A 144179-nucleotide genomic window follows, 5' to 3' on the forward strand; every position below is an offset into this window, starting at 1 on the left:
CGCAATTATCGTACCTGTTATAAAACGTACGTATACATAAAATATACGTAATATTGCATTAATTTTATTATATTACATTCCAGATATTCATTATCCATAGAAAGATACGTAAGTACAGAATTTCAATATATCTTTGCAACATTTAAATCCACGTTTCTTTCTCATCAATTTTTCAAACATATCCAAGTAAATCCATACGAAGTTGAAAATAGATTCTTCCATATAGGTCAGTAAAAATATTCGCTAAAAATATCGCTCTCTCGAATCCTCGATATATTCTTTGTCCTTGACATTCGATTTCTCTCTTGAATCCTCAAGAAATTGTAATTTCTTTAATCAGTATATACGACACGCGTGCCATCAAAAGTTTAAAATCTGTCGTGAGACGCGAATCAAAACAAATAGCGGAAGTACTGTCGATATATAACGCGTTGTAAAGTCATTTTCTGGTTCAGATGGAAAACCGACAATGTACCGTGTCCCGAATCCTGTTTTCCTGAATAGAGAAAATTCGAAATAATATTGTAATCTGTTTTCACGCAATAAACTATAAAAGTTTACCAATTGTTCGCGAACGAAATTTCGCGTATTTTATTTTCTTAACTTCTTTATTTTCTCAACTGTACTTATAATAAGTAAAAATAATATAATATATCTAAAAATCTTCGAAACTCTTAATTTGATTAACTTTTAAACATTTCAGTAAAATCTGTATTGCTAATGCCCATATTTCATTTACGAAAATGAAACATCAATTCTTTGAATCGTTATTTGAGCTTCACTCAATGAAAAAGACTTCTATAATCAATCTATAAATCTGTAAAAGGGCTTCTGTCGTAAGACGATGTTCAAAAGAAGAAAAATAAATTTTTTTTTTAGATTTCTAAATGATTTCTCGTTACAACAATCGAAACTGAAATAATATCGAGAATAATTTTCGCAGTTTTCACAGTGAATGTCATTATTGAAAAAAAATATGAAATATCGCTTTCATATCGCTATCCCATTGTCGTTATCAGTTTTTTCTTCAGTTTATTGCAACGATGAAAATAAAACGCGTCGATACACTGTTTTAATGGGAAAGTTATTGATATATCGCTTGTTAATATACATTGCTGTATACAAATTCAGATAATGGATAAAAAAATCTATGTAAATATTATTATTCCAACAATTTTTTATAACTATAGATACAATTATGGATTAATGTTTTATGATGTTTTATTAATCGATATAAGTTATCGATGTTAAAAAAAATTTCTCATTCAATATGATAAATTTGATAATAAAACAAGTGAGGTTTTAATTATTTAAATAAATTTAAATAATTATTATTTGACAGAATTGTAAAATTGTAAAAGATAAATCTATAATACATACAATTTGTGATTTGTCATAATCAAATATTAATTGATAAATTATTATATAAGATAATTAATTTTATCAATGGTATATTTTATAGAAATGATATCTCGTTAAAAAATTGATAAAACGTTCATGCGATGATACCAATCTTTTCTTAATGAAAGAAGATCCATGAATCTTCTAAACACGTATTATTTATATCCATTTTTTACGAATCGCAATTACTCGATCTTGCAGGATATACGGTACGCCTGTATTTCGATATACCATTCTATCGTATCAACTTTTATAGCGAAGGAGAAACTTTCAAAGAACAAACTTGAACCCGTTTCGAACCTCTCCAATACCTGGTGCCCACACTTCTTTAAAAAAAAAAATGTATCAAAGACTTTCCACCGTAGATTGTAAAAGATGCTTGGAGAAGTTACAAGATATATAGGTTATCCCGCACAATTGAGTAAAGTTAAATTCTTGGAATTATTTTTGCCGGAACAAATACTACAACGCAAATATGTAATAGAAATATTTCCATGTCTTTATAATTTTATTTCATCCTTTTTTTTAAGACATAAGAATTACATGTTCTAATAATATAACAGGCTAATTAATTGAGATGGTTTAAATTTTGTGTACGATGATGTATAAAGGAATGTATAATAAAGCAAGAAGAATGGATAAACGCAAAATTGAGAAAAGTGGATTAGAAATCGATTCATGAAATATTTATCGATAAAATATTTATAACGATAACTAGTTGTGCGTATAAATTCTCGTATAATTTAATCTATACCAAAAACTAAATAAAACAATCTACGAAGAACGCAATATCTATAACACTTGTTTATCTTTAAACAAAATCTAAACACGTCCCTTTATAAATAAACGCGCTAATAGTCAAAAGGAATATTCTTAAATAAGAACAGTAAACAACTGCGATAAAATTACAATATTTTCGTCTCATTTTAACTTCAAACACCAGAGCGTTGAATTGAAAGTGATTTAATTTTTCACAATTTACTAACAACCATCCCAAACGAAAACCAGAACTCGTCTTTAACAATCGCGTGACAATTACAAATAATTTAAAAATATTTAAATTCCTAATTTTTATTACATTTCGAGAAAAAAAAAAATAAAATAGACTTATATATCTCTCCAATTTCCCACAAGAAGATCGTATCAGAAAAAAAAAAAATTCTAAATCATCCAAGGTCGACATCTCTCACTTTCAATTTCCTCCAAGAGGACTCTCCACATCGACCAATCTAATCAAAAGGGGGGGAGAAAGGAACGTGAAGTACCGCAAATACTCGAACGACGAGGAGAGATGGAGCGGGTGTAACGCGAATTTTCTAATCGAAATAATATTCCGAGGCCACAGCAAGTTGGCCACCCCGAGGAACGCCACATCCGAACGACGAAGATTGCTGAACGTCAGAAGCGACCCCAGGATGGGAAAGGAAGAGGAGAGAGAAGGGTGAGACAACCGTGGGCCCTAGATATTAATACGTATACACGACGCCTGTTCACTTTGTCGACCAGTCGCGTGTAAGATCGGCTCTATCGCCGCGGCTACACCCTCCAACACACAACACTTTGTCCCTGTTGCAAGGTGAAATGCTAACTAAAGGGGATGTTTTAATGGCAGCGATAATAATATGACGCGGTGCCTCCGGCTATTCCTAGATGCGGTGAAAGCGCATCGTGTGTGTCTTCTGGAGAAAGAAGAGAGAGAGAGGATCTAAATAATCGAATCGAAAGATCTTTTCTCCTCTTCTTTTCTAATTTCATTTTTATTTTATTCTTCTCTCCTCCTTTCTCTCTCATCTCTCTCTGATTCTCGTTTCATTTTCTCGTTCATGAACGATTTTATTTCCACGCAGCTCACCATCCGCTATTGGCGGATTGCTGCATAAAATCCGGTTCAATGAGTTTTCAAAAGGGGAGGCGCGATTAGGCGCGCTGTGAAAGAGGCGCGCGCTATCGAAAAACCGGCGATTAAAATGAGCCGGATCATCGAGACTGTCGGATTGAAAACACGTCTACGACGTGACTTGTCCGTGATCCGTGGGACTTTTGGATTTTTTTTTACAGTTTTCTCGAAAGGGAATGGCGAGTGGGATACAGCGTGTTAAAATTAATTTGAAAAAAATAATGTTTTTATTTGTTATTCCGAATTTTTATATAAATATTTCGAGAAATGAAATTACTCGAGGATATTCTGTTGTTATTAACAACATTCTTAAACGAATTTTATAATTATCAAGTAACGTTTTATATATCACGTATCTACGTCATCTGAGTTATACAATAGCTGTGTTGATAATGCATAATGCATATGATATTAATTATAGATTACTTATCTTTAACAGGTTAATTAAAAATAGAGTATTTTTAGTTGATATCATCGCAATCGAGTTTGTTTATTCTTTTTGCAATATGTATTATGCTAGATATTTATACCAAATATTTTACACAGAAATAACTTATAATTTATGCAATGTTACAGAAAAGAAAAGAACATTTTTCAGGAGATGAAAAAATTTCACTTCTTTAAACTAATATCATTGTTAAACTGATAAATTTTCTTCTAATAAAAAAAAAATTATTATTGTAAAAAAAGATTATAAAATTCTCATAAAAAAGAAACGTATAATCTGTCATTATATAAGATATATTTCCTGCTCGTCTTAATACTTTCTAAACAAAACACATCGGATTATTTCTTTTCACGTTAATTAAAGTACTAATCATAAAGAAAATTTCATGCCTCTTTCTTCATGCATTTCACCAACGCCTCGCTATTTTCCTATATTTACCCAAGCAGAGACTCGAGAGTAACTAAGGGACTCACACACCTATATATCTACGTACACGAACGTGATACTACTTGGATACTGATAGACTTAAAACGTTCCCTAAAAGCTTCCCGTCCACGATTCCGTCTGAAGCCATCCCCTTCAAGTGGCTTTTATATTCTTAGCAGCACGAAAAAACACCCTCTTCGTGCACAATAGGAAAGCCCATGGTCGACAACTCGTTCAAGATCAACAATGTTCGCGTCGCGTTGTCTAAACAACGAATGGATTTGCAAACATAAAACCAAACGAGGAAATAAAACTCGAATTTTGAAAACAAGATACGTAGATCTTGAATTCAAATTCGAAATCTTATCCAATAAGATTTACATAGAAGATCCATCATATTGAGATGAGTTTCATAGTTTCAAGTTTGTGCAATAAGATGATAGGAAAAACAATATTTTTATTATTTTTTCCTGTTCGATTTGAATATTGAAATTTGAATTTGAATTTGATAAATTTTTGTTCAGTAATTTATTTTTGTAACTTTATTTTCAGGAATGAAGCTTGCTCGTTGGAGAAAATTAATTAAGATTAATTTGAAGAAGATATCATTCTTCCCAAGAATTCTTAATTTGCTCATTATGAACATCATTTTAAAATACCAATTTATAATATAAGATTAAAGAGAAATATAAAATTTAATAAATCAAGAACATGAAATTAATTTGAATTCTATTCTGTCTCGTGAAGTAAGTATATAAATTAATGACATTGCATGTAAATAAAACTAAAATGAAATTAAATCTATAATAAATTCAATAATGCAATATCAAATATATCCAGAAGAACTTTGAAATAAAAATAGAAATGTACAATACTTACATTTCATATTTTTATAACTTTTTAATGAAGTATTTATGAACTTTCTGTTACATAATATTTTATTCTTTCACATTTTTGATATAACTTCTTAATAAAGTACTTATGAAATTCCTATCGTGTAATTATTTTTAATTATTTTTATAGAAATGGCAGTTTATAAAAAAAAAAAAACCTAGAACATCCACTGTTCAATAACTCGTTTCTCGGAAGTGGAAAATTTTTGCAAGAAGTGTTCCCAACGAATAAACGTGGAATTGGTTGTACGGGATCACGGTTTCATCGCGACAGGTTGGGACGTGAAAAATGGGAGAGACAAAAAGAAAACGAAAAGGGAAAAAAGAAGAAAAAATGAGGCGCGAAATAGAAGGAGGTTTCACAAAACGTTCGAACCTGTATTCAGGACTCGCGTATGAAAGTGCTCTCTTTCATGCATTCCAGCTGACCTCCAGTGGCACTATTAACGTTAAAAATGGATTGGGAATACAACGATTTTAAACTCACATCGCGACAGAGTAAAGGAAAATCACTTTGATCTGGAAAGTTGCATTTCCTGTGTCGTTTTTGGTAAGTGCAATTGAAAAGAAAATGAACCAACCTGAGAAATGATCATTTAGTTTGGTTTCTTCTGTGTTTCGAAGAAAAAGTTTTAAAAGTCGAATCGGAGAAGATAGATAGATCTGGTTATACGTAGCTTTAAAACTTGTATTTCTGATGATAAATTTCAGAGAAGAGAAGAGGAAAGGAAATAAAGAATTGAAAAGATTTAAAAGCTAATCGACGAGTTTTATGTTATATATTTTGAAATGATGTTGCATTGGAATAATATTGATGGAAGTAAGAAGTTTGAAAGAGATTCGAAAAGTTAGCGATGACATTTTTATTAAATGATATATTTATATTAAATAATTTATATATTATTAATAATTATATATTTATATTAAATAATTTAGAATGATATTCGTCGAGCATATTGAATGCTCAACGAATATTGAAAATTTGTTTGAAATTATATTTCAATCTAGATAAATGAAAAGGTTGATGAAATTTTAAAAGATGCGCGCATGCAATTTTAATTTATGAGAATTAATTTTGAATTGATTTTAAATTGATTTAAATTTGAGAAGATATAAAAAGAAGAAAAATAAGATAAATCTATTTTATGATAAATTATATAAAATTTAAAATGGAATTATATTTGCACAAATACTACGAATTTTTTTAACGCAATGTATTGAGAAATCTAATTTGTTAATTTAAATTTTATTTGTTGAAGCTTAAAATATATACATCATTGATAAAAAAATATAATGGCTCGTTTAAAAAAATATAAGAGGTGAGCTTGGAATTTCTTTTGCATCCCCATACATAAGCTGTCTCCATATAATACTTTTCTCAGTTCTTTTGAAGGGAACATTCTTTATATCATTCGAGGTAAGAATGGGGTAGTCAGATAAAGCTATTCCTTCACCCTAAAAACAATTTGTGTAAAATATGTGCTTGAAAATGAATTTGATATACCATATCTACGAAAACCAGAAAAATTATTCTAGATCGAATAACACACTTCAATAAACATCCCATATTTCTTCCAAACAATATTTCATAGTTTAAAATCACCTAGGTTAGATTATCATAATTGTAAGGAAGAAATTTATTATGACATTTATATGCTAAGATTTATTTATCATAATTGAAATAATTATATATATTTTGATATTTGCTATATTTATGATCCATATGCTTAAAAAGGAAAAAAATATTTGAAAAAAATCATTAAATATAAAAATATTTATAATGTCATACAGTTTTTAAATATAATAATGATTTTTTGATTGATCAATAGATCCAGATTGAATCTTATTATTATGAATATTAAAAATATTAAATATTCTAAAATTTTAATGAAAATCACTACCACATAAAATTACCAAAAAGGTATGATAAAATTCTAATGTATAATGAATTGAATTTTGAAAAAAAAATTAAATTGAACTATTCTGACTTTCAAATACAGATTTCTTTCTAAATCTGAAACCAGACTACTTGTTTGTCTTCCTTTCATTAAGTCAGCAGTTAATTGAAGAATTCTACCGTATTTCAATAGGGAAATGACGACTTTTCGAATCTACATCTTCATTACTATTCCTTTCCACTTTGGATTTAATTCGCAAACGGGTAAAAACGAATTCAAAGCGGATACAAAAGTGTTCAATTCCAAGTCGATGCAATTAAAATCAACTCTCGTCGAAGCAGTGAACACCAATCAGTGAAACGTTTGGAAAAATCATGAGGATTCTCTTTTTCGTTTTGGCAGTCAATCGTTTCCGTGACAGAGCTTTTAAATCCATGAATGAAAACCTCGTTTTTCTAGGATTTTTTTAATAAACTCGTGAAAAACTTGCTTTATTTGTATATTTTTACCTATCTATTGAAGATAATAATATAAAGAATAAAATCATACGGGAATTTTGAAAAAGATAAATTATATTTTCAAAAATTTCTCGAATACAAATATTTTAAGGATCTTTTCTTAAAATATTATTAAGATCTCACTATTCTTTTTCAGATACCAGACGATCACACAATAAGAAAGATTACATCTCTAAACGATAAGAGTTCGCATCGATTCAATTATTAATAAAGAATAATCGATTTGATTAATTTTTCGAGATCAAACAAAAGAATTAGCGTTCTAGCTTTTGAACAGATAGCGAATCGAAATCAATGGAAGGTCAACGACCGAAGACAAAGTGGAAAAAAGAAAATACCCCTACACCTTCATTCCTCCTGTGATTGTCCTTCTTCCCTCACCCATGGTTGATAAATGAAGCTTTTGCTGAATTGGATTGCGTATCTCGTTTTCGTGCGACACCCCTCTAATTGGATAGCACACATTGGGTGTTTTTGCAATTTAATCGAATCTACCTCTTTGTTGTTTTTTGTCTCGATAAGAATTATGAAAGATGCGTAAGTTAAGTAATCCGTAATTAAAGGATTACTGAATTTCGGCGATCGTGAACGAGAAAGATTACTGTAGACAAAAAGTTTGCAAAATTTTATGATTACATCATTTGTGATTTGCATACAATGAATGATTTTGTAATATTATAAAATTATTCGTAATAAGAACACAGCTTTTTTTACATTAAATTATATTAAATTTGCATTATGATTAATCGTGTATCTAAAATGGTATATACGAGTACGTCGTCTTGAAAAGTTTTCATTGAGCAAGTGACATTGATGAGTTACTGAACGTTTTCTGCCTATCTAGCTAGCTGAGTTTGCTGGATGATTGAAAATTTCTCTATGTAAAAATATTTTTAATAAATTGATCAAAATATAATATTTTAATTAAAGAAACAACGAAAATTAAAATTCAGATAAAGGGAAATAAAATAGCATCAAGGATAACAAATGACGTGAAATATAATCGATATTTACTATTTTTAATAACAGCTCGTTTTGAATCAACAAATTATCAGACTAAATTACAAGAATTTTAGGTCATAGATTTTCAAAATCCTTGTAACCATAGAAGACCTATATACGTTCGACAATCCATCTTTCGACCAGTGTGCCGAATGCAATAGCATCCCGTTCAATAATTCAACTGTCGCCATATATCGAGATCATTCTTCATTCTCGATATAACATCCCTCGTGTAAAATTATGGTAAAAGCAGATCGTATTGAATTGCATACCATCCGTGTAAAATTGCAAAGTTGTCGCGCCATTGAAAGATAAATCAATTGTATGGCGAGATTGTTTCGAGATAACATTCGTTAATTTCTGCATTTTTTTTGGATCTGTTTAACAATGCGAACTAATGAAACTCGTTGCATTAATAAAATGGTTCAGAGGTAAGAAGTTTCACAATTTACAGAGGTAATTGAGGTTGTTTCGCTTTTTATAGGGAGTCTCTTTTCTATGAGGAATTTTAATAATTTGTATTTAATATTTTTTTCATTTAGTAAAATAAATTAATCTTTGAAAAATAATATAAATAGTACAATATATTAAAAATGGGATAAAGAATTAAATAAAAGAAGATAAATATTATGATGAGAAAATATTTTCTCTTTTGGAATATCATAATCATATATATTTATCATAATTATTTATTATGATATTTCATTTATAATATTAATTTTGTTTAAATAAGAAAAATTTAAATAACATTAATAATTAATAATAATTTCAATAATTTCAATAAAATACAAAAAATATTAAAATTTATTAAAAAAACTCAATATTTTTTTAATGAATTAAGTAAAATAAGTAATTAAGTAAAATAATAATAAATAAATATATGAAAGAAAAATAAATTCACATATACTATATTATGAATTAATTAAATCATAATGAATCAATTAAAAAAATTCCATTAAGAGAAAATCAATGCTTCTAGAATTAATTCCAACGTTCCAGATTCCAAATAGAATATGAACTATTTCATTCAATTCATTCCTTCTTTATTCAATCAAAAAGTCGATCTATTGAGTATTTCTTTCTTCCCATGTGCATATATTAAAATTTATTGGTATTTCTTTCAAAAACTTCCAATAGATAATCTGACAAAAATATTTCGAACGAAAATTAATCAAATTTAAAATTAAACTTTACTAATTTATATTTTTGATACATTATTTTTGATTCATTGCTTTGATTCTGATATTGATATTAAAAAAGATTCAATGAATAGATGATCTTTAAATACCAATAATTCACTTCTCAATTACTATTTTTAATTGAAATAGTCAATAAATAAAAATTTTCAGGAAAGCTACTGATCAAAGAATTAAAAAAAGAAAAACTTTTTGAACATTACTTCAATTTTCCAAATATTTTTTGTATAATAAAATTAAATATTCCTTTCATATATCTTTTTTCAGTTGCTGAAGATCCTAAATTTTTTGAGATTGTATGCAGAAGAAAAAAAACACATGAAGTTGGCAGATTAGGAAGAAGCATATTATTGTTCCCAAAATATTGCAACCGCTTGACGAAGGATTCACGAAAGCGCGTATACAGGAGATCTCATTAAAGCGCACAGCTTGACCCCGTATTATTAATTGCACCACACCAAAGGGCCCGACGAGAAAGAATCATAGAAAAAGAAAGACCCGTCGAAAGTGAAAATGGCTCACTTGTGCACGTCCTCTCGTCGAGTATGAACGCGAATTAAGAACTGAATTGTCTTCTACGATTTCGAACACTCTTTTAAGATAACGATATACTGTAAATTTGTGTCGAAAATGCAAATCTCATTGAAAGATTTTATTATTTTATATATTATGATAAATACATTTAGATAGGATAAATAAGGATAAGAATGAAATAATTACATAATGTGCATCTTTTTGATTTAAAAATTATATTATATTTATAAAAGAAATTATATGATTTGTGATATTTTATGATTATGATTATTATATATCGTAGATATTTTAAAATTTTTATAATACACAATTATAAAAATAGAACTTAAATATGTTTTAATTTTTAAATACTATAATGTATATTTTATTTTAAATATTTTATGCTTTTTGTAGTTTATTGTATTTTGTTCATTTTTCATAAATAAACAAAATCAAATTGACCAGTTCTATTTTTTTTAAAAATTCTTAATACCATTATGTATATTATTTTTCAACTTTTCAGAAATCAAAAGATTAGATAGAATTGGATTTTTGTACGACCTAAATATTCGATGTCGTAAGTAAACACATTTACTTAATAAATAAGAAATTTATACAAGACGCGATTCCGCATAACCACGAGATGTCGTCGAGTTTAATTAATTGCCACCTCGGTAGTCGTTATTTTAATACTTGGTTTCTAACGTTAAACAATTTGCATTTCTATATTAAATAAACTGTCAACTGAATTAAACAGGCAAAAGTAATTAAAAGCTTGCAATTAAATTGCAAGGAGGTTAATAAGAATTTGCTCAAATAAAATTCTCTCAAAGACAATGCAAAAGTAAATTGAGTATCGTTATTAAATAAATGTTGCTGAATATTGAGCAACAATTTGAGAAGAAAAACATATAGTTTTGTTGTTTCTTGACGAGTGGATATTAATTGATTAATTAATAGGAAGATTTTCCACAAGATTTTTCCATGAGTTGTTGTTATTAAATGAAGATCAAATATAACTTTAATAATTCTGAATTAAATAAAACTTAAAGTAATAATATATAATCCAATTTCAAACTTTATTGAAACGATAATATATATCCAATATATATATACAATATTTAAATTTTATGGAAATAAATCTCAGAATTATTGTATTGTTAGATTTGTAATTTTTAAATTCATATCGATCTAATTTTGATTTTAAAAAATTAGAGTTAAAGTTTGCCAATCAGAATTATGATTGTTATATTTTAAGATTTTCAATTCATTAAACAACATATAATCGAGAAAAAATATATTTGACGATTATTCTTTTGCTTCTTCTCTTTTATTGGATTGGAAAGCGTTTATTCGCCATTGAATTCATCCACGAAATACACAGGGTAATATTTACAAAACGAGAAATGGGTCAGATATTCATTGAAGCTACGGTACAAAAGACAGTATGTAAAAATCTGTGAAAAATATTGTTGTGCAATAGAGAACAAAATCTGGATTATTTTTTCTTTCCTGTCAATCAACTTTAACTCTCATCGATCGTCGAAATAAACACATAAGCGTTAAAATATAGTATACGATAATTTAACAATTTTTATAAAGATATCAATGATCAATTTGTTAAATAAATAATCGATTATATTACTCGATTATATTTACTTTGTTAAATTCATTAATCGGATTCAAAAAAATACAATTCAAGCAGCGAATAAGAACAACAAAGATAAAATAATCTTGGCAATCAATTATCACGCTCTTCCGCACAACGCTATACTGAAAATTTCTCGAGTTTCAAGAAACACTAAACTATTATAAAAAAACACAGTTGCATAAGTAACTGCATAATTCACCAAACAATAGGCGCGAAACAATGAATAAGAAAAACAAGAAGATAATCTTGGCAATCAATTATTATGTCATCCACCCTTCTCACTCACCGCCATATTAAAGATTCCTCGAGTCCGATTACTAAATACCTCTCCAACCGTTTCTCCCTCTCGTTTCTTCTCTCCTCTTATCACCTCCAAGCTTTCGGCCCCTCGCCCTTCTTTCCCGCCATTCCACCCGCCTCGTTTTCGTCCTCTTTCACTCGCCTCCGCTCTTTCCGTGTCGCGGATATTATTGGAAGCCAGGAGAAGGCTGGCGATCGAACGCTACCGTTGGCATTCCTAAGGGTGGAGGAAGGACACCCGAGGTAATGTCGTTTAAAGGCATAGGAGGACCCCTCCATCCATTAAAATACCGCTCGTTCCCGGTAAATCTCATCGGCTCTTCATTTTCGAGACCGTGTACAAAACGTGGTCGAAGCTCGCCCCGTCATGCTAACTAACTGTCCGGTTATCCGGAGTAAAATGCCCGGGAGGATGCTTGATCGAAGAGAGGATCCTGATCTTCTCTCCACAGGGAACGTTTGTACTTATGAAACGCGATGACGTCGGCGTTCGATCGATTGAAAAACTCGATACACCGTAAATAGACTACTAGTGACGTTTGATTTGAAGGAATGGTATAGACTTGATACTATGGTTAGACAAATATTGGGATATTATCGATAAGTAAATATTATTAAACTTGGAAATTGAGAAAATATAAATGTAAGAGAAATTGGAATTGATGTTGTAGAAGAGAAATTTCGTGTTTCTCTTTAATTCGTAAATATTCGAGTTTAAAAAATTGTGGAAATGTGATATTGTAGGAGAAATTTTATTCGAAATAGGACAGATGGATGTTTTACGTGTGAGATATTTGTTGAAATTTTTAAAGATTAAAATTATTCATTTTTGAAAAAAAATTTAGTGATTTATTATTTTAAAACGTTCAGGATCCCATGATCAGGATTATATATATTTTTTTTTTTTTACGTCGATAATATATGTGTTTTATATTTAAATCCTCTTTCAAAATCCGTCTCAGATTTCAATTCAATCCATTGGAGAAATATCCATTTTTATTTATTCTATCATTTCCCAATTTATGATTTTTTTCATTTATTCTGAAATTATGCGATCCTATTTACAACTTAAAAAAAATTAACTCTTTATGTAGGGTACAATAATATGTTTTAATTTAAAATTCAATAATTTAAAATCTCTATAAGTAAACGTAATGAAGGGATTTTTCTTTCTTTTATTATATTATAATCTTGAGTCTTTGAAGTTAAATCCCCCCGATCCGTATCTTACCAGGATTAGAGTTTCGTAGATCTCGAGCTTTAGAGAGTCCAAGCTTTTTAACCAAGACCTTTCAAGGTCAAAGATATTTAATTTTCAATATAAAAGTTATACATTAAACTTTAAATCTTCAGCTTTAATTCGTTTTGACTATTAAATTATTTACTTCGATTAACAATAATTTACAATAATTTTTCTCAATATTGCATCGAAAATATCTTCATCATTTTAATGTCGAGTAAATTTAACAGATTGATCTTTCTTTTTTATTTGTAAATAATATTTTCCAAAATTTCTTAATATTAATTTACAATAACAATAAATTTTTAAATCATCTTAATAAATTCAAATATATCAATTGATTATTATTATACTTTTTTTATATGTCCTGTCTTTAAGTTCCAATAAAAAATATAATCATAAAATATGCATAAGTAATTCCAATTTTTTTCCTTTCTCTGTCAAATCATCATCACAGTTACATTCAAATATTAATTGAAAACGTAATGTAAAGCAAAACTGGAAATGCTCGTTGCCATTCTAAAATATTTCTCCAGAATAACAGAACTGATCATGGAGCTGTGCAACGTGGGATAGTCCTTAATCGCATCGTTCTACTTCGATTGACAAAATTCTACGATACAAATCCACGTACCCAACAAAAGGAACCGTTATTTCGGTCCGAGTTGACCAATTTCCTGTTCGTCGAACGTGTCGTGTCCCTGGACTAAATAGCTCGAGAAACTGGGTCCTATTAAGTAACGCTGGGTCGATAATATAAGCGAGGAGAAAAGAAATGCTCGAGAATAAAACCAATTGTGAGGAAAAAAAAATTGCGAGGGGAAAAAGCGCAAAGTGGATAGAGGAATCGTTGAATGAAAATTGAGAATGGTTTAAGAATAATAGGAAATGACGGATTATATTTATTTATCTTTGTAGTTTTTTTAGGCTAAATCTAAATAATTCTTTGATGCTTAATGTTCTTTTGGGGTTCATATTTATGAATACTTTATTAATTTATTAATATTTGATAAGATTATTATTAATTCTATTTATATATTATTCGTTGGACAAGGAATAATAAGAAATTATAATTATTGAAAATATATTTTATTTTCCTTTTTTTATGACTGTGGAAATTTTTCAAAAATAGGATCCATATTTTATCAATTTATTGTTGCGTATTAATATGTTATAATATTATTCGAAATCTCGAATTTTAATCAAAATGAATTATTCGCTTCTCCAGATTTATCATGCTTGAAATACATAATATAATCGAAAAAAATAAAATACGATGTATGAGACATTTATTATCATTGTGAAATATTGGTGTGATTATAATTTTGTTATAAATGAAAATATTTTATCAATTATATCAAAAATTTTTATCTCGTACGTTATAATAATTTTATTATTACACAATCTTGTATAACACAATAGATATTCAAATTAGATTCGAGTCATCATTTTTTTTTTCACAAATAAATCAAAATAAAATTTTCATTTCAATATTTTTCGTAATTTTTCAAAATTAATCTATAACGAGCAATGAAAGTATAGTTGGTATTCTGAATACAAACGATTAAATAATTTTTCGAATTTATAATATATCAATACGATGTTATTGCGTTAATCGTTAATTGAACGTGTCATTTCCATAAAATTTTAACGAAAATTGAAATTTTAACTTTTTTAATTAATATCGCTTTTGAATGATCTATATAAAAAAAAAAAAAATAATGTATTGTAAACATGTAAATGTCAGCCATAAAAATATCTACGTGAAATAGAAAACACATGTAGGTCTATTAACACATTTGCAGCCGCTTTTTCACTTTAAATTAAAAAAATTTAAAAGCTTTAAATTCAAGGGAAAAAAGTGATCTCCATTTTTTGAAAAAGTGTGAAATAAATTCCATTCATCGATTTTTCGTTTCATAGTATATTTATACTCGATATAATATTTTCCGTTAAATCGGATTAAATCCAGGTTTAAATTCGGATTATTTAAATCTAAGTTCAACTGCGAAGAACGTAAAGCTTCGTTATTTACTTCCAAATTTGAACAACGTCACGTAGTAGCGATAAGATCGCTACAATGTAACTTAACAAATATTAAAAGAATTTGACTTATAGAATAATCCTCTTTATTCTGAATGAATTTTGTTTATTGAATTGTACAATATAGATACCATTGAAAAAATTTAATCTCCATCCTATAGTCGTTTTTCATTTATTAAATATCATTATCTTTATCTTCTTAACTTGTTTAATTTGTAAGAATAAAACATTAAAAATATTTAAAATGATGTTCTAAGAACCATTCTTCCAATTTATGAATTATAAATATTATATAATAATAAAACTATTTTTAACAATAATCCATGAATATTCATAACATAAGTAAATAAATATTATATTATATTATTATTTGGAATTCTTATTTCTAATTCTTTAAAATTAAAATTTTTCCATTTACACCACTTTTTACTTCCTAATTAGTAATTATTCGAACATCAGAGTGCACCATGAGTGCATCGGACAGTGCAGTACGTATTTTTCATCCGGCATCGAAGAAATTATTCTCGCTCATGGATAAATAAAATAAATGACAGGCAAAAGGGAGGAAGAATATGTGGAACGAAATTCAACTGATAATCAGAGGAAATGTGAAAGGGACAAAATGAGATAGATAGAAATAGAGGTGAGATAAGGAGAGGATAGGTCATATATCTCTCCAAAGTGAGAGACGTGAGAAAATTCAAGGGGCGGTTATCACTTTCGCGCCCCCGATGAATGCCCATAAATATTTCCCGATATTGCGAATAATGAAAGGCCGTGCAACGATCGTTACGCGACTATGGGATTAATGAAAGGATCTAACCTTAGAAGAAAAATGAGCTTCGTGCTTTTCAATCCCTGTTCATACATATTTCGATCGTCCCTTTTCGAAAGAATCTTTCTCTCAGATATGTGAATCAAAATCTGAAAGAAAAATGCGGGCATCGATGAATTTCTCAATTATTAAATAATAAAATAATGGAATTAACTATATAAAAAAATAATAATAATAATGAAATGAGACGTGATATTATGTAACAGATTATTTTATTTTGCATTAATATTTCTGACAAATAAATTAATCAATAATTATATATTGATTAACTTTATCTTTTTTTTTTAAAGATATTTCATAATTTTCATACAAAAATGTAGAATTTTTCGAAAGTGATTAGCTCGATGGAGCTTGGTTTATATTTGCCAACATCATTTAATTTTATTTTATTTATCTATTAATTCTACGATATTATTGTTTTAAACTAATAATAATGAATAGCTGGAAATAATTTAGAAATTAATTATTAACAACTTCGAATCATTTAAGAGAAATATTAATGCAATAATATTTATAATGCAATTAAAAATGCTTTGATAAAATCAGAAAAAATATTTTGTAGATGATAAAATTTAATTTTTAAATAAACACGTATACAAAATAAAATATTGAACGATCAAATATTAATCCTCGAAATATCTTTGAAATCATAAATGCAATTTTCCTAATGGATCGTATCCACCAAAACAAAGAGCAACGATATCTTTTTTTTTTATCTTTTTTAAATATCAATTTAATAATATTATCTTTTATAAAATACACTAGTTGTTTGTTTCTAAAGAATTTCAGAGAGATTAATAGATAATGGAGGCGAGTTTAATAAAATTCGAGTAGTCTTAAAGTTATAATTAAAAAAGATCGTTTCGAAAGATCTTTCTCTTCGTGAGATTAATTTTTCAGAAAAAATATAACGGATCGTCGAACGGGGAAAGAGTGCGTGCTATGATCCTCTTCGTTATTCTTAATACTTATTTTCACAGAGTTATTTTTAACGTTTAATGAATCGATGACAGGGTGATCAATATTTCCAGTGAAAGAAAGTAAGAGTTAAGGACTCGTGAAATGCACGCTTCAATATCTGCTATATTTATCGCGACATCATATTACGTATATCGATACGAGTTAATGAATCGAATAAAAAGAGGCATCGTTAGAATAATCGAACGTTTCGAGCAATGAAATCAGGATTTCGTTTAAAAAGGCTATAATTTTAGCATATTGCTTATATGATATGATTTTATTATAATTCTCTCGTAAAAAAAAGAAAACGAGATAATTCAATAATTCAAAATTCAAAAAAATCTTCGAACGCAATTCTTATTATTTTTTCATTTAAAATCTTTCATAAATTCATTGATTGAAAAATAATCTGTGTGAAATAAAAGATATTTATTCTCTTTTTTTTAACAATGAAGAACTCAAAAGCCGATCAATCAATCATATTCTTTAAAAATGAATGAATTCAAGAATCTTTTTTATTGTTTTAAACTTTCATTCCATGAATCAATTAAGAAATTATTAAATTATCGAAATAGTTATTTTTTAATTGATCTAATCAACTGAAGGTTTAAATAATAACTTGAGATCCCTGAACAATCTAGTAAATAATTTTCAGAAAATGTAACTTATACTGATACTCGACTTTTAAACATTTACACAATTATTATGATACTTTTTCAAGTATCTCTTAAGAAAATCACACAAATATAATTATTTATAACAATCTACGACAAGGAAATTCAACTGAAATTGCTTAAGTTGCTTTCACAAAGGAATTCAATACAGTTTCATAGCACGATTTGTAAGGTCAGATGGAAGCACGCATATCTATCTTGATGATGGTAGGTTATATAACTATGAATAGGAAGCAGTTTGCAGTTCATTATCGCTCTCAATTACGACATATTCTAGTCTATCAATTTCACAAATGGTCCTGGAACAATTCCAACTCGCTTATATAATATTGAGTCTATTAATATAAAAAAATTTACTGATTCATCTATGGTAGATTTGATTTTTGTTATATCCGTTTTCAGAATGTACATTGTACATACAAAATAATTTTAAAAATATTCACGATGCTCGTTCCCTCCTAATTCTCGAATAATTCTAGAGGTACATTGTTCACACTACTTGATCATTAATACCAAAATACAATCGAGTTTCTCTTATAGAATTGCAAATCACTTGCTTCCATCCCAGCACTGGTGAGATTTCGCATAATTCAATATTTAGTGGCGTACAGGTTAACTTACCGCAAGTTGGGATCGCCGATTAACTCGGCTATCCTTCCCTAAACGTGCCCTAATCTACGTTACAGTAACCATTTACCATCGCGTTCATTAGCGTCAAGTTGTTGCCGACTCCTTGGCGAGATTAGCAGTCAATTCGATTAACGTCGGGACACGAAATACAAGGAACAAGATTTTACACGATAAATCGAGTGACAACGAGTGCGTATATACACAGTGAATAACAAAAGTATTCGAGCACTGTGTTACGAAAAAAATCGAAAATCTTAGTTTTAGTTAGATCGAAGATCGAATTGTATAGAGCGCAATAGTTTATGGAGAATGGTAAAAAATATCATTAAAAGAATGAAATTCATTCTTTAAGTTTCAGTATTTTTTTTTTTTTGTGTTTTAAATAATATATATATATATATATATATATATATGTGTGTGTTTTAAATAGTATATATATATATATATATATATATATATATATACATATATAGAAAAAATATTCTATATATATGTATATATATATATATATATATATATACATATATAGAAAAAATATTCTATATATATGTATATATATATATATATATATATATATATATATACATATATAGAAAAAATATTCTATATATATGTATAAAATTGATATATTATAAATACAAATATGTATTTTAACTGGAATATTACAAAATACTTCTACAAGATCCCATAAAATATCATTTCAATTCTGTATTTCATCTGAACATTTAATTTTATACATATTTAATAAAATATTGTCGATAAGTTAGGTAATTTTTAAATTTTTAGAAATCAACGCCATCTCGCGGATGGACGCAAGAAGCTTAGACTTGTTAATAGAATAGCAGAATGTGCGAGGAGGTATTCGTGACGTCATCATTAGAGAAGGAAAGTAATATTGCGCGAAAAGGACAGAGAACACGTGCCACTAACTTTGGTTATGCGGCTCCTAATATCCCCAGCATTTTAAAGACGCAATATCGAAAATTGATTATTTATTACTTTTTCACTAAAAATTTCTGCACTTTTAAGCATGCATCTTGCAACTAAGACTTCAAACAACTTTCTCATAACAATTTTAACCAGAAATTGTTTTTAGTTAATTATTTATTAATGATTATTGAGTTATGCGTGGATTCATGCAATCTACGCATCATATGTTTTTCACTAATTCTTTATCATTACAAGATTTATTTTTAAATATTAAAGTATGCATTTTAAACGCTACATTATCCCCTACTTTCACGTATTATTTTTATTCAGAATTTCTTTGTTAGATACGTGAATAAATCAATTCTTTCTTACAGATCGAATTACGGATCGAAAATTTACGACTGCGAAACATTCCCTAATTTTATTACTATTTTCTTATTGAAAATGTTTGCGCTTTTAAGCTTACATCTTAAAGCTGAGATCTTAAACAATTTTCTTACATAAATTTTAACTGGAAATTGTTTTTAATTAATTATTTATTAATGATCATTACTTCGATCTATAATCAAATAATCAATTTATTCATTACAACAATTTTTATATAATTCTTATATTTATTTTGTTTTATTACATTATTTTATATAATTCTTAAATGATTTACGAAAACAATAATAAAGAATATCAAAATATCAAAATATATAACATAAAATTTTTCAAATTTTCTTTGAAATATTTTTTGCAGAAAAAAAAAATAATCCCATAAATAAAACAAATAAATAACAAAAAAACTCATAAAATTATTATGCTATTCCGTATTTCATCTGAACATTTAATTTTATACATATTTAATAAAATATTGTCGATAAGTTAGGTAATTTTTAAATTTTTAGAAATCAATGCCATCTCGCGGATGGACGCAAGAAGCTTCGACTTGTTAATAGAATAGCAGAATGTGCGAGGAGGTATTCGTGACGTCATCATTAGAGAAGGAAAGTAATATTGCGCGAAAAGGACAGAGAACACGTGCCACTAAATTTTGGTTATGCGGCTCCTAATATCCCCAGCATTTTAAAGACGCAATATCGAAAATTGATTATTTATTACTTTTTTACTAAAAATTTCTGCACTTTTAAGCATGCATCTTGCAACTAAGACTTCAAACAATTTTCTCATACCAATTTTAATCATAAATTGTCTTTGATTAATTATTTATTAATGATTATTGAGTTATGCGTCGGTTCATGCAATATACGCGTCATACGTTTTTCATTAATTTCTTATTATTACAAGATTTATTTTTAAATGTTAAAGTATGCATTTTAAACGTTACATTATCCCCTACTTTCACGTATTATTTTTATTCAGAATTTTTTTGTTAGATACGTGAATAAATCAATTCTTTCTTACAGATCGAATTACGGAACGAAAATTTACGACTGCGAAACTTTCTCTAAATTTATTACTAGTTTTTTATTAAAAATTTTTGCACTTTTAAACATGCATCGTGCAACTAGGACTTCAAACAACTTTCTCATATCAATTTTAATCATAAATTGTCTTTGATTAATTATTTATTAATGATTATTGAGTTATGCGTCGGTTCATGCAATCTACGCGTCATACGTTTTTCACTAATTCCTTATTATTAAAAGATTTATTTTTAAATGTTAAAGTATGCATTTTAAACGCTACATTATCCCCTACCTTCACGTATTATTTTTATTCAGAATTTTTTTGTTAGATACGTGAATAAATCAATTCTTTCTTACAGATCGAATTACGGATCAAAAATTTACGACTGCGAAACTTTCTCTAAATTTATTACTAGTTTTTTATTAAAAATTTCTGCACTTTTAAGCTTGCATCTTGCAACTAAGACTTCAAAAAACATTCTCATATCAATTTTAACCGGAAATTGTTTTTAATTAATTATTTATTAATGATCATTACTTCGACCTATAATCAAATAATCAATTTATTCATTATATTATTCATTTATAACAATTTTTATATAATTCTTATGCTTATTTTACACATTATTTTATATAATTTTTAAATGATTGACGAAAACAATAATAAAGAATAATATCAAAATATATATCTCATAAAATTTTTCAAATTTTCTTTGAAATATTTTTTCCAAAAAAAGAAAATAATTACATAAATAAAACAAATAAATAACACAAAAACCCATAAAATATTATTATACTATTCCGTATTTCATCTGAACATTTAATTTTATACATATTTAATAAAATATTGTCGATAAGTTAGGTAATTTTTAAATTTTTAGAAATCAACACCATCTCGCGGATGGACGCAAGAAGCTTCGACTTGTTAATAGAATAGCAGAATGTGCGAGGAGGTATTCGTGACGTCATTATTAGAGAAGGAAAGTAATATTGCGCGAAAAGGACAGAGAACACGTGCCACTAACTTTGGTTATGCGGCTCCTAATATCCCCAGCATTTTAAAGACGCAATATCGAAAATTGATTATTTATTACTTTTTCACTAAAAATTTCTGCACTTTTAAGCATGCATCTTGCAACTAAGACTTCAAACAACTTTCTCATAACAATTTTAACCAGAAATTGTTTTTAGTTAATTATTTATTAATGATTATTGAGTTATGCGTGGATTCATGCAATCTACGCATCATATGTTTTTCACTAATTCTTTATCATTACAAGATTTATTTTTAAATATTAAAGTATGCATTTTAAACGCTACATTATCCCCTACTTTCACGTATTATTTTTATTCAGAATTTCTTTGTTAGATACGTGAATAAATCAATTCTTTCTTACAGATCGAATTACGGATCGAAAATTTACGACTGCGAAACATTCCCTAATTTTATTACTATTTTCTTATTGAAAATGTTTGCGCTTTTAAGCTTACATCTTAAAGCTGAGATCTTAAACAATTTTCTTACATAAATTTTAACTGGAAATTGTTTTTAATTAATTATTTATTAATGATCATTACTTCGATCTATAATCAAATAATCAATTTATTCATTACAACAATTTTTATATAATTCTTATATTTATTTTGTTTTATTACATTATTTTATATAATTCTTAAATGATTTACGAAAACAATAATAAAGAATATCAAAATATCAAAATATATAACATAAAATTTTTCAAATTTTCTTTGAAATATTTTTTGCAGAAAAAAAAAATAATCCCATAAATAAAACAAATAAATAACAAAAAAACTCATAAAATTATTATGCTATTCCGTATTTCATCTGAACATTTAATTTTATACATATTTAATAAAATATTGTCGATAAGTTAGGTAATTTTTAAATTTTTAGAAATCAATGCCATCTCGCGGATGGACGCAAGAAGCTTCGACTTGTTAATAGAATAGCAGAATGTGCGAGGAGGTATTCGTGACGTCATCATTAGAGAAGGAAAGTAATATTGCGCGAAAAGGACAGAGAACACGTGCCACTAAATTTTGGTTATGCGGCTCCTAATATCCCCAGCATTTTAAAGACGCAATATCGAAAATTGATTATTTATTACTTTTTTACTAAAAATTTCTGCACTTTTAAGCATGCATCTTGCAACTAAGACTTCAAACAATTTTCTCATACCAATTTTAATCATAAATTGTCTTTGATTAATTATTTATTAATGATTATTGAGTTATGCGTCGGTTCATGCAATATACGCGTCATACGTTTTTCATTAATTTCTTATTATTACAAGATTTATTTTTAAATGTTAAAGTATGCATTTTAAACGTTACATTATCCCCTACTTTCACGTATTATTTTTATTCAGAATTTTTTTGTTAGATACGTGAATAAATCAATTCTTTCTTACAGATCGAATTACGGAACGAAAATTTACGACTGCGAAACTTTCTCTAAATTTATTACTAGTTTTTTATTAAAAATTTTTGCACTTTTAAACATGCATCGTGCAACTAGGACTTCAAACAACTTTCTCATATCAATTTTAATCATAAATTGTCTTTGATTAATTATTTATTAATGATTATTGAGTTATGCGTCGGTTCATGCAATCTACGCGTCATACGTTTTTCACTAATTCCTTATTATTAAAAGATTTATTTTTAAATGTTAAAGTATGCATTTTAAACGCTACATTATCCCCTACCTTCACGTATTATTTTTATTCAGAATTTTTTTGTTAGATACGTGAATAAATCAATTCTTTCTTACAGATCGAATTACGGATCAAAAATTTACGACTGCGAAACTTTCTCTAAATTTATTACTAGTTTTTTATTAAAAATTTCTGCACTTTTAAGCTTGCATCTTGCAACTAAGACTTCAAAAAACATTCTCATATCAATTTTAACCGGAAATTGTTTTTAATTAATTATTTATTAATGATCATTACTTCGACCTATAATCAAATAATCAATTTATTCATTATATTATTCATTTATAACAATTTTTATATAATTCTTATGCTTATTTTACACATTATTTTATATAATTTTTAAATGATTGACGAAAACAATAATAAAGAATAATATCAAAATATATATCTCATAAAATTTTTCAAATTTTCTTTGAAATATTTTTTCCAAAAAAAGAAAATAATTACATAAATAAAACAAATAAATAACACAAAAACCCATAAAATATTATTATACTATTCCGTATTTCATCTGAACATTTAATTTTATACATATTTAATAAAATATTGTCGATAAGTTAGGTAATTTTTAAATTTTTAGAAATCAACACCATCTCGCGGATGGACGCAAGAAGCTTCGACTTGTTAATAGAATAGCAGAATGTGCGAGGAGGTATTCGTGACGTCATTATTAGAGAAGGAAAGTAATATTGCGCGAAAAGGACAGAGAACACGTGCCACTAACTTTGGTTATGCGGCTCCTAATATCCCCAGCATTTTAAAGACGCAATATCGAAAATTGATTATTTATTACTTTTTTACTAAAAATTTCTGCACTTTTAAGCATGCATCTTGCAACTAAGACTTCAAACAATTTTCTCATACCAATTTTAATCATAAATTGTCTTTGATTAATTATTTATTAATGATTATTGAGTTATGCGTCGGTTCATGCAATATACGCGTCATACGTTTTTCATTAATTTCTTATTATTACAAGATTTATTTTTAAATGTTAAAGTATGCATTTTAAACGTTACATTATCCCCTACTTTCACGTATTATTTTTATTCAGAATTTTTTTGTTAGATACGTGAATAAACCAATTCTTTCTTACAGATGGAATTACGGATCAAAAATTTACGACTGCGAAACATTGTCTAACTTCATTACTATTTTTTTATTGAAAATTTTTGCACTTTTAAATTTACATCTTGAAACTGAGATCTTAAACAATTTTCTTATATAAAATTTAACTCGAAATTGTTTTTAATTAATTGTTTATTAATGATTATTAGTTCAATCTATAATCGAACAATCGATTTATTCATTATAACAAATTTCTAAATGAAAATTAAATGTGAAAATAAAAGAAAAAGTAACGTTTGAGATACATATTTTGATGTGTAGGAATGAATCTTGTAATAATAAAGAATTAATAAAGAATACATTATGCATCGATTGCATCAGTCCATATATAATACAATAATTATTAATAAATAATTAATTAAAGACAATTTCTGGTTGAAATTGATATGAAAAAATTATTTGAAGTCTTGTTTGCATGATACAAGTTTAAAAGTGCAGAAATTTTTAATAAAAAACTAGTAATAAAGTTAGAGAATGTTTCGCAGTCGTAAATTTTCGATCCGTAATTCGATCTGTAACAAAGAATTGATTTATTCATATATGCAACAAAAAAATTCTGAACAAAAATTATACGTGAAAGTAGATGATAATGTAACGCTTAAAATGCATACTTTAACATTTAAAAATAAATCTTGTAATGATAAGGAATTAGTGAAAAACGTATGACGCGTAGATTGCATGAATCGACGCATAACTCAATAATCATTAATAAATAATTAATCAAAGACAATTTATGATTAAAATTGGTATGAGAAAATTGTTTGAAGTCTTAGTTGCAAGATGCATGCTTAAAAGTGCAGAAATTTTTAATAAAAAACTAGTAACAAATTTAGAGAAAGTTTCGCAGTCGTAAATTTTCGTTCCGTAATTCGATCTGTAAGAAAGAATTGATTTATTCACGTATCTAACAAAAAAATTCTGAATAAAAATAATACGTGAAAGTAGGGGATAATGTAACGTTTAAAATGCATACTTTAACATTTAAAAATAAATCTTGTAATAATAAGAAATTAATGAAAAACGTATGACGCGTATATTGCATGAACCGACGCATAACTCAATAATCATTAATAAATAATTAAGTAAAGACAATTTATGATTAAAATTGGTATGAGAAAATTGTTTGAAGTCTTAGTTGCAAGATGCAAGCTTAAAAGTGCAGAAATTTTTAGTAAAAAAGTAATAAATAATCAATTTTCGATATTGCGTCTTTAAAATGTAAGGGATATTAGGAGCCGCATAACCAAAGTTAGTGGCACGTGTTCTCTGTCCTTTTCGCGCAATATTACTTTCCTTCTCTAATGATGACGTCACGAATACCTCCTCGCACATTCTGCTATTCTATTAACAAGTCGAAGCTTCTTGCGTCCATCCGCGAGATGGCGTTGATTTCTAAAAATTTAAAAATTACCTAACTTATCGACAATATTTTATTAAATATATATAAAATTAAATGTTCAGATGAAATACGGAATAGTATAATAATATTTTATGGGTTTTTGTGTTATTTATTTGTTTTATTTATGGGATTATTTTTTTTTTCTGCAAAAAATATTTCAAAGAAAATTTGAAAAATTTTATGAGTTATATATTTTGATATTATTCTTTATTATTGTTTTCGTAAATCATTTAAAAATTATATAAAATAATGTATAAAATAAGCATAAGAATTATATAAAAATTGTTATAAATGAATAATATAATGAATAAATTGATTATTCGATTATAAATCCAAATAATGATCATTAATAAATAATTAATTAAAAACAATTTCCGGTAAAAATTTATGTAAGAAAATTGTTTAAGATCTCAACTTTAAGATGTAAGCTTAAAAGCGTAAAAATTTTCAATAAGAAAATAGTAATAAAATTAGGGAATGTTTCGCAGTCGTAAATTTTCGATCCGTATTTCGATCTGTAAGAAAGAATTGATTTATTCACGTATCTAACAAAAAAATTCTGAATAAAAATAATACGTGAAAGTAGGGGATAATGTAACGTTTAAAATGCATACTTTAATATTTAAAAATAAATCTTGTAATAATAAAGAATTAATGAAAAACACATTACGCGTAGATTGCATGAACCGACGCATAACTCAATAATCATTAATAAATAATTAACTAAAAACAATTTCTGGTTAAAATTGATATGAGAAAGTTGTTTGAAGTCTTAGTTGCAAGATGCATGCTTAAAAGTGCAGAAATTTTTAATAAAAAACTAGTAATAAATTTAGAGAACGTTTCGCAGTCGTAAATTTTCGTTCCGTAATTCGATCTGTAAGAAAGAATTGATTTATTCACGTATCTAACAAAAAAATTCTGAATAAAAATAATACGTGAAAGTAGGGGATAATGTAACGTTTAAAATGCATACTTTAACATTTAAAAATAAATCTTGTAATAATAAGGAATTAGTGAAAAACGTATGACGCGTAGATTGCATGAACCGACGCATAACTCAATAATCATTAATAAATAATTAATTAAAGACAATTTATGATTAAAATTGATATGAGAAAATTGTTTGAAGTCTTAGTTGCAAAATGCAAGCTTAAAAGTGCAGAAATTTTTAGTAAAAAACTAATAAATAATCAATTTTCGATATTGCGTCTTTAAAATGTTGGAGATATTAGGAGCCGCATAACCAAAGTTAGTGGCACGTGTTCTCTGTCCTTTTCGCGCAATATTACTTTCCTTTTCTAATGATGACGTCACGAATACCTCCTCGCACATTCTGCTATTCTATTAACAAGTCGAAGCTTCTAGAGTCCATCCGCGAGATGGCACTGATTTCTAAAAATTTAAAAATTTTCTAACTTATCGACAATATTTTATTAAATATGTATAAAATTAAATGTTCAGATGAAGTATGGAATAGTATAATAATATTTTATGGGTTTTTGTGTTATTTATGTGTTTTATTTATGTAATTATTTTCTTTTTTTGGAAAAAATATTTCAAAGAAAATTTGAAAAATTTTATGAGTTACATATTTTGATATTATTCTTTATTATTGTTTTCGTAAATCATTTAAAAATTATATAAAATAATGTGTAAAATAAACATAAGAAATATATTATATATAATAATTATATAAAAATTGTTATAAATGAATAATATAATGAATAAATTGATTATTTGATTATAGGTCGAAGTAATAATCATTAATAAAGAATTAATTAAAAACAATTTCCCGTTAAAATTTATGTAAGAAAATTGTTTAAGATCTCAGCTTTAAGATGTAAGCTTAAAAGCATAAAAATTTTCAATAAGAAAATAGTAATAAAATTAGGGAATGTTTCGTAGTCGTAAATTTTCGATCCGTAATTCGATCTGTAAGAAAGAATTGATTTATTCACGTATCTAACAAAGAAATTCTGAATAAAAATAATACGTGAAAGTAGGGGATAATGTAGCGTTTAAAATGCATACTTTAATATTTAAAAATAAATCTTGTAATAATAAGGAATTAGTGAAAAACGTATGACGTGTAGATTGCATGAACCGACGCATAACTCAATAATCATTAATAAATAATTAATCAAAAACAATTTATGATTAAAATTGATATGAGAAAGTTGTTTGAAGTCTTAGTTGCAAGATGCATGTTTAAAAGTGCAGAAATTTTTAATAAAAAACTAGTAATAAATTTAGAGAAAGTTTCGCAGTCGTAAATTTTCGATCCGTAATTCGATCTGTAAGAAAGAATTGATTTATTCACGTATCTAACAAAAAACTTCTGAATAAAAATAATACGTGAAAGTAGGGGATAATGTAGCGTTTAAAATGCATACTTTAACATTTAAAAATAAATCTTGTAATAATAAGAAATTAATGAAAAACGTATGACGCGTATATTGCATGAAACCACGCATAACTCAATAATCATTAATAAATAATTAAGTAAAGACAATTTATGATTAAAATTGATATGAGAAAATTGTTTGAAGTCTTAGTTGCAAGATGCAAGCTTAAAAGTGCAGAAATTTTTAGTAAAAAAGTAATAAATAATCAATTTTCTATATTGCGTCTTTAAAATATTGGGGGATATTAGGAGCCGCATAACCAAAGTTAGTGGCACGTGTTCTCTGTCCTTTTCGCGCAATATTACTTTCCTTCTCTAATGATGACGTCACGAATACCTCCTCGCACATTCTGCTATTCTATTAACAAGTCGAAGCTTCTAGCGTCCATCCGCGAGATGGCACTGATTTCTAAAAATTTAAAAATTACCTAACTTATCAACAAATTTAGTTGTCAACAATTCGTAAGATTGAAAGAAATGATGATTCGAAAGAAATGAACACAGTAATAATTTGATAATGTTTAGTTGTTTGAAAAATATTATAAAAGAATTTGTGTGCAAAAAAAAAATTTTTGTGGAAAAGGAGAAAAAAAAGAAAAATGCATATATAAAAAATATAATATATTATATATATTGCAATATATATAAAAATACAAAGGAATACATAATACATAATATACAATATAAAAATACAAAAGTATGTATATATATTTTTAAATATATAATATAATATATAATATAATAAAAATAATATAAATAATATATAATATTATAATATAATAAAAAAACGCAAGTATTCTATTAAAAAGTATACAATTTCATTTATTACATATATATTTATATACATGTATATTTAGATATATATAAATAGAATTTTAATTAATTCTTATTCAATTAATTTATTTATATCTTTATTTATATTTTTTGCATAGATATAATATATACTATAAATATAATATCTTGATTTTAATCTTAAAAATTATAATAATTTTATAGAAAAATAGCCAAATAATATAATATAATAAAAATAATATAAATAATATATAATATCATAATATAATAAAAAACGCAAGTATTCTATTAAAAAGTATACAATTTCATTTATTACATATATATTTATATACATATATATTTAGATATATATAAATGGAATTTTAATTAATTGTTATTCAAATAATTTGTTTATATCTTTATTCATATTTTTTGCATAGATATAATATACACTATAAATATAGTATCTTGATTTTAATCTTAAAAATTATAATAATTTTATAGAAAAATATCCAAATAATATATAATATAATAAAAATAATGTAAATAATATATAATATCATAATATAATAAAAAACGCAAGTATTCTATTAAAAAGTATACAATTTCATTTATTACATATATATTTATATACATATATATTTAGATATATATAAATGGAATTTTAATTAATTCTTATTCAATTAATTTATTTATATCTTTATTTATATTTTTTGCATAGATATAATATATACTATAAATAATATCTTGATTTTAATCTTAAAAATTATAATAATTTTATAGAAAAATAGCCAAATAATATAATATAATAAAAATAATATAAATAATATATAATATCATAATATAATAAAAAACGCAAGTATTCTATTAAAAAGTATACAATTTCATTTATTACATATATATTTATATACATATATTTAGATATATATAAATGGAATTTTAATTAATTCTTATTCAAATAATTTCTTTATATCTTTATTCATATTTTTTGCATAGATATAATATATACTATAAATATAATATCTTGATTTTAATCTTAAAAATTATAATAATTTTATAGAAAAATAGCCAAATCTTCTATATTATTTTTTAATAACTTTAACAAGACCTTTTTTCAATGATCTATTAAACGAAAGTTTATTTAAAATTTTTTCTTTTAAAAATATTATTTATCAAAGAAAGAAGATGGAATTTCCTGGCTTTGAAATGTGTCTTACGTGGAGAAAATATGAAGACCATCGACTTTAAATTCCTTAATAAAAGATCGAAACGCAAGTTTTTGCAATAATGTGAGAAGCACAACAACGCAGTGAACTTGATCCGATCTGATACCATCGAGTATCAAGAAATTGTGCTTATCTTTCGTGACAGTAACCCAACTTTTTGTTCAAAAAAACTTTCCTTCGCGTGGAAGAAATCGATACATGTTTGAAAATATAGATAGAATTCAATTCATAATCTAATATAAAGATATAAATATAGATAAATAAAATAGAGATATAATAATAAATAAAGAATCTAGATCATATCGGCTGATTCGAAATGTCGAACGAAAATGAAATTTTGATGCTATTATTACTTGAATAAATTACTCGAATTTAGTTTCAAATAATTGTTTCGAAACTTTCGACGATTTACTTTTTTATTTTGTTTCGAATATACATATATACTGTTTATTCCTTTTTAAATTTAGTTTTCATAAATTTATCAAAGATAATAGAATTATAATCTAATCTTGAAAATAGAAAAATAATAATAAAACATGATAAAATTATAGCTAAATTATACTAAAAATACAAATTTAATATAATAATTTATAAAAATATATCGCATCATCAAAATTAATTAAAAATATTATGATATTTAATCTTTTCAATAATAAGTGATTTTGAGAAATTTTAATTCATTTATTTTATTGATAATAACATTTTTATCAACGATATTAATGACATTTATATTAATGATATAAATGTAAATGTAAAATAATATAAAATATTTGTATTAAAAATCATCATGATAAAGTTATATTTATTTGATATTAATTATTTATTACAATTATTTATTAAAAAGTAATATATTGATATTTATAATTTTTATATTTTATTCTTTTTTCTTCTGTATTTCATTTTGTTTCTATTCTTAAAATTTTATACGAATATTGTATATTGTATTTGATATTTTTAATATTTAATGTTTTTAATTAGATACGAAGATAAAAAGAATATAGAATGAAAATTTATTCAAAAATAAAATTTCTATTCTATTCTATAAAATTCTAAATATCATAACAATAAAATCATTCCAGTTATCAATTTAAACAACAAATTGTAAATATACAAAGAATGAAAGAGAAAAAATTTTATTTTCTACCGCAATATTCTATTTTTATATTTTCATAATATTTTAAAAAATATTATTTACTCATTCTTGGTTCTCTTTTTCTTAGTTAATTACATCAATTTTCTATGCCTCTCTATCTCTCTTTTTTTTTTGTTCTAATACAATATTCCATGTAGATATGTAACTTGTATACATAAACAAAAATAGATTCTTGATTAAATTTATTCATACAGAGGTTCGTATAATTTTTATCTTCCCTTTAATTCTTGATACTCTATTATTCCCTTTAATTCTTGATACTCTTCTTGATACTCTATTATTAAAGTTTTTTGATCGATTTATTCTATTGAATTGATTTCAAGTCGAATTTTCAGATTCATGTTCCCACGTAATTATTTAGAAGATAAATAATAACGAAACCAAGAATCATGGAAAAAAGTTGTAAAACACCAGCAGAACGTCGTGGACTTCTGTGCCATTTTGCTCTCTCTCTTGGCATGATTTCACAAACAGTCACATACAGCAATGTTCCACCTGCTAAACCTTGTAGAATTGGTACAACTATCTCTGTCCAATCATTTTTCATCTAGAAATTATACAAATTATGATTTTTTTAGCTTTTTATTTTCTATTATACAATATATTGTAATATATACAATATATTGTATTATATTGTAAATATAACAAAGCATAATTCTTAAGTTCTGACAAATTTTCTTGATAAATCTTTATTTGAATTTTTTTAAAAATTGAAACTTAAATTTCAAATAATTTTTTTTTATTTTTATTTAATTTTTTATTTGAAATATATATTTCAAAAATATTTATATATATATATATATATATATATATATTTCAAACAAATATTTGAGTTAAGTTGAATTAAATATAATAATACAATAAAAATAAATTAAAATTAAATGAAAATCAAAATATATTTTTTTTACTTACTTTGAATGTTAACATTCCAATCCCTATACCTACCGCGGATCCAGCGGAAAATACGAATATCGCTAGTATAAGTCTTAGAAAAGTATTATTAGCACCAGCTAATTCTAATCCTAAACAAAATCCGATAACAAATTTATGAGAAGCGACTGCTCCAACTAATAAGAATACCTGAAATGCAATAAAATTCATAAAAATTATATATCATATTAGCACAATAAATTAATATTAAATATAATAATAAGAATTTTAATTAAGAAAAAGTTTTTTATAAAAATAATATTAAAAACTGGATATTATAATTTAATTTATAATAAATGCAATAAAAAAATATTTCTGCTTTATTTATATTAATTGAAAATATTTATCACTACATACCTCAGACAGAGCCTTCTGCAGACCAATCGCCAGTCCCTCAAGAACGGCATGAACCGTAAGCGCCAATAAAAGTCCCATAAGATTAGTATTGGAATCTATGCATGGCTCTGAATGATTACCATGACATAAAAAAGTCTCCTCATTGTAATTATTTGGCGCACTCGGTGCATATTGTAGCGCTCCGTAACTAGTGCCATTCCAGCTACTAGTTATTCCGTTTCTGGTTAGAGTTGTCTAATAAGATGTTGTCTGATAAGATGATTTGGAATTAAATTCAATCGCTGACAATCCATATAGTCGCGATATATAGCTCACCTGATGCGAATAACTCCGGCATCGATCCCTGCAATTCAGAAATCCATTTTCGTAATTTAAAATTTATAATATTATCTTAATTAATGATTTATGTTAATATTTTAAAATTAAAAAATCAATTCAATTTCTATATAATTATTTATATATACTATATATATCAAAATTATACCTTTTTTTTTCTTATCTTCAATTTCATGAAATCTTTTTTATCTATTATAAATTTATTGTAGATTTATATATTATAATTTTTATTTGTTAATTTATATTTATATAATATCAATTATTATTTTAAATATAAATTATACTTAAATATTATTATAAATTAAACTCTATAATAAAATATTTTCAATCTTTTTAATATTTCTTCCTAATTTTAATTTTTTCTTAATTTTTTATAAGTAATTTTTATTTTTTTATTATATATTAAAAAAAAATATAATAAAAATATAATATATATTAAAAAAAAATTATATATTATAAATACATACACTTCATTTCCATTGTTCCAAATTCCATTAGTCTCATAACGTGATTGATGTAATTGCAAAACATGTTCATTACTACCCCAAAAATAATGAACACATTCATCTATAAGATACAAGAGAAGAAAACCGCAAGAGAAGAGCAATTCTGCATAATTAATCATAGATTCACGAATTTCTGGTAACATATGTAGAATAGAAGTTGCAAATAAAACGCCACCGCCAAAACACAAAGTACAGGAAAGCAAGAGTTTTTGTTGAAGATATCGTACACGTGAAACAAAACACGTCGGTGCAATACCAACAACAAAACTACCGACGCCAATGATAATCATCGACACAAATTTCGCCTGGATCACAGTGATCATTTTCTAGACAAGGTATACTCACTATCGGTTGACACTGGTAGCAACTCGTCGAATGATTAACGCTAATCTAGTGAGCATGATAAAGTTAATCAACTCGATATACAAATACAATCACGAGTTTCTCTTTTGAAAATTGATTATCAGAGAAATTCAATTCGTACATATAAAAATAGCCATAATTGTATTATTATCTGTCCATGCTCGTATTACATTATTATCTGCCAATACATTATTATCTGTCATTAAATACATACATGATTGTTAATCGAAATTTAACAGTTGTCAATGATAAATATTTAAAAATACGTAATAATACATATATACGCAAAAATACGCAACTAATATCGAAAGCGAAGATAGAGATAGCATCGAATATATTTTTATTTGATATCAATAATTTGTATATTCTTGGATATTTTGGAGATTTTTATTGGCTATTTTTTCTAAATTTTTTTATTTCTTATAATTTTTTATATTAAAAAACAAGTTGTATATTAAAAAAAAATTATTTCTTATACTATTATTATTTCGTATATATATAATAAATGTTAAGATATTATTTTTTAATTATTATTTTATATCATAATATTTTAGATTATAAATAATAATATATATATATTATAATATTGAGACTCAAAAATTCCTGACTTTGGACTTTATTTATTTTTCTATATTCTTATAACAATAAATATGTATATAAAAATATTTATATTTGCAACAATATTTTCTTTTATTTTTTTTATATTTTAAAAATTTTTAAATTTTAAATTTTAAAAATTTACACTTTTTTTAAAATTTTTAAGTAAATTTTTCTAAAATTTTAATTTATTTTAAATAAAATTTAAATATACATGTTTTTTTCGTTATATAAATCTTACAATTATTATATAATTTCATATTAAATCAATTAAAGTATTCATGTTATAAAAGTTTCAAAATTTTTAAAATTTTTAAAATTAATTTTTCAAATCCATAAAAAAAATATTTAAACTATATATCATTTATGTATACATACTTATATGTTTACAATTTTTCAAAAATATATATAAAAATTATTCAATTTAAAATAACTTATGAATTATATTATATTAAGATAATTAACGAATGACAATATTAATACTGATCTTATTTATAATTAAATTTTAACTATTTTTTAAAATTTATCATTAATTATGTTACTTAATTATTATTAATAAGAACAAGTGAATATAGTCAGTGTAATGGGAAAACAAGTAGATTTAAAGAAAATTAGATAAAAACTTGATAAATCATAATAAAATATAAATATATTAATTCAAATAAATTTCATTTATAAAACAAAATAATATATGAATTAATATTAAAAAGTGTTTTTTAAAAAAATTATACTGTAAAATTATACTGTATTTATTAATATAAAACTTAAAGGTTATGTTAAAACAATATATTCAAATATTTTATAGTATAAAAAAATTTATATATATATAAAAATTTAAACATTCGTATAATTTATATTTATATTTTAATAAAAACTGTAGTAAATAAGAAGTTTAATATTGAATATGATAAAATGTTATACTTTTATGGTTATATTATATAAAATTATAAAATATTTTTTTTAATTAAAATATGAATTCACGATTTGAACTTGATAATAAATTTAAGCATAAATATCAATATGATAATGAACGAAAATACGATCTAAAACTTACAAATAGTACAAGTTATGATAAAAAAGATATTGTAAATAAAAAAAATGATGATTCTCAAGAAATTTCTGATAAAAATTACAAAGATTTTTATTTCAGTAAATATAAACATGAATTGAATAAAGTATTCTCAGAAAATTTAAATATAATCCAAGATATTGATGATTTTTGGAAATTTGTTAATAAATATGAAACTGTACAAAAGAAATTAAAAATTTCTGATATTTCACCTAATTTTTTATTAAATACCATTGGTGTACCAGAATTATACCATAAATTACATTGTATAAATTTCAAACTGAGTTATAATTTTAATGAATTATTTACACATATATTATCAATTGAAAAATTAACAGAAAAATGCTTATTAAAATTTCAAACTATAATTATTTTATATTTAGACTTTAAACAAAAAGAAAAGTTTATTAAATTAAAAAAACTTAGGAATTCACAGGCAAATTTACCAGTTTATCAATATAAACATGAAATTATTCAAACTATAAAACAAGAACGGGTAGTTATAATTGCTGGTGATACTGGTTGTGGAAAATCTACTCAAGTGCCTCAATATTTATACTCAGCAGGTTTTCAAAAAATTGGTATATACAAGAAAAAAAATTTTATATTTAAGATTAAAAATATTATAATATTAAATAAATTTTTTCTTGATAAATAAATAAATAAATTTTTAGCTTGTACACAACCAAGACGGATAGCTTGTATATCTTTAGCAAAACGTGTTGCTTTTGAGACATTAACAGAAAATTATAATGATGTTGGTTACCAAATTCGTTTTGAAAAACAAAAAAATCAAAATACCAAAATTACCTTTATAACAGAAGGTCTTTTGTTAAGACAGGTAAAAATAAAAATGTAATAAATATCTAATAATATATTTTATATAATTGTAGAAACTAATCATGAATTAAATATAATAGTACTAGAATTTTAATATTAATATAATATTAATATTAATATTCTATATTTCTTTTAGTTATCTGGAGAATTTGATTTGTTATTTTATGATGTAATTGTTTTGGATGAAGTGCATGAACGTCACTTACATGGAGATTTTCTTCTTGGCATTATGAAATGCATTATTAATCAAAGATATGATTTAAAATTAATACTTATGTCTGCAACTATAAATATTGAACTTTTTAGTGATTATTTTGCCAAAGAAAATGTTAAAATAATACAGGTACATTTAATCATTTAAATCATATTATAAAAAGTTATATCTATATTTATCTAATTAATAATATTATATAATTATATAAATTGTAAATATATAATAAATATATTATTCTATATATATATTTAATTCTAAAAAAAGTTATAAAAATAAACAATTTAGGTTCCTGGAAGATTGTATCCTATTCAATTACTATACAAACCTATTATTATAGAAGATATTCGATATAAAAATGATAGATTTAATCCAAGTCCTTATATACAAATAATGCAAATGATTGATCAAAAATATTCAGGTAAAAAATTTTAATTCAAAAACTTATAAAAAATTTCAATTACATTTCCATTATAATAGTAAATTTTCAGCTGATGAAAAAGGAGATTTATTAATATTTTTAAGTGGAATGAGTGAAATTAGTACAGTTGTAGATGCAGCAAAAGAATATAGTCAAAAAAAGAATAATTGGATTATCTTACCACTTCATAGTACTCTAGCTATTAGTGAACAAGATAAAGTATCTTTTTTAAAATACTTTTTAAAAAAATCAAATTTAATAATCTTAATATAACTGATATTTTTCATATATTTTTCTTTTTGAAGGTATTTGATTATGCTCCTGAAGGAATAAGAAAGTGTATTGTATCTACTAACATTGCTGAAACTTCTATTACTATAGATGGAATTAGATTTGTTGCTGACAGTGGAAAAGTAAAGGAAATGAGTTATAATCCATCATGCAAAATGCAACAACTTAAAGAATTTTGGATTAGCAAAGCTAGTGCAGAACAAAGGAAAGGAAGAGCTGGTAGGACTGGACCTGGAGTATGTTATAGGTATTATAATAAATTATAGTATATAGTTTATGATTTTATCATTAAATTTATTGAATTTCAAACAACTTCTTTACAGATTATATTCTGAAACAGAATATTTGAATTTAGAAAAATATTCAACTCCAGAATTACAACGTGTACCTCTAGATTCCTTACTTTTACAAATGATTGCAATGGGACTTCCAGATGCACGAAAATTTCCATTTATAGAACCACCCTCACCTGAAAGCATAGAAAATTCTATAATATCTTTAAAAGAACATGTTAATATATTTATATAAATCAAATAATAATTAATACAACATTAACAAAACAATATAAATTAAATAAATAATAATATCTTTAATTTACAGGGCGCATTAACAGATAATGAAAAAATAACATGTATTGGAAGAACACTCGCACGTTTACCAGTTGATATAACGATAGGAAAAATGTTAATAATGGGTTCTATTTTTCATCAAATAGAACCAGTTTTATCATTAGCTGCTGCCTTGAGCATACAAACACCATTTACAAATAAAGCATATAGAGATTCAGAATGTGAGGTAATAAATTGTAATTTTATATAAATTTTTTTCTTGTATTAAATTTCATATATTGAATAAAAATTTTGAAGACATCTAGAAAAAAATTGGAATCTGATCATGGTGATCCAATAACATTACTAAATGCATTTAGAGAATGGTTAGAAATAAAACAACAGAGTTCTCAAGAATCTAGATCTACAAGAAATAATAGTAAAAAATGGTGTAAAAGAAGAGGTTTAGAAGAACAAAGATTTTACGAAATGACAAAATTAAGAGCTCAATTTAAAGAATTACTTCAAGTAAATTATAATTAAATTTTTAATTTATTATATTTAAAATTTATTTATATAATTACTATATTAGATGTAATTAACAGGATTGCGGATTATTAAAAAATTTTTCGGAATCAAATTCTTCTATGTCTAGTGCAGAACGTGCAATAAGACATGGAGAACTTAAACTTTTAAAATCCTTAAAACGAATTTATAAACAAAATGAACCTAGAAAAAGAAAACAATTAAAGCTAGAATCTTTTGATATACAATTAGAAGATAATGATCATGAAGATGGTGAAATTGATATAAAAGATATCGAATTTCGAATGAAAAATGATTCAAATCAAGTACAAAATTTATTAACAGCAAGTACTGCATGTAATTATAAAGATTTAACTATGTTGAAATTAATATTGTGCAGTGGTTTATATCCACAATTTGCAGTTGCCGATGAATTTAATTATTGTAAGGTAATATTATTGTATGCACATAAAACAAATTTATTATTTCCGTATAATATACTTTTACAGACAATGAATGAACAACTATTTCACACAAAAGCGAAGCCATACATTGCTTTACATCCAATAAGTTTCTTTGGACATCATCCTCAGGTATTACAATTAGAAGAAGTTGATGTTGTATCAATACCAGGTTTTAAAAATAAAACTCCTGTTAGTCCAAAACATACAATATTAACATATTTGTAAGCTCTTAATATTTTAAAATAATACAACAAAATTTATATTTTAATTAATGATATATTAACTTAATAGATCTCTTTTGGAAACTACAAAGCCTTATTTAGTGAATACACTTAGAATGCCAGCTGCACAAACATTACTTTTATTCGCACGTGAAATCGATACAAATAGTACATTTTCAATGTATGTATAACATATATGTATAATACATAACATATATTATAATATATTATATAATAAAATTTTAAAAAATGTTATTAATATATTTTTGTTCTTTATAGAATAGTATGTGATTCGTGGTTAGAATTAAAATTTCCTATACCTGATACTGGTCAAACTTTACTAATGAAAGCTACCAAATTACGACATAAATGGGATTTTTTATTAAATCAACGATTACAAGGTATAATAAAACATATATATAAAAAATATTTATATTAAAATCTAATACATACTTTTTCTCATAATTTTAATTTATGATATAATAACAAATTTAATAATATATATAATAATTTTTTATAGATTCAAATATTAATAATGATATACAAGATCTTAGTGAATTTGAGGATATACTTATTCAAAAACTAATTGAATATATGCATACTACTGTTCCATATACACTAAAACGACTTTTACCAGCTGATCTTAAAATTATATATGTGGGAAATGGCAAAAATAATATATTAGTAGATCCAAATCCTTTTCAATCAGATTTTGTAATAACTCCTAATTCAGTAAAAGGAGGAGTTCGTGTATCAAACATTATTACATATAATTGGTAACATAATAATTAATATTTTATTTTTATATCAAAGTATATATAACACAATATTATATGTTATAAAATATCATTTTTCTTTTTAGTATACAAGAAACTGAATGGAGTGAACAACTTTCCATACAAATTTTAAAAACAGAATGGCATTGTCAAAATTGTAACATGCAAGCAATTTTAACAAGCATAGAAAAATTACAACATCAATATTCTTGCGTTAAAACAAATATAAAAGATGTTAAAAAACATTGTGACAATATCAAACATAAATCTAATGCACAAGCATATGAATGTCCTAATTGTCTACAAACATTATACTTGACACCCATTGAGATTCTTAAACACAAAAAATCTCATGTTAAATAAATTTCTTAATATTAAATTAGTAATTTTATTTCAAATTTTTATATAAAATTTATTTTATTTTATAACTCATAATATAAATTATTTATATTTTTTATTATTTCAAATTTTTAAAATTACAATATAATAATTAATAAAATATAATCATGATAATTATAACATAATTTATTATTTAATAATACAATAATTTATAAAATTATGATTGAAACAATGTTTTTTGTACAATAATATTACATTTTTTTTGTATATTTTATATAATCATATATTATAAAATGCTTATATTTAAAAAAATTGATAAAATTGTATATTAATTATAAAATCTTTACAATATATGCATACATATAAATTATGTCCATGGTAAAAAATTTGAAAACATGAAACATCCTAAGATTGTATATCCTAAGAAATAAGAAAATATAAGTTTTTCTCTTAAAGTATATTTCTTTTTTAATAAAAGAAATATATTCCACTTAGAAAATGTATTTTCTTTATTATTATATATATTATTATCATTATTATCATCAAATGTATTATATATTGATAAAGCACAATACCAATATATTAATGGACTTGCTGAGCTTATTAAACGGGTACTTACTTGAATATGTACAAATAGAATACAAAAAATTGTTAGAAATAAACCATGAATAATAAATACTAACATTTTAATCGGATATTGTTTTTTTTCAGTTTTTATATTATTTTCAATATTTTTAATAAATCCTAATGTATAAAAATACTTTTTGTGTTCAAAAAAAAATTCTTTTATACATTTAATCATGATATATAATATTGGAAATGCTAGAATAAAATTTGGTATTTGTTTTATCTCGTAATAATTCAAAAATCCTATATTCCAGTATTTTTTTTGTACATAAGAATATGCAAGTGGAACTTTAAAGTAACACCATTCATTATTATTACCAGGCAATACTAAATTATTTATTATACTGAAATTAACAATATGTTCAGGAATAAATGTTTGATTAGGAATACAAAACATAACATAATTATATATTTGTAACAAAATAAATGGAATTATTGATATAATAATTGTATTAAATATTAAACAAAAATTCTTTAAAATAATTATTTTAAGAATAAATTGATAAAATATTTTAAATGAAAAATTTGTATCTTTTATCATATAATTATAAAATAATTTTTTTAATTGATAATATATGGGAAAACCAACATTAACTATACCATTTGATCTTGTAAGAATGGACAAACCTATTGGAATTAATACATATGGATCTAATTTAATGGATCTTAACATACTGGAAAATGTTAAATATGCAAATAAAGATTCTGAATAAACAGCTGAAAAGAATATAGTAGCTGGATTTATACAATATAATATTGTTGCTATATAAGCTATATTTGTTGTTTTTAATATTATCTTACTAAGATCATAAAATATTATAGCAGACTTTACAAAACATATAATATTAATTAATACAGCTGCAATAAGAACAGAACTATGAACATTTAATTTAAAAAATATTTTTCTTATGAAAACAGAAGTAATTCGAATTAACATAGGATATAATGGATAAAAAGCCAAAGTGTTTTCATATGTATAACCATATTTTGCAATATGCAAAAAATATTGACCATCCCATCGTGTAAGACCATTAAATAAAAATATAATTATATTGTCATATGATGAAATTTGTTCAGAATTATCAATAGGACTTTTAAATGCATCTGCATTATGATCAGGAAATAAAATATTAAAGATAAATTGTAAATTTAAAACTATTATTCTACTAATAATTGCAAACCAAAAAATTTTTTTTCGTTCATTCATTCTATTATATTATATAATAATATTTTGATTTAATATTATATTGATTGTATTTATTATATTAAAATTTAATAATTAATCATTTCGATTTTAAATTTAGTTTAAGTTTTTCTCCAATAATATAAATTAAGATTTAATATATATATATATATATATAGAAAAAAAAGTCAAATATATTTTATCCATGTAAAATAATCTTTCTTCAATTTATAACCATTCTTTTATAAGAATATGTAGCTGAAACAAATTTAAATAATATTATATTATTTATTATGTTATAATATTATGTATTAACTTTCTATATTAATTGTAAAAAACTATATTATTTTTAATATTATATTTTATATTATTTTGAATTATATTATATGTAATATAAATTATTTATATAATTCATTTTAAAGAAAAAAATCTTGTCATTTATACAGTTATCAAATATAATCAAACTTTTCAATAAAATTTTTTTTAATTATAATATTAATATTATAATATTATATTACCTACCTTAAATATCAAATAATGAAATGAATTCCATTTGCACAAAACTCTACATATTCAACAAAATATTTCAAGAAAATGAAATATTTTAAAATTTTTAAATTTCAATACAGCATCAAACTTGAATATTCTGAAACATACAGATTAATTTTTAAATATATATCATTTTTAAATAATAATCTATAATTTAAAAAGGATTTTAAAATTTAATTAAATAATGTAAAAATTCATTTAATATTCATATTATATTTATCATATAATATTCTTAATTATTAAAAATAATATAAATTAATATATATTATATATATATATTATATAATATAATTAAGTATATTTTCTAAATTTATATATAAGGCTATAAAAATATGAATTTATTCTGCAAATTCAATATTTTGAATATGTAATGTATTTTCAAATTATTTTTAAATCATTATTTTAACTATATTTTATATCATAGAAAATAAATTCAATGATTTATAATAAGTAAATTTTTATTCTCAGAAAATATTAATAAAGTTACATTTTTTTATACCATATATACCATAAAGTTTTTTAGAAATAAATTCTACTATTCTATTCTATAATTTTTATTCTCGGAGTTATGAATTAATTAAATTAGTTAAATTAATAAAATTATATTTTTGTTACACCACAAAGTTTTTTAGCAAAATCTGCAATATGATGGTCTTTTGGTAAACTTTCATATTCAAGATTTTCTGCATATGGTGTAGGTACATCAATAGCTGTGCAACGTACAGCTGGTGCATCAAGTTGGAAAAATACTGGATTTTCCATAACTCTTGCTACAATTTCAGCACCTATTCCACATGTAGGCCATCCTAATTCAATAGTCATAAGTCTATGAGTTTTTGAAATAGATTTAAAAAGTGTATCCCAATCTAATGGTCTAAGAGAACGTAAATTAACCACTTCTGCTTCTATTCCTTCTCCTGCTAGAAGTTCTGCTGCTTTCAATGTATGCACACCAGCTAAACCATGTGTAGCTAAAGTAATATGTTTACCAGGTTTTTCAATTTTAGCTTTACCAATAGGTATGATAAAATCTTTATCCATAGCTTCATCTGATGTAGGAAATTGAATATGATAAATCATTTCACTTTCTAACATTACAACTGGGTCAGGATCTCGAATAGCAGCTTTAAAACAACCTCTATAATCATCACAAGTTGTTGGAGACATAACTTTCAAACCAGGTATATGTGTATACAATGCTACAAAACATTGAGAATGTTGTGCTGCTACACCTTTAGCATTACCATTTGCACCACGAAAAACAATGGGTACAGAAAATTTTCCTCCAGTCATATAGAAATTTTTAGCAGCACCATTTACAATTCTATCAAAAGCTTGCATTGAAAAATTAAATGTCATAAATTCGCATATTGGTCTTAAACCAGCAAGTGCTGCTCCAATAGCTAAACCACAAAATCCAGCTTCTGTTATAGGAGTATCAATTACTCTTTTGTCACCATATTTTTTCCAAAGACCTTTTGTTATTTTGTAAACACCATCATATTGTGCAACTTCCTCTCCTAAAATAAATACTCTTGGATCTCGTGCTAATTCTTCATCAATAGCTGAATTTAATGCTTCTCTTATAGTCATTATTTTCATAGATCTATGGTTTTGTTTTTGAAAAATATATGATATATTTGATAATGCAGTGTTCTTTAAAGAGCATATAAAATGCATTTTAAATTTTAAAAATATAAATATGTATATAATAAAGATGTATATAATAAATATATATATCATAAATTGTATATAAATTTTATTAAATGTAAAATTATTAAACTAGAACAAAAGTCTAGTTTCTCTTTTTTTCATGTATTTGAAATATCATGTGTATGTACAAATTATATTAATCATTAATTTTTTGGTTAATAGAATGAAAAATTTTAAATAATTTTTAAGTGTAATTTATTATTTGGAAATATATTTTTTTCTTTGTTCAATAATGATATAAATTAGAATTATATAAAATTTAATTTTAGTACATTTTTCTTTGAATTAATTTCATTTATTTAAAAAAAGATTATAATTCGAAAAATTTTAATATTTAAATACGTAGGTTAATACACTTATAAGATTTCTTCAAAATTTTTAAATTTAATCAAATTTAAATTATATAATATTGCACAATTTTTTGTTAATAAATATTACTTTAAGTAATGTATATAAAATTAATACAATAAATATATATTACAATATATATATATATATACAAAATTTTCCCATGGCCTACTTGAAAAATTATTACTTTTTTAATATTTTATTAAATTATAACATATTTGAAAAACTTAATAAATATATATTATGTTTAAAATATTTTTATTAATATTTTTATTATTACTATTATATTAATCATAATTAATTAGTTTACCTTTTATAAAGAAATATATCAATCACATTTTATTAATTTATAATTAAGTTAAACTACTTTATATCAAAATATCGGATATATTATATCGATTCATATTAAGATATCGATTTTCATTTGCTAGTAACGATTCGCTTATATTAATGTTTAATATATATAATTTATATTATAAAATTTTACATAATATATACATATTTAAAAATATGTAATATATAACATAATTAAGGAAACAAATTCACACAGATAAACAAAACAAATTACGTAATTTATAATATTTATAAATAATTTAGACATTGCAACTCTGCTAATAAGTGAAAACTGTTAATCAAGAATGATTATATTAAAGTACATGATGTAAAACATATTTGTGCTCGTAAATACTAATTGGTAAGCAATGTTATTTTCATTGTTATAAAATTATAGAAAAAGAAATAAATATTCTTAATTTTAAATTTATTTTTTTTAATATATATATAATAAAATACATATTATGAATATTTAAAAATTTTATTTTAAAAATTATTTGTCGAATTGAATTCATTTTTTTTTTATTTTAATTTAAAAAATTTGATATATTCCAATAATAATGATGTGTCTTATGTAGAAAATTTATGATATTTTATATTATAAATTATATATTATATATTTATTTTTATAAATTTATTAATATTTCAGAATTATAAATTCTATTATCACATAATTTTATTGATTTATTGTTTTGTTAAAAAATTATAATAAGCTGTTCTAGATTTATAATAAAAAAAATTTAATGTTTAGTTATTTTTTTTTTACTTTTTTATTTTTTTTTTTACTTTTATAATACATTAATATATTATTTAATATATTCAATTTTTATTTGAATTATATATTTATAATATAAATTTGAAGAAAATTTTTTTTTTATTTGATTATTTTGGTAACGATTTAATGCTATCATTGATATGTTAATATATAATTTTTACTATATTTATATTATGTTTATAAAATATTAATTTTAGTTCTTTTATAATTTATTATATGTATATTACATATATTTTTATTTATTTTTTGAGTATTGAATGTTACGATGTTAAGAATCGTTAGAATATTTTTAGAAAATTGATTTTCTAAATACAAATAAATAATAAACGATTTAATTTTATACTAAATGAATTATAATATTAGGAAAAATAAAAAATTAGTTTATCAATATTGTATTATAGGTTCTGATTATTGCTAAAATTTTAACGTAACGTATTGTATGAATTGTATATATTTATAATTTATACTGTTACATTAATAATTTAATAATATATAATTCAAGATTTTAAAAATATGCATCTAAAATATAATATATTATTAATAATATATATTAATACATTATTTTAAATTTTCCATTGAGAAATTAAATATTCCAAAATTAAATTTAGAATATTAATTTTAAAAATAAAATTCAATGTTTATATCAACTTTTATATTTCTTTTGTATCTAAAATTATTCTTTCAATTGTGCTACGAGTTTAATATCATATGCAAAATGAAGTATATATTATATATGTTAACAATTGTGCAATAATAATAATTATTATACAATTACATTAATAATTAAAATTCGATTAATTTCTAATAAAAATTTGATACATATTCTTATATAGTTTTAATATGGTATAATTTTGTTTTAATCGCATAATGAATAAGGTTATGTTTACTACAAATATAATTTCTAAATTGCTAAAAATAAATCATGAAACTATAAAATTTTCAAATAAATTTTTACATATACGTAAGTATTTGCAAAATTAAATACAATATAAAACGATAATATAATAATTTTATTTCCAGGATTTCAATTTCTTTTTTCAAAAAAAAATGAAACGATTGAAAGTCCGAGAATGCGTGAATTTAGAAAAAAATTAAGAGAACGTACACCTATAGGTAATTTTATTCTCTTTAAAAATTTTTTATAATAATACAATGAAAAATAAATATATTTAATATGTAATTCAGAAAAATTAGAAGAACTCGAAGAAGGTAAACATCCTTATCAAGAAAAAGAACCATTAAAACCATTTCCAAATAATACGAATCCAAAAACAGGTGAGATAGGAGGACCACGTGGACCAGAACCAACACGATATGGTGATTGGGAAAGAAAAGGTCGAGTGACAGATTTCTAGTGATATTTTAATGCAATATTATATGAATATAATAGTATATTTTATATATAGGATGTGTAATTAAAATATATGTATTTTAGCAATAAAAATTTCATTATATCCGAAAAATATAATTAAATAATAAACATTTTATTTGAATAAAATATTTTTATATATAAAAATATTTTTTATTATTAAGGAATCATTTTCTATATTATTTAATTTTTTATATTAAAATAATAAATTATAATAAAAAAAATAAATATAAAACATTTGACAATTTACAAAAAATATATATAGATCATATATGTAAAAAATATTTTTTCAAAAGCATAACAAAAGAATACTAAAATTAATAAATTAATCATTTCAACAAAATATACAAATATGGATATTTTGAAACTAAAAGTCTCTTTGAGAGGTTTTTACGTTAATATCAGAATGCTTGATTTTATAAATAAAATTTCTATAAAATCATTAATGTATAAATCTAAAGCATTTTCAACAGGTATGTAATATATAAATTTTAATTTGTATATTATTGTATTTTAATTTAAAAAATATTGAATATTTCTTCATTATACGTAGGTTTTTTATTGCGAGTTAAAGAACCAGATGCAAAATTAGAGAAAAAAGAGTCAATAAGAATGAAACAGTTTCATAAAAAATTAAAATTGCAACCTATACCTAGTAAGTATAGCATATATATATAAATATGAAATAATTTTTATGAAATTAAGATTTTAATAAATTATTAAATACAATTGATATAAAAAGATATAATAATAGGAATACCACCAAAAGAACGTTTTGTGGACTTGGTTTTAGTGGAAACTGATCCAAATAATGGAGAATTAATAACAAATAATGAAAAAGATCCAACGAAGTGGGGAGACTGGCAGAACGGTGGACGGGTGAGCGACTTCTGATCTAAAACCTTACATCTTCATTTGAAGATATAAATATAAAAAATATAAAAACATAACAATCTCAATTCATTTAAATTTATAAAATTTATTATTCTATTTTTATAAATCTTATTTGTTAATTATATTTCTAATCTTCAATGTATTTTTAAAAAAATAATCTAGATCAAATTTTGAATAATTAATAGTAAATGAAATAGTTTCTTTTCTCTAACAATTCTAAAATTTTTTATTGTATAAATAAATAATAAATAAATTGAAATTATAAATAAATGGTAAAATATTAATAATAAAAAGAAATTAAAAATTGAAACAAGATTAAAAATACTTATTAATTATTATTATATATAATATTAATATATTATTATTATAGTATATTATATATTATATATTATAATTATAATATAATATAATATAACATATTTCTATTTAAAAATATTTAATTAAAATATGTTGAATAACATATGAATTACCAACTTTTTATATTTCAATGACAATATAAAATAGACACAATATTATTTTTATTTAATTTATAATAATATTTAATATTATTTAATATTATTATGAAATAATAATTATAATAAATATATATTTAATTGATATGATATTTTTCTTTCATTATTCACTTATATTTGTTAATAAGAATAATCAATTAATATAATAAAATCGTTTTTAATTTTTATAAATGCAGTATTTTTTTTATATAAATTAACAATTTTAATTTTTTTAAATGATAAGCAGAGTCTCAAATAAATTAGTTATGTTACCTTCATAGAATATTTTATTGTTGAGCGAGAAAGTTTATTTTTATACCATAAAAAATTATTTTCATCTTTAAATATATATACAATTTAGTAATATTATTCATTGAAGCTATTAAATCAATAAAAAAAATCATAAAAAATCGAAAAAATTATGAATAATAATTATTAAATATATTTTTTTATATTAAAATTCTTTTAAAAAAATAAATGAAAATATATTAAAATGATTTATGATATTATATGATTATGTGACATAAGATTAATATTCATAGATACAATAATAGTATTATTTATATTAAATTGTTTTTTAAAGTGCATTATTTAATATTTACAGTACAGTTTCATTTTACAGTATGAATACAAGAAATTTCAAATCACACTTTCATGATGCGCGATACAAAATACAAAATTTTCGTTATGAAAAGTTAAAATTAAAAATAGCGAAATATTTACAAAGTGATGATTCTTACAGTGTAATATTTTTGTCCTACTCCTAACAGATCCATAGACGTATCGAAAATAATTGCTTATAGTATGTATTTTATTTAATGAAGAAATTAATGTTTTGCTAATCTGAATTTTTGATAAATATATTGTAGATCTTGTATTTGTTATTGAAAATCTTATGATAAGAAAATCTTTTAATTATCTCTTATTACAAATTGAAAATGACTAAAAATATGTATTATAATTAAGTTATATTTGAAGTACTAATTAGAATTGTAAAATAAAAAAAAAATCTAAAAATATAAATATACTCATTCAAAATAATAAATCTTCAGTCTTTCATCTAGCATCGACGGACCTGAAAATTGTAGTTTTAAGGTAGCATCGAATAGTAAAGATTATAAGTCTTAACGAATTATAAACTATAAAGTTTTATTGATGGCTAACACATCTCGCATCATCATATTCCTGAGCGTCCATAAAGCATTTACCACATTTCCATGGTTGCCTACACCATTACCTAACCATTCAGCTGGTAATTTCGTTACATCAGGAATTTGTGTATTATCAGGATTAGCATTCATTTGTTTGTCCCAATTTGATATGTACCGATTTTCTACATTTAATGCTTCAATATACCTATAGTTGCAATATAAATATTTAAATGTATATAAATGCAAATTATATTATAAAAATATTCAATTTATTTACCGTAAATAGGCATCTGAATGTAAAACTCGACTTGGTCGTGGAGGAACAGCAACAAACATAGGTTCTGGTTGTTTGGTAACAGGAATATTGCTTGTTTGTGTCGCAGCTGCCGATGTTTCTATAATAATAATAATAATAATAATAAAGATAAAAAATAAAAAAGTTTAAATATAGAATTAAAGAATATTTATAAATATTACTATAATAAATATTAAATGAATTAAAAAAAAAAAATTATTCATTTCAGTAAAATATTACCTGTTTCCATAGGTGGCAATACCGTTGGACCTTTTGATGCCATATAATTTCTGTAAAAAAAAATGTAAATGAAAGTAAAATATATTGCATAAATTTGAAACTATAACAATAGTAATGTATCATAATTCAGAATTGTATCTGTTATCAATGTTAAAAAATTTTGAGTATTTTTTCTCTTAAATATAAATGAAATATATCTATATGATATTCCAAAAAAAATTCATTATATATATCATAAGTCAATTTATCTCCATTTTTGAGATATGAAAGATATAAATTATATATGAGATACACATTCAAGCTATTTAATTTTTAATGATAATTATTTTTTTGAAATTATATTTTATATCAATTTACACTAATTTATATAAATTGTTTAAAATGGCTATATTATATGCATGTAAATAAGTGTCCATTATTCACACCATTGAATTAGTAAGATCTGTTAATGTTAATAATAGTTTTTTTGATGTATGCTATCAATGTACAGATATTCGTTTTTCGATTTAAATATCTTTGATTTCAATCCAAAAAAATTTTAAAGAAATAAACCTGAAGAAATAAAAGATATTAGAGATTGAGAAGTTCATTTTTTTTTATTTATTTATTAGGAAAAATTTTATTGAAAAATATTGTTATATTTTTTAAAATGTAAATTTCATTTTTTTCAAATAAATAATTATTATTAAGAATTAAATAACTTGAATGTTTAATTATTTTTGATTCATATCATTTCTATATTTCGAGAATGAAAATAAGTTGATCTAAATGAATAGCATAATAACTTTTTGCTCAGTTTCTAAATATATTAGCAAAGTTTATCGATTTAAAATACTTTGTAGACAGATACTTTATATGTTTGTTTTAAATTCGTAAAATTAAAGATTACTTGCGGAGCCAATTTCAAAAACTAGTAACATACCAACAGTAAACGAAGCTAAACCATAGCCGGTTAACATAGTATTATTATAGTTTATTATACAGCACTTTGACATCATACTTGCTTCTTTCCGAAGGAGGTATTATACGTCCATTTGATTTAAGGATATGTACTTCCTTAACATGCCTTGCGAGTCTTTGTACACTTGGAAAAGGAGGTACAGATTTTTTTGTACGGCCACAACCACGCCATTGACATTGAAATTCCACATCTATGAAAAAAATTTTTTTTTTTCAAATTTTTTAAATATTATTATTTTATTTATTTATGATGATATTCATAAATAAATAAAATGATGATATAATATTAATACAAAATACATACCGCTTGCAGCATTAATAAAGGATGATTGAACATGTCCATTTTGTTCTGCAATACAATGATCAATACAATCAGTCATATCTTCAAATTGCCAATCACAATTATCCCAACAACATTCATAAACTACATCTTGCAAAGCATTAGTGCCTACTGAAACATTATTTCCTTTAAGTTGTCCTCCATCTTCATTCATTTTAATTGCTCTTTCTTCCCAAGCTTGTTTCTCTCCTGCTGGCAATTTTCTCCACTGAAATATAAAAAAATATTTATATACTATATTCTTCAAAAATAAAAATATTATTTTATTATCAAAAAATTAAAATATAATATTTTTTGATAATAATTAATTTAAAAAATTTTTTTCATCATTAAATATGAAAATTTAATCAAGAAAATTTAAATTATATAAAATAAATTATAGAGAAGAAAATTGAAGAAAAATATAAATATTAATTTGTTATTTATAAATTATATAATAATAAATAATATATAAATATATAATATTATAAATAAAAAGTATGAAATATGTATTTCAATATTTAAATTAATTTATAAATCGTATGTTATTTACATTTAAAAAATATTATATATAATAAAATATTAATAAAAATAACAATAACCACAACAATAATAATAATAACAATAATAACGATAACAATAATAACAAAAAAAGAAGAATAAGAAGAGGAAGATTAGAACAATAATAATTTTTGTTTTAGAAAAAAATATTGATAAGTAATTTTAAAAATCCATACTTAGGATGTATTTGAAAAAAAGATAGAAGCATGCAGAATATATTTCCTTATACAATATTTTATAAAATGCAATAAGCTTTTTTATAATATTATATTCTGTAAAAATTGAATCTGTAAACTTTCTATCTTCTATAAAAAAATTATTATAGTAAACTAAAAATCAATAATAAAAAATAAATACCTCGTTGCCAACAATTCTGCTAATCTCCCCAAAGGATGATTCAGGATTGTTTTGTGTAATCTGCGTTCGCATTTTACTCGAATATAAAATATAGCCCGTAACTAATTTCTTACCCGCCGTTTTCTAAACAGAAGAAAACACAAATTATAATATCACCGTATATAGGAAAAAATATTGATATTATATCTTCAGAAAAGATCTTATAAAAAATATCTAATTGTTAGATAACAAAGTTTAAACGGTGCAAAAACAAAAAAACGTATATGCTGGCATATTTTTCTAAACAAAAGTAAAATGAAATAAATAAAATATGATATATGAACAAGTTATAAGCAAATAATGTCACGATAAGTCCTACCTTTTTAGTCGATACAGGTGTTTGAGTATTGGAGAGCACCGGTTGAGCTTCTGCAGATCCAACGGACGGTGGACCACCAGCATCCATGCTGTCCTCCCCAACTCCTACTCCTACTCCCACTCCTAATCCTACTCCCATGCCTAGTACATCGGGTTCCAGCTTCGGTAATAATGGTGATGCTTCCTATACCATTTATGTTATGTTACGTTCATTATCCGTTACCGAATGAAATTTTCTTTTTTATATTTTAGATTGATAATAAATTTTTACTAACAATTTTGTATAGTATCATTAAGTGATAAATTTTTCTTGAGCACAAGTATTCATATAAATATGCGATATTCATATAAATATTTATTTCTCATTGAAATATAGTTGTCTCTAATAGATTTAATCCGATTATAAAATTCTATTATTATTGGATATCAACATTAAGTCTAATAGTAATAAAAATAACAATTTTCAATATTTAAACTTCTTATATATGCTTTAAGAAATTGTAGATATTCAGGCATTAGTACTTGCGTTCCATTTAAAGCATAATGCTTCATTTTTATATTATTTGGGTTAGAGTGACATGGAAGCGAGACTTTTTGGTGGTATTTATATATCATATATGTATATACATACATATTATTAGAGATAAACCCAACAGGTGCTCTGAATTTAGATCCATGAAAAACAATGTCTAATTCTATAAGTACTATATAGAAGAATAGAACTTTAACATATTTTATATAAACAAAACACAAAAAAATAGATTTTATATATATATATATATATAAAATACATTTATATATATATATATATATATATTACATACATATATATATATACATATATATATATATTATATACAGGATAATATTATAATATTCATGAAAAATCTTTACAAGGTCAATTCTGGAAACCAAAATAAACACAAAAGTTGATATATAAAAATAAATAAGGTATTATTAAGTAAAATATATTTATATAGCAATTGAAATTTATATTAAAACCAAAATATAAATAAAATAAGATTTTGTCTTTATTATATTATTATCTCATTATTCTTGATTCACTTCATCTAACATGAACTTAATAAATAAATCTCAACTAACGTTATTATATATTAGCTTTTATGTTTATTTTGGCTTTTAGAATTTTCAAAAAATGTCCCATAAATATATATTTATATCCTGTATTTTATGACATAAATATATATATATATATTTATAAACATATATACATACATAACATAAAAAAAGAAGACAGAAAAAAGTGAATATGCCGGCATAAATAAGAAACATGCTTAGATATGAATTAATACAAAACCTTTATCACGTACAAGTCATATATTGGAAGAAAATATGCAATAATAAATTTAATAATATAGCAATAATAAATTTTACAATAATTTTTAATAAAAATAATTTCCATATGAACTTGCATGTGATTAGAAAACATGCATTTTTGTTATATTATTAATTGAACATAAAAAATTTATAAATAGAAATTACCATTTCAAATTGAGTTGAACTAGAAGTAACAGACTTGACTTGATTTTGTGTTTGAGCCACATCGCCCGGAACCTATAACACACACATAGCATGCAAAGCAATATTCAGTTAGTTGCATATCAAATAACAGGCATATCAAATAACATATCGTTACCAAATTTTTGCAGAATGTTATTTAAATGTTTAAATTTTATATGTACCTTAGCTGGATTAATAGGTCTTCGAAAGAAGTAAATTTCATCTTCAGTTACTGCTGAATTATGATTAAATTTTTTTAGACCTTCTTGACCGAGTTTTTTCATGAGACTTTTACTTTCATCATATAATGATTCACAAATATATACATCATCTTCTGGAATTTCTGTTGGTCGACCTATATAAATATGTAAATTTTTATGAAAATATAATAGTTTTCTAAAAAATATATATATTTTTTAATTTTTAATTATTTTTTTATATACTTACTGCAAATATATTCTCCATAGTCAAGAACAGCACATTTTCCAACAATAGCCACAATAGGATGAGTGCCATCAACTGTAGATAGAAATAATTCTTGTTTATAAAATAACTTAGTAGGAGTATGTGGCACTTCTGCAGGCATCAATAGCCATGGGCCCTTAAAATAACATTTTCCACTGAAAATAAAAATGATATAATCACTTCAATCATAAACAATTAATAATAAACGCTTATTACATACTCTTTTGTTGACCATATAGCATCAATTTGCGCAATTTGTTGTCTACCTCCATCTGTTGCAACATAAACAAAGTCTCCAGTTTTTACAGAACCTGCACATGTATTATATTGCTCGTAATAAGTATTTTCTGTATCATCTGAGTTATACAATATTACATTCTACAAGAAAATAATTGATTAAAGGAAAATTTTCATAAAAATTAATTAATTAATTTAACATATAATTATTAAGAATTGCAAATATTTTCTAATGTTTTTTCTAATAATGCCACTCACAGGTCTTTCTTTTTCTGTTAATTTTTCTCCTTCTTCTAACTCGGCAATTTCTTCTTTATGCTTTTCTAATCTTTCCTTATATACTGATATCACTCGCTTTGGTTCTAATGGTTTATCTCTTGAAATTAATTTTAAATGATCTGGATCAAAATTCCAAACTTTGATTTTTTTAAAAGCTCTTGCTTTTGTAGAGTATCGTGATTCACATACATAAACATCTTTTTCTAAGAAACCTTCAGGTTGCATTCTAAAATAATCCTTTACACTTAAGACACAACATCTTCCAGCTACTTTAGCCAAAGGTATAGCTACATGAGCATCACTTTTAAATAACTCCTTATCAAGAAATTTTCTAGATGCTACATGATAAGTTTCACTTGGTCTATAAAATAAATTGCCATATAACATTTGTTGACCTTCTGCATTTGTCCATAAACGTTCTATAAGAACTACACTATATTCCATGCCTCGTTCTGTAGGTTCTATATATGCAAAATCTCCAGCTCTATATATTTCTTGATTAAAACTCATAGATCCACCACTATCACTATTACTTCCTTCTGTATTAGTATTTGTTTCAGAATCCTAAAAAAATACAATAAAAATAAAAAAATATATATTTTTTTATTATAATTTTAATATCAATATTTTTAAAAAAATTAATATTATAAATTTTATATACTTTTGTCTCATTTCCATCACAACTTTCATCTTCATTAGGTAATGATAATTCTTGTTGTAATTTTACACGTTTTAATTCTGCAACTTGAGCAGAAAGATCAAGAAGTGTATAATTAAGAGCTGGTGAATGTAATAAATCTCCTCCTCGAGTTACTTCATCACGAGTACGTAAAAAAAATGCTTGTAATTCTACACTATCTTCAAAAGGTTGTGAATCTGTACGTGATAATCTTCTAGCTCTTTCTAAACATGTAAATACATCTTCTTGAAAACGATCCAATCGTTTATATACTCCACGATCTAATCTTCTTTTAATTAAATCTAATGATAATCCTCGTATTCTAATATGTAATAAAAATAGTTAATAATAAAATAAAAATAAAAATACTAGATAATTTATTATTACTTAATTTATTACTTAAATTAAAAACATACTTTTTCCCATCAATAATATCATGTTCTGGAAGTTCTGCCATTGAATCTGAATAACATCTACCTTCTTCATCTTGATGATTATAAAGAGCAGTAAAAATTGTTGCTAATATTTCTTGAATTGCGGCTGATACATCTGGTACACTTTCTTCATCTTCACTTAATTGTAATTTTGTTTGAAGAACTAATCTTTGTAAAATTAAAGCATCCTATAATATATATAATATATATAATTGAGATTGTAAATTATTTAAAATGTTAAATATTATTTTATTTAAAATATATCACTATCAATAAATCTTATTTTTGTTATTATTAATATATTAATAATATTCCTATTAATATTTATAAAAAAAAATTAAATGAATAATATCCTAAAAGAAATATTGTTTACTTCTGTTTCATTCTTCTTGCATTTTTTTGATAAACGTTGATCTACTTCCTTATCTCTCATTAAACGAATAAAACAAGGCCGTACTTTTAATGCTTTTTGTACAGAAACATTGTTTCTATTATTAATATTTCCTTGTTCAAACATTTTGAGCAATGTGTATATATATATGTGTGTGTATAATATACATATATGTAAAAAAACTTGCAAATCTATAATACTTTTACAGATATTCACTGAACACCTTTTCATGTGCTTAATTTATGTTTATTATTTTGATAAAATTGCATATTTGCACCAGTTTTATTATAATACTTATTCATAGAAAAAAATTCATTTGTTATTTTATAAAATCCTTATATGGAACCACATGAAACGACAAAGCTACGAAAGAAGCTAACTTCAGGTAACCTCAAAAACTATAACTGTAAACAGATCGAGCTTTCCATGTTTTAGCGCGAAATTTTGATTGGAGTTATGACTTCCAAATGATTCATATATTTCATAGTAATAATTTTATAAATTATTTTCAATTAATTATAAATATAATAATAATAAATATATTTGTCGATATAATGCAATGTATATAATATAATTTGTATTCTCTTACTAAAGAGGATTGAGAAAATTATCAATAATTGCTAACAATTAATAGTTTTTTTAACAATTTTTTTTTTATCATAAATATTAAAAATTATAATATTTAATTTCTAAATAAATAAAACATAATTTCTTTTAAAAATTAGTTTAATAAATTAATAAAATTTTATTTTAAATAAATAATTAGAAATCAAATGAAAATAAATACATATATATTAATATACAAACCTTATATATTTGTGAATCAGGTTCATTATACTTGCAAGCATTATCAAACATTAGTATAAAATCTGATACAAGTTCATCCAAATTTTCATATCCATTATTTTTTAAAGTGGACGCTATTTTTTCCATATTCATTGGTTGTTTAATAACTTCATAATAATCAGGATATTCATTTTTATTTGGTAATTTCATAAAAATTAAAGATAATTGTCTTCCTTTTCCATCATGATAATCTTTTATAGTATCATACATAGTTTTTAATTTTTGTAAATGTAGTGGTACAACTTTTTTAGGTCTCCTATATAAATAATTGTAAAAAGATATGTATAATGTATATATTATGATTAATTATATATGTATATACTTAAAATATTACATACCCAACATTTCTAGTAGGAGTAGATGCACTTGATTTCATAGGTTTACCTGTTTCAGGTAAAGGACCTAATTCTTTTACTTTGTCCATTAAAACTCTTTCAAGAGTATTTGCATCTTCATATATTAAAGAACCTTCTTCATTATATTGACGACAATTATTAAACATTAACTAAATGAAAATATAAACATGAAATAAACAAAATATATATTCATAAATATATAGAATATGAAATATATATAAATACCTTAAAATCTTGTATTAATTCATTTTCATTTTGATATTTTTCTGCTTTAATATTAGCTTCAATAGCTAACATGTCAATTGGTTCTGCTATTACTTGATAATAATCTGGATACAACTTTTTAGAAGGTTTCTCCATAAACATTAACATTGGTTGTCGACCATCTTCACACTGTAATGTAATAAACTCTGTATTGCTAAACTTCAGTCTTGATAATTAAAATTGGAATTACTTACAACGTATTCTATAACACATTTAACTAGTGCATACAATCTTTTTTTCAATGGTATATTGTCTTTATATTTTCCACGTGTTAACAGATTTGAAGCACGTTTAATTAGTTTAGGTTGATGAGAGCTATTTTCAAATTCACTATCCGAGTCTGAATCCTATAAATATAATATAAAAAAAAAGAAAAAAAACCATAAAAAGTGTATATTAAATATTTAATGTAAAAAATCTTTTTATTAAAAATTTATATTAGCAACTCATATAAATATTACAAAATAATTATAAAACATAAATAAAAATATTTTCTTTAAAATTTTTGTTAATTTATTATTAATGTTATTTATTAATATTTATATTATTAATATGTTATTATATTATATAATTCAATAAAATTTCAAATAAATAAAATATTAAAATATAATAAAAGATATTTGGAGCTAAATAAAAAATTTAAAAAGATTAAGAGTCTAAAGTAAAACAAAAATAATAGTATGTAAAAATATTCATTATTTTTCGTTCAGATTATTTTTCAAATTATAAACTAGATAGAATTATCTTTATCTTGTGCAAAATCAAATTATTAATTATTTGAATTAATAATGAACATATGTATTATTTGATATGTTTTGATGACATTCTGTATAAAATTATCTTTTAAAATTTCTATCTGGATTTTGTCCAAACATTTTGTATTTTAAATACAATTTTATTTACCTGATCAAATTCTAATAGTTCCTGTACTTTTTCTTGCATAATTTTTTGTAATTTCACAGCACACTGGAACATAAAAACATAAGTAAATAATGCAAATTAATTAATTAATTATAAAATTTTTTAATTAATATTTTACCTTATATAATCTAGATGTATGAATATTATATTTTTTTGCATTTTCAAACATTATATTCATATCACCAGCTACTTCACTTACAGTACCATATTCACCTTTCTATAAAAATTAAATTATTAAAACATATTTTATAAATTATTGTATATAAATTAAACAAAAACAAGTCATAAAATATTAAATAATTTTTATTTTTGTTATTTACCTTTATTTTGGTACGAATTTGTAATAGAGAAATAGGATTTTTAATTGTTTTATAGTAGTCAGGATATAATCTTTTTGATGGTAATTTCCAAAAATATTCGCTCATTCTAACTCCTTTAAAAAAAAAAGAAAAAATGAATCAATATTGTAATATTTTAAAAAAATTTCATAAAATACCTTGATTATTAGGTGCTGTTCTAATAGTCTGAAATAATTGCCATTGTGGATTATCAGCTTCTTCTGTTTCTGCAGGTTCTTCTTCTTCATCATCACTTTCTTCATCTTCATCTGGCAATGTCGCAGTTTGAGCTATTAAAGATTGCGCCATAGTACGACTTCCTCTTTTACTTCGTGTTGATGGTGCAGTTGTTGCAATTTTTGGAACTGTGCTGCTTAATCCAATATCTTGCTTTCTTGCTGCTGCAGTAATAATTTTTTTTAAAAGTTTTGCATCTTTATAAATTTGAGAACCAGGCTCATTAAATTGGCAAGCATTACGGCACATTAGCATTAAATCTTTTTCCATATCTGTAATGCTATTATAGACTCCTTCTTGAATTTTTCTTGCAACTGTTTTTAAATCTACTGGTGTTTCAATTACATCATAATATTCTGGATATAACTGAAAAAAATTGTTTATATAATAAATTTGTTTAAAACAATGATTCATTAATACTTCACCAGTAAGAATTTTTCGAACTTTTTTAGATGGTTTAAGTTGAAACATTGTATGTAATGGTCTATTATTATCAGCTGGATCTGTTGCTGTCATAATTGCTGCAAATAAATCTTCAAATTGTTGCATTGTTTCTTCATCAGGATTTGTAGAACTTTCTGATGTATCTTCTGCATCTTCTTGTTTTGTTGTAGCTTTCCGAGCCTATATAATTAATATTACATTAAACATTGATGGATAAATATATACATATATATATTTACTTACTAATCGTCCCACTTTTAAAATAAGTTTTCCTTTAGGTTCTGGATCTTCGTATTCTTCCATAATACGATTTTTTGTATTTATACATAATTCCCAAAGTTCAGTAGCATCTTTATATTCAGGAGATGTACGCTATTTTAATGAAATAATTTTAATAACTTAAAACTCAAAAATTAAGATATATTCTATATTTTATTAAACAATGTATATATTATATAAATATATATTACCATGTAAAAGGCTTTTGCATTGTTAACCATAAGTTGAATATCAGCTGCTAAATCATCCATATCCCTATATTCATCTGTTCTTAGCTTTTGTTGAACTTTTAATAGATCTATAGGATTTGTTACAACATCATAATAACCTGGTTCTTGTCTACGTTTAGGCACACGTATAAATGCATCACATAATAATGTTCCATCTTCTCTTTTTTGATTACGTAGTACATCATATAATTGTTGGCACAAGTCACTCTAAATATTAAATAAAATAAATTTGTAAGTTTATTAAATTTATATTATTAAAATTTTTTATTAACAATATTTTTTAATAACAACAATAACTTACAGGATCTAATTTTTTTCGTCTTTTTGTTGGTTCAGGTGGTATATCATCAGCATCATCTTCTGTTCCTCGACTTGCAACTGAAGATGTTCTACGGCGCTTGTTCATCTTGAACAATCTTATAAAATAAGCAACATAAACATGTATACAAACAAAAATATACCAATACTTTATATTAATATAAGATTGATGTATCATAAATTCACATCTAAGTCATAATGTCATTATAAAGGAGATATACAGGATATACACAGGAGAAATTAGCTATATGTTGTCTAACTAATACAATGTAATTAAATCACTTGACTGCACAAAATCAAGATGTAAACAAAAATTTTATGAAAAGAATTTCATACACAATATATTAATTTACTAAGTATGTTACTTTACAAAGAAAGGCGTACGTATTAAGTATGAAAATAATCGAGATACACAACTTCAGCTTAAGAAAATTTCGCCGCCATGATATGTCGCCACTGTGCTTCAAAATGCAGAAATATACAGCATTTTAATTTTCGGATGTAATACTGCAAATAAATCCATCTTGGTTGAAATTTAATACAAAAACTACAAGACAATCGCATTTGAATAGCTAATGAAATAACGAAAGAATATGATCGAACTTCATAACAAATTATCAAAGTAAAATTTACCGCCATATCAAAACCTCACAGTATTTTTAATATTGTTCGTTCACGAATATTATCATTTTTTCTTTTGAGGCACTCATGTTATCATTTTCTGAAATCCTCACCTGTCGTTAAAATTTGTATAAAAAGTTTTTCATTAATATACAACATGTAAAATAAAAGCGTTACAAATGTACTACACTTTTCATCTGCAACGCACGATGACACACGACTTGGCTAACGCCATGCCGTAAGCAACCGCGAGTTTATAATCATACGAATTGAACGATCCTATAGCTAGAAATAGAGACTACGTTTCATATATCCTTTCATCATAAATTTACTTAGTCGATAAAGTAGATGTATTTTAAATATTTCATATTCTATAGAAAATAATTTTTTATATTTTTATGTTACTAAATAAATATTTTAATTAAATTTAATGGGATTAAATTTTATATAAATAAGATATTAATTTGTTTTATTATTTTAATTATTTATATAATACATTCATTTTATTTAGTTCATTGTAAATTTTAATATAATTTTATTTATAAAACTGTGAATTAATATTAATTAAGAAAAAGAATTCAATTTAAGATAATTTGTTTAATAACATATATTGTACATATAATGTTCGACGTATAATGTAAAATAGTTCGTATAATTAAAAAATAATATAAATTCTTATTGAATTTAAATTAAAAAAAAATTTCCTGAAATTATTATTTATTAAATAAAGATTTATTAAAATATATAAATACTTACAAATAAATATATAAAATATTTTACGTATTTAATATAATAACCGCTACTATTTAAAAATCGATTATTATATATCGATATTATAAAATTCGATATTTAGATATATATAGATAATGTATAACATGAAACATTTGTGAATACATAGAACTGTGATCTAACCGTGTTAGTAGCCATTTCGCTTTTCTTGGAGTTAGGATTGGCAAAGAAAGTAAGATTTTACGCAAAAGACATCATTACTAATTATTAATATTAATAAGAAGAAAAATTATATTATTAATACACTATTAATAAACTATTAACTAACTAGTAAAAATAAATATATTTCATTTTGTTAATTAAATTCTTTTTATGAAACTTACTCTATTAGATAACTACTGAATACAGTGATTAATATATAACATTAAAAATTCTAAAATTTTTAGTTATTTATATTTGTGTTATATATTTTTTGATATTTTTATATGTATAATAAAATTTATATTTTCTCAAATTAAAAATTTAATCTAATATTTTGTTACAATATTTTTTTATATATATATAAATAAATAAAATCATGATTTTAATAAAAAATTTAATTATTAATTATTATTTTAAAATTATTACATATTTTGTAAGCTAATAAAAATCATGCTATCATTATAAAAGAAAATCATAATTTTTATAAGTATCAATATTTCTTAATGTTCCTTCTTTAATTATTTTAAATTTAATTTTTAAAAAAACTCATATTAATAAGAAAAAATACATCTCAGTATTATAGAATATAAATATAATAGAATTATACATATTAATTTTTTATTTTAATTTAATTTATATATTTCTAGCATACAATGGCAAATAAATTATTGCTATCATATCTACGACAAAATACTTCAATGTGTGTTCGTGGATTATCAGCAATGCCAGAATTTCCTAACAAAATTGGTAATAGAGATGTAGTAGGTAATGGATGGAATGGTGAAGAAGCTTACTTAGATCGAAGTGATTTTCCTTTGCCTGCAATTCGTTTCAAAGCAAATACTCCAGATATAATGGTAAAATAAATAATATTTTTAATTTATTTCTATAATTTTTTAAATGTTATTTATAAAATATCTTTAAATATTTTTTTATACTAATGTAATATTTAGATATATTAATCTTAATATTTTGTTTTTAATTTATATTTTGGATATATTATTATATTTTAAAATTTTTTTAAATATTATGTAGATATGTAAATCATATTATGTAAGATTAAACTAATTATTTTAATATTTTTATATAGGCATTACGAGAAAAAGAAAAAGGTGATTGGAAAAAATTATCAATAGAAGAAAAAAAAATATTATATCGAGCTAGTTTTCGTCAAACATTTAGTGAATTTTTAGCTCCAACAGGAGAATGGAGAGGACATATTGGAATAGCACTTATAGGTGTATCTTTTAGTCTTTTGACATATATATTACTCAAAATTTATGGTAAGTTTATAAATGTGTTTATAATATAATAGTTTATATATTTCAATATAATTTATAAATATATCATAAAATTTTATAAAAAAAAAATTATTCTGTTAGTAATAGAAATATATTAAATTGAAAAATATATTATAATTATTATGACGTAAAAAATAAATTTTCTTAATTAAAAAAAACAATGAATTTATAAAAAAAAATTTGTTGATTTTATTATGAACTTTTAAAATACAGATCATTTAAATTTAATTTTAAAATTAGATCAATTTTTTAATTTTAAAAATAAGATTTTTTTTGATTTATTTAAAAAAAATTTTTCTATTAAAATATCTAATATAAAACAATAATATTAATCATTTTATATGTACTTATCTACTAGTCTTATTATATATTCTTATTATCTATAGTTTTATTATACATTTTTAATCATTTTTAATTCAATTTTTTAAAAAAAATATACAATTAAAAATTTTCTTTTTTTTCTTTAAATTAATATTATAATATTTTATATATATATATATAGAATAATTTCATATAATTATAGTATATTTTTAGTAACATTTAAATATAATATTTGTTTTTCTAATATCATAATATATATAATATATAATTTTGTAGCATTCCCACCATTACCAGAATCATTTAATGAAGAAAACAGACTTGCACAACTGGAACGTATGAAATTACTTCAAGTCAATCCTATTGCTGGAATTAGTTCAAAAAATTAGTTCAAAAAAATGTTTTTAAAGCATAGCAAAAAGTACAGTCTACTATACATTAACAGTTCTTTAATATAAACTTCTATATAAGGTTAGTAAGAAAGACCTTTAATAAATTGAATATCTCTCTTGAGATATAAAATAATTTTATTATGTAATTTTTGTGTCTATTCTGTATAAACCATAAATATAATATTATTGTTCATATATATGTTTTTGCTTGTATCAATTTACTTAAAACCTCAGAATATCTATCCAAATAAATGTCCTAAAACAATGTCATAGTGTCTATAACAGACAATATAGTATTTTGTATAGATATTACCCTTCTACAATTATTGTTTTAAAAAATTATTATTTTATTATAATAATAATATAATTATATACATATCCAGTTATTCTATTTTCATTTTTTTTCATTTTAAAATTATTATTTTTATAAGATTATTTTTTTGTATAAACATAAAGTTGAATATATATATCCAAAAAGGAAAGAAAAGAAAGGAAAAAAGAATTTTATGAAATATTATGTTAATTATTAAATATTATATTAAATATATATATATTTATAACTCTTATTATTTGAATTAATTGAAAATTAGTTTACACAAAAAAATATCTATTGCAATGAACTGTAATCTATTGTAAATAATAAATTTTAATGTAAAAACATATATAATAAAATATATTTTCATTTTTGATCTTACAGACAGAAAGCAGAAGGAAATATACCGCTGTATGTGTATGTATTAATTTTTTTAAATTAAACATTTTTCACATTTTTTAAATATAAAAATAAAAAAATAGTGAAACAATTTAATTATATCATAAATTGCAAATTTGGAAAATAAAATTTAACTTATTTCTTTGTTTTAAAATTTTAATTTTTATTGATATTATTATTATTTCATTATCTTTTATATATTAAAATTATGAAATATATTAATTCTTATATGTTTTAATATGTTTTTTTAATTTATGTTTTATTGTTTTATATTATGAAATTTTTAAAATAAATTATAATTATATTATTTAAAATTAAAAATGTGACAATAATTCGAGAAAACCTGTTATTACTGTTTATTATATTTTTAATGTTTTACAATTTTAAATAATTTTTGAAAATAAACATAAATCACAAATTGTTAATAATAAGTTTTTACGAAAATTTGATTCTAATTAAAAATTTTTTAATTATTTTTGCAGATTACTTAACGATAATAACAATAACAACAGTAATAATAATTACATTGCTTTAAAAATATGAAGTTCAAGTTTTACTGTTCACATTCGTACATCATACATACATGTATATATATGTATGTTGTAACAAGTAATTGACATCCTAATAATAAAATTGAATCACAGTTTATAATATTATCTATGAACAATGTTTTGTTAAATAATATTACACAATACTGCATAAGAATTAAAAAATTTGAAGGAAAGTGAATACTAGCATTATTTATCTCTGCACTTGAATTTAATAGGAGATATTGTTGAATCATTACAACTTGCATTAACACAAAATGCAGTCCGGACAAAAATTCTTAATTAGTAAACATTTCTTATTTTTTTCAGTTTGAGAAAATTTATGTTGAAAAACGGAATGTAATTTTCAATAATAAATTAGATATAAGATAATTTCACAAGTATACATTTCATGAAGTTTTCAATAATATAAAGGCCTTTTGCATATATATATTGTCACATATAAAATTTTTGAAATGTTGCTCAAATTTTGAAGATAAGAATATGTTTAAATGCAATGTCTGATTCGTGCATTGAATTCGTGTAACATTCGACCATGATGTATATGCTTATTATTATTTTTATAATATAAAAATAATGTATTATTGTTCAGGGGAGACTAAAAATTATAAACTAGTGTTACGAAATCAGTAATTCTGTATAAAAAGTAAAGCATTATGCACAATTACGATTTTAAAGAACGCAGTGTAAAAATCTAAAGTTTATCATTTTTTTCTTCAATGAGTTAATATTTTCAAAAATATTTTTTATTTAAAATTTGTTGATCATCAGCACACGAATTTATAATTTTATTAAAATCCGAAAGATATACCAAAACACTTTCACAACTATTGCTTATATTATTACAGAAAATACGTAATTCTCACATACATGGACTAATCCATGATTTCAAATGATAAAATTATTATAACAAACACTACTTTAGATACGTACAAAATAAAAAATGTAGTAGGTAACTCTTAGACTTATTTTTCTATGTTTGATAATATATATTACAGTATTTACAATAGGTAAGTCCCAATATCACCAATTTTTCTGTTACCCCTTTGTATTATAAGAATATAGTTCCGTATAGAAAACTAAGTCTTTATCATTATTAGAGCTTGTTTTACAATTTCATGAAATCTTTAAGAAAACTGCACTGTAAATAATCTTTGTATATATCGTTCGTATTATATAAATGTATTACAATGAGTTTACCGTGATTATGAACACAATTGCTATTCAAAGATTGCAATAAGCTTATAACTTTATAAACAGTAATTAATAAAATATTACATATTTTTAAAAATATTATTTGTAATATGTGCAGTAATGCAAAATAAAAGTAAAATTAATCAATTTATATTACAATTCTGTACGTCTTTGGTATATAAATTTTCGTACAGAATAAAAAATATTTCTGATGAAATCAAGAACTTAACTACACCAGGGTCTCTTTTTTGCTCATATAAGAGAAAAATAACATAGAGTTTGTTAACTCCACATAATTATAGACACAGAGCCCTTCTAATTGGAAACGATAATTAGTTGCGCGATGAAAGTTAATCAATGTCTTTTCACCACACAATTATGATATTGAGCTCTCTACTTAAATATGAAATAAAGTCCAACATTATTTTGCACGTTTCATCACCGTACACAATCTCCAGTACGAGGTGTAATGCAATGTTTTTTTCGTTTAACAGTTTGTGACCTTGAACTTGGACTATGGCTATTATTATTATTTCCATTACTATGAAGAGAATGTTTTGCTTTACTTTGTCCACTTATATTATTATTATTTATTCCACGATGATGATAATTTCCTCTGGAATTATGATGGTGATTACCTGTAATAAATATTATTAAATATTAATTTTAATAATATTATTAAATATTAACTTTTTAAAGTAATTTAAAATTTTTAAGTATAAAGTTGATGTTCTTAAATTTATGATAAATAAATAATTATATTTTAATTATTTAAATATTTTAAAATATTTCCATTTATTTTTTGTTTGTAGATTTAAAATAAATAAACATAATAAAATACGCATACCATGAGTAGTTGCTTTAAATGGTTTTTTCCATTGTGAATGATGATGAGTATGCTGATTATTATATACATGTCTTTCTTTATTTCTATCTTCTCCTTTTCCACTAGTGTTAGGAGAATTTCCACGACTACATTCAGAATCCTAATAAAATTGAAATTATATATTAGAAATAGTTGAAAATATAATTAATTTTCTTCATATTTTGAAAATTTTTTACTGTATCACTAGCTGGAGCAGATAATGTTGAAGCATCAGAACCAGTAGAACTTGACAATGAATCTACTTCACTCAAAGGTAGTGGGAATGTTTCTTTAATCCATTTGCGGTATTCTATTACTTCATCTGTCACTCGAATTATTCTTCCTAGTATACTAATTAAAGTATATATTTAAAAAACGATCAATAGAATTATAAAATATATAAATAATATATAAATATTATAAATAATCTTACCTTACTTTATTTGCATCGTTAACTAATATATTTAAAGGACTAACTGCTTGTGAAAGGACATAGTAAGCCCAATCAAATGCATCTTTTACATATAGAGCACCATAACTACTACGACCAATATCATTTCCTGGTGTAAGTGGATCTTCTATGCATAATAAAGAAGGTCGATGGCCATCTATCATATCCCTTTGAACCTAAAATTAAAAAAATATAATTTAATTCCATTCGAGAATTAATAAATAAATTTTTTACATATTTGATCAATTTTTATTTTAACTATTATATTATATTATATTTATTTTATTAATTAATTATAATTAATTATTTTATTTATTAATTATAATATAATATAATTATAATATAACATAATATATTTTAAGTAAAATTAATAAATTCTAAAATAAATATTCATTTTTAAATTCTCTTTCAAACTTTTTATATAATAATAATATATATGTCTAAAATAATTATATAATATTTGTTACTTTTAAAATATTTTATTATTTACTTTTAAAAAAAATAGCATTTTTTTCATTAGTTAACTAAACTTTTTTAAATTTAAATTTAAATAAAAATAAATTTTTATTTACTGAATTACATATTTATATAAATATATATAATATAATTATATTTATATAAATCTATATTAAATATATAAATATATTTATATTATTATTATATTATATATTATATATTTTAAAATATATAAATATATTTTATATACATATACTTTACCTCTTCCTTTGATATGTAAGTACCACCATCTTTTACACGAATTCCTGTTTTAACATAATTAAATTTCCTACCATATAATTCCAAAAATTCTATTAACAGCACCCCAAGATTAGCATTTGAACAATAAGCATTTTGTCTAGGATGTAACTGAAATAAAAATTTATTAGTATAAGAAAATAAATTATTTATTTTAGAAAAGATTTATTAAAGATTATTTTTATGTAAATTAAAAATTTTATATAACATATATATAAGAATATATATATAAATAATATTATATTGATATTCTATATTTGATAGAAAATTTATGTAATAAATTCTTATTTATGTTTTTTAAAATAAAAATATTAATATTTTACCTGTAAAAAACTGATAGTCATAAGTATTAAACTATATGATGAGATTCCACCAGTAAACACTTCATTCAGGTCTCTTTGTAACAAGAATTGCTTTAATACCATAACTAGCTTTTCTAGTACTGGAAACCTCTTTTTAAAAGAATTTATCAATTCTGCAGATTTAACACCATTATTCATATTAAAACTGATATCTACTTTAATTTCAGTTTCTTTATCAGTCAGCTTGACAATTGGAACACTAGCTTTATCTAAAACCTTAATAGAAGATGGTTCAGCAATATTTTGATCCAATAAAGCACGTTCCAAAGTGCGTAATGGAAGATTTGTCCACATTCCTATTACCACTAAATCTATATCACTAAAAGGGAAAATAAATTTTTTACATATTTGAAGAATTTCTTAATAATAATTAGGGAGAAAAAAGCAAGAAATAGAGGAAAATTATTATTATTATTATAATTGGAGAGATTATTCATCATAATATATAAATTATAGTTATGGGATTATAATAATTAACTTGTTTAAAAGATATCTATATATTTTACATGTAAACATGTCACTAAATACATTCCATTTTAAATATGTACAATGATACGTACCTTGTAGGTAAATATAAACCAGTACGAAAGCTGCCAAATACTTCAACCTTAGAATCTGGCCAGAGATCATATATTACTTGTTCTATCCTTTTGACAACACGTATTCGTAAACTATGTTCTTCATTAGAGGGACACATATAAGCAAAAAAATCTTCAATTTCTTCATGTAATCTAAATATAAAAACAATCTATCAATGATAATTTCTAATTTATATTTATATAACTTTTAAAAAGATATTTCTATATATTATTTTACATATTTATATCTTTAAATTGTTTAACAATAATTTTATATAATTTATTATTTCTACTTATTTTAATTATATATATTATAAACTTTTAAAAATATAAAAAAATATTCTGATTATTTGTAATATATAAAACTAAAAAAATATATAAATAAAATATATATTTTTATTAAACTCATTAATATTATATTTTTATTAAATTTTTACTTGCGAATATATTATAAAAAATAATTTATAAGAAATATGTTCAATATATCATAAAAATTTTTTATTTAAATATAAAAATTAAAAAAAAATTATTTATAATTAATAAAATAAATCATAAACTTATTTCTTCATATTTATTCGTTTTATATTTTTTTTAATTATTTATAAACATAAATTTATATATATATATTTATAGATTTAATAGAAGAAAATAAAATATTTTTTTAAATTCAAAGTTTTTACTTTATTAATGTTTCTAAATTTACAAATATTTCAAATAAATTCTTAAATTTTTATATTTATATATAATGAATTTATATAAAAAAATATATAAAAAATTAAAATTTATAAATATTAGAAAAATTAAATTTAATACTCAAGCTATATAATAATTTATTTATATATTTTATAAATTATATCAATATTATACTTTGAGTTTATTAGTATTATATATAAATATGTGATTTATATAAAACAAAATGTATTTTTTAAATTAAAATATTTTTTTTCAATAATAATCTTTAAAAAATAATTAATTCAAATAAATAAATATATAAATAAAATTTAAATAATAATATTTTATAATTATAAAAATACATTAAATTTAATAATTATAAAATTCAATTAAAAAATTAAAATTTCTAATTAATATTCTGCAATATTTTCAAATTTAAATAATGTCGAATTATTATGAATATAAACATAAATAGTCATATTATATAAACATCCACGTGTGTTTACAAAATCATTATGCATATTAATAAAGATTAAAAATGCATTGATAAAAGTTTGTAAAAATTAAAAAAATTAAATATTTGGAAAATATATTTAATTAAATAAATTATATTTATTATTATAAAAAAAATAAATTCTTATTTGTACCATATCTAATTATAAAGAGCCTTGCTATATCCTATTTGTAAACGAGCGTGTACATAACCTTAATCATACCCATATGGACGAACTATAGAAAGGTTAATAGTAAACTTTTATAAAAAAAAAATAAATTAAAATTTGATAATAAGACTTACCCAATAACACCTTTTGAATAATGTTTATTGGGTACTCGCCATGGACAACCACCGTATTCGCCAACTAAGGCATCATAATTGTAGTTCATGCCGTAGGTACTAGCACGATTATCACCTTTCCTACGCGATGGATTATAATAGCTATTACAAGTATTATGTTGCATGCGATCTCCCGTACGAGAATTGAGAGAATCTAAAGATATGAAGTCTTGTTGAAGCTTCACACCCATTACATTCGAAGACGAATCGTTTTTCAACGTTAAAATATCCAAGCCTTTTTCAGCTTCCCAAATGTGTAACCACAAATCCTTAGCAGGGCCGAACTGCTCCGGTTGATACCAACCGATAGTCGGATCCATTAAATAGTTCTCGATTCTGTATCTTACGATTAATGGTCCTTGCACACTACACTACAATTCCAATCTTAATTCAACTTTAATTGAAAAATTGTCTGATTTATTGTAACCTGCGAACACTATGAAATTCATACATACGACCATTGAACAACAGCATTTTAGAAGGAACTTCGTATACCATTGTGCAAGCATAGAGTAATAAAGATACTCAAATAATTTGTTCCTGCAGATGGCATTATTATTTATCATATAAAAATAAACGTTTCTGAAAATGTGATTAAAAAATTTTTTGTCATGCAATTTTATACATTGTTAAGATAATCTTAATAAGTAAACTATATAAACTAATATGTAAAAAAAAGGAAATAATGTTATTTTACATTATTTAAATTACTTATATATAATATTCATTTATTGTATATATTTAAAAATATTTAAAAATTTGTAATATGGATAGTAATAATTTTAAAAAATGTTGAACATTGAAAGAATTTTTGTTTTTTATTTGTTTTAATTTTTGAAAATACAACATACAAATGTAAATTACTAGATTAAAATTTGCATTTTTATTTTAAATAAAAAAATATTTAACATTTTAAAGTAAAAATAAAAATATAATTTAAAGTATACAAATTGAAATTTTTGAATAAATTAATTTAAGCAAATAAGTAATGTTAATGAACTTTATATATATAAATATAATAAAAGTATAATAATAATAATTATATATTAATAATGAACAAAATTGAATACTTAAAATATGGAATGTTTATAAATTTAATGTACATTTTATAAAAAAAATATAAACAAAAAATATAATAATATAAATATAATATAAATATTTTAAAACTTATTTAAAATCTGCAATATATGTCTAATAGTTTGTGCATGCATGCATATGTACAAATATGTATAATATAAATAATATTATACAATGTATATTAAATATTTTTAATATCTGAAATTTTATATACTTGTTTAATTATAATGAATAAAAGTAAAATGATAAATTATCAATATATAAATAATAAATAAATTTTATACAATAAAATGAAGAAAATTGAATATGTAATTTAAACATACATATATTTTCATGAATATATTTCTCATGTTTTTGTAATTCAATATTATATTATTATAATTTTATTTTAAAAAATAATAACATAATAATAAAAAATGATAAAATCTATTTATTCTAATCTAATCCATCTTTATTAGATATACATATTATACATATATATATATATTATAAGAATAGAAGATTAATAAATCGACTCCACCCATCTTTAATTTTCCGCGAAATTCAAATGAAAATTTGTATTTTAACTTAAATATCTTACTTTTATTATACTTATTCTCGATATCTTTTTTTAGCTTTAAATTACTATTTTTTTAATACTAATTTATAGATTATATTATTTAAGAAATATATATATTTATTATAAAAATATTTTTCCTTTTTTCTTTCTTTTCTATTATGATAAAAAATTTTAATATTTAAGTTTATATATAATATATTTATATTATTTTATATATTGTATTATTTAAAATAATATTTAATATAAAATGTTTTGTTTTTATTCATTATTAATGTTATTTTAAATGTATTATTATTTTGATAAATATTTTTTGATTTAAATTTTTTAATATTTGAATAATTGAAATACATTTATATTTAAATATAAAAAATAGAATGAAAAATTAATAATAATAAAAATAATAAAAATAACAATGTTATTAATTAATTAATTATTAAGGAATTTCTTAATTTAGTAAGTCGATAAAAGTGAATTTATACTATTAAGAAATGGATTAATTTTTATTATTGTTTAGAACAGTTCTTATTTATTTAAAACTAAACTTCTTTAAAATTTTTACAGAAATATTTTAAAAGTAATATTTATCCAAAAATAATATATAATCTAAATTAAATACGTCCTTTTCATTGATAGTGAAATATAGATATGAGTTGCTTACTTCATGCAAGTAACAACGTGATCTTTCAATTAAAATAGAAATTGAAAAATATGACGGATATTGTCATTAACAATAAACAAAAATGTCATGAGAATTTTTAAAATAAATTAGTCTTCCAAATAATTTATAAATGTATTACATTAATTATTTATTATACAATTTTACTAGTATTTCTATATGCTGTGATTAATCATTTATTAAATCTATTGCAGGTGAGTTATAATATTTGATAACAAAATCAACTATATGTTATTATTAATTAACATTACAGATATATTTAAAAAATAAATTATTTATAAATATTCAAATTCACTTAAATTCAATAAATTATTTTTCGTTTTTATTTTATTATTATTATTATTTAATTATTAATAAACAAATTTATTTAATATTATATTTTTTAATATTTCTTAATAGTAAATTTTCCTTTAGTAATATTTTATTCTTGTAGTTTCTACCCCCCTATAACTATATATGTTTATTTTATATAAATTTATTAGCTACATATTTGTCTTTTTTTTATTTTTTAAAAAATTTAAGTATTTGAAATTTATTTTTTCTTTCAGACATGTCAGAACATGTTGAATTGCATCATTTACTTGATGGTGATACTGAAAGTAATACAATAATACAACAAAAAAGATTTTCCATTTTAATGTGTAAATCTTGCCCTTATCTTGGTTTAATCTTAGCAACATTATCATCATTATTTTTTTCATTATGCAGTGTTATTGTGAAGGGCTTAGTCGAAGTAAATCCAATGGAATTGGCAGCATTTCGATTTATGGGTGTATTATTACCAGCAATACCAATTGTAATATATAAAGGCGAACATCCATTTCCAAAGGGTCGTAGATTAATGCTAATATTAAGAAGTTTTGTGGGGACTACTGGTCTCATGTTAAGTTTCTATGCATTTCGGCATATGCCATTAGCTGATGCATCTGTTGTAGTATTTTCTGTTCCTGTATTTGTAGCTATATTTGCAAGAATATTTTTAAAAGAACCTTGTGGATTATTCAATGTTATTACAGTTTGTTTGACGTTGATTGGTGTAATCTTAATAACACGTCCACCTCTTATCTTTGGACATACTATTGAATCACTTTCAGATGGACATATAAAAACACAACATGCAGATTTATGGGGAGCAATAGCAGCTTTTTCAGCAACTCTTTTTGGTGCAAATGCATATATTTTATTGCGAGCTTTAAAAGGCCTTCATTTCTCAGTAATTATGACAAATTTTGGATCATTTGCCTTGATTCAGACAATAGTTATATCCTGGGCTATAGGTGCATTATGCTTACCTCGATGTGGAACTGACAGACTTCTAGTTGTTGCACTTGCTCTTTTTAGTTTTGGTGGTCAAATACTATTAACATTAGCTTTACAAATGGAACAAGCAGGGCCAGTTGCAATAGCAAGATCAGCAGACATAGTTTTTGCTTTTTTTTGGCAAGTTTTATTTTTTAATGAAATACCAAATCCTTATTCAGTTGGAGGAGCCATTGTAGTCACAAGTTCAGTTTTATTAACAGGTCTAAGAAAATGGGCTCTTTCATTACCAGAAACATCTAATGTTAAAAAATCTTTGGGTATTTTGATGTTATAAATTATGAATTATAAATAAGAAAAATGTACTTTTAAAACTACATTATACTATTTTATTAAAACTTGTTTTTGTAATATTAACTTAAGTTTTAGGTAGAAATAATTTTGATCTATAAATATATTTTATAAAATAAAATAAAATTTATATAATATATATAATTATATACAAATTTTCAAATTTTTTAAAATTGAATTATTTCAAATTAAGAAATTGAGAAATTTTTTTTTTTTATTTATTATATTATATTTATTATAGCAAACTTTACTTATTACGAATTTTTTTTCTAGATACAAGATTGTATAATTTTATGAGATTTAAATTTCACGATATAATTTTCATTCATGAGATTTTGCTATATTGCTATCTTGCTATGTTCCAAGAAAGTTTTTAATAAATATTTTATTAATATTGCTTATTATTTTATTTAAAGATATTTATTTTGATACCATTTCATATATATTATATCTTTTTAATTATTATTTATTAGTATAAACTGTAGTCTAAAACTCAGTATTATTAAGTATTAAAAAAAATATTTTGATCTCTAATATAATAAAAATCTTTTTATTTATAAATTTATTATATCTCTAATAAGTTTATTAAGATTTTATATCTTATAAGTTTATTTGTAAGATTTTATTTAATATAATATATAATGATATTTTTATTTTACAGTATTATACAAATACAATAATATGTACACAAAATTTTTTTCTTTTGTTATTTTTAAAATAATCAATTTATATGAATATAAATATAAACATGAATTAAATTTTGATTAACATTGAATGTGAATTCTAGTACAAATATTAAGAAATATAAATTTATTTAAAAAATTTGATTATATTATAAATATTATATTATTTCTATATTATATGAAATAATTAATAAAATAATTGAACTTGTCAATGTTATAAAAATAAATGAATCTATTAAAAATTATTAATAAAATCATAAATATTTAATATTCATTTAATAAATTTTTATAAAATTATAATTATTTATATTATTACATTATATTATCTTATGTGCATATAAAATACAAGAAATTTTAAATATTAATGCTTTGAATAGAATAAAATCAAATAGGAAAAAATACAAAACAATGAATATGAATATATACTATATTATTTCTTATTTTGAATTAAAATATATTAACTAAGAATTAATTAAAATTTGATGAATTTGATATTTAACAACGAATAAATGATAAATATTTAAAAAAATTTATAATAAATATCTATATTTATAATAAATACAAAATATATATATATAAATATATTTATATATATATAAACTCTTGTACTTCTCTTTAAAGTACTGTTATGTATAATAAAAATTATATTATAAAATAAAATACGTAATTTTTTTTACTGTCAAAAAAATTTATTTTTAAAAATATAATTTTTAAATAGTTTATATATTATATAATTTATAAGAAATGCATTCTTCAAAGATTTAAATAAACAGTTTTTTTAAATTAATATGCAAAATTGATTGATTAAAATTTTTTCATATGTAAATTTATTTACTTTTATATTATAAATATGATAATATTTATTTGATATTTATATATCAGTACGTATAAATATTTAATTTATTGTAATATATTAATTATAATCTAAAGATTTTAATAGTGACATATATTTTTTGTAAAATATTTAAATATGTTGTGATATAATAATGTATGTATAATAATTATTTTTATTTAAATATAAATATTTAAAATATAATAATAAAATAAATATAATAATAGAAGCCATAATAATAAAAAACTATGATAGTAATAAATAAGTAATATATCAATAATTAAGATTTCTTATAAAATCATATATAAATATTGACATGTCAAAAAAGAGATAAGCATAATAGCTTCGTGCATATTTACATACATAAATATACGTAATATCTGAATTTTTGTTATATCATTTTTATAAGTGCGTAAATTCCTATATATATAAAACATAATTTTAAATATGTATATCTATACATTTATTATATATTTTATATATATTATTAATTTTAAAAAATAATTTCAAAAATATAAAATATTAAATAATAAAATGTAATATTATTATACATTACTTTACTATATATACATAACTATATATACACATTATATAATATATAAATATAATTACAATTAAAAAATATATTAATTTTTTTGTTTATTTTATAAAATTATATATTAATTGTGAAAAAATATATGTAATTTTGATTCTCTATTTATCACATAATATATCAGATATTTAGAATATCTTAACTTATCTTTAATTATCAATGAAAAAGTATTATAGAACATTATCTTAATTTATGATTGAAAAATGTACATGTAATCTTATCAATAACATATAATATACAGCATATAAAAGTGGTAAAAAACAAAAGATATAAGTAGATATTGTAAAACATTGAAGCAATTTGCTACAACTATGTGTATTTTATTTATTTACCGTAATCCTAATGCTAATTCTGAATCATATCGATTGATTTTGGTTGCAAATCGCGATGAATATTTTAAACGTGCAGCATTACCAGCTCATTATTGGAAAAATCATCCAGTATGTTTAGGAGGTAAGTTAAAAACTACCTTTAAAATAAATTTATAATCTTTTATTAATATAGTAAATTTATAATAAATTCTTTTTTTTAATATTATATTGTTATATGTTAATACATATTATTATATGTTAATAAATAATAAATCTTAAATATAAATTTATTTTAATTTATATTTTATTAGGTATTGATATGGAATCTGGAAAAGAAGGTGGAACTTGGTTGGGAGTATCATTAACCGGAAAAGCTGGTGTTCTTTTAAATTTATCTAGTTTAGAGAAAAGTTCAACAAATATACCAAAACAAGGACGAGGATTTTTAGTATCTAATTTTATTGTATCAAAACATTCTACAACATCATATTTAGATCAATTACATAAGGAAAATAAGGAAAATAAAGAAATTCAATATAATCCTTTTCTTTTGGTTTTACTAAATTTACAGTATGTAAATGAATTAAAAAAAAATGTATAATTAAAATTCATTATATATATATATAATGAATATTATATATATATATATATATATATATATATATATATATATAAATTAAATAGTATATATATATATATATAAATTAAATTAAATAGTATATATATATATATATATATATATATATATATATATATATAGTATAAAATTTTTTAATATTATTTAAATGTTTAGAAATGCTGATGTTAAATATCTTAGTAATTCTCGAACTTCAAAAGGACCCACTTCAGCAGAAGATAATATTCTAGGTTTTAGTAATGGTGTTGGTATCTTATACAAAAAAGTTGAAGCAGGAAAAGAAATTTTCAAAAATATTATTAAAAATGTTAAGGTATCAAAACAAACAATACTTATTGAAGAACTTTTGACATTTATGAAATCAAAAAAAAGGTTTGCATAATTTGTCTAACAGCAACAATTATAATTATTAAATAAAATTACATTTTTATTAATGTATCATTTATTATATTTTTCCAGATATTTACCAGATGCAGAATTGCAAAAATCTTATCCTACTAGATATAAAGAATATAGTTCTATTTTTGTAACAACTGATTGGGGATATTGTACAAGAACTCATTCTATATTGTTGGTTAATGGAAATAATGAAATAACATTTATTGAAGAAACACTTATGCCAGATTTAACATGGAAACGACAAATATTTAATAACACATTAGTGTGAAAATTGATAGATAAAAATAAATTTAAATAGTATTTATACACAAGTATTTATTTAATTATATTATTATATTTAATATAATGTGTATAAATCTTTAGAGTTGTATAAAAAAATATAAATTTTTCATAAAAAATTTAAAATATATTATTTTATAAAATTCATATATTTAGTAAAATTTTTTTTATATCATTTTATAAAGAAAAAAAATTATGGTACATTATCTTCATCAGGAAGATCATCATTAGAATCACTTTCTAATATATCTGATGATATATTAGTTGCATCATCAATTATGTTAGAATTTGGTACAGAACTTTCTTCAGATGATAAATTCTAAAAATATGAAATGTACATTAAATACACATAAAATTTATATTTATATTTTTAAAAAACAATTTTAAAAATTCATTAACAAACCTGAGAAAAAATTTCTTGACCTTCTAAGTTTTTATTAACAAGATTACCCATCCAAAATGCAGTTGGACTATTATTAAGAACTAACATTCCTTTTACACTGTAAATCAATCTTTCTAATATAGATTTTGCTACAGGAATATATTTTGTTAATGTAAGATCTTTCTTTTCTGCACTATCACAACAAATTGTGTGTAAATATCGCGTACCTCCTAAAATACAAATTCTATGTATAATTTATACTATATATTTTTATTTTATTATTATCAATATTTAATAAAAAAATTAAAATTTATACCTTGCATCATTTTCAATATTTTCGTTACATCTTCTGTTTGGTACTTTAAATTATGTTCTAAAATTGGCATTCCAAGATTTAAAAAAAACTTTAGCAAAATAGGCATATTTTTTAAAAATATCAATATATTATTTTTAGTTGTTAATGTTTTACATATTTGAACTAACTTTTGCACGTTTTCTGCAACTTCATACCATATTTCTATTCTTTTAGGATCTCTAATAAAACAAAATTAATTAATTATTAAAGCATTTATTTTATATAAAATAATTTTTATTTGTAAGTAATTGTAAATAAAAGATTATATACCTTTCAGTCATTGGTAATGCTATTTTTATACCATTAATTAATCCATCAAACATTTTTTTAAATAAAAAATGAAAATTACTTCTTGTTATTGAGGGTATTCTATTTAAATTATTTTGAGCTTTCTCCAACTTTGAAATTTCGTTTGGTAACCAATCCAAAATTGTAGTAACTGTTTGTAATGGAAATGGTTCATTATTAATCCAATTGTTTAATAATTCAATTACAGCTGATTTATATTGAATACTAGTATGATTGTCTTCTGGCCATTGAAGACATAAAAACCCAAATGCCATTTTTGCTAAAAAAAGATATTTAATATTTATTTTCATTTTAATATTCATTAAATATATTATTATACTGTAATGTAATATTAGAATAAAAAATATTTAATAAATTATAAGTTGAGTAAATGTTGCTTACCATATTTTTCTTTATTTTGATTAGTATAAGATTCAGAATGTTTCATTAATGATTGGCACATATTAATTAATGAAATTGATAATGATATTTGTGTAGTAACATCACATAAAGATTCGAAATATTTACAAGATTCTGTAACAAGTTCTTTGCAAGATTTTAATGTAATATTGTTTTCATCAATTTGACTTGCTAAAATTCGTAAACCATCTAAATAGAAATATTTAAATTATTAAAATATATTATAAATTATAATATAACTAATATAAATATATAATAGTATACCTCGTAATAATATGTTATAAGTAACACTTTCAAATCCTTTCCAATTAAAAATTTTTGTTAGAAGACATAATAATAATCGAACAGCTTCTTTGCTTTGATGATCATTCTGTTCTCTCAAAATATCCACAATATCTCGTAATTTTGTACAAATTTTTGGTAATAATTCAATTAAATCCTTTATAAATTTTTCATTAGCATCATGCTCAAAGATTCCAAGAAGTTCTTGAACAATAAAACATACTTGTTTTACAGATATATTGTGTTCAACAGATTGTGTATCCATTTCCATTTTTAAATCTAACAAATATACTATCTACAAAACATCATAGAAGCAATCATAAAAATAAATGTAAAAAAATTTAAATATAAAAAATATGTTTATAATATGTTATATATTATTATTATATATAATTTTTCAATAATATTAAAAATATTAATTCAATGTTTAATTTTTTATTATTTTAAAATAAATAAATATTAGATTATAAAATAAATATAATCAAATACCGTTGCATCGAACTTTCTAAAATAAATTGGATTTTTAGAACATATCAGAGAACCTAATTCCCAATCTTTAATGTTAAGGCTAAGACATTTTTCTTTAACTTTTTTTTTTCCTTTTTTCCCTTTTTTGCCAATTTTTTTATCTATTCTTATAAATGGTGGTAATGGAAATTGATAAAAATAACATGGAGGTGGTTGATATTTTATGTCACACAAAGAAAATAATGTATTCAATTCACTTTGTAAAGCTATTAAATTATCTAATCGTTGTAATACTTGTTTTTGTAACAAAGAATCTTTTTGTGTGACAAAACCATTGATTACTTCACGAAACCTAAAATAATTTATATAATTTATATATTTAAAATTAATGTTTTATTTCTATTTATTATTTGATTTTTAATTTACCAATTAATACAACATATTACTAAATCTATTACGAAATTTTCTGTTATTTCAAGATCTTCTGGCATTAATATTGCACATCCTAAGAGAGAATCTATGGCATTCAAATCTTCATTTTCATTAAGTCTAATATAACAAGTTCTAAGAAGTTTAAAAGAAATTGGTACAATTGCTCCATATTTTTTATCTTCAAAAGTTAAAACACATTTTTGTGGTTCATCTTCTGATTTATTTAATCCAAATTTAGGTACTAAATCTCCTCTAGATACAACATATAATATAAAACTTTTGTGAATTATATATATACAGAGAGAATTGTATATATTTTATACCTATAATTTGTTTTATCAATCATATTTTTATTAATAAATTCCTCTTCAATATGATTTGTAAGTTTTTTTATAAATTTTTTATTAATATTTTGTGTTTGTAAAATAACATAAGTCAATTGATCATAAAATAAAGCTTGGGATCTTGAACAATTTTTTACATTATTTAATACTGTTTCTATAAAAATAAAAAGAAATTAATATATTTAATATTTAATTTGTTTTTTATAATGATTAAAAAATATATATTATATAAATTTATAATTCTTACTAAATAAATTATAAGCTCCATCAGATTCTGTCTTTTGCATTAAATGTTTTATTGCCATTACTGCCCCTAAAACACCTTTAGATTTTGTGCTGAAATATAATTATTCAAACATAAAATTGATATTAAATTATATTTAATATGTGTGATATATATATCAAAAATATAATAACGTATCAAAAAACAAAAACAAAAAATATTAGTTAGATATATAATATCTAATAATAAATAATACTAAATAAGATAATAAAAATTAATATATATATTTAAAAAAACAAAGAAAATTAACAATTTTAAATCTATTATCAAAATTTTAATAAATTATTCACTAATTTTTAGATACTAAAAACTTTAAAGAAAATCTGAGTTTTCTTTCTGTAATATTAATACATACAGTGGTTTGAAATTAGATAATTGTTTTTGCAGCAGAATAAATAAGTCATCACGTAAGGAATCAGTTATAGAATTAGAGTTTGTACATAAATGTTGCAATAAATCATTTAATGTACCAACTTCTTTTAAATTCAAATTATCCATTTTTTCAAGTAAAATACGAAGATGGTTGCAATGTGGTGTTAAAAACTGTCTATCTTCTTCTTTTGTAACCATTTTGCAAAGAAATGTTAAAGTATTTTTAATTGTTTGATCATTATCTCCCATAAGGAATATAATTCTTTCTAATATCTCTCGTTGTTTAAACATATTTTCTTTATGACATTTAAATTGTAAACGCAACCAGTCAATGGAAAAATCAACATATACACGTTCATCTGACTTTAACAAATTACTCGATATTTGTAATGCAATTGGTTGTAACTCTTGTACAATCTATAAAAAAATATTTTTTATAAAAAAATATTTAAATTCTTTAATCAAAAATCATATCTTTATATATTTTATGTAATACAAACTTGTTTATAATTATTATATAACAAATTTAATAAACTTGTTCTATAAAATCCAGATCGTATATGTTGTTTAAATATAGTTTCAACAGTTTTTCTTTTTGTTTCTGCCATTAAATATATAAGAAGAAGAAGAATAATATCTAATGGCTTTGGATCTTTAATAATATTCTTTATAACTATTATAGTTGTATTTACTATATTTTTTGAAAGAAGCATATTCATTTTTAATGTATTAATAATATCTAATTGATTTTGATAACATTCTTCAATTTTTTCTCCAATAAGTGGTTGTATATCAGTATCACGTAATATTTTTAATGTTTTTTCAAAAATTTCTAAATTTGTATAATCTTCTAAAACAAATCTATAAAAATTATTAATATTATTATAAAAGAAAAATAGAAATTATATTTTTAAAATATACTCTTTAATTTAATATTAATTACTCAATAATAAAGTAATAAAACATACTTTATAATAGCTGATATTGCATTTACTTTAATATTTGTTTTCAATAAATTTAGTGTTTTTTCCTTATATTCATTTAAATATTCTTTTCCAAGATTTAAATTAGTCATACAATTCAATATTAAATTTATTAATTCAGAATTCTCTTCCAAAATCCTATTTAAAATTTCAGCAATAGTTTGATGTTGCTTATCAATTATAATATCAGGTAAGAACATAATAAGTTCACTTTGAAACCATGAAGGACATGATTCTAAAAGTTGTTCTATGTTACTGATAAAAACATCAGAATTAGTTATAACATCTAAAAAACGAAATTGTTGTAATAATGGAAGAGCCCAAGATACTGATTCATTAGAATCTCTAAAATATAATTAAAAGAATTATAAAAATATATTTATAATAATAATAATAATTTATAATAATAAATTTAAATAAAAATTTTAAAAACTATCATATTATTATAAAACATACAGTATATTATTATGAAATATACATATACATACGCTATAAGAACAGCTTCATTAAGTTTTGAGAAAAGACTGTTATATATTTCTGGATGTAATTCTGAAACTTGTAACAAAATTTTTATAAGAGATGAACTATATAAGATATTTGATATTTCACCATCAATAAATAATTCCATATCAATCAAAGCATTTTTAAAATTTTGTTCATTTTCAAAATATTTTTCCATTAGAGTAATTAATTCAATTTTTTTATATTTTTTTGAATTAAGTAATTCTTTCATTTTTTTTTGAACTATTATGACATCTTTACCTATAATAATATTATATTAATAGTAATAATATTATATTAATTAAATATATTTTAAAATTGATATAAAAAATATTGATTATGAATAAAATTTAAAGCATGTATATCAATACTTACAAAGTATATGTGGGGCATCTGAATTTAATTTGATGCCTGATTCATACAAAAATTCAATAAATTTACAATTTATAGTAGAATTTGTATTAATATTTTTTTCCAACATGATTGAAACATTTGATAAATTTGTATGTTTATTAGTTTCATATTCATTTCGTATAGTGCTACAATCATCTCGTCTTTTCTTTAAAATTGTAGATTCTGCCAAAGGAAAACCTATATCATTGTCACTATCATATTTTGATGTATCATGATTTGACGATTTTCGTTTACGTGATTTTTCATTTAATTTTTTTTTATGTATTTCATGTAAAAATATATCGTTATTTGATGATTTATTTTCACCTATAAATATTTAATTTAATAATTTTTTTAATTTTAAAATGTTTATATGAACTTACTTTGGGTTGAAAAAACTTTTCCGGCTAATAATGTACTATTATTTTTTGGTAACTGTTCAATTAAAGATCTGGTTTCATATATATCACTTGTTGAAGATACTTGACTACTTATTAAATTTTTATGTAAACTTTTAAATTTTAATTTTCTTTTATCCATTATCAATCTATCATAACCATACGTATAATCATATGTCCTTTTGCGCGAGAAAATAACGAAATATGAAATTTAAACATTTATGTATAAATAGTTTCATACTATAAAACTAAAAAGAACTAGTATAGTTTGTATTTTCAGCTTTTCTTAAAAAAAAAAAAAATAAAATATTTGATAATTTATAAATAATATAAATTAATAAAGTTGTTTAAATATAATTTTAAATAATAAAATATTAGACAATTTACATATAAAATTTATTTATACTATTTTTATATATAAAATATTTGTATTTAATTCTAAAATAATATTGGTAATACTGATAATTAAATATCATTCACAATAAAATATGAATAAACATCGACAAATCATGTCGAAATTAAACTATTAATTTAAGATATTAAAGTGACAAAAAGTAGTATATGTTTAATATATAATTATATGTAAATTATAAAAATATGTCATCAGCTCATTTATCAACTGGACGTCTAAATGTAGGAATAATACAGAAACAAGCAAGAAAACAATTACTTTGCTTACTTGAAAAATGTGATGGCACAAAGGTATTAATAATAACCTTTATTATATATATTCCTATAACTAATGAATTTATAAAATATATAATAAAAACTTGTTTATAATTTAATTTAAAATATAATTTAAAATATAAGTTATTAGTATAATTATAGTATTTCTTAGTTAATTATTTTATGTATTTTTTTTTTATATAAATAAATATATAATACTAAAAACATTTTTAATAATATTTTAATAGGCAATTATATGGGATCAATCTCTTGCAGGACCAATTGGTCTTGTTGCAAAATATAGTTTGCTAGAAGAACATGATGTTGTCAAAATGTATCCTTTATGTGGTGGATGTTTAACAATACCATCAAATATTGTTAATATAATATTTATAACAAGACCGCAATTAGGTCTTATGGATTTAATTGCTGAAAATGTTCATGGGTATATACAAATTGAAAAAGATTATATATAGTTTCTAATTTAATAATTAATATTATTATTTAATATTATAAATTAAAATATTAAAATTATTTATTATTATATAAAATTTATATAATAATTAATTTCTAGTGAAGAAGGGAAAAGACCACGCAAAGAATTTCATTTATTCTTTGTACCAAGGAAAAGTCTTCTTTGTCAAAAAAAACTTCAAAATCGAGGTGTATTTGGCAGTTTTACATTAATAGAAGAATTTAAATGTGATTTATTTCCTTTTGATAATGATCTTCTTTCCATGGAATTAAGTGGATCATTTAAGGAGTTTCATTTAGAAAATGACCCCACTTGTTTATATCAAGTAGCACAAGCTATTCATAGTTTACAAAAATTATATGGAAAAATTCCTAAAGTTACTGGCAAAGGACCTGCTGCTAATAAAGTTTGGGAATTATTAGAAAGATTAAATAGAGAAGAAGAGGATAATAAAACAACATCTGTTCAATCATTTACTATAGAACATTTATTATTATTAGATCGTTCTGTAGATTTGCTTTCACCTTTAGTTACACAATTAACATATGAAGGATTAATAGATGAAATTTTTGGAATAAAATATAGTTAAGTTTTTTAAATTTTAATATATTTTATAATAATTTAAATAATAATTTAAGTAATAATAATAATTTTTTAGAAATAATTTTATTTTGATTTTTATATCAGTTTATTAAAATATTATAATTTTAGATACTGTACAACTACCAGCAAGAAAATTTCATGATTCTCAAGATTCTCCAACAACAATGACACTTAATGAAAAAGAACAAATTATACTTAATTCTGGAGAGGAATTATTTGGAGAAATCAGGTAATTCTATTTATATTTTTAAATTTTAATATCATTTTGTTATATAGAATTTTTTAAATTATAGAGATAAAAATTTTAATGGAGTAGGACCTGTTTTAAGTAAAAAAGCTAAAGTCATTTCATTACAATTTGATGAAAGACATGGAGATAAAAGTGTACAAGAAATTAAACAATTTGTAGCACGTTTACCACATATGTTAGCTACTAAGCAATCATTAGCAAAACGTAATGTTCTTTTATATTAATATTATCATTACAATCAAATAAATATCATTAATTTCATAAATACATTTTTATTTCTTTCTTAGATACAACAATAGCAGAAATGATAAAAGAAGTTACAGATTCCAGTAGCTTTTTAGAATCATTACAAGTTGAACAAGAATTATTAAATTGTATAGATACAGATAAACCAAATACTTACATAGAAGATATGATAGTACAACAACAACCACTTTTAAAAGTTTTACGATTACTTTGTATACAATCTTTAACGAATTCTGGACTTAAACCAAAGTTATTAGATTATTATAAAAGAGAAATAATACAAACATATGGATATCAAAATTTACCAACTATATTAAATTTAGAAAAAGCTGGATTACTAAAACAACAACAATCTACACGCAAATATACAGTATTACGAAAAGCATTAAGACTTACTGTTGAAGATGAAAGTGAAATTACACCAAAAGATATTAGTTATGTTCATTCTATATATGCACCATTAAGTGTTCGATTAGCAGAACAACTTGTACAACCCAATGGTTGGCAAGGTTTGAATGATGTAATGGGATTATTACCTGGTCCTACTATTAGTAGTGTACCATATAGTCATATACCATCATCCGCGAGAAGTAAGAAATATATATAAATTTGTGTTTATCAACATATTTTCAATTAAATAATTGTAAATAATTTATTATAATTTATTTTTTAGGAAATTCTATTACTAGTGAAGATTCTAATTCAGAACCACCGAAATTAGTAATGGTTTTTTTTATTGGAGGATGTACATTTGCAGAAATTTCTGCTTTAAGATTTTTATCTCAACAAGAGGATTGTAAGTGATATTAATATTTTATTATGTTATTTTATTATTAAAATTTTATAATTAATTTTTCATTTATTTATATAATATATTTTGATTAAAATTGATTCTATTTTCAGTGAATGTAGAATTTGTTGTCTGCACTACAAAACTAATAAATGGAAATACATTTTTAATGTCATTAATGGAAAATCTAGAAAGTATATGATTTAAGAAAATTAAATGTTATTTTGTGTGATATACTCTATTTTATACATAATATTTACATATATTTTCTTAAAAATATGTGTAAACTCTTTTTCTTTTTTAAATATATTCTTTATTAAATATATTAGAAGAAAACTGTATAATACATATATAGATATAATAAAGCCTTAAATATTTGTATTTTATTTTTGAGTTTGTCATAAGCATTTCAATTACATATATAAACATATATTACATATTATATACATATATATGTATTATATAAAATAGAAATTATATATTATCAGAAAAATCATTTTTTCTAATCATATTTATAATATAACTTAAATATAATTAGTTAAATATTAAGTTAAATATATAACATAAATAATAAACATAATATAAGTTAAATATAGTATATAGTAATTCACTATATAATACTAATAGTATATGTATTGTATAGTAATATATTATAAATATATGTTATATATATTATTAAATTATATTATATATATGTAAATTAATAATTTTCATATTGCAAATTGCATAAAATTAAATTTATTTCAATGCAAAATTATAAAATTTTTTAAAAAGTTATAAACTTATAAAGTTTTTATAAATTAATTTGAAAATCTTATTTATATAAAAGAATTATATTTATGTGATAATTAATTTTATCAAAAATAATTTTATTTTTATATGTATTTATATTATTTTAAATATGTAATAAAATTATATAAAATTTATATAATAATTTTATATAAAAATTATACAATAAACTAATTATAAAATGCATTTTTATTAAATGCATTTTTTTATGTATCTATAATCTAAAAATATTAAATTAATTTTAAATAAAATTTTTTCTATATTATTATATTCTAATGTTATCATATAATTTATTGTTTTTATTTTATATTTTAATTTGCTAACTTAATTATTAATTTAAATTTGTATAATTGTTTTTGATAATATTCAATATTATTTTCAAAGCATTTTATTAAAATTAAATGAAATAGGTAATGAAGTAACTCGTAGTTACCGATAATATTTTTTAGTTTAATATTTGACCAACATAGAGCGCCACTCATCATTGACGGAGAATTCGCCTGCTGTAGAGTACACCCAGGCCAGACGAAAAGGCGTCAAAAAGTTTGCGAATTCTCGTGTGTGGCCGATAGTGGGTGCCGTATTGTTGCGTTGCCGCGGATTGTCGCGTCTCGCGCGTGTGTGCGTACGTGCGTGACACGTACGAGGCGTGTACTTTTCCGGGGTGCGGTGCATTTGCACAACGAAAAATTGTGTTCCTCGGATCTTAATATGCTCGAAGGATCGGCCAAGTTCAGGAAAAAGAGGTGTTCCGTCTGAAGAGAGTGTTCGGAGCTGCGCGCATGCTTCTGTGCCCGCTCCTTCGCCATTTTGGAGGTGAATATCATTTTTTTCCTTGTTGCTGAAGTTTTGGATAAATTTTAGTTGATATACTAGGATCTAACTATAATATTGTACACTCGATCCAAACACGGCAAGCGTTTTCGACTAAAACGACAATGTCCCTTTACTGCATTTACGGGACCAATCTGACGCGATTGCTACGAGTCAGAGACCCAACCCTCCTTACGCCCGCATTTCTCCTGCGAATTTTACTCGACCGCCTTTTTTACTTATCAGTTCTAATTCTATAATTATTTTTTTATTTTCTCGTAAAAATACTTGTTTAAAAGTTTTAAATACTAGTGATACACATTCGCTTCGATTTTTTTTATATAGAAGATTATGTTTCGTTTAATAACATATGATATTTATTCAAGTCAGATGAGTTTCTACCTAATAGTAAAGAATTATCGATAAGTCTATCGATATTATCGATAGTTTCTTGATAGTTTTTGAAAAAAATAAATATATATATGATGAAAATTTAGTAACATAAATTTTATAATATTATATTTGATTTTTGTATTTTATTTTATTTTATATTTTTATGTATATACATATAATGTTTTATTTTATTATTTTTCAATTATGATTTAAAAATGTTAACATATTGATATTCTTAAATTTTAATCTTGATTTTTTTCTAATTAATATTCTAGTAAAAAAATATTTTTTTACTTTTTATTTATATTGTCAATACATATAAATAGTTAAAATTGCATTCTCTAGCATGCATCTAAAATAAAATAATGTAATATATATATTAATATTGTATATATAATAATTTATTTATTTTTTTTTTGTATCTTTTAATAGAGTAAAAATCTATATTTGTTGAGATATTTGATTTTTCTAAATATTGCCTTTTATACCAATTATTAATGTAAATTCTTTTAAATACTTTTTTTTTTTATTAGAAAATCTTTAAAAAAAAAGAATTAAAATTATTTTGTTTTTTGCAGATATTCAGGTGATTACTATTGATTACATTTGCAGGAATTGTTTTTTATTTAATATGTTAAGTTTAAGAAAATTGATATTTGCAAATTTTTATAACTTAATTTTTCTTTTTTTGTTTTTAATAATAATTTTATGTTTGCCTGTTTTGATATATTCCACAATAATTGTAATATTGTGATATATATTTTTTAATATTTGTTTTGTTTCTTCATCAAATATTTCCAAAATATTTTGTATATTTTCTGTATAAAACTTAGCATTTATATATAATATAGGAATTATTTAATTTTTAATATTTTTTATCATTTTACAATTATAATGCAAATTATTTTTTAAATATTTAATTTTATAAAAATTTCTATCAATGAATTTACAATTGTTTTTGTATTTGAAAATGCTACTAGATATCAATTCAAAATTTATATTTAAAATGATAAATAAAAGATTTCATTTCTTTGAAATTGCACAGATATATATTTTATTGTTTGTAATATTATATGTAATTTTTTTATAATAGAAAAATATATCACTTTAAAATATTTATTTCCTAATGAGAATTTTGAAATAAAGTACAAGATTATATTTTAATAAGATTTTTAAAATCTTTATCATTTGCAATACTAAATAACTGAAAATTAGCAACAATCATTAACTTTGAAGTATCAATATATTTTTTTCTTTTAGATTATTATATAATGATTTTTTTTTAAATTTATTGATTTTATATTTTGAATTGTTATTATTGTTTTTTAATAAATATAATATATATATGATATAATATATATGAGATAAATAATTTGAATTATAATAATAATAATTATATTAATAAAAAACATCGATAAAAAAATTATATATATAGTGACCAAAAAAAAGTATTTATATATTTTTCAAACAAAATAATCTTTTTATAATTGAACTAAACAATAAATCCATAAAATTTTTATCCAAATCAGTTAATATTGTTCTAATAATAAAAATATAAACATTTAAATGTACAGAATAAAATCAAAAATCACAGATTTTGATGAATCTTATTATTAATATATTTATTAATATATCTTTATTAATATATTTATTAATATATCTTTATTAATATATTTATTAATATATCTTTATTAATATATTTATTAATATATCTTTATTAATATATTTATTAATATATCTTATATTAATATATTTTATTTAAATATATAAATATAATAATATGAAAATATTTTTTTTAATTTTTATTATAGAGCTCAGATAAAAAAATTAAAAAAAAATAAATTCCACTTTTTTTGTATTTTTGAAATTCTGATTTTTCCAATACAATATCTAATAAATTAATTTCTTCCTACAAAAATTCAAATCAAATTTAAAAAATAAAAATATTGTGATATTTTGATTGACATAAATTTGATTCAATTGTAAAAAAATTATTTTTTTATAATTTTGTAATATAAGATAAAATATAAATATGGAATATATGAATATTTTCTTTGAGTATTATGTTAAATCTAAAATAGATTAGGTTAAAAAAAAAATTAGTTAATTTGAATTAAAATACTAAAAGACACGTTAAATAATAAAATGAAGAATTAACATTAATAATTATAAAATAAATATAATAATATAATAGATAGAAAAATCTATTATATTATTTCTAAATAATATGTAATATATTTTTGTAAAATCATTTTACATGGTTATTTAGATTAAGATAATTTAGATTTTCATTTTGTATTTCTTCTTACAGATAAGGTATTTTATTAATTTTTTATCTTTAAATTTCTCAAAAAATTATTTGGAAATTTTATATATGAAATATATATTATGAATTACTTTTTTATTGTCGTATCTTAATTGATATAAATTAATAAATATTCATTTTCTTTTTATTTTTTTATTATTTTAATAATAAATTAAAGTAAAAAATAAATAAGTTAAAAATATCATATTATATTATATTATATTATATTATATAATGTATATTATATTATTCTATTTTAAAGTAAATATTTAAAAGATAGAACTTTTTCTTATTTCTGTAAAATATCTTTTCATATTTAAATATGCAAAAAAAATGAAAGTATATACAATATTTGTGAAAATGAGTGAAAATGAAATAAATAAGAATTAGGAATAATCCATAATGTTCAATTAATAAAAAAAATAATCACATAATTATAAATAAATATCATATTTACTTATTTTAAAATTCACCAACTTTAGAATAGCTGTCAAATCAAAACTCAATATGCCATAACCTCAAAAGCCACGTGTCTTTAAAATTATAAATTAATGATAGAAGATGATAATATGTTATATTAAAAATAAAGTTTAAATTTAATGATACATTTTGTATAATTTTTAATATACTTAATAAAATATATTAAAATAATTAATTTCTATGTCCTAACATTCATCTACAATCCACTTTCTCTTTCGATAATTTTAAGATTTTTTTTTTTAAGAACTATCGAAAATATCGATAGTTATAAAAAGTTATCGATAATGATTTTGATAATGTTAGCTATCGATAATATCGATGGTGCTATCGATAGTTCTCCACCTCTATTTCCACGGATAGAATGGTGTGTTTCGTATTGAGGACCTCGTGATAAGTGTCAACTCTCATTTTAATCATATAAAAATACATTTCTAGTGAAAAGAAATCTTTATTTATACTTTGTATACTATAAATTTATGTATTTATATTTATTAAATATTGTTTATTGTTGAGTTTATTAAAAATTTCTTGTTGTTAATATGTTATAAAAAATTAAATTAAGAGAAATATGAAATTAAGGTATGTGAATCACAATGTATCAAAATATAATATTATATATTATATGTATTATTATATTTAATTAAATACAATTTATACTATATAGAATTGTATAGAAGATTGTTCTGAATTTGTTTTTGATAAAAAACATATTAATTATACTTTATTTTTTATTTACTTTTTTATTTATTATACTTTATATGAAACACATTTATATATTTTAATATTGAATAAAGTTAAAGATAGTATAAATAAATTAATATATTTAAGTTTAAAATAATGTAAGATAAATTAGTTTATTTATTAATTGTCAAAGAAATTAAGAATGTTTTTTTCCACAGATAGAATGTTAAATTTTGGAATGGACTGACAGAGAATTAAGTAAAATTATAAAATTTAGAATAGAAGATTGAAAGATAAGAAGACGTCAAAACTCTGTCTGAAATAGGCCTTGGCTTTATATAATTATTAATACTTTACTATGCCAGCTGTTCCAAGGCCTGGTAGCCTTAAGGACCCAGAGATTGCTGAATTATTTGAAAAAAATGATCCGGAGAAAATATTTGAAGATTTACGTGAAATTGGGCATGGTAGTTTTGGGGCTGTTTATTATGCACGATGTTTGGTTACCAAAGAAATTGTTGCAATCAAAAAAATGTCATATTTGGGAAAACAAACTGTTGAAAAATGGCAGGATATCTTGAAAGAAATTCGTTTTCTTAGGCAACTTAATCATCCTAATACAATAGAGTATAAGGGTTGTTATCTCAGGGACCACACTGCCTGGGTAATTTTTAGAATTATTTTAATAAATCAATTTTTAAATAATGATTTTAATTACTTATGACATATTGTATACATTTTTTAAATTGTTAATAATGAATTACAAATTAATTATAAATATAAATTAATTATAGTTGGTAATGGAATATTGCCTTGGTTCTGCATCAGACATTATTGAAGTTCATAAGAGACCATTAAAAGAAGATGAAATAGCTGCAATTTGTGAAGGTGTATTACGTGGTTTGCACTATCTTCATTCTCTTGGAAGAATTCATAGAGATGTAAAAGCAGGAAATATTTTACTTACTGAAAATGGTACAGTAAAATTGGCAGATTTTGGATCTGCAAGCATAAAATGTCCAGCAAATAGCTTCGTAGGAACTCCTTATTGGATGGCACCAGAAGTCATATTAGCTATGGATGAAGGACAATATGATGGGAAAGTGGATGTATGGTCTTTAGGGATAACATGTATTGAATTAGGTATTAAATTACTTCATTTTAACTTTTTTTATTAATTTATTTTTGAAATTTTTTATTTATTTTTTATTTAAAAAATAAATTATTTAGAATTATAGTGAAATATATATTAAATCATATTTATTTTAGCTGAGCGCAAACCACCTTATTTTAATATGAATGCTATGAGTGCTTTGTATCATATTGCTCAAAATGATACACCAACTTTAAATTCTCCAGACTGGTCAGATGTTTTTCGTCACTTTGTTGAAGTGTGTTTAACTAAAAGTCCAACTGAAAGACCAGCCTCTGGTAAACTGTTATCAGTGAGTTTTTTTTACTAAAATTTTTTTTTTATTTGCAACAATATATGAATTTTTTACTCATTTATTATTCACATAAATAGATATACTGTAGTTTAGTTAGTTGTTTTCTTATAGGCTTTCAATTTTACAGCATCAATTTGTCACCAGAACACGTTCTCCACAAGTTCTAATAGATTTAATTCAAAGAACAAAAGCTGCAGTTAGAGAACTGGATAATTTAAATTATCGAAAAATGAAAAAGATTTTAATGATCGATGCTTGTGAGACTGAAAGTACAGTTGGTGATGCTGATGGTATGAGAAATTTTCAAAAACTTTAAATTATAATAATTGTTTATATTCTAATTTGATTCAATTTTATTTTATGTTTTTATTCTTATAGATACTCCTGATGAACAAACAGGTGGTGATAGTAGCAAGAGTAATTCAATTACCTCAGAGCATTCAATTCATTCAATGGGCGTTTCTGCAAGCTCTCAAAGTTCCTCCACCAATAGCCTGCCGCTGCCAAATGCTGATGCAAATGATTATTCTACAGGATCTGTACGAAATAGACATAAAATATCAGCAGGTGGTGTCACTGCCAATCTTCTTGAACATGGTGCCAATAATTTTGCGACAATTAGGACAACATCAATTGTAACTAAACAACAAAAAGAACATATGCAAGAAGAAATGCATGAACAAATGAGTGGATATAAACGAATGAGACGTGAACATCAAGGTGCTTTGGTAAGTTATTAATTTATTTAAATTAATTTATTTAAATTTCTTAAATTTATATTCTATTTAGATAATTAAAATTCATATTTTTATGAGATAATATATTTAATTTGTTTAAATAGGTAAAATTAGAAGAACGTTGTAAAATGGAAATGGAATCCCATAAACAATTATTAGATAAAGAATATGAAACCCTTTTACAACAATTTAGTAAAGAATTAGAAAAGCTTCAATTAAGACATTTGCAAGAATTAGAACGTAAGCTTAAACAAAATCAAAATGCTGAAAAGAAACTTCACAAAGAAATTACAAGTAGACAAGAAGCAGATCGAAAAGCATTAGAAGCACAACAAAAGAAAGATTATAAGGTGAAATAATAAATATAATGATAATTATTATTTTATGTTTAAAAAATTACAAAAAATTATTTTTATGTTTTCTTGATAGTTTTTGATAATTTAATAATTTTTTAAGGTTTACAAAGAAAGATGGAAAAAAGAATTATCTCAGGATGAAGTTACCCCGAAGCGGCAACGAGATGCTACACTTCAAAGTCATAAAGATAATTTACGACAAATGGAAGCACAAGAAGAACAACGGCTTGCAAGAGGGCAAAGGGAATATCTTGATCTCGAAATTCGTAAATTCCGTAGAAAAAAGCTACTTGTTTTCCATAGTTTGGAACAAGAACTACTTCGAGAAGTTAGTATAATATTCTTTTTTTCCATTACAAAATTTTATTTTCTTATTTGTTAAATATATTTTTCTTTTGTAGGAATTAAATAAAAGACAACAACAATTAGAGCAAGCACATAATATGTTACTAAGACATCATGAAAAAACACAAGAATTAGAATATAGACAACAAAGAGCAGTTCATGCTTTGAGAGAAGATCAAGTTCATCGACAACATGCTACAGAACTTTCTAATCAACAGGATTATATGCAAAGAGCAGAACGTGATTTACGTAAAAAACATGCATTGGAACTCAAACAACAACCTAAGAGTCTCAAAGTGAGTAATATTTTTTTTAGTAATTTTTTAAAATAATAATGTATATTTTATTAAAACAATAAAAAATAACAGTTAAAAAATATTAAAAAATATAAACAATAAAAAAAATATGAAAATTTAAAAATTTTAAATATATGCATTTTAGCAAAAAGAAATGCAAATTCGAAAACAATTTAGAGAAACATGTAAAATACAAACACGACAATATAAGGCATTAAAAGCTCAAATATTACAAACAACAGCTAAAGAAGAACAAAAAGCTGTTATAAAAAAATTAAAAGAAGAACAAAGAAGAAAATTAGCTTTATTGGGTGATCAATATGAACAAAGTATTGCTGAAATGCTCCAAAAACAAAGTATACGTTTAGATGAATCACAAGAAGTTGAATGTCATAATCTTAAGGTAAGATTTAAAAATTACGAGATTTTCAAAATTTTTTCTTTACATTTAAACAGTTCTTAAACATTTAATATTATTTAATAAGTTTTTAGAAATATTTTTAGTTAATAAAAACAATTTATTATGATTATACATTATAATTTTAAAATTATATATTATAATTACATTATAATTTTAAAATTTGATTTAAATAATACTTAAAATAAATTTAATACTATAACTATTAAGACTAATTTAATATTTTATATAATAATTATTTTTTTATAGGAAAGATTAAATTATGAATTAGAAATGTTAATGGCGTATCAATCTAAAAATAAAATGCAAGCTGAAGCGCAAAGAAATAGAGAACGTCGTGAATTAGAAGATCGAGTATCAGTTAGAAGAGCATTGCTTGAACAAAAAATGGAACTTGAAACTCAGGAATTTCTTCGTGAACGTAGTGAGCGAATACGTTTATTACATGAAAGACAGGAACGTGAATTACAACAATTTGACGAGGAAAGTGCAAGAATAGGATTCAGGTATGTAATTTATATTATAAGCTTATTAAAATAAATTTCATAAATATTAATGAAAGAAGAAAATATTTCCTTTTGTACTTCTATATTTTTAAAGTATTAAAGTTATGTTAAACATTCATTATCATTTTATAAAATATAAAAATAGATTTAAGAATTTAAAAAAAAAATATTGTAGATATATACATTTTTTCAAATTATTGCAGTGCTCTGGCGATAGCTGAGGCATCAAAAGAATCTTATCCAGACGATGAAAGCCTTAGTGGCTCAATGTTAAGTCTGGCTCACAGTAATAGTTCTACATCCTTCCCCCCTAATAGTCTTTAATTTTAATCATATTAATAGAATATGTATGTATGTACGTTTGCCTGTAGTGAATGTATAACGAGCCTACCTTTGTTTAATTCAATGATTTACATATATAGTAAAAGTTGGCTCGTTATATGCATCGACCCAAACCTAAGAGAGAGGTTTGTTAGGGTTGGGAATGTGTATTGGACTGAAATTAATGTAACAGCATATTTTTTAATTATCAAAATATGTCAATGTGATCTATCTGGAAAGAGAGCTTCATATTGAAGAAGAACTTAGATGCTTTTTGCAACGTTGTAATATTTATTAATCATATCCAAATACTTTGTGAACTAAATAGGATTAAAAAAGAAAAAAATCTTTTAAGTATCAGTCTCATCTATTATGAAAAGTAAATTTTAATGTTCTTGGGCTTGAAGTAAGCCAACTATCATAGCATACAGAAAATTTTATATGCGACAGAAAATGTTTAGAGACATTTATTTATCAATATCTTGCAATTATAATAATAAAAAAAAAATAGTATAATCATAATGCTCGAATTATTATACATTTGATTTTGATTAATTGAAGATTTGAAATAAGAATAAAACAAGAATAATATTTTCGGTAAGATTTTAACTTATCAAAGGTCTCTAGTATTAAATAATCTTACTGATAAATACATGTGTTGACCTTTGAAAACTTATTTCAAGCTTTCAATAATACTTAGTCTGATTTAATTGAGTGATTTATTTATTTAATTGCATTTTTAATGCAATTAGGATATTTACAAAGTGACAAACTGAAAAAATTTAGTTACAATATTTTATGTTGTAGTTATAATAACATTCATGATATATAATATTTGTTATTTTAACGAGAGAGATTAATTTCTAAAATTGAAAGACATTTTTTTACTATTTTATACAATTTGTTTTACATTACTAAGAAAAAATGTCAATATCAAAAATTAAATTGATAATAAAATTATTGTTGAATTACCAAAATATGACAGTGTCCACTTCAAATTCCTTTCAATATTGAAATGTATATTTTTGATTTTAATTTAATATTATTAAGTATGAAGTCTTAATGCGATTATTTGTAATTATTTAAATGTTTATATTAATTTTTTTTTATTGAATATATGATATATATTTTTTAAATTATCATATTATCATTCATTTGTCACAAGAAATAGAAAACCATTTTATACAATGGGAAATACCTAAACAATTTAAGCAATAATTTATAATTTGAATTTTTAAGATAAAAAAATAATGTACCATGTAAGAAATATTTGATATTATGTTTAGATATTTTATAATTATAGTATGCTCAATTATATGTTTTAAAATCATAATAATGTTACTGAATGTATTGCCAGTGAATATAATATATATTATATTCACTATATAATTTTGTATTAATATTTTTAAATATTTACAAAATACTGATAATTAACATTAATTATTTTATTAACATATTAAGATTATTAATTAACAAATTTTTATAATTTATTTTCAATAATTAAAAATAATCTTATACAAAAAATGTTTTTATATTATTTTTGCAGCAATAAAAATATGAAAAAGATAAAAGATAAAATAAAAAATAATTATGAAAATAATATTTTATAAAATATCTAAATATATAGAAAACATCAAATATTTTTTAAATATTTAGTTTTGTTTTTAAAAAGTGGAAAATGATTTAAAAGATATCTTTTAGGTACCCATGTATATATTGTCAAATATTAAAATTTTTGCTATTAAATAACATGAAAATAAATATTATTTTTATTATAAAATATTTCTTTTATTATATTTAGAAAAAATTAAAATATATATTTTTTTGATTATATAAAAGTTTCTAATATCTTAATAAATCAAATTTAAAAATATATTAATTATATAATATATAATATATTATATAACATAAAAACCATTCTATAAATATTTCTTAACATATAATTAAATTCAATTCATACATTTCTTCAAAATAAGTCTAATTAATGAAAAAAATATAATTGTTATTAGCATATTAACATGTTATGATTTTATATGTTAAAGATTAACAATAATAATATAAAAATATTGTTCCATTTTTGCTAATAATTCATTTAATTTTGAAATTAATCAGAAATCTATTAAATTATATATATCTTAATTTTCTCTTCACTTATATATATTTACATTTTTTCTCTCTTGTCAAAATGAATCTGCAAATATTATTCTAGTCTATATTATTTTTGGTATGTCACAAATGTTTTATATTAATTTTCCAGGTACCAAAAAAAATTTCTTCATTGTTGATTATAATAGCATTTTGCTTTTATTATCAACATTTCAGTTATATAATATTATATTCTGTTTTTAATTGTCCAAAGTTTCCATCCAGTACACATCCCAATGTTGTACTTTTATATTATAATATCTAATTTTTTCTTTTTTTCATTTAATACATTTCCATATACTTTTCTATTATACATATTTTTTTTTCATCTTCATTATTAAATATTGAATTTAAATTCAGATGGTTGTGACTATTTTTTTTATTCATACTTTATTAATCAAAACAATATTTTTTTTATAATATGAGTAACAAAAATAACATTATTTTAAGATATAATTTTCATTAAATTTAAAATAATTAATCATGCTTTGAGAATACTTTGTTAATATATTATATAATATATATAATTATCTAACTATATTTCAATAAAATAAAAATTTATATTTTATATAAGTTTTATATATATAAACATACATAAATATGTTAAATATATTAAATTTATAAATATAAATATATTTTATAATAAAATATTTTTTTCATATGAAAATAACAAAATAACAAGTAAAAATACTTTATTTCAAAAATAATAAAATTTATTTGAATTATTTTGCTTTTTTAAAATTGTTTATATATTAAATATTTATTAAATTATATTAAATTTAATATGAATGTTAAAAGTCAAATATAAATACATATAACAAGCATATATAATAATACTATAATGTTTTACAATTATTTATAACAAAAGAATAGTACACATTCCACATTTTTGTATAATAATATTATTATTAAATTATTATACAACAATTTTATTAAAAACAACTTAATTAAAAATATCAAAAATTCCACAATAAATAAATAGAATACATTATGAAATGTGTTCAATTGCAATAATTTTTATAATATAATAAAAATGAGAAAAACATTTATATATATAACATATATATATATTTATGTGTTCAAAAGTTTTAAAATAAAAATAGTCACAATCAACTGAATAATTTTTTTGTAATAATACATGTATGTAAATATATACGCGTTATATATTAAAAAAAAATGTAGTATTAACAAGGAAGTTTAACATTACTTATTAATATGATTATAACATATTAATAATTTTTTCCTTTGATTAATCTTAGGAAGTTATAAAAATTTAATAGAGACTTTTAATACTATAATTGATAAACAATGTAGACTGAAAAGGGATATTCGTGCTATATTTTATGTTATAACATGAGTAAATAAAATAAGTTAAAATATTTAAATCCTAGTCCATAGGCAATCCATACATAAAAATCCTTCATAAAATAATTATTATAAATTTTTAAAAAATATTTTGTCTTTATATCTTGTAAATGCATTTTATTTAAGATATATTACTTTGTATCATGCTAATAAATTTTGTAATTATTATACTTGTTTTTATAATAATTTCTCTATTTTATATAATTAAAAAAATTTAATTATAATTTTAATGTAAAAAAGTTAAATTAAGTAAGAATTAAAATTTTTGAATTTATTAAAAATATTTATAAAAATATATAGAAAATTTAAAACAAGAAATATTATATATAAATTCATAAAAAATTCATAAAAATTCATATTATAAATTCATAAAAATTGATTAAATTATTTTGATTGATTTAAATTAGATTAAATAAGTACATAAGCTTGAGATTAAAATTTGTTTTTTTTTTATGTCTGTATTGTTTATGATTTGTAATAATATATATATATATAAGAATAAAAATTTATATAAGAATATTATAGGAAAATTATATTAAACATTAGTAATCTGAAATTATGTTGCATATTAAAATTTATACAATATATACATATATAAAGTTTCAAATTTTTTTTTAATAATTTATAAAAATTTTAACTGTAATATATAATTTGTAATATAAAATAATTCTTTAAAAAAATATTAAATATGTCTGTATCTATTCATATACATATAATAATGAAAAAAATGAAAAATTTTCAATTTTTTAATAAAAATATTCTTTAATGTGAATTAATATATTTTTTCAAAAATATATGGATTGCACAAAAGGACTAATATATATTTTAAAATAAAATTAAATATTAATAAAAATATAAATAAATAATACTTTTCAAAAATTTTATTCATATAGAAAGAATTAATGTTATGAAAATAAAATGTCAAAAAGAATGTATGTAATGTAAGCAATAATCAAAATAATATTATTGTTTTGGTTAAAGATATGTTATTTTACTTAATGTTGTATATGAAATAATATAATCTATCATACATTTAATAATTATTATGTATACAAATTTTAATAACAAAATTTTATAAATTTTTTTTAAGTAAAAAATACAAATTAATAATGAAATTTTAAAAATTTTTATTCAAAAGCACGAATTCTCTTTAAGTCTATGTATATATTAAAAAAGTGAAAAGGAAGATGATTTGATCACAATCATAAGACTACTATTATAAATTACTAAAAATTAATTTAGAATATTATTTTTAGTTGTTAGAATATTATTTTTAATAGCATTTTGTAAATATTCAGTATATAAGATTTTGAAATTGAATCTTAATTATGAAGACTAGAATTTAGCATAATAGAATTTATTGAATTTTCCAAAGCTATTAACTTGGTAATTTGAACTTAAAAAGTGATATATTAAACTAGCTAATTAAATGTAGGTATGGCATATCAGTTATCAATTACTAATCAATACTTATAATCAATATAAATATTTGATCAGTTTCTTTCTCACTTATTTCCATCCATGTGTGATTTTTTAAATTTGATTACAATTTTTATTATATTATATTCATTAATATTGAGTTAAAATCAATAATATTTTTTAAATCAATTTAAAAATAAAAAAAAATTTTATTTTATTTTTATATTATGATATCAATTAATAAAAAATATATATTTTTTTTAAATAACTAAATATATATACTAGTGAATATATTAATATTTAGATATAATTTTTGGCTTTAATTAGATATTAATTTTTGTTTTTAATAATACTATTTTTTAAATGAATTTATAATATAATACAATTTTCTAAATGAATTTATAATATAATACAAAAAAAATATAATTGTTCAAGAATTAACATTGATCAAATCTTAGAAGGTAGAAAAACACTTCAGAGCACACATAGACGGGAATTTATAAGAGATTTTGTAGCAAATTTGCATAGATTTTATTAAGAAATGTATGGAAAATTAATAGTATAATTTGAAAATTATAAATATCACGGAAAAATGATAAATTGATACCGCTTTTCAGTAAATTATGAATTAAACTTCTAGTATTACATTATATGAAATTGTTTTATCATATATTTACTGAAGATGTATGTATGTGTATAATCTATTTACAATATTATTTGATATATTATATAAATACTAATTTTTATTAGAATTTTAATCTTTAAATATCAAATTATTCTGTCATATATTCGTGATAATTTGATGTTATCACTAATATAATTAAAGCTTTTTAAATTGATATTATGTAGTTTGTACTTTATTTAGTACAAAACATTATGCATAGATATAAGATATAATTAATAAATCTAAAAAATTATTGATTATTGATTTTAACAAATTTTGCATGATACTAATTAAATTTTAATAAAAGTTTTAATAAAATTATTCTATGTCAAATGATTATATATAATATATACAAATTTATAATTTTATTATTTAGAAAGAATGAAATAAACATATCTTGAGTCAGTTAATTGAAGAACTAATTATTTTGTATAAGTTTAATTTTAAATATGAAATGATAATGATTTTATACAAAACTATAAATTTTATAGATTATTATGAATGTTAAATTATAATTAAATTAATGTTAATGTAAAAGCTATTTCAAACTAAATTTTTTTAGAAATTATAATTTAATATAATTTAATAAATTAAATTTATTAAATTATTTTTTTAACAATTATTAATTTTTTCAAAAAATATTTATTAATTAATGTTAATATTATTTAATTCTTCTGAATATTATAAATTTTTTGTTTGTTATATTAAATTTGTTTCTCAATTTTAGAATTAAAATAAATCAAAAAAATACATATATTTCAAAATTATAAAATTATAAAATTGTTTAAAAATTTTTAAAAAATTATCTTTTTAACAATTATAAATTAACAATTAATTAATAATAATTAACAATTTTATATTTTATTACAAATAGAAAAATTAAAATTTTTTTTTAATATATTTAAATAGTAAAATAGTAAAATATTTAAATAAATTAGATTTTTTATTATATATATTATAAAGTATGTTTCTTTATTATAATCAAGTTTTCTATTTAATCTTTATTAAAAAATAATAATAATAAAATATCAATAAATACAAAATATTTCAATAAATATTCATAATTTTTTCAATATATTAAATTTCCTATTTCATTTTGATATTTATAAAATATAAAAAATTTAAATCAGTTTTATTATAGTGAAAATAATTCTTTGACAGAGAAATATTTTATTAATTATCTAAAATAATAATATACAATATAATTATACAATAACAATATATAAGTTGACATAGAATAATTGCATATCAAAATCTTTATATTTATAAAATTTTATTCCAATTTATTTATTTATTTTTTTTTTTTTTTTGAAGTAAAATATTGAAGTCAGTATCATCTTGTATATATACTTTGTATACTGTAAATATTCGTAAAAAGATTTCATTGATATTTATTTCTGTGTTCTGAAGATGCTTTCTATTTTCAATACTATTGAATGTGTAAGTCCTCCATTTTATTGCGCCATTTTTATATCATTGTAAGAAAAATTCATTTATAATTCAAATTTTATTTCATTTTTTACTTTTTTTATTTTTGAAACATCTCAGCATTGCAAAAATAATTCTATGTAAAACATAATTTTAAATGCATAAAATAAATTAATTATGTGATATATCATTTTTTACAATCTTTTTTCTATTTATTTCTACATATATATATATATTGATGTAATAATTTAATAAAATAGGTATTGACAAATCAAAAATAATCATGAGATTTAAAAATATATAATATGTAAAAACATATATAACATATATAATGAAAATTATAATTTTCACATTTGATGCATTAATAAAAATAAAAATGCTTTTACAAAATAATATAATAAAAATTTTAATAATGCTGAAATGTTTTAAAATAAATTGATTATTAATTGTGTTAATAAGTGATCAAAAATACAGAATATGCTCACATAAAACATGTTTCTGTAATATAAAATAATCTAATTATCATTAATGATATTTTTTAAACAGTTATTATTTTATTTGATATATATATATATATATTTATAAATTTTAATTAATAAAATTTAAAAACTAAATCATATTTTTATATGGAAATTATATTAAAATTAAATATAAAATGCAAATAATTATTGTTTATATAATTTTATTTTTTAAATTAATGTTCTCTAAATCATGACTGGAAAGAATATGTTTATCATTTAAAATAAAGTTCAAATTGATCAAACTTGATATATTGATTAGATAATAAAAATAAACGATATTTAATAATTATTCGTATTTCGTGATCTTCCTATACCTCTTTTATTATATTTAATAATTTTTTTGATTATAATAAATAATTTCTATGTAAGTTATTAAATATTTATAAGTATTTTAAATAACTAATATAAATTTACGAAATATAATTAAAATTGATTAAAAAATAAGATAAAAATACTCAAAATTAATGATTAATATATTCATTAATATATAAATGTATTTCAATTGACAATAAAGATATATATTAAAGCGTTATATATAGTAACAAAGAAGTTTAAATTTTATTAAAATACATTTTAGTAATTGCAATACAACAAAATGCTACAATTCTTATTGAGCGTTTACTTTATGCAATTATAAATGTAGTATGTAATATAACAAATATTTTTACAATATTATAATGTAAATATAAGGAATAAATTGTATTGTACAAATACATTTAAAATTGTGAATGTAAAATTCTATTTTGTTGGTGAAAAGCTAGTTGGACTCAATATACGGGAATGTGTTTCTCTAATTAATGGTACAGTATATGCAACACATTCGTCCCATCCTGGAAGTCTCCATGCACTCTCACGAGTTTCCATTCGCGCTTGAAGATTTTTATAACCTGGAATTATATTTATTTCTTATTTAAAAAAAAAAAATAAATAATAGATTATATATATATATTTAAAATATAACATGTAACATCATATAAGACAGTTTACTTTTTAATTTACTATTATTATAGATATAGTATTATAGATATTTATGAACATAAAGCTACTAAAAATTATAATAAAAATACAAAATAAAATGGAATTGATAAATTTTTTATTACTATAAAAAATATAATATTAGAAGAATATAATATAGAATTATTATCAAAAATTCATTTATCAATTTTTAAAGTTCATTTTAATTTTTTTTTATTTTAAAAATTTTTTGTATCAATTTATTATACACAATATATTTGTGGAATATCTTTGAAAGACTGACTTTAGATATCAAAAATAAAAGTTGATATATAAAAATATACATAAATAGTTTATATATATATATAAATATTTTTATTTATATAAATAGTTGAGTTTATTTATAAGTTCAAATTAATTGAACTTTGCATCATGAAAAGAGATAAATATAAGTGATACAAAGTGAGACAAAGATTAGAAAATTATTTTTCTATATTTTCTATATTTTATCTTTGCAGATTTTAATTATTTATAAATAAGCATCAAATGATATTTTTATATATCAACTTTTTATGCTTATTAATATATTTTATTAAAAAATTTTACATGTATTAAAATGAAATGAATTTGAGATTAATTATAATCTAATTGTAATTTGATTTTAATTATAATTTTTTAATAAAACTTTTTCTTATTATTTAATTATAAAATATACTATTAAAATGAAATTTTATCACAAGCATAAAATATTTTGAATATATACAAGATATTCATCAGATATTTCATTTTTATCGTTATTATTACTTATAGTAAAAAATATTTTATGTAAGATTAAATGATTTCTAGACACATTTTAATGTTATTAGTTTTTATAATAATGGTGATGAAAACTAAGATTGTAATATCTGATGAATCTATATATTTGATCACATATATTTAATTTATATATATTTATTTTATATTATAATATGATATATAAAATGAATTTAAAAATGAGTGAAAAACATTAACATTAATACTTACACCAAATATGATGAACATTATATAATCTACCAATTTGTGAAAAAAAACCAGCAAAAGGTTCATTATTGTTACGTCTATAATTTATAGCCTTTGCCCAATTGTTGCCCCATTCTATCATAGTACCAGGTTGTAGCCTATAACTGCGTATTTCATATATATTTGAATCATTTCGTTTTGTAAGAGGAGGCCAATAACTAAATGCTAACAAATACTGTAAATAACGTGATCGTAAATAATTGCCATTTTCTTTGAATAATTGTTGATATGCCTAAAAATAAAAAATATTATATTATAAGAAATATTTATTTTATATTATTTTATATAAATTTTTTTGATTGTCATACTTTGTCTTTAGACAATTCAATTTGTGTATGATCAACGCTATCATAACCACCAGAATATTGCCATAGATGTAAAGCTTGATCGATATCACCAGCTACGACAGTCCATGAACCAACTAGTTCCAATTTCAATTCAGACTTCTTGGAGTTTATAATGTTAACAATCTCTTCACTGTAATATCCCAAAATACAAATATGTCCCAATATAATTTTTCTAATATAAAAGAATTCTCTGTGCATGCCAATTCTGCGACATAAATAAAATCTAATATTTTTTTGAAACTTTTAAAAAAATCGAAAAGGATTTTTGTGCGTATATTTTAAATACTTATGGTTTAAAGCTAAGATTTGATATTATAATAAAAAATGTAAACAAAATTTACTTACTAATTAGTTAAATAGTTATCAATAGAATCAGGTCGAATATTGTGCGTATGCAAAGCGTAAATAACTCCTTTATCTGATAGCATCCTTGAATGAGACTCTTTTGTTGGCTCGATTTTTCTTACGGAAAGCTTGTTTATCCATCCTTCGCTGATATCCTGTCGGATCGATGACCTTGCAAAAGATCTACAACACATACGATGTGGCTATTGCCCTAAAAAGCCGCTGTTTAGAGACTAGCTCGTAGTCTATGTACGAAACATATGAAAAAAGAAGGGCTCCTCAAGGTTTTTGAATCTTGATCGCCTACCGGCTGATAATAAATGACGGTAGTTTAGTTTTGCTGATCACCGTGATCTGCGCGGCACTGAATCTTCTCAAAACGGCAGCCATTCTTAGTGGATCCTCGCTTACAGATCTCTGCTGGTTTATATCCAATCAAGATCAAAGCCCAATTTCAATAGTGCTGCAACTAAACACGCGGCGCTTTCAATTACATTCCCGGAAAAATCTACTCTTGATTTATTCTTATTTATCTCCATTCGCGATCTGCTATTTTTACATAAAGTAAGATTTATAACTATAAGAAATATTCTTATCAAATAAATTAAAGAATTTAATATCATAGCGCTTGCGTCTTTCATAAAATATTTTATTCTGAGTATAATAATATCATTAAATGTATTTTTATTCTAATTTATTTTTTGATAAAAAGATAATAATTTAAAATAATAATACTTAATGTTAAAAAATTTATTATTATTTTATGATTTAAATATTACATCATTAGATTTTTCATATAATATTAATTTTTCATATAATTTAATATGATAGAATTTATAAATATAAATGTAATTTTTAAAAATTTTAATATTTATATAATAAATATGTTATTTTTTATTTTTAAATAAGATGTTGAAATATAAATATTTTAATTTTTATTCATATTTATAGAATTAATTTTATAGTATATAATTTTGATATAATATATAAATTTAATTTTTTATAAAAAAAATTATTCATATATTTTTTTATTTATATTATTTAAGTAATTTTTGAATTCAAAATATTATATTTTTAAATTTAATATATTATGATGAATCATATATTTTAATTGTTCGTAATCATTGTTCATAATAAATGAATAATAGTTCTTTCTGGTTGTTATTTACTTACAACTTACCTAACCTTATAACTTATAATCTACATACAGCTTTTGTTTTAAATTGATTTAGGTTAATTGATCTATTTTTTTAATTTCTACATTGAATGTTAAATTAAAAAACTATATACTAATTATTTTACAATTAATTATATTAATTATATAAATATTAATAAAATATTTTAATATATTGTAATAAAAGTATTTTTTAATTTTTTTGTAATTTAATATACTATTCTTAAAAATAAATTTAAAAATGGAAAATTCAGAAGTTATAGAACATTTTTATGGAGTGTATTTATTATATTCTATGAATCCACAATTTAAAGGAAGAATATATGTAGGATTTACAGTTGATCCTTGTCGTAGACTTAAAGAACATAATGCTGGGAAAGAACATAAAGGTGCTCGGAAAACAAGTGATAAAGGACCATGGTAATAATATAATTATTGAATAATCATAAATTATATTTTTGATAAGAATAATTTGTTTTTTTCTAGGAATATGGTACTAATTATTCATGGTTTCCTAAACAAAACATCTGCACTTAGAGTATGTTCATTTAATAAAATTTAATAAATTTAATTAACTTTATCTATAATTTTTATATTTGAAATTTAATTTGTTTTCATTTTTAGTTTGAATGGGCTTGGCAACATCCCCATAAAAGTCGGCGTTTAAAACATATATATGTATCTAATGCAAAGAAAAAATTGCAACAAAAAAGGAAAATTAGATTTCATTTATCTGTTTTATCAGAAATGTTGAAAATTGGTCCTTGGTGTCGTTTACCTTTAACAATACGTTGGTTAGATTATGAGTTCTATGAAGAATATTATAGGTATGTTTCAGCTCCAATGCATATGCCTATATGTTACGGAAAAATAATATCAAAAAAAATAAAGCAGACAAATAATATACAAACATTAGATAAATTATCTATAGTTTGTTTTCTTTGTAATTCACTTTTAGAAAAAGAACAATCAATTAGTTGTATAAGGCCTAATTGTTCATTAGTAGCTCATTTAATTTGTTTAGCACAATTATTTTGTAAAGATAATATTTTACCAATTGAAGTTATTTGTCCTGTTTGCAATATTAATGTTTTATGGGGAGATTTAATTAGAAAAAAAATTGGTTGCTATGAAAATTTAGAAAGAGTTTCTAATCATGAAAATTATACTTAAATTATATAAATGTTTATAATAATATGTGTTATATCAATTATAAAATTATATAAACTATTATAATTTTGAAATTTTTAATTATTTATTATTTTTAATTTTTTATGTTATTTTTTATGTGTTAAAGATAATAAATTAGTATTAAAGATATTATTAATTTAAAATTTTATCTTTTATATGATCAAGAATAATAAATAGTTAAATTAATAAATATTACTAATAACTTTATTTTAAATAATGAAAAAAATTATAATAAAATTACAAATTGAAATCATGAATGTTTAATATATAAAATATTATGAAAAATAATAAAAGTTCACATAAATGATCTAATTATAGTCTTAAAATATTCTTCAATAAGAAAAAATTTTATGATTATTTCAATATTTAATTTACATGTAAAAAGGATGCAAATATGTGTAAATATCGAATATTTAATTCATTTCACTTCATATGTCTAAAAAAAGCAACAATTATATATTTATCAGTCTTTATTTATAACTATCGACAAATCAAAATATATTTATATGTATATATCTGTATAGATCTGTGTATTTTATATAAAGACATTATATATATATATAATATATATATATATATATATATATATATATATATATATATAATATATATATATATATAATGCATATATATATATATATATGCATTTGATAGGAAGAGATAGAAGAAAATTTTTTTATTTCATGGATATTTAATTACAATCGCAATTAAATTGAAAATAAAATCAAGACCAGCTTGATTCTTTTATGCGAATTTGTTTACAGTGAAATTTAAATATTACTAAATTATAATCTCGACATTTCAATTCATTGCATCAATAAGCATCTAGATTTCTAATTTTAAATGTTTCATTTTATTTCGCTTAAGTGCATCTAGAATTTTTATTTCAACTATTCAACGTTACGAAATATTCCAAATGTGAATATTCGCTATATAAATAATATAATATTCTAAGATAATATTCTACATATATTTTATTGAAAATTCAGAATTATTTTTGCAAATCATATATATCTGTACACGATCGAATAAAATACTTGTGCGTGTACTTTTTTAATTTTATTTTCGACAGGAACGCAATTATATCAATTTGTTATTAATTTGTGAGATTCAGGCACATTGACGCTTAAGAATACATAAGGAGGGAGAAAACTGGAAGATATAAAGAAAATAAGCAAAAATAGAATAAATAAAAAAAGGACAAAAGAAGGGGAGGTCGAGCAGAGTTTAGTTTTTAAAATATTTTTATGAAAATATAAATATTAATTCATCATTATGCGTAAATCAGCGTTGAGTTTTGTTTACATATTATATATATATTATTCATAATTTATAAACATTATTATATTTTTATATGTAAATTTAATTTTAATTTAAATTCAGATGATTAATTTAAAAGACAATGCTAACAAATAACAATATAAATTGTAATAGTTGATAAAATATTATAAACAAGTTATATAACAAATTATATATAAATTAAATTATTAAATTATTATAATACAAATTTATTTTACATTAATGTATTTTGTATAATTAACATTATAATGCTATGAATTAAAAAAATTTAAGAAATAATCAAGACTCAACGCTGTTTCTAAATATATTAACATATTCAAATATAATGTATAATTAATAATATTCATATATTGAAAATAATAAACAAACAATATGCCGATCCTCTTAGCCTTCCAGTTTGTCCATTTTTGTTCATATATAATCGTACATGCAAAATTGTACGAAATATGATTCTTTCATTGATCATATTGCTATTTTATTATTAATCATTTTTTTCTTTTTCTCTAATTTAGTTTGGTAGCTTCGTGAGGTAGTACAACTCTTTTAGTAAGACTTGGCATACTGACATAATTTTGAGAATTATTCTCTATGCTGTGATTCTGCGACAATTCTAAACATTCAGAATTTGGTGACATCAAACATTCATGAATGAAGCTACAAACTGTATTTACGTAAGCGTCACGATAGGTTGCATAATGTTTGACGTGTGGAGAATTTGTGAAAAGTACCAGTTGTACTCGTACACCACGTTCTGCTCGTCGACTGGCAAATTTTTCGACGTCCTTGAAATATGATCAACGATAATGTAACATGTACAAATTTAGATGAAAAGAGAATATTTATTGTAAATATTTTAACTGTAATGTTTTGTTGAAAATACGTACTGATGCTGGAATTAAATTATCTGCATTTGAGTAGAGAAATAATTGAGGCCAAGAATAGGATTCTTCTGCAAGACCAATTGGATTTGTTTGTATTGGATAACCACGTCCAAGAGCATGAGCTATTACCTAGACAATTAATCAAACCATTTCTAATTTTGAATTTATATAATTATTTCATTATCATCTGATAATTAAAAAAGCTGATAATTAGAAAAAAATATTTATAATTTTAATTTTTTTAATTAATAAGAAAGTAAATGAAGTACTAAATTTACTTTTCTTTCATTATTCATTTCTTCATTATAATACTAATCATTTGATTATTTATTAGCAATTTTAATATTAAATTTAAAAAAAAAAAAAGAAAAAAAGAAAGAATAAAAAAAATTGCTATAAAAAGAGTTATTATTATAAATACCTCTAAAAACCAAAGTATAGATAAGAAAATTGTAATAAAGAAGGACATTGGTATGTTTGTAATAGGATGTCCTCCTATGATAGCACTGATTGCTTTGAAAAGAGCAGTCAATCTTCTTTCTCCTGGAGCACTATCAAATATCACTCCTTTGACCTATAATTTTAATATATATTACGCAAATTAATAAAGTAAAGAAAGGTTGAAAGGTAAAAAGTAAAAGTATTTTTTACCTTGAGCGGTGTGTTAGCTTGTTGCATAGCAAGGCTTACATGTTGATATAAAAATGCGCCGCCGTTACTGAAGACATGGAAGAATATCGGATGTTGATCCAAACTCTTGTCAGTTATCACTTGAATTAATCGTTTACCAATATAAGGCATTTTGTCTCTTCGCCAAAATAGACATTCTACCGGTGCCGTGTACCGTAGTGTGATGCAACTTGAAAAATGAATATTATCCTTTCATATATGCTAAATAAACAAAATTTCATGATTTTTATAAGAAAGTTCAATTATTTATCTAAACAATAATTTCTTGAAATAATTTAAATAAATAATTTTTATTAGTCCAATTTTGAATTATTATCGAAATTATTATTAAATAGACAGTGTGATATATTTTTTGGCAATTTTTTATCACGTCTTATCAACTTTATATTTATACATTTATGAACTTTCAATGTATAATTAATTATTTACAATCTTATATTCTGAAGTTTCGACCATTTCGAATAATAAAAAATAAAGAAAAAAGAATAATGTGATTCGAAAATAGGAAATAATTTAAAGGGATAATTTAGAAAATATTGGTACCTTTTCTCTTCATAAATTGCGCTGTACTTGGCCAGATATTTGTCTTGACAGCCGGCCCATCCTAGCAATACTATTACTGGCCGTTTGTCTTCTTTGTAGACGAATACGAATTCTTCGCGTTGATCCTGGTTACCAGTAGTTAATGTTGGATCCTTCGGGGATGGTGGAAACGATGGAAACATGATGTAGTAGTCGAGATCTTCTTGATCGCTCATCTTTCCTACTTCTCGTCCTCCTCCTCGTGAGGACGTGAGAGAAAGTGGGAGAGAAAAAACACAGAAGGCAAGGAGAGGGAAACTGTGAGTGAACTGTAAGGGTGAAAGGAAAGGAGGAGGAAGTTAACAACGGTAACGAAAGGGAGGACAAATCACCCCTCTACCACGGACAGATCCTCGTTTTGAGTTGGGCTTGCGTCGTCGTCAGCGTCGAGAGTACCGAGCTGCCAGAAGATCGATACTAAAGACTCGTATCAAAGTTAGGTGTCACGAATGAGGATGTCGACGTTTAATGTTATCCATAAATTCTCTCTGTATAAAGAAAGAATATTTTCTTTTCTTCCTGAAGATTACCATCCACAATATTATTCGTCAGGCAAATTTTTATTCGATAACAAATATCAATTTCATATATATCCTATATATCCTATCTATGATAGTTAATAATAGACTATCGAAATTATTGCCAAAGTTCATAGCATTGCATGTTTTGGCGCGTTGTGATTTTTATGTAATTTAATTAACTTTCGTTTGAAATAACATTATTGCAGATAAAAGTAATTTATATTATCTATTCACAATTCAATAATATAGTTTTATAATTACATGATCGATGATAATAAAAATAATAAATTGCAATATAATACAATTAATATTATATTATTATTTATTATAAATAATATTAGATAGTCTAAAAGTTTTATATGATAATTTAATATTATTATAATGTTATTATAAAATTTACAAAAAATAAAATATTATTTTATATATTTATCTTTTTTAATTTAATTTATTTTTAATATAAAATAACATAATACAAATGAAATATAAAATATATGTAACTAATATTCAATATAAATATTTAATAATGGTTAAAATTAAATAATCATTTTAAAAATATTATAAAAATCATTATTGTCAAATATTTAAAAAATAATTTGAACATTTTTAAATAAGAGTGCAGTATAAATACGAAATCGAAATTAAATCGTATTTGAGTTTGATTGAATAATATCAATTCGTTTTTTTTTAAATATATGATCATTGATTCTTCTTTTTTCTGTTTTTTCTTCTTCTTTTCAATTTTCTTTTCACTTCTTTCATACATATTTTTAATATATAAAGGATTATATTTTATTTATAATTATTTATGTATATAACAAAATAAAATAAAATAAAATAAAAAAATATTAAATAGAAGTAAAATTTTAGAATTAAGAAAAATTTAAATATTGTATTGTATTGTTTACTCGTTGAATGAGAATATCTCGAATTTTGTTTTTTTAATAAGAGTAATAATTCAATTTGAAGAAATTGTATAATTCATAGATTTTATTGTAACTCAAATTTATTAACAAGAGATAAATAAATAAAATTAATTAATAAAATTTAAATTTCTTGATTTTCAAATATTAATTAAATTTATTTCCTAAATTGCAAAATAAAAAAATTCAAATTTTTTAATAAATTTCTATTAAATGCAACATATTGAATATAATTTAAATATAATTTTTCATAAATTATTAGAACTTATAGATATTTATTATAAATATATATAAATATATCTTCAAATACTTCTGCTAGATAAAAAAGAAACAAACTATGATACAGAATTAATCTAACATTCAATATATTTTTTTATTTTATTTTTTGGAAACCAAAGAATAAGTTTAAATTATTAATCAATGAGTGAATAAAGGTTCTATTATAAAATCAGAATTCTTTTTTTGTATTTTCCAATCTCCTTATCATGTATAGAGAATCAAATTGAAATAATTCTTACAAATGAATTTATTAAAAAAGTTAAATTTTATCATTTTCAATGATTTTATTTTTAAATATGTTGTAAAAATCAAATTTTGTCTTTTTTCTTTAAATATAATAGATAAATTTTGTCTTTTTTCTTTAAATATAATAGACATTATATTAAATTTTGTTGTATAAAATATATATAAAAAATAGATATATATAAGATATACATACTTACAATGTAAAAATTAGATTGAATAGATTCTGTAAAAATTTTTAATCAATGAACAAAGACATTAGACATATAAATATAAAATAAAGTTAATAACAGAATTATTTCTTGAATATAAATTTTATAGAGTATAAACAAGAAAAGTAATAATATAAATAAAGATAGAGATTAAAAATTAAAGAATTAGCGCCATCTGTAGAGTGTCGCAAATGAAACATATAAAAAAGGACAGCAAGTAGTAAGAGAAAGATAGAAATAAAATAAGAATTGACCGGTGATGCCATCTCTTGAATATTAAAGATATTTCTTTGAAAACATTTAAGAAATATCGTTAATATTCAATTCTTATTTTATTTCATCTTTGGAAAAAATTTTTTCATTCAATAGATGGTGTTAAGAGTTAATTCTTGTTTTATATATATGATATAATTTATTATATATGTGTATGATATAATTTAGTAAATCATCAGTGTTTTTATTTAATTAATATGTGTATATTTAATCATTTATTAAGTATAATACATAATACAAAAATTAAATTATTTTTTAAAGTTTTTTTGTTGTTCTTCATTGTTTGTGCATTTGACAATTATCAATAGTTTGTACTATAAATATTTAATATATAATTTAAATTTAGTTATTTTTTTATTTTATTATTATTTTAATTTTATATATTTGTTTTCATTTTTATTTATATAAATTATTATTTAATTATTGGTTATTTTATTAATTAATTTTGAATGCAATAGGTTATGCACATAATTTTCATTCAAATGTGATCAAATTTGATTTATTTTAATAAAAGATTTAGAATAATTGATATATTCTTGCGATTCATATGAAAATAAAAATAATTATATCATTTTAATCAATTTTATTTTATACATATTATATATATATATTAAATACATTTATGTTTAACTTCTATTATTTTTATTTTATATTACTTTCAAGCTGGGAAATATTTCTTACAATACAACTTTTCCAAAATTGATAGTTCGTATTGTTTGATATATTTCGATTTATTGGCGAACTGTCAAAAATATCTTTTAATTTAATTCAATAATCGAAATTATGCTGCAGAGATCATTCTTCTATCGAAAACTATGACATATAGATGTTACGTATTCTAACTTTATATATTGAAAAATATATTATTTCTATAATTATTTTTCTTATATTATTATTATTTAATTAATACATTTAATTAATAATTTATTGAACATTATTATAATTGGTACTTTCAAAAATAATTTAATTTAATTTAATTCAATTTTCTTTATTAACCTATTTCACTATTAACATTAATTATTAATATTAGTAAATAATGAATATTATTAATTTTTAAAATAATTTTGTTATTTGTTTTATTTTATTATAATTAATTCTAATTTTATGTATTTTATATATTTATCCTAAAAATATGATTATTTTTTGTAGATTGATTGAAACAATAACCTACAAAGCGGGAAAAAGAAATTTCAATATGGACTATAACAATTAACGTAATAAAAAAATGATAACATTCAATAATGGTAAACAAATATATTTTTATTTTTTTTAATTAAATTGTAATGATAAATATTTATTAAATTATTCATATATCAATATATCAATATTTAAAAATATTACGATGAAAGTAAAAAAAATTAAACAAATTTTTATTTTGAATATATTACATTATATTTTTATAAAAAAAAAATAAATTAAATTTATTCTTTCTAAATTTATTCTTGTCTAAAAATATAAAAAATATAAAATAATTAAAATTTGAGATATGAAGTTAAAAATAACATCATTTCATTATAAAATTAAAGTTCGGTAGTTCATAAGATACAAAATACTAATCTATTTTTTTCATTCAAGATTTTCAGATTTAACCCCTCCCGTATGCATTGTCAGAATATTATTTACGTGCTCAAGTGCTATTTGAAGAGAGACGATGGACATGATAATTTAGTTATAAGTTAATAAAAATTTTTTAGTAACTGATGTTACGTTAGTATATCGACGTATTTTTCATATTGTGTTAGATTCTGGAATTGCGTTTTATTAACAATTATCATTGCAGATTGAAAATAATAATTTAAGATTAATAATTACTAACTTTAATCTTTAATTTTAATGATACTTTACAAATTATATCTAAGTTATTTATATATTTATTCATTATTTTATAGATTAATTTATCTATTAAATTACTTATAGATTTGTACATTTATTTTGTTCATTTATGTTTGCATCAAATAATGTATATATTTCTTACTTTAATTTGATAATTTATATTTATTTGATTAAAAACTTTTTTCTATGCTTTTTTATTTTGTTCATTTATACATACATCAACATATTTATATGAATCCTTTTATTTATTTAATTATTTATACATTTCATTATTCATTTATGATTTATATCTAAACTATTATGTAGATTTATTAATTATTAATAAAATATTCTAATTAATTATAATTATAAAATACACTGATATATAAATATTTAAAAGTAAGACACTATATAAATTACTATATTAATTATTAATAAAATAACACTATATTAATTATTAATAAAATATTCTAATTAATTATAAAATACACTGATATATAAATATTTAAAAGTAAGACACTATATAAATGAATAAATAAATATGTAAGTAATTAAATAAATAAAAATAGGGTAGGAATATAATAATGTTAAATAAATACAACAAAAAAGTTCATAACAAAGTTATTGAAAAAAACAAATAATTAAATATATAAATATATAATATATAAGTATAAATATATAATATATAATATATGAATATATAAATAGATCATAAAAAAACATACAAATAAATAAATAAAAAGATTAAATACATAAATAATTTCATGTAAAAAATCTATAAATAAATTATTGGACAAATATATCGATAATAATCAACAAATCGATAAATCGATAAATAAATTATATAAATAATAAAAAGTGTACAAATAAAAATATAATATAAATAATTAATTAATTAAAATTTAATAATACAAATAAATTATTAATATATATTTTTAATATTGTTTATTAAAATAATAAAAATATATATTGTGCAATATTTTAATATTCCATACGATTTCGATTATCGAAATAATCAAAATGTCGACTTTCGGCACCAGCCAATGAGAGAGCTTCTTGGTGAATTTTGGCGCGCAGCGTCAGTCTTTTGTGGAAAGTGAACAAGGGAGGACGTGCTATCGCTGCCGGCTTGGAAAATTCTACTGCGCAGTAAGTAATTTTGATCGAATTTTGTTATCGAATTTATAAATTATTGCTATTTTCGTTTATTTAATTATCCTCTTATTATTTTAAATGTCGAAATTAATTGATATTTTAAGATTTTTTTCGTATTTTCGATCATTGAATAGGTAGAAAAATTCTACTGCGCAATAAGTAATTTTGATCGAATTTTGTTATCGAATTTATAAATTATTGCTATTTTCGTTTATTTAATTATCCTCTTATTATTTTAAGTGTCGAAATTAATTGATATTTTGAGATTTTTTTTGTATTTTCGATCATTGAATAGGTAGGAAAATTCTACTGCGCAATAAGTAATTTTGATCGAATTTTGCTATAGAATATATAAATTATTGTTATTTTCGTTTATTTAATCATCCTTTTATTATTTTAAGTGTCGAAATTAATTGATATTTTGAGTTTTTTTCGTATTTTCGATCATTGAATAGGTAGAAAAATTCTACTGCGCAATAAGTAATTTTGATCGAATTTTGTTATCGAATTTATAAATTATTGCTATTTTCGTTTATTTAATTATCCTCTTATTATTTTAAGTGTCGAAATTAATTGATATTTTGAGATTTTTTCGTATTTTTGGTCATTGAATAGGTAGGAAAATTTTACTGCGCAATAAGTAATTTTGATTGAATTTTGTTATCGAATATATAAATTATTGCTATTTTCGTTTATTTAATTATCCTCTTATTATTTTAAGTGTCGAAATTAATTGATATTTTGAGTTTTTTTCGTATTTTCGATCATTGAATATCGATAGATTATATATACTATATGTTAACTCGGTGATCATATTTCGGTTTCTAAATGCTTCTCTTTGTAATTTGTGTACTTTTTTCTGCCCTTGTTGTGGTCGAAGGTGATCAGATGTTTTCATAACATAGCTTTTCTAGGAAATTTTCTAAGAAATACGTGTTCACATTTTTTTCCCGCTCGATTTGTTTCGACAGGCTTCGACAAGTTTCGACAGGTTTCGACAAGCGACGCGCGCATCTCCCCCCTCCCCCTACCTACCTGTAAGATAAATTAGACGTCTTTGTCTATTCGTTTATTTTTACAGTGCTAATTAATTCACATTGTGCCTTTTCAAGATGAAATTTGTGTTTGATTATTGCTTTATTTGTGACCGATTAATTTTATAATTTTTTTGTGTATATTTGAAAATATTCGTTTTCTTTTGTACAGATTATTACCCGAGTATCGGACCTGTATGTTGATCGAGAAAAAGGCGGGAAAAATTCCAACATGGACGCCATTATATTTTCTCAAAGGAAAGCTTGATTTTCTGCCTGTGTACTGTATGTATTTATGTATTTACTTTGTATTTATTCGATCGTCATTGTATGATATTTTATCATTACGTAAAGGTATATTTTATACATATATATTTTACATGTATCCTATATGTGTAATGAACATTCACCATAATTATTTATAATCTTGTATTAATGATATATATTCTAAATCCTTTAATTCGTACAAAATTGATAATAATCGATTCGTAGTTTTTAATAAAAGCGGTAATTTTTTCTGAAACAAATGTTCGATAGAAAGAGGAAAAAATATTTTGCTTCTTTTTACGTAGATCCCCCCTCCCCCCATTAATAATATATCATTATTTCCAGTGAATTTTTGTGATCGCGCGCAATGCGATCGATAGATTCAGTGTTTGCTTCGTAACAGTTTTTTTAATATTTAGAGCACACAATAGCTCTACTTAAATTACTAAATAATTATTCGCGAAACTAGAGTCAGTGTTTGTTCGCCGCTTCTATTTGAAATCGACGCGTTAGTAGCTTTTTATTTTTATTTTTTTATTTTATTGAATATTCGTTTTCGGTACAGGGTAGAGTCAGTGCTTCTTGAGGAATCGGGCGGTCATCCATCACGCGAAGAGGTAATTGTTTTTATATATTTTCTAATTGCTTCAACTTTTTCATATAATCAGAATTTTAATGGTATTGTTTCATGTTTGGTTACAGTTTTCCCTTCCTCGTGATGACTACTTGGCGATGACATCTTGGACCACGACAATGCAGATTCTTCGCATCTATTGGTGAGTCGCATGCATTTATGTTCCTCCGGTCATTCAATCATGTCGTAGGACGAAAGGTCCGTATCGACACGGATGACTGGTTGTATACGTAGAATTTTGCACGAGCACAGTGACCACGGGTATTTATTATATTATATACTCGTGAATAGTAACATTTTTCTTGTATTTTATTTATTAGATCAGGATAGATCTTCTTGCACGTCGCGTTTTTGAAAAGATAATTATATTTTATATTAAATAACAGAATAATTATTAATATATGGAATGATATGAATAATTAGTTTGATTGATCTTTGATTGAAAATATTTTCTCTATGATTATTTGTAAAATGAATGAATGTAATATTTATGAATATTATTAGAAATATTATTTATGAATAAAGATTAAGGTTCAAATAAGTGAGAAATAAAATGAAATGAATTGAAAATTGTGGAGAAGTCGGATATCCTCCGACTTCGTTACAATAAAAATATCAATTATTATACAATACAATTGATAGTGCATATTATCGTTATGGTATGGTTATCGATATGTTAATAAACAATTTATACAATAATTTTATTTTCGATTTCATCGTAATATTTAATTATAATGATTTTTGTTATAAACTTAAGTATGATTTTAAATGTAAAAATATTTATTTTTTCCGTAAAAGAACATATGTGAAATATTATGTGCAAGAAGATACTTCGCGACAGGTAGATTTCTGAATCGAAACAAGAAATTTTTTGCACTAGATTTACGTTTTCGAAACCATGTTTTGATAAAGAGATCACCTGAGGTTATTTTCATTGAAATTCTTTTTAGAGTCAATTATTTTCTATTATTTCTTAATTGTCATATAATAATAAATTAATATAATTAAATTTAATATAATAAATTCAATAATATATCAAAAATAAATTTCTTTTTTGTTATTTCAATATTTTTGCTTTTTAAAATTAATAAGAATTCATAAAGTTTACAAAGAGAATTTATTAAAGTTTGAAATAAAATGAGCGAATCTAAAATGAGAAAACATTAGTCCGTTAGATATATTAATAATTTTTTTTAGCTCAGGATTTTCAGGTTTAATCCTTTCCGTGTTCTTTGCCAGGATCTCACTCACGTGCCCAGGTGTTACTTGGGTGAGAGAGAGGCGAAGGGCATGATGATTTTAGTTAATAAGCTAATAAAAATTTTTTAGCGATTGACGATGCGTTAGTGTATCGTGCACGACGTATTTTCCACATTTTGTGTGTGTGGTTAGGCTGTGGAATTGCGTCGTTTAAATGTTATTCTATATAACTATATTGTGAAATATTTAACATAATTATGATTAATCTCGTTACAATTTGTTGACAACAATAACTTGTCAACAATATTAGATTTTTTTACTTTCAAATATAACAAATTTGATGATCGTAAGAGAAGAGAAATTTGAGAATCGTAAGATATATTGTTTTGTTAACAAATATTAATAATTAAAATTGAGATATACACATATTATCATGACATTATACGCAATGATCGCTAGCCATCGTCAATCGATTTCAGGAAAATGGTACGTAAAGTTAGAGTGTGCAAGTAGTATGCCAAGCTCGGGTGTCGGAGGCGTCCCGGGACGTTTTCCCTAGTGTAGGATTTTGCGCCCGAGTATTATGTGTGAGAATCGTTGAATGAATGTGTTGGTATGCCTGTTTTGCTATTTTTTAAATATAGGGCTAGGTAGGATAGGTAGTATACTTTCTGGTGTGTATGTTAATTATAAGTAGGTAGGGCCGGGCAGGTTGTCACAGTCTCTGATCGGGTAGGCGCGCTTTTCGCGTGACAATCTGTTTCAGGAAATAAATAAAATTTGAAGAATCGAGAGTGAAACCGGTTGAAACGAGCGGAGCATGCCACTCGTTTTTGGCTTTGCTCGTGCGATTTTTCGAATTTCCGCGGTCGTGGTTCGCGAAAGATTTCGAAACGAACGTTGAGCTCGAGATTCTGCACGCGTACGATGGACGATCATTAAGATCGTTAATCGTTCATGTGCACTCAGTTTCCGCGATTTAGACTTTTTTTTTTTTTTTTTTTTCTTTGATTTACGATTAGTGAGTCTCGAGCCTAGATTTAAGTTTCAGCGGGCATTGCGCCCGAAGGAGGAAGACCGAAGAGGCCTCGACAAACTGTCACGAAGAGGGGCTGCAACGAATGGCTTCTCATTTTTTGGTTCTTGTTTGGATCCAAAGGATGGGAAGTCATTGTTACTATTTTGTCACTGCGCTCGTTTAGTAATATGTAGTAATTGTTGTTGTGTCGTCTGGCCGTTTGCATGCCGGCCCATCATCCAGATCCAGTCATCATGGGCATCGCGTTTTTTTATTAGTGTTGCGATTGATTAATAACGGGTTGAATTAGAGTCCTTTGTTACATATGTTGCGTTTGCATTAGTGTTGCGTTAAAATAAGAATCGCGTTTGTATTAGTGTTGCGTTAAAATAAGAATCGCGTTTGCATTAGTGTTGCGTTAAGATGAGAATCGCGTTTGCATTAGTGTTGCGTTAAGATGAGAATCGCGTTTGCATTAGTGTTGCGTTAAGATGAGAATCGCGTTTGCATTAGTGTTGCGTTAAGATGAGAATCGCGTTTGCATTAGTGTTGCGTTAAGATGAGAATCGCGTTTGCATTAGTGTTGCGTTAAGATGAGAATCGCGTTTTGCATTAGTGTTGCGTTAAGATGAGATTCGCGTTTGTTCAAGTAGTGTTGCGAATATTGAATGCCCAAATTTCTTTCACTGGAATTGTGGAAGAACTCAACGTTCCTGTTCCTGAATCATCTTAAGTGGCTAAAAAGCTACAAGGGTGATTGTACAATGGCAATCATTAAGGAGACCATTGGATCTTTTTTCGATTATTCTTTATTAGTGTTGCGTTGTTTAAATTTGAGTGCATAGAGTAACGTTGCGTAAATAATTGATTATTTCCGGGAATTTTCCATGTCTTTTTTGTTTATTTTTTTTTTTTAATAAATATAAATTAATTAATATTGCAAGTATAAGAAAGCACTCATCGCGGTTGATTTAAAAATTTTTTATTTGATAAAAGAATATATTATTTTATTAGTGTTGCGATACGAAATGAATATTCCACTCCCGGTTTGTTATTCGATTCATATCGAGTGGAAGATATTTTTATTTTAGTAGTCCTTCTGACTACTACATTTTTTTTCTTTTTCAGCATCCCTTCACATTATATTTCCTACATTCGTTGCAAAAAATATTGCTAATATTTGTAATATTTGTTTTTCTCTTTGATGAAGACTTAGTCATTAAAATTTTGAATTAAAATTGTTTTATGAAATTTTTTTTATGAAATTTTTTGAAGTGAATAATGGTGAATGTTCATTATATTTATCATTTTATATCATTAATTTTTAAGAAATTACAATATTTTTTATACCTTATGCTAATCCTTTATTTGAGTTTGTTTCAGGTATATCATTCTATTTCAAGAAAATTTTGTATCTTCGATTAATAAATATTATATGTTATAATTATTAATTTAGAATTTTATTTGTTTCAGGACCTACTTTGAAATCAATCAATCATCACTCATCATTACATTACATCATTACATTTTATTAATGTTTATTTTTAGGTAGAAGGGGCCCCTAAACAAATCTTTTAGATAGATTTTTTATATGATAGGTAATACCTTCCTTTAGAAATATAGAGAGAAATTATTTAGATTCTGTGTTGATAAGGATGGTGTGATGAAGTGTGATTCTGTAATGAATTAGAAAGATATAACTGTATTTTATTAGATTCTGTGGATAGGTAGGGATGATATGATAGGGTGTGAGTCTGTAATGAATTGGAAAGGTATAATTGTATCTTGTAAAATTAGATTCTATGTAGTAGGGATGGTGATAAGTGTGACTCTGTAATGAATTAGAAATATATAACTGTATTTTATTAGATTCTGTGGATAGGTAGGGATGATGTGATAGGGTGTGACTCTGTAATGAATTGTAAAGAAACTGTATTTTACAAAATTTTGTAGTAATCTTTTATAATCTTATTCAGTTTCAGAGTGTGGAATCAATAATGGATGTTTATATTTTGTATTATCCTTAATTTTAATTCTGTTAAGATTTTTATGTAGATAGGCTTCTCTTTAATCTTTGAATTAGGAAGGTACTACTTTTAGACTTTTGAATAAAGTGATTGAATAAGGATTTAGTTAATATATAAATAAGAAGAGAATAAGAGGTTAGGTTTAGGCTTGGATGTTGAAGATTATAGGTTAAGTTTCCTTAAGAATTATATTAAATTAACATTTATGATTCGGATATTTCTAAATTGATTTATTGAAATTTTTATATTGAAAAATTTAAAGAAAATAGTAAGTAGATTGCTAGTAGAATTGCTACTGTAGAAAATAGAACATATTTCCAAATGCATATTTCCTTTAATAATGCTTGGTAATGCTTGATAATGATGATTGATATTAAAAGTGGTGTTAATAAAATAAATAAAATTCTCTGAAATGCATTTCACTTTTTTTTTTGTTTTCAAACTTCATAATTTATTAATGTTTTATATATTTATGTTCATAATAATATAAAATATTGATGTATATATGAAGTAATGTGTTGTTTTTCATTTTTCAAATTTCATAGAGATGTGTTGCATAGAATTAAGATTTAATTCAATTTTTATTTTCAGATTTAACTTCACGGTTTTTTTTTTTGAGATTCCCAGCAATCTTCAAGAGTTGGTGAGACTTAGAAATTATTATTTACTACATAATTTATTTTTGTATCCTCTGTACAATTATAAATTTTATAGTAAATAATATTTAGAAATAAATGTATAAATAATTTAAAATGTGTATAAATAAACAAAACGAAAACTATAAAAATAGAATAAAATATATAAATAATTAAATAACTAAAATAATAAATATATATATGATTCTTAGTTTTGTTCATTTATGTATGCATATCAAATCATTTATATATATTTACTACTTTAGTTATTTAGTTATTTATATATTTATTCATCCATTTCTGTACATTTACTAGCTTATTTCTGTACATTTTGTTTTGTTTACTTACATATTAATCAAATTATTTATATATTTATTCCTTCAGTTATATAATTTATATATCCTTCAGTTATATATTTTATATATTTAATCATTCTTTTAGTGATTTATTTGTAAACTTTTTGATCACTAATGTACACATTACATAAATAAATTCATTTATTCATTCATTGATATAGTGATTTTTAATTTTAGATCTTTATATTTTGTGCATTTATATATTTCACAAATTTATTTATTTATTTGGTCATTGCTTCATTTATTCAATTATTTAAATACTTGTTTAGAGATTTATTTATAGACTTTTTTGTTTTATTCATTTATATATTTTTGACATTTATGTATGCATCCAATTATTTATTTATCATTTATTTATTCAATTTTTCATATATTTATTCATTTTTTTATTAAGATTAATTTGCCTATTGATTTACTTATAGATTTGTTCATTTGTTTCGTTCATTTATTTCTATATCAATTGATATATATATTTCTTACTTTAATTCAATTACTTTAATTTATATTTATTTGATTAAAGATTTTTCTATGCTTTTTTATTTTTTGTTCATTTATATATATATCAACATATTTTCATGAATCCTTTTAGTTATTTAATTATTTATTCATTTCTTTATTCATTCATGATTAGATTTATTAATTATTAATAAAATATTATAATTAGAATACAGTGATATATAAATAACAAAATAAATGAAACAGAAAACAAATAATTTGATGCATACACAAATGAAACTAACAAATTTAAGAAATCTATAAATGAATCATTAGCAAATGAATGAATAAATATATATATAATAAAAAATAAATAATAATAAATAAATATATAATAAATAATATAAAAAAAAAAAAAATAAAAAAAAAAAAAAAAAAAAAAAAAAAAAAAAAAAAAAATATAAATAAATGAATAAATATATAAGTAATTAAATAAATAAATAATTGATGTATAAATATAAGTGAACAAAATAAAAATATTTAGAAGCAAGACACTACATAAATGAATGAATAAATATGTAAATAAATAAATAAATAAAGATATAGGGATATAATAATGTTAATTAAATAAATAAATAAACAAATTGAAATATATAATATATTAAATGAATAAAATACAAAAATTTACAAGAAAGTTATAGAAAAAAGCAACAATTAAATAAATATATAAATATATAATATATATAAGTATAAATATATAATATATAAATATATATATATTGATAAAAAAAATTATATAAATAAATAAATAAAGATTAAATAAATAAATGATTTTATTTAAAAAAATCTACAAATAAATCATTGGACAAACATATCGATTATAATCGATATAAGTCGATAAATCGATCAATAAATAAATTATATAATGAAAAATGTATATATAAAAAAAAATAATATAAATAAAATAAATTTAAGAATACAAATAAATTAATAATAAATATTTTAAATATTATTAATTAAAATAATTAAAATATATTGTGCAATATTTTAATTTTCCATACGATTTCGATTATCGAAATAATCGAAATATCGACTTTCGGCATCAGCCAATGAGAGAGCTTCTTGGCGACTTTTGGCGCGCAATGTCAGTCTTCTGTGGAAAGTGAATAAGGGAGGACGTGCCATCGCTGCCGGCTTGGAAAATTCTACTGCGCAGTAAGTAATTTTGATCGAATTTTGCTACCGAATTTATAAATTATTGTTATTTTCGTTTGTTTAATAATCCTTTTATTATTTTGAGTGTCGAAATTAATTGATATTTTGAGATTTTTTCGTATTTTCGATCGTGGAATAGATAGGAAAATTCTACTGCGCAATAAGTAATTTTGATCGAATTTCGCTATCGAATTTATAAATTATTGCTATTTTCGTTTATATAATTATCCTCTTATTATTTTAAGTGTCGAAATTAATTGATATTTTGAGATTTTTTCGTATTTTCGATCATTGAATATCGATAGATTATATATATAATATTATAGGTCGGTGATCATATTTCTGTTTCTAAATGCGTCTCTTCGCAGTGTTTATATACTTTTTTCTGTTTTGTTATGGTCGAGGGTAATTAGATGTTTTCATAACATAGCTTTTCTAAGAAATAAGGTGTTTGTATTTTTCCCACGCTCGAAATGTTTCGACAGGCTTCGACAGGCTTCGACAGGCTTCGACAGGCTTCGACAGGCTTCGACAGGCTTCGACAGGCGACGCGCGCATCTCACTCCCCCTTCCTCCCGCGAAAATTCGTTAACCGAAATTGTGCTACGTCATTGTGTATCCATATTCGTATTAGAAACTTTACTTTTTCTCGTGATTCCTTTGTTGCGTAGTACATACATACTTTCTTCTTAATTTATCATTCCTATTATTATTATTAAACAAATACGCCATTATTATTTTGCTTGGCAATCCTTTGAGGTTAAATAATTGCCTTTTGTCTATTCGTTTATTTGACGATTACAGTGCTAATTAATTCACGTTCTGTCTTTTCAAGATAAAATTTGTGTTTGATTATTGGTTTATTTTTATTTGTGGCCGATTAATTTTATAGATTTCATATGTATATTTGAAAATTCTCGTTTTCTTTTGTACAGATTATTACCCGATTATCGGACCTGATCGGGAAAAAGGCGGGAAAAATTCCAACATGGACGCCATTATATTTTCTCAACGGGAAGTTTGATTTTTGGTTCGTCTATTGTATGTATTTATTCTATATTTATTCGATCATTTATTCATTATATGATATACTTTATCATTACGTAAAGGTATATTTTATACATATATATTTTACATATATCCTATATGTGTAATGAACATTCACCATAATTATTAATAATCTTGCATTAATGATATATATTCTAAATTCTTTAATTCATACAAAATTAATAATAATCGATTCGTAGTTTTTAATAAAATTTATTTTATAATTTTTTCTGAAACAAATGTTCGATAGAAAGAGGAAAAAATATTTTGCTTCTTTTTACGTAGATCCCCCCTCCCCCCATTAATAATATATCATTATTTCCAGTGAATTTTTGTGATCGCGCGCAATGCGATCGGTAAATTCAGTGTTTGCTTCGTAACAGTTTTTTTTAATATTTAGAGCACACAATAGCTCTACTTAAATTACTAAATAATTATTCGCGAAACTAGAATCAGTGTTTGTTCGCCGTTTCTATTTGAAATCGACGCGTTAGTAGCTTTTTATTTTTATTTTTTTATTTTTTTGAATATTCGTTTTCGGTACAGGGTAGAGTCAGTGTTCCTGGAGGAATCGGGCGATCATCCATCACGCGAAGAGGTAATTATTTATTTATATTAAAATTTGAAATTTAATAGACATTTTTTTTTTAAATATTTTTACTTGAATATTTTTATATCATCAATGTTGTATTTTTTAAATACTCGTAATTATACGTAATATTTTATATTTTGTTTAAGATGCCAGAGGGTGTTCATTTCTCGTGGACTTCAGTTATAAACGATATTTGTGATCGCGCGCAATGCGATCGATAGATTCAGTGTTTGCTTCGTAATAGTCTTTTAATATTTAGAGCACACAATAGCTCTAATTAAATTACTATAATTATTCGCGAAACTAGAGTCAGTGTTTGTTCGCCGCTTCTATTTGAAATCGACGCGTTAGTAGCTTTTTATTTTTATTTTTTTATTTTATTGAATATTCGTTTTCGGTACAGGGTAGAGTCAGTGCTCCTTGAGGAATCGGGCGGTCATCCATCACGCGAAGAGGTAATTGTTTTTATATATTTTCTAATTGCTTCAACTTCTTCAAATAATCAGAATTTTAATGGTATTGTTTCATGTTTGGTTACAGTTTTCCCTTCCTCGTGATGACTACTTGGCGATGACATCTTGGACCACGACAATGCAGATTCTTCGCATCTATTGGTGAGTCGCATGCATTTATGTTCCTCCGGTCATTCAATCATGTCGTAGGACGAAAGGTCCGTATCGACACGGATGACTGGTTGTATACGTAGAATTTTGCACGAGCACAGTGACCACGGGTATTTATTATATTATATACTCGTGAATAGTAACATTTTTCTTGTATTTTATTTATTAGATCAGGATAGATCTTCTTGCACGTCGCGTTTTTGAAAAGATAATTATATTTTATATTAAATAACAGAATAATTATTAATATATGGAATGATATGAATAATTAGTTTGATTGATCTATGATTGAAAATATTTTCTCTATGATTATTTGTAAAATGAATGAATATATTTATGAATATTATTACAAATATTATTTATGGATAAAAATTAAGGTTCAAATAAGTGAGAAATAAAATGAAATGAATTGAAAATTGTGGAGAAGTCGGATATCCTCCGACTTCGTTACAATAAAAATATCAATTATTATACAATACAATTGATAGTGCGTATTATCATTATGGTATGGTTATCGGTACGTTAATAAACAATTTATACAATAATTTTATTTTCGATTTCATCGTAATATTTAATTATAATGATTTTGGTTAACTTAATAAACTTAAGTATGATTTTAAATGTAAAAATATTTATTTTTTCCGTAAAAGAAGGTATGTGAAATATTATGTGCAAGAAGATACTTCGCGACAGGTAGATTTCTGAATCGAAACAAGAAATTTTTTGCATTAGATTTACGTTTTCGAAACCATGTTTTGATAAAGAGATCACCTGAGGTTATTTTCATTGAAATTCTTTTTAGAGTCAATTATTTTCTATTATTTCTTAATTGTCATATAATAATAAATTAATATAATTAAATTTAATAAATTAATATAATAAATTCAATAATATATCAAAAATAAATTTCTTCTTTGTTATTTCAATATTTTTGCTTTTTAAAATTAATAAGAATTCATAAAGTTTACAAAGAGAATTTATTAAAGTTTGAAATAAAATGAGCGAATCTAAAATGAGAAAACATTAGTCCGTTAGATATATTAATAATAATTTTTTTTAGCTCAGGATTTTCAGGTTTAATCCTTTCCGTGTTCTTTGCCAGGATCTCACTCACGTGCCCAGGTGTTACTTGGGTGAGAGAGAGGCGAAGGGCATGATGATTTTAGTTCATAAGCTAATAAAAATTTTTTAGCGATTGACGATGCGTTAGTGTATCGTGCACGACGTATTTTCCACATTTTGTGTGTGTGGTTAGGCTGTGGAATTGCGTCGTTTAAATGTTATTCTATATAACTATATTGTGAAATATTTAACATAATTATGATTAATCTCGTTACAATTTGTTGACAACAATAACTTGTCAACAATATTAGATTTTTTTACTTTCAAATATAACAAATTTGATGATCGTAAGAGAAGAGAAATTTGAGAATCGTAAGATATATTGTTTTGTTAACAAATATTAATAATTAAAATTGAGATATACACATATTATCATGACATTATACGCAATGATCGCTAGCCATCGTCAATCGATTTCAGGAAAATGGTACGTAAAGTTAGAGTGTGCAAGTAGTATGCCAAGCTCGGGTGTCGGAGGCGTCCCGGGACGTTTTCCCTAGTGTAGGATTTTGCGCCCGAGTATTATGTGTGAGAATCGTTGAATGAATGTGTTGGTATGCCTGTTTTGCTATTTTTTAAATATAGGGCTAGGTAGGATAGGTAGCATACTTTCTGGTGTGTATGTTAATTATAAGTAGGTAGGGCCGGGCAGGTTGTCACAGTCTCTGATCGGGTAGGCGCGCTTTTCGCGTGACAATCTGTTTCAGGAAATAAATAAAATTTGAAGAATCGAGAGTGAAACCGGTTGAAACGAGCGGAGCATGCCACTCGTTTTTGGCTTTGCTCGTGCGATTTTTCGAATTTCCGCGGTCGTGATTCGCGAAAGATTTCGAAACGAACGTTGAGCTCGAGATTCTGCACGCGTACGATGGACGATCATTAAGATCGTTAATCGTTCATGTGCACTCAGTTTCCGCGATTTAGACTTTTTTTTTTCTTTTTTTTCTTTGATTTACGATTAGTGAGTCTCGAGCCTAGATTTAAGTTTCAGCGGGCATTGCGCCCGAAGGAGGAAGACCGAAGAGGCCTCGACAAACTGTCACGAAGAGGGGCTGCAACGAATGGCTTCTCATTTTTTGGTTCTTGTTTGGATCCAAAGGATGGGAAGTCATTGTTACTATTTTGTCACTGCGCTCGTTTAGTAATATGTAGTAATTGTTGTTGTGTCGTCTGGCCGTTTGCATGCCGGCCCATCATCCAGATCCAGTCATCATGGGCATCGCGTTTTTTTATTAGTGTTGCGATTGATTAATAACGGGTTGAATTAGAGTCCTTTGTTACATATGTTGCGTTTGCATTAGTGTTGCGTTAAAATAAGAATCGCGTTTGTATTAGTGTTGCGTTAAAATAAGAATCGCGTTTGCATTAGTGTTGCGTTAAGATGAGAATCGCGTTTGCATTAGTGTTGCGTTAAGATGAGAATCGCGTTTTGCATTAGTGTTGCGTTAAGATGAGAATCGCGTTTGCATTAGTGTTGCGTTAAAATGAGAATCGCGTTTGCATTAGTGTTGCGTTAAGATGAGAATCGCGTTTGCATTAGTGTTGCGTTAAGATGAGAATCGCGTTTTGCATTAGTGTTGCGTTAAGATGAGATTCGCGTTTGTTCAAGTAGTGTTGCGAATATTGAATGCCCAAATTTCTTTCACTGGAATTGTGGAAGAACTCAACGTTCCTGTTCCTGAATCATCTTAAGTGGCTAAAAAGCCACAAGGGTGATTGTACAATGGCAATCATTAAGGAGACCATTGGATCTTTTTTGGATTATTCTTTATTAGTGTTGCGTTGTTTAAATTTGAGTGCATAGAGTAACGTTGCGTAAATAATTTATTATTTCCGGGAATTTTCCATGTCTTTTTTGTTTATTTTTTTTTTTTTTTTAATAAATATAAATTAATTAATATTGCAAGTATAAGAAAGCACTCATCGCGGTTGATTTAAAAATTTTTTATTTGATAAAAGAATATATTATTTTATTAGTGTTGCGATACGAAATGAATATTCCACTCCCGGTTTGTTATTCGATTCATATCGAGTGGAAGATATTTTTCTTTTAGTAGTCCTTCTGACTACTACATTTTTTTTCTTTTTCAGCATCCCTTCACATTATATTTCCTACATTCGTTGCAAAAAAATATTGCTAATATTTGTAATATTTGTTTTTCTCTTTGATGAAGACTTAGTCATTAAAATTTTGAATTAAAATTGTTTTTATGAAATTTTTTGAAGTGAATAATGGTGAATGTTCATTATATTTATCATTTTATATCATTAATTTTTAAGAAATTACAATATTTTTTATACTGTTATGCTAATCCTTTATTTGAGTTTGTTTCAGATATATCAGTTCTATTTCAAGAAAATTTTGTATCTTCGATTAATAAATAATTATATGTTACTAATTATTTAGAATTTTATTTGTTTCAGGACCTACTTTGAAATCAATCAATCATCACTCATCATTACATTACATCATTACATTTTATGTAATGTTTATTTTTAGGTAGAAGGGGCCCCTAAACAAATCTTTTAGATAGATTTTTTATACTGATAGGTAGTACCTTCCTTTAGAAATATAGAGAGAAATGTATTTAGATTCTGTGTTGACAAGGATGGTGTGATGAGGTGTGATTCGGTAATGAATTAGAAAGATATAACTGTATTTTATTAAATTCTGTGGATAGGTAGGGATGATATGATAGGGTGTGAGTCTGTAATGAATTGGAAAGGTATAATTGTATCTTGTAAAATTAGATTCTATGTAGGTAGGGATGGTGTGATAAAGTGTGACTCTTTAATGAATTAGAAATATATAACTGTACTTTATTAGATTCTGTGGATAGGTAGGGATGATGTGATAGGGTGTGAGTCTGTAATGAATTGGAAAGGTATAATTGTATCTTATAAAATTAGATTCTATGTAGGTAGAAATGGTGTGATTCTATTAAGATTTTTATGTAGGCTTCTCTTTAATCTTTGAATTAGGAAGGTACTACTTTTAGATTTTTGAATAAAGTGATTGAAATGAGGATTTAGTTAATATATAAGTAAGAAAAGAATAAGAGGTTAGATTTAGGCTTGATGTTGAATATTATAGGTTAAGTTTCTTTAAGAATTATAAATTAACATTTATGTTTCGGATATTTCTAAGTTGATTTATTGAAATTTTTATATTGAAAAATTTAAGGAAAGTAGTAAGTAGATTGCTTGTAGAATTGCTGTTGTAGAAAATAGAACATATTTCCAAATGCATCCTTAATAATGCTTGGTAATGCTTGATAATGATGATTGATATTAAAAGTGGTGTTAGTAAAATAAGTAAAATTCTCTGTGAAATGCATTTCACTTTTTTTTTTGTTTTCAAACTTCATAATATATTAATATTTTATATATTTATGTTCATAATAATATAAAATATTGATGTATATATGAAGTAATGTGTTGTTTTTCATTTTTCAAATTTCATACAGATGTGTTGTATAGAATTAAGATTTAATTCAATTTTTATTTTCAGATTTAGCTTCTCGGTTTTCCTTGAGATTCCTTTTGCTGTTTGTTTTGTACAATGTTCATGGTTTGAACGTTTTGCAAATTTACATCAAAAGGAGTATTTGTCATTGATTGTAATATATTTTTGCATAATGGTGGGTGGATGGGACCGTGCGGGTAGGGTGGGTCTCCAATTCGCAGCAACCTCCAAGTTGGTGAGACCTGGAAATCATTATTATTTACTACATAATTTATTTTTGTATCCTCCGTACAATTATAAATTTTATAGTAAATAATATGAGCTAATTGGCTGCGTTCGCGATTTCATTTTTTCATTTTTTACGTATTATCGCGTTATCAAAGTAGTATTTTTTTTTTATGTTTTAAAAAGTATGATGTATCATGTTATAGGTTTTTGTATCTCTCGTTGTTAATTCAAAATATTTTATAATTTGATGTTTATTTCTCTTTAATTTTTTGATTTGCCACTTGTATATGGTATGTATAAGGTACATATAGTTTTTGTTTTTTTGTTTGTTATAATTTTAAATAGTATGAAAAATATTCTATTTTTTAATGGTATGTTAGAGTGAAATTATGAGATTATCATATGTTTCGTATACATTATTGATTATTGCCTAGTAGAATTCAATTCTAATATCAATTTCATATCAATGTTCTGTTTTAATATGTAATTATATAATTAAATTATATAATTAATTATTTCATAATTTTAAATTGCGGTTTATTATTGATGATAATTCTAAAGTAATGAGGAAATGCTGATCAATCTGATATTTCAGGTGTTGAATGTTATGTATACTATTGTGCATTATATATTAATAATTTTAGCATGTTACGTTCATTATAAAAATAAATAATAGTAATTTTTTCAATTTTTATCGGTCTATTTTTATTCTTCTTTAATGGGGTCTTTATTCTGTAATTGAAAGATATTTAATTCTTTTTTATTTTTATTTTTATTTCGTTTTTTCTGTGAAGAGAAAAAAGTGGTCTGTATGAGAAGAATTGTATACATTCTTTTTATTTTATATGTATTTGTATATTTATATTATACTTCATTCTGTCTTATTTTTTGTTATTATACAGTAGTTTTCATTTCAAATTTCTAAATTTGTTTTCAAAATTATTTTGTATTGTAAAATAATATTATAAGTATTTTCAGTTGTAGATACATTAACGTTGATAATTTATTTTTGAATAGAAAATAAAAACGCATCAATAATTTTGTTTGAAAAGATAGATAGATAGATAGAGATAGATAATCTTGAAATCTCAGAAATCTCACCATTCAGGTAAAATATCTGGCTCAGATAGATTAATTTTTATTTGTAATGTTTTGATGAATAAAAAGTAATCAATATTTAGGAGATAAATGCATTAATGTAAATGTAAGTAATAACAATTTATTCTGAATTTACAAATATAGTTTTATATTCTTTGTTAGGCACAGTGATCTGTGTTATATTTAGACACATCATTGCATTTAGCCTTCCATGGATAATCTAGATCTTTAAAATCTATTATATAGTTATAAAATAATAAATAAGATATTTGTTCTTTATAAATGTAGCTATAGCTTATTCGGAGTTAAATATACGATTCGTTAGTCACAGTATTACGATATTATTAATAATATAAACACGATATTTTATACAATATTTTATCTTTCAAAAACATTGAGCTTTGAAAGGGTTATCGTTGGCTATCGACATGGAAAGTATTAATAGAAAAGAAAAAAAGGACAAGTTGAATGAGAATTATAATAGTTAAAAAAAGAGATGAAAAATTACAAAAAAAATCGGTGATTTTCTACAGGGTATGTTACAGGAATATAATATTGGTATTAGTGTTTATTCTTCATCTTCCAAACTATGGGAGAAAATGTATTCCATCTGCTTCGTACGTACGTGTTTCAGTTTATTTATTAAATTATTGTTTGACACAGGTTATCGTGTATGTCGTACAGTGAGAGTTGTGTGTATGGGCAATAATACCTATCTATAATATAATAATAGAAGAATTAAAGTTAATCCATTTAAATACAAGTGCGACACGCGCGATCAAAGAGGCGTAAGGAGAAAGAGAGAGAGACAGAAAAATAGTTGAATCTACATCGCGTTCTTTTTTTTATTTTCTTTTATATTTTTCCTTATTTATTTATTTTTCCACTCCTTACGCTTCGTGATGCTGACATAACAGATAATAAGGAAGATATAACGAATCGTTGTCGATTTCTCTTTTGCTCGTATATATTATATAATATGTGTATGTATATATATATATATATATAATTTTCCACATGTTAAGTTTTTAAATCTATTTATTCAAATAGGGATGATATTCTTGTGCTTCGCGATGATTCTTTTTTTTTTATGATGCCTTTTTGCATTTGTTTGGTTCGTTGCGACGGGTACCGCGTTTCGTTGGCCAAATATTTCGAATTTTCGACGGGTCGTTGAGTTTTGTCATAGTTAAAAATTAAATTAAGATGATACATCTTTAGCGTTCTTCTTTTCATTCTTTGTTATTTTTTTTTTTTTTTTTTCCTCTATGCAGCCCGTTGAAAACTCTCCTCGATCTTTTCAATTCACGATGATATATCGAGGCTCTTCCTTTTTTTCGTCGTTTGCTCGTTACACCTGTACATATTCGTAAAAAAAAAAAGTATTAATTTCAAAGATATGAGCTTTATTATTATTTTTACTTATCAGTTAGTATCATTGGCTCGCAAGTTAAATTTTACGTTCATCTTAAACACTTTTAAATCCGAAAAATTTTAATGACGTCTGTTTTTATTATTTCGAAAGGAGGAATTAAATAGTAAAATGGTGTACAATAGTTCATCTGTAGAATATATTTTATTCATCGAAGAGATAAATTAGAATTTGTGTAATGGATGTCGTAAGTTATTTATATAGTGCTGATAGGTCACGAATAGGAAGATTCGAAAGGAAATCTCCGTCACGATTAATCGGATTACGTACGTTTCTAAAGACGACAAGGTGACGTTCGAAGTGGCGAAGGGTGGAGTGTCGATGGTGGTGGCGTTTTTATAGGTCAGACCTCGTCTCCTGGACGAGGTACACCTGAGAACCGGGCACGCTGGAGGTGGTGACGAAACTGCGGTGTTTTGCACGGATCAGAGTCAAATTGCTCTCGGCCGTGTCGGCTCGGTCTTCAGCAGCTTCCAGTTCTCTTTGGAATCGGCGGACCCTGGTCACGCTCTGTTGGGACATGCCCTCTTGCTCTTGCAATTGCCTCTTGTAGAGATTCACTTTTTGGGACGCTTTGTCCAACGATTCTTGCAACAATGCGATATTCTTCGCATCCTCCTCAACCTGGATCATCACCTCCTTGATGTTGCGCTCTTTCTTGCGAAGAATCTTCACGGTTTCGGAGTGTCGGCGCTTCTCTTCGTCGAGTTCTAGCTCCAAGTCGCGAATCTGTGAGAAAAATGTCGAAGAGCGTTAAATTTCATGCATGGAAACGAATAGTTATAACGTGTCGATAGTGATGATAATTTCGAATGAAATGAAAAAAATCTGAGAGAGCGTCGTATCGTTTGGTTATAATTTCTTCGAGAAATATTAAGAATTTATACGATGAAAAATTGAATATCGGTTGCGAAATATTTCATTCTTCGTTCTATGAATTTTTATTCATAAAACTTCCCTCTTTTATTGTCATTAGCTTATATCTAGATTCTTACATTTTCTGATTAAATCTAATGGAAATAGTAATGGATTTGATAACGTGATATGATATTATAATAATAAAAATGAAAAAGAAGTTGACTCACTCACCCTAGCCTCGAGTTTGCTGATGATACGCTTACCACCAACGATAGCGTTTGCTTCGACTTCCTCCAATCTCACGGATAGGTTTTTCACTTCGATTTCGAGGGATTTCTTAATGGCCTCGATCTTTACGATACGCTCTTGTTCCTCGTGCAAAATCTCAACGGTATGTTTCAGTTCAGTTTGTACCCGTTGGTATCTCTCGTCGCTCACTCTCAGCTCCTTAGTCACTTCCTCGTAATCGCCAGCCAGAGTAGATAGCTCTTGTTCAAGTTTCGCTTTTGATGTGACGATATTCGCGTTTATAGTGGTTAGCTCGTTGATACGGCTAACCGATTCCTCGTATTGTTGCTCGACGGTTCTCTTTGCACGTAGGGCCTTTAATAAAAATTGTCTTGTAATTATATTGTTTATCGTAACGTGAGAAATTGTTAATAGGATTAGTAACGGCTGTTTGAAATAGAGTTTTTTATTTAACGAATAAAAGATATGTGGAACTTCAATATTTCAATGTGTCTTGAAAAATGAAAAATTGTTAGGATTTAAGTTGAAAGAATAAATAGATAGGTTCTTCCTTAATTGAAAGAAACGATATTGTTGCAGGAATTACTCTTTTGGATATAATAAGATAGGGTGCGCGAAGATTATGGATGAGAACATAAATAATAAGATAAAATTCGATCGATTTGTCATTGATGTAACTTTAATTTTAGATTCGTATGTGTTGTAATTACGTCTCATATTCTAATGTGAGACGTAGCGCAATTCGATAATTTTATATTTATGACAGCGAGGTCGCACGCTATGTGCGTTGCATCATTAGAAATGTAAATCTGTCGAATCGTTCGGCATCCTAACGATTGCATCATTGATCTGCATCTGGCGTTAGATTGTTTTTTTTTTCATGATTTAATTTGAGAATTTTATGTCTTATTGAAATTAGAAAAATATTTTTGCAAAAAATATAGTTGGTGAATTGTCTTCACATCGCGAATTAGGAAAGCTTAGAATTTAATTATTGGAAAAGATTAATAGGTCGATTTAGAATAATTTAAAATTTTTTTCCTAATTTCCAATGCCGACTACAGGATTTAAAAATAAAATAATAACGAAAAGTCAATGAAAAATTGGAAAATTGGAAAAAATTTTAAATTATTCTAAATCGACCTATTAATCTTTTCCAATATTAAATTCTAAGCTTTCCTAATTCGCGATGTGAAGACAATTCACCAACTATATTTTTTGCAAAAATATTTTTCTAATTTCAATAAGACATAAAATTCTCAATTAAACATCATGAAAAAAAAAACAATCTAACGCCAGATGCAGATCAATGATGCAATCGTTAGGATGCCGAACGATCGACAGATTTACATTTCTAATGATGCAACGCACATAGCGTGCGACTCGCTGTCATAAATATAAAATTATCGAATTGCGCTACGTCTCACATTAGAATATGAGACGTAATTACAACACATACGAATCTAAAATTAAAGTTACATCAATGACAAATCGATCGAATTTATCTTATTATTTATGTTCTCATCCATAATCTTCGCGCACCCTATCTTATTATATCCAAAAGAGTAATTCCTGCAACAATATCGTTTCTTTCAATTAAGGAAGAACCTATCTATTTATTCTTTCAACTTAATCCTAACAATTTTTCATTTTTCAAGACACATTGAAATATTGAAGTTCCACATATCTTTTATTCGTTAAATAAAAAACTCTATTTCAAACAGCCGTTACTAATCCTATTAACAATTTCTCACGTTACGATAAACAATATAATTACAAGACAATTTTTATTAAAGGCCCTACGTGCAAAGAGACCGTCGAGCAACAATACGAGGAATCGGTTAGCCGTATCAACGAGCTAACCACTATAAACGCGAATATCGTCACATCAAAAGCGAAACTTGAACAAGAGCTATCTACTCTGGCTGGCGATTACGAGGAAGTGACTAAGGAGCTGAGAGTGAGCGACGAGAGATACCAACGGGTACAAACTGAACTGAAACATACCGTTGAGATTTTGCACGAGGAACAAGAGCGTATCGTAAAGATCGAGGCCATTAAGAAATCCCTCGAAATCGAAGTGAAAAACCTATCCGTGAGATTGGAGGAAGTCGAAGCAAACGCTATCGTTGGTGGTAAGCGTATCATCAGCAAACTCGAGCTAGGGTGAGTGAGTCAACTTCTTTTTCATTTTTATTATTAATATATCATATCACGTTATCAAATCCATTACTATTTCCATTAGATTTAATCAGAAAATGTAAGAATCTAGATATAAGCTATGACAATAAAGAGGGAAGTTTTATGAATAAAAATTCATAGAACGAAGAATGAAATATTTCGCAACCGATATTCAATTTTTCATCGTATAAATTCTTAATATTCTCGAAGAAATTATAACCAAACGATACGACGCTCTCTCAGATTTTTTTCATTTCATTCGAAATTATCATCACTATCGACACGTTATAACTATTCGTTTCCATGCATGAAATTTAACGCTCTTCGACATTTTTCTCACAGATTCGCGACTTGGAGCTAGAACTCGACGAAGAGAAGCGCCGACACTCCGAAACCGTGAAGATTCTTCGCAAGAAAGAGCGCACAATCAAGGAGGTGATGATCCAGGTTGAGGAGGATGCGAAGAATATCGCATTGTTGCAAGAATCGTTGGAACAAGCGTCCAAAAAGTGAATCTCTACAAGAGGCAATTGCAAGAGCAAGAGGGCATGTCCCAACAGAGCGTGACCAGGGTCCGCCGATTCCAAAGAGAACTGGAAGCTGCTGAAGACCGAGCCGACACGGCCGAGAGCAATTTGACTCTGATCCGTGCAAAACACCGCAGTTTCGTCACCACCTCCAGCGTGCCCGGTTCTCAGGTGTACCTCGTCCAGGAGACGAGGTCTGACCTATAAAAACGACCACACCATCGACACTCCACCCTTCGCCACTTCGAACGTCACCTTGTCGTCTTTAGAAACGTACGTAATCCGATTAATCGTGACGGAGATTTCCTTTCGAATCTTCCTATTCGTGACCTATCAGCACTATATAAATAACTTACGACATCCATTACACAAATTCTAATTTATCTCTTCGATGAATAAAATATATTCTACAGATGAACTATTGTACACCATTTTACTATTTAATTCCTCCTTCGAAATAAATAAACAGACGTCATTAAAATTTTTCGGATTTAAAAGTGTTTAAGATGAACGTAAAATTTAACTTGCGAGCCAATGATACTAACTGATAAGTAAAAATAATATAAAGCTCATATCTTTGAAATTAATACTTTTTTTTTTTACGAATATGTACAGGTGTAACGAGCAAACAACGAAAAAAAGGAAGAGCCTCGATATATCATCGTGAATTGAAAAGATCGAGGAGAGTTTTCAACGGCCTGCATAGAGGAAAAAAAAAAAAAAAAATAACAAAGAATGAAAAGAAGAACGCTAAAGATGTATCATCTTAATTTAATTTTTAACTATGACAAAACTCAACGACCCGTCGAAAATTCGAAATATTTGCCAACGAAACGCGGTACCCGTCGCAACGAACCAAACAAATGCAAAAAGGCATCATAAAAAAAAAGAATCATCGCGAAGCACAAGAATATCATCCCTATTTGAATAAATAGATTTAAAAACTTAACATGTGGAAAATTATATATATATAATATATACATACACATATTATATAATATATACGAGCAAAAGAGAAATCGACAACGATTCGTTATATCTTCCTTATTATCTGTTATGTCAGCATCACGAAGCGTAAGGAGTGGAAAAATAAATAAATAGAGGAAAAATATAAAGAAAATAAAAAAAGAACGCGATGTAGATTCAACTATTTTTCTGTCTCTCTCTCTTTCTCCTTACGCCTCTTTGATCGCGCGTGTCGCACTTGTATTTAAATGGATTAACTTTAATTCTTCTATTATTATATTATAGATAGGTATTATTGCCCATACACACAACTCTCACTGTACGACATACACGATAACCTGTGTCAAACAATAATTTAATAAATAAACTGAAACACGTACGTACGAAGCAGATGGAATACATTTTCTCCCATAGTTTGGAAGATGAAGAATAAACACTAATACCAATATTATATTCCTGTAACATACCCTGTGAAAATCACCGATTTTTTTTGTAATTTTTCATCTTCTTTTTAATATAATTCTCATTCAACTTGTCCTTTTTTTCTTTTCTATTAATACTTTCCATGTCGATAGCCAACGATAACCCTTTCAAAGCTCAATGTTTTTGAAAGATAAAATATTGTATAAATATCGTGTTTATATTATTAATAATATCGTAATACTGTGACTAACGAATCGTATATTTAACTCCGAATAAGCTATAGCTACATTTATAAAGAACAAATATCTTATTTATTATTTTATAACTATATAATAGATTTTAAAGATCTAGATTATCCATGGAAGGCTAAATGCAATGATGTGTCTAAATATAACACAGATCACTGTGCCTAACAAGAATATAAAACTATATTTGTAAATTCAGAATAAATTGTTATTACTTACATTTACATTAATGCATTTATCTCCTAAATATTGATTACTTTTTATTCATCAAAACATTACAAATAAAAATTAATCTATCTGAGCCAGATATTTTACCTGAATGGTGAGATTTCTGAGATTTCAAGATTATCTATCTCTATCTATCTATCTATCTTTTCAAACAAAATTATTGATGCGTTTTATTTTTCTATTCAAAAATAAATTATCAACGTTAATGTATCTACAACTGAAAATACTTATAATATTATTTTACAATACAAAATAATTTTGAAAACAAATTTAGAAATTTGAAATGAAAACTACTGTATAATAACAAAAAATAAGACAGAATGAAGTATAATATAAATATACA

General features: G+C 23.0%; 19 protein-coding genes across 34 annotated transcripts; 10 read left to right on the forward strand and 9 right to left on the reverse strand.

The window, feature by feature from the left end:
* Positions 1 to 31786: 31786 nt before the first annotated feature.
* On the reverse strand, positions 31787 to 34324 carry LOC412448 (zinc transporter ZIP1). Its single transcript, XM_395905.6, has 5 exons — positions 33780 to 34324; positions 33292 to 33319; positions 32977 to 33210; positions 32602 to 32769; positions 31787 to 32236 (listed from the first exon to the last, which is right to left on the reverse strand). The coding sequence occupies exons 1-5, from the start codon at positions 34139 to 34141 to the stop codon at positions 32027 to 32029; spliced, it is 1002 nt and encodes a 333-aa protein (XP_395905.2). The 5' UTR covers positions 34142 to 34324; the 3' UTR covers positions 31787 to 32026.
* A 1425-nt stretch (positions 34325 to 35749) lies between these two features.
* Positions 35750 to 40518, forward strand: LOC413592 (probable ATP-dependent RNA helicase DHX34). Its single transcript, XM_006572240.3, has 15 exons — positions 35750 to 36428; positions 36522 to 36688; positions 36824 to 37030; positions 37187 to 37319; positions 37390 to 37538; positions 37625 to 37857; positions 37934 to 38120; positions 38211 to 38405; positions 38477 to 38686; positions 38764 to 39132; positions 39193 to 39368; positions 39439 to 39549; positions 39648 to 39769; positions 39889 to 40144; positions 40231 to 40518. The coding sequence occupies exons 1-15, from the start codon at positions 35750 to 35752 to the stop codon at positions 40505 to 40507; spliced, it is 3471 nt and encodes a 1156-aa protein (XP_006572303.1). The 3' UTR covers positions 40508 to 40518.
* A 285-nt stretch (positions 40519 to 40803) lies between these two features.
* On the reverse strand, positions 40804 to 42340 carry LOC102655219 (GPI mannosyltransferase 2). Its single transcript, XM_006572241.3, has one exon. The coding sequence runs from the start codon at positions 42315 to 42317 to the stop codon at positions 40851 to 40853; it is 1467 nt and encodes a 488-aa protein (XP_006572304.1). The 5' UTR covers positions 42318 to 42340; the 3' UTR covers positions 40804 to 40850.
* A 948-nt stretch (positions 42341 to 43288) lies between these two features.
* On the reverse strand, positions 43289 to 45347 carry LOC412522 (pyruvate dehydrogenase E1 component subunit beta, mitochondrial). Of its 2 annotated transcripts, XM_026441418.1 has the most exons (2): positions 45214 to 45347; positions 43289 to 44448 (listed from the first exon to the last, which is right to left on the reverse strand). In XM_026441418.1, the coding sequence occupies exon 2, from the start codon at positions 44442 to 44444 to the stop codon at positions 43443 to 43445; it is 1002 nt and encodes a 333-aa protein (XP_026297203.1). In that variant the 5' UTR covers positions 44445 to 44448; positions 45214 to 45347; the 3' UTR covers positions 43289 to 43442. The 2 variants fall into 2 exon arrangements, with proteins under 2 accessions (XP_026297203.1, XP_625073.3); XM_625070.6 differs by lacking the exon at positions 45214 to 45347 and having other exon boundaries at positions 43289 to 44554.
* Positions 45348 to 46649: 1302 nt separating this feature from the next.
* On the forward strand, positions 46650 to 47487 carry LOC726174 (succinate dehydrogenase assembly factor 4, mitochondrial). The gene is made up of 3 exons (XM_006572244.3): positions 46650 to 46972; positions 47032 to 47124; positions 47197 to 47487. The coding sequence occupies exons 1-3, from the start codon at positions 46879 to 46881 to the stop codon at positions 47364 to 47366; spliced, it is 357 nt and encodes a 118-aa protein (XP_006572307.1). The 5' UTR covers positions 46650 to 46878; the 3' UTR covers positions 47367 to 47487.
* A 169-nt stretch (positions 47488 to 47656) lies between these two features.
* LOC100578223 (succinate dehydrogenase assembly factor 4, mitochondrial) lies at positions 47657 to 48317 on the forward strand. Of its 3 annotated transcripts, none has more exons than XM_006572243.3 (3): positions 47657 to 47853; positions 47934 to 48035; positions 48174 to 48317. In XM_006572243.3, the coding sequence occupies exons 1-3, from the start codon at positions 47733 to 47735 to the stop codon at positions 48272 to 48274; spliced, it is 324 nt and encodes a 107-aa protein (XP_006572306.1). In that variant the 5' UTR covers positions 47657 to 47732; the 3' UTR covers positions 48275 to 48317. The 3 variants fall into 3 exon arrangements, with proteins under 3 accessions (XP_006572306.1, XP_003251915.1, XP_006572305.1); XM_003251867.4 differs by having other exon boundaries at positions 47659 to 47853; positions 48135 to 48317; XM_006572242.3 differs by having other exon boundaries at positions 47660 to 47853; positions 48123 to 48317.
* Positions 48318 to 49335: 1018 nt separating this feature from the next.
* LOC552677 (protein polybromo-1) lies at positions 49336 to 62131 on the reverse strand. Of its 10 annotated transcripts, none has more exons than XM_016917469.2 (28): positions 61979 to 62131; positions 61629 to 61751; positions 61228 to 61342; positions 60888 to 61133; positions 60661 to 60789; positions 60418 to 60597; positions 59895 to 60339; positions 59719 to 59831; positions 59517 to 59615; positions 59381 to 59443; positions 58672 to 58824; positions 58439 to 58606; positions 58196 to 58362; positions 57819 to 58113; positions 56603 to 56808; positions 56169 to 56508; positions 55487 to 56071; positions 55212 to 55369; positions 54974 to 55146; positions 54709 to 54881; positions 54509 to 54580; positions 53007 to 53189; positions 52649 to 52771; positions 51716 to 51959; positions 51452 to 51602; positions 50452 to 50501; positions 50194 to 50311; positions 49336 to 50121 (listed from the first exon to the last, which is right to left on the reverse strand). In XM_016917469.2, the coding sequence occupies exons 3-28, from the start codon at positions 61330 to 61332 to the stop codon at positions 49905 to 49907; spliced, it is 4956 nt and encodes a 1651-aa protein (XP_016772958.2). In that variant the 5' UTR covers positions 61333 to 61342; positions 61629 to 61751; positions 61979 to 62131; the 3' UTR covers positions 49336 to 49904. The 10 variants fall into 10 exon arrangements, 9 of the variants coding, with proteins under 9 accessions (XP_016772958.2, XP_026297200.1, XP_625055.4 ...); XM_026441415.1 differs by lacking the exon at positions 61979 to 62131 and adding an exon at positions 61878 to 61892; XM_625052.6 differs by lacking the exon at positions 61629 to 61751 and having other exon boundaries at positions 61979 to 62127.
* A 587-nt stretch (positions 62132 to 62718) lies between these two features.
* LOC412396 lies at positions 62719 to 64952 on the forward strand. The gene is made up of 4 exons (XM_006572254.3): positions 62719 to 62826; positions 63443 to 63652; positions 63886 to 64078; positions 64694 to 64952. Exons 2-4 carry the CDS (start codon positions 63449 to 63451, stop codon positions 64801 to 64803), a joined length of 507 nt encoding a protein of 168 aa, XP_006572317.1. The 5' UTR covers positions 62719 to 62826; positions 63443 to 63448; the 3' UTR covers positions 64804 to 64952.
* A 1306-nt stretch (positions 64953 to 66258) lies between these two features.
* LOC552662 (non-canonical poly(A) RNA polymerase PAPD5-like) lies at positions 66259 to 72261 on the reverse strand. Its single transcript, XM_016917475.2, has 8 exons — positions 71738 to 72261; positions 70252 to 70422; positions 69653 to 70010; positions 69294 to 69440; positions 68559 to 68752; positions 68323 to 68476; positions 68108 to 68246; positions 66259 to 67898 (listed from the first exon to the last, which is right to left on the reverse strand). The coding sequence occupies exons 1-8, from the start codon at positions 72094 to 72096 to the stop codon at positions 67699 to 67701; spliced, it is 1722 nt and encodes a 573-aa protein (XP_016772964.1). The 5' UTR covers positions 72097 to 72261; the 3' UTR covers positions 66259 to 67698.
* Positions 72262 to 74054: 1793 nt separating this feature from the next.
* LOC412661 (solute carrier family 35 member G1) lies at positions 74055 to 75739 on the forward strand. Its single transcript, XM_623590.5, has 2 exons — positions 74055 to 74282; positions 74637 to 75739. Exon 2 carries the CDS (start codon positions 74639 to 74641, stop codon positions 75683 to 75685), a length of 1047 nt encoding a protein of 348 aa, XP_623593.1. The 5' UTR covers positions 74055 to 74282; positions 74637 to 74638; the 3' UTR covers positions 75686 to 75739.
* A 2215-nt stretch (positions 75740 to 77954) lies between these two features.
* Positions 77955 to 79459, forward strand: LOC726054 (transport and Golgi organization 2 homolog). The gene is made up of 4 exons (XM_026441419.1): positions 77955 to 78259; positions 78429 to 78687; positions 78911 to 79126; positions 79214 to 79459. The coding sequence occupies exons 1-4, from the start codon at positions 78118 to 78120 to the stop codon at positions 79419 to 79421; spliced, it is 825 nt and encodes a 274-aa protein (XP_026297204.1). The 5' UTR covers positions 77955 to 78117; the 3' UTR covers positions 79422 to 79459.
* A 162-nt stretch (positions 79460 to 79621) lies between these two features.
* Positions 79622 to 85557, reverse strand: LOC727180 (Fanconi anemia group D2 protein). Of its 2 annotated transcripts, none has more exons than XM_001122891.5 (16): positions 85319 to 85557; positions 84918 to 85118; positions 84530 to 84803; positions 84027 to 84386; positions 83559 to 83919; positions 83042 to 83475; positions 82651 to 82739; positions 82383 to 82557; positions 82054 to 82311; positions 81649 to 81979; positions 81142 to 81454; positions 80860 to 81066; positions 80440 to 80737; positions 80131 to 80348; positions 79836 to 80044; positions 79622 to 79751 (listed from the first exon to the last, which is right to left on the reverse strand). In XM_001122891.5, the coding sequence occupies exons 1-16, from the start codon at positions 85473 to 85475 to the stop codon at positions 79626 to 79628; spliced, it is 4011 nt and encodes a 1336-aa protein (XP_001122891.3). In that variant the 5' UTR covers positions 85476 to 85557; the 3' UTR covers positions 79622 to 79625. The 2 variants fall into 2 exon arrangements, with proteins under 2 accessions (XP_001122891.3, XP_006572320.1); XM_006572257.3 differs by having other exon boundaries at positions 84918 to 85262.
* A 259-nt stretch (positions 85558 to 85816) lies between these two features.
* On the forward strand, positions 85817 to 88597 carry LOC411886 (vacuolar protein sorting-associated protein 33A). Of its 2 annotated transcripts, XM_395353.5 has the most exons (8): positions 85817 to 86035; positions 86248 to 86444; positions 86574 to 87058; positions 87186 to 87306; positions 87371 to 87531; positions 87615 to 88163; positions 88247 to 88369; positions 88477 to 88597. In XM_395353.5, the coding sequence occupies exons 1-8, from the start codon at positions 85931 to 85933 to the stop codon at positions 88563 to 88565; spliced, it is 1830 nt and encodes a 609-aa protein (XP_395353.1). In that variant the 5' UTR covers positions 85817 to 85930; the 3' UTR covers positions 88566 to 88597. The 2 variants fall into 2 exon arrangements, with proteins under 2 accessions (XP_395353.1, XP_006572319.1); XM_006572256.3 differs by lacking the exon at positions 85817 to 86035 and having other exon boundaries at positions 86310 to 86444; positions 86579 to 87058.
* A 920-nt stretch (positions 88598 to 89517) lies between these two features.
* On the forward strand, positions 89518 to 99228 carry LOC413126 (serine/threonine-protein kinase Tao). Of its 2 annotated transcripts, none has more exons than XM_006572258.3 (12): positions 89518 to 89968; positions 94043 to 94488; positions 94619 to 94967; positions 95094 to 95269; positions 95400 to 95562; positions 95651 to 96000; positions 96114 to 96359; positions 96466 to 96693; positions 96767 to 97006; positions 97152 to 97409; positions 97674 to 97930; positions 98134 to 99228. In XM_006572258.3, exons 2-12 carry the CDS (start codon positions 94183 to 94185, stop codon positions 98252 to 98254), a joined length of 2694 nt encoding a protein of 897 aa, XP_006572321.1. In that variant the 5' UTR covers positions 89518 to 89968; positions 94043 to 94182; the 3' UTR covers positions 98255 to 99228. The 2 variants fall into 2 exon arrangements, with proteins under 2 accessions (XP_006572321.1, XP_006572322.1); XM_006572259.3 differs by having other exon boundaries at positions 94047 to 94488.
* Positions 99229 to 106327: 7099 nt separating this feature from the next.
* On the reverse strand, positions 106328 to 109007 carry LOC409442 (protein NipSnap). Its single transcript, XM_006572262.3, has 5 exons — positions 108806 to 109007; positions 108499 to 108681; positions 108115 to 108283; positions 107771 to 108038; positions 106328 to 106680 (listed from the first exon to the last, which is right to left on the reverse strand). The coding sequence occupies exons 1-5, from the start codon at positions 108886 to 108888 to the stop codon at positions 106532 to 106534; spliced, it is 852 nt and encodes a 283-aa protein (XP_006572325.1). The 5' UTR covers positions 108889 to 109007; the 3' UTR covers positions 106328 to 106531.
* An 838-nt stretch (positions 109008 to 109845) lies between these two features.
* On the forward strand, positions 109846 to 113019 carry LOC102656132 (structure-specific endonuclease subunit slx1). Its single transcript, XM_016917476.2, has 4 exons — positions 109846 to 110092; positions 110159 to 110210; positions 110297 to 110499; positions 112675 to 113019. Exons 1-4 carry the CDS (start codon positions 109914 to 109916, stop codon positions 112688 to 112690), a joined length of 450 nt encoding a protein of 149 aa, XP_016772965.1. The 5' UTR covers positions 109846 to 109913; the 3' UTR covers positions 112691 to 113019.
* LOC409441 (transmembrane protein 53) lies at positions 112616 to 114879 on the reverse strand. Its single transcript, XM_392954.5, has 5 exons — positions 114277 to 114879; positions 113695 to 113902; positions 113465 to 113617; positions 113047 to 113172; positions 112616 to 112944 (listed from the first exon to the last, which is right to left on the reverse strand). The coding sequence occupies exons 1-5, from the start codon at positions 114489 to 114491 to the stop codon at positions 112666 to 112668; spliced, it is 981 nt and encodes a 326-aa protein (XP_392954.1). The 5' UTR covers positions 114492 to 114879; the 3' UTR covers positions 112616 to 112665.
* Positions 114880 to 137349: 22470 nt separating this feature from the next.
* Positions 137350 to 139620, reverse strand: LOC113218867 (paramyosin, short form-like; the record flags this gene model as incomplete). Its single annotated transcript, XM_026441417.1, is given in 3 exon segments — positions 137350 to 138084; positions 138430 to 138888; positions 139249 to 139620. Coding segments are annotated over 2 exon segments (765 nt in total), but the record flags the coding sequence as incomplete, so codon positions are not given.
* Positions 139621 to 140701: 1081 nt separating this feature from the next.
* LOC113218863 (paramyosin, short form-like) lies at positions 140702 to 142181 on the forward strand. Its single transcript, XM_026441386.1, has 4 exons — positions 140702 to 140708; positions 141063 to 141401; positions 141790 to 141894; positions 141958 to 142181. The coding sequence occupies exons 1-4, from the start codon at positions 140702 to 140704 to the stop codon at positions 142179 to 142181; spliced, it is 675 nt and encodes a 224-aa protein (XP_026297171.1).
* Positions 142182 to 144179: the final 1998 nt, after the last annotated feature.

The sequence above is a fragment of the Apis mellifera genome, linkage group LG6 (assembly GCF_003254395.2).
Source record: "Apis mellifera strain DH4 linkage group LG6, Amel_HAv3.1, whole genome shotgun sequence".
In the NCBI taxonomy this organism is placed as follows: domain Eukaryota; kingdom Metazoa; phylum Arthropoda; class Insecta; order Hymenoptera; family Apidae; genus Apis; species Apis mellifera.

Bases quoted from the DNA above. Each gene is read 5' to 3' on its own strand.
- LOC412448 (XM_395905.6), bottom strand. From the start codon at position 34,141: ATGATCACTGTGATCCAGGCGAAATTTGTGTCGATGATTATCATTGGC. The intron at 33,320-33,779 runs GTATGTATTTAT...TCTGAATTGCAG, and splicing joins TGGAACAATGGAAATGAAGT to GGATCGATGCCGGAGTTATT. The intron at 33,211-33,291 runs GTGAGCTATATA...ACATCTTATTAG, and splicing joins GCCGGAGTTATTCGCATCAG to ACAACTCTAACCAGAAACGG.
- LOC413592 (XM_006572240.3), top strand. From the start codon at position 35,750: ATGAATTCACGATTTGAACTTGATAATAAATTTAAGCATAAATATCAA. The intron at 36,689-36,823 runs GTAAAAATAAAA...TATTTCTTTTAG, and splicing joins AAGGTCTTTTGTTAAGACAG to TTATCTGGAGAATTTGATTT. The intron at 37,320-37,389 runs GTAAAAAATTTT...GTAAATTTTCAG, and splicing joins GATTGATCAAAAATATTCAG to CTGATGAAAAAGGAGATTTA.
- LOC102655219 (XM_006572241.3), bottom strand. From the start codon at position 42,317: ATGAATGAACGAAAAAAAATTTTTTGGTTTGCAATTATTAGTAGAATA.
- LOC412522 (XM_625070.6), bottom strand. From the start codon at position 44,522: ATGCATTTTATATGCTCTTTAAAGAACACTGCATTATCAAATATATCA.
- LOC726174 (XM_006572244.3), top strand. From the start codon at position 46,879: ATGAATAAGGTTATGTTTACTACAAATATAATTTCTAAATTGCTAAAA. The intron at 46,973-47,031 runs GTAAGTATTTGC...TTTTATTTCCAG, and splicing joins AAATAAATTTTTACATATAC to GATTTCAATTTCTTTTTTCA. The intron at 47,125-47,196 runs GTAATTTTATTC...TATGTAATTCAG, and splicing joins AAGAGAACGTACACCTATAG to AAAAATTAGAAGAACTCGAA.
- LOC100578223 (XM_006572242.3), top strand. From the start codon at position 47,733: ATGGATATTTTGAAACTAAAAGTCTCTTTGAGAGGTTTTTACGTTAAT. The intron at 47,854-47,933 runs GTATGTAATATA...CATTATACGTAG, and splicing joins ATCTAAAGCATTTTCAACAG to GTTTTTTATTGCGAGTTAAA. The intron at 48,036-48,122 runs GTAAGTATAGCA...TGATATAAAAAG, and splicing joins AAAATTGCAACCTATACCTA to ATATAATAATAGGAATACCA.
- LOC552677 (XM_016917465.2), bottom strand. From the start codon at position 61,422: ATGATACATCAATCTTATATTAATATAAAGTATTGGTATATTTTTGTT. The intron at 59,444-59,516 runs GTAAAATATTAA...TTTATGTTCCAG, and splicing joins ATACATCTAGATTATATAAG to TGTGCTGTGAAATTACAAAA. The intron at 58,114-58,195 runs GTATGTAATATT...TTATTTATATAG, and splicing joins ACTCCTACTAGAAATGTTGG to GAGACCTAAAAAAGTTGTAC.
- LOC412396 (XM_006572254.3), top strand. From the start codon at position 63,449: ATGGCAAATAAATTATTGCTATCATATCTACGACAAAATACTTCAATG. The intron at 63,653-63,885 runs GTAAAATAAATA...ATTTTTATATAG, and splicing joins CAAATACTCCAGATATAATG to GCATTACGAGAAAAAGAAAA. The intron at 64,079-64,693 runs GTAAGTTTATAA...ATAATTTTGTAG, and splicing joins TATATTACTCAAAATTTATG to CATTCCCACCATTACCAGAA.
- LOC552662 (XM_016917475.2), bottom strand. From the start codon at position 72,096: ATGGATCCGACTATCGGTTGGTATCAACCGGAGCAGTTCGGCCCTGCT. The intron at 69,441-69,652 runs GTAAAATATTAA...TTTTTATTTCAG, and splicing joins TGACTATCAGTTTTTTACAG to TTACATCCTAGACAAAATGC. The intron at 68,753-69,293 runs GTAAAGTATATG...TTTTAATTTTAG, and splicing joins CTTACATATCAAAGGAAGAG to GTTCAAAGGGATATGATAGA.
- LOC412661 (XM_623590.5), top strand. From the start codon at position 74,639: ATGTCAGAACATGTTGAATTGCATCATTTACTTGATGGTGATACTGAA.
- LOC726054 (XM_026441419.1), top strand. From the start codon at position 78,118: ATGTGTATTTTATTTATTTACCGTAATCCTAATGCTAATTCTGAATCA. The intron at 78,688-78,910 runs GTATGTAAATGA...TTAAATGTTTAG, and splicing joins TTGGTTTTACTAAATTTACA to AAATGCTGATGTTAAATATC. The intron at 79,127-79,213 runs GTTTGCATAATT...ATATTTTTCCAG, and splicing joins TTTATGAAATCAAAAAAAAG to ATATTTACCAGATGCAGAAT.
- LOC727180 (XM_006572257.3), bottom strand. From the start codon at position 85,475: ATGGATAAAAGAAAATTAAAATTTAAAAGTTTACATAAAAATTTAATA. The intron at 84,387-84,529 runs GTATGTATATGT...ATTATATTTTAG, and splicing joins AATGAAGCTGTTCTTATAGC to AGATTCTAATGAATCAGTAT. The intron at 80,045-80,130 runs GTATAAATTTTA...TTTGTATTTTAG, and splicing joins AATATTGAAAATGATGCAAG to GAGGTACGCGATATTTACAC.
- LOC411886 (XM_395353.5), top strand. From the start codon at position 85,931: ATGTCATCAGCTCATTTATCAACTGGACGTCTAAATGTAGGAATAATA. The intron at 86,036-86,247 runs GTATTAATAATA...ATATTTTAATAG, and splicing joins AAAAATGTGATGGCACAAAG to GCAATTATATGGGATCAATC. The intron at 87,059-87,185 runs GTTAAGTTTTTT...TTATAATTTTAG, and splicing joins AATTTTTGGAATAAAATATA to ATACTGTACAACTACCAGCA.
- LOC413126 (XM_006572258.3), top strand. From the start codon at position 94,183: ATGCCAGCTGTTCCAAGGCCTGGTAGCCTTAAGGACCCAGAGATTGCT. The intron at 94,968-95,093 runs GTATTAAATTAC...TATTTATTTTAG, and splicing joins GATAACATGTATTGAATTAG to CTGAGCGCAAACCACCTTAT. The intron at 96,001-96,113 runs GTAAGTTATTAA...TTGTTTAAATAG, and splicing joins GTGAACATCAAGGTGCTTTG to GTAAAATTAGAAGAACGTTG.
- LOC409442 (XM_006572262.3), bottom strand. From the start codon at position 108,888: ATGGCTGCCGTTTTGAGAAGATTCAGTGCCGCGCAGATCACGGTGATC. The intron at 108,039-108,114 runs GTATGACAATCA...TTTTATTTTTAG, and splicing joins TTGAATTGTCTAAAGACAAA to GCATATCAACAATTATTCAA. The intron at 106,681-107,770 runs GTAAGTATTAAT...ATATAATTCCAG, and splicing joins TAATGTTCATCATATTTGGT to GTTATAAAAATCTTCAAGCG.
- LOC102656132 (XM_016917476.2), top strand. From the start codon at position 109,914: ATGGAAAATTCAGAAGTTATAGAACATTTTTATGGAGTGTATTTATTA. The intron at 110,093-110,158 runs GTAATAATATAA...GTTTTTTTCTAG, and splicing joins ACAAGTGATAAAGGACCATG to GAATATGGTACTAATTATTC. The intron at 110,211-110,296 runs GTATGTTCATTT...TTTCATTTTTAG, and splicing joins ACAAAACATCTGCACTTAGA to TTTGAATGGGCTTGGCAACA.
- LOC409441 (XM_392954.5), bottom strand. From the start codon at position 114,491: ATGAGCGATCAAGAAGATCTCGACTACTACATCATGTTTCCATCGTTT. The intron at 113,173-113,464 runs GTATTTATAATA...TTAATTGTCTAG, and splicing joins CTATACTTTGGTTTTTAGAG to GTAATAGCTCATGCTCTTGG. The intron at 112,945-113,046 runs GTACGTATTTTC...TCATATTTCAAG, and splicing joins ATAATTTAATTCCAGCATCA to GACGTCGAAAAATTTGCCAG.
- LOC113218863 (XM_026441386.1), top strand. The intron at 141,402-141,789 runs GTAAGCGTATCA...TTTTTCTCACAG, and splicing joins AGCAAACGCTATCGTTGGTG to ATTCGCGACTTGGAGCTAGA. The intron at 141,895-141,957 runs GTTGAGGAGGAT...GCGTCCAAAAAG, and splicing joins TCAAGGAGGTGATGATCCAG to TGAATCTCTACAAGAGGCAA.